Source organism: Schistocerca cancellata, chromosome 1, assembly GCF_023864275.1.
Source record: "Schistocerca cancellata isolate TAMUIC-IGC-003103 chromosome 1, iqSchCanc2.1, whole genome shotgun sequence".
Taxonomy (NCBI): Eukaryota; Metazoa; Arthropoda; class Insecta; order Orthoptera; family Acrididae; genus Schistocerca; species Schistocerca cancellata.
In genome coordinates this window covers 1,104,375,463-1,104,497,358 of record NC_064626.1, presented here as the reverse complement: position 1 = coordinate 1,104,497,358, position 121,896 = coordinate 1,104,375,463, and the positions used below count along the sequence as shown (strand labels likewise).

The 121,896-nt window shown below is 42.0% G+C and overlaps 1 protein-coding gene and 1 non-coding gene across 3 annotated transcripts; one reads left to right on the top strand and one right to left on the bottom strand.

Moving 5' to 3' along the window:
- Positions 1–13,855: 13,855 nt before the first annotated feature.
- LOC126091938 (deformed epidermal autoregulatory factor 1) lies at positions 13,856–62,217 on the top strand. 2 transcript variants are annotated; one of them, XM_049907273.1, is made up of 10 exons: positions 13,856–14,269; positions 14,771–14,872; positions 24,586–24,747; positions 29,309–29,454; positions 29,920–30,019; positions 30,118–30,256; positions 34,787–34,962; positions 50,477–50,628; positions 60,955–61,057; positions 61,160–62,217. In XM_049907273.1, exons 1-10 carry the CDS (start codon positions 14,051–14,053, stop codon positions 61,373–61,375), a joined length of 1,515 nt encoding a protein of 504 aa, XP_049763230.1. In that variant the 5' UTR covers positions 13,856–14,050; the 3' UTR covers positions 61,376–62,217. The 2 variants fall into 2 exon arrangements, with proteins under 2 accessions (XP_049763230.1, XP_049763221.1); XM_049907264.1 differs by having other exon boundaries at positions 13,857–14,269; positions 14,771–14,884.
- A 2,434-nt stretch (positions 62,218–64,651) lies between these two features.
- On the bottom strand, positions 64,652–64,725 carry Trnat-ugu (transfer RNA threonine (anticodon UGU)). The gene has a single exon. It is a non-coding gene; the product is annotated as a tRNA-Thr (tRNA).
- Positions 64,726–121,896: the final 57,171 nt, after the last annotated feature.

The following is a 121,896-nucleotide window of genomic DNA, read 5'->3' as shown; positions in this document are numbered from 1 at the left end:
ATCAATAAAGCTTCAAGAACAGGCTTTAAATGCTTACTCTAGGGATATACTGCAACCACTTTGTATCACTCACACAGGGAGCATGAGGATAGATCAGTATAATTAGTGCATGGAAAGAGGCATTCAAACAATCATACTGCCCATGCTCCATACGTGAATAGAGCAGGAAGAAACCCTAATAACTGGTACAATGAGACGTACCCTCTGCAATGCACCTCACAGTAGTTTGCAGAGTATAGATTTAGTTGTAGGTTGGCATGTTAGTTTTGAGATGTTGCAATGTTAGTGGTAAAGGGTAACCAGATGCCCTTCCTGTCACCACCTCTTCCTCCCTCAAACCCCCACCCATACAGGACAGAAATTTGTACACCCCAGATGTCTGCATCTAATGTTATCCTGTGTGAAATGTTTGCAAATCATGTAACTGAGGCAACACATGGGTACCAGCCCAGTATTCATGTAGTCAGATGTGGAAACTGACTGAAAACCACATTCAGGCTGGCCGGCACACTCACCCTTGTTGTAAATATGTTGGGTGGATTTGATATGAGACTGGCCCACCTCCCTGAATCCTGGAAGCAACATGCTAACACATACAGCCATCCAGATGGATCTTTATATACCTTGTGAAGTATTAATTTCAAATACACATGAGGAAAAATATTAATTTCAAGTTGTTGCTGAGTGATAGTAGATGGGCGGTAAGTCAGGAAAAATCCTTTTCATTAACAGTTTGAGGAAAAATTTGTTACCTGTCATCAACTAAGAACTTCCAAGCTGCCATCCAGCTTTGAGTTGTTGGGAATGCAGTACCCGGAAGACTAAAGAATGTGCTTTGGAGGTGCAACACAGTAGGCCAAACAGCACAGAGACCATAAATCTCTGTTGCCATGCTGAACAAAAAAATACCTTATAAAATGTGTTTGTCAGCCTTTATTTTGTACTCATTGTAGACTGACAGACATATATCTATCATGTGTCTTTCATTGTTTTCAGAAACTGTTAGAGTGTCAATACTATGAGACACAATGCCTCTAATTTTCTTTAAAGAAAATGTAATTTTATTTCTAATCAGTAGTTCATCATTTTCCTTACAAAGTGAAGTTATTTTATTTTCAGTCAACATGTACAGTATGCAGTGTTTTATTAATTTATAAATTGAAACAAGACAACTGGTTATTTAATGTTTTATCATTTAGTATTCTTTGGGTCTTAGCCATTCCTGAAGCAGCAGAACATTATTAACATAATCAGATGTGTATTGCTTGGCACCAGTCACGATATTGCTGGTGGTTAATGAATATTTATGGAGCATTTTCATTTTAGGCCTCTAATGGTGGCAGCTCACACAAGGCAAACTATATAAAAACTTAAACTTAGAACTGGGTTGCAATTACTTATCTGAACATATTAGAAAATGGAATCACCACTATTTATTATCTTAGAGATCCTGTGAAATTATGAAGTCTGAAGACTGGTTGTCTCATCTTTTGGTGGTAGTGATATGATTCTTGTGTGATGATCATCACTGCTGGGTACTGGCCATAGTTCAGAGAGTTCTCTCACTAACTTTTTTCACTTGTAGTGGCATCTAGTGTAGTGTTTGTCTGCTCCCTGCCGAGAATCTTGTAATTGCATTTATATGTGCACACCTGGAACATCCAGTCCGTTTGTTCAGAGCAATCAGGGCAGTGCCAAGACAAGACAGCAGGCAGACATGTCTCATTCAGCCAAGTTCCACAGTGATCAGAACTCATTGCATCATGCCATTTGTTATTATAAAGGTGATTTATGTGTTACATACCTATTGTTACATCTTATCATTTGAGGGAAAATAAAGGGAGGGCAGTATGTCCTCTTGCATTATACACTCAGAACTTAAGTGAAAAACTCAAGAACCAGAGGCTTGTAAGCAAATAGTTGCATACATTTTTTGGTCCTCCAGACTGGATAAGGTGAACAGGCAAAATACCGTGTGGTTATAATTGAGGTGCAGCTACTCAGTGAGGTCCAGAGTGGGCTATAATTATTGTATGGCAGTGAAACTTGGTAAATATGCTAATGCGCTGATGCAGATCTGATTTACACTGGAAAAAATTAGTTCCAGTTTTGGCCACCAGCTGCAAATCTGTCACTGTACATTTTTTTCGACATCTGCACTCTCAGATGACAAGTCGTAATATGAGTGAATTGTATGGCTAATGAGAAGAGTGACTGTGCACTGTTAATAAAATTGTTTTGTGTGAATGACAGCAATCACAGTGCTGCATTGAGAGTATTGCCGACTGAAAGGTCTGAGGAGAGGCCCGATGTCTTTAAATGGTTTAAAGAAAGTGATAATGAAGTTCAAAACATGGAAGACCTTGACATGGCACCTAGAAGGGGAAGTGTGGAAGTTATTTACGAGGTTGCTGTTGCTGTAATTGACCATACAGCATGTGTCGATGGTAGTGTTAATGCTGATGCAGTGTCATGAGAATTGTCTGTCCATCCCATGGTCAAGAGTACAGGAAGTTTTGTGGTCTGTTTTACACTGGTACCTGCACAAGATCCAGATGGTACAACTACTGGAAGCTCAGGATCTGCAACGATGTTCCAAATTTGCTCTATAGTTTCTGGCATGGAGTGAAGTTGGTGACATATAACCGGCCAATATTATACGGACTTACGAGACGCATTTTGCACTACAGGGTGCAGTGAATACAAAAAACTACCAAATTTGGGGTTCTGTTCAGCCGCATGTTTTGCCGAGGAGTCACTGCACTCACTGCATGTGACTGTGTGGCATAGATTCACAAGCGCCTTTATTCTCAATCCATTTTTCTTTGTTGAGAATGCACGCAGAGGGCCTATCAGGTGTACCATGATGTCTACACATAACTGAGACTTCCTTGTACAGCATCCAAGTTCTGCTTTGGAAGAGCACAAATGTGTGCAAACCACTGTTTTTATGAAAGATGGGACCACATCTCCTGTTGCTCGCCCAGTGAAAGATCTGCTTTATGCAAATTTCCATGAATGTGTGATCTCCAGAGGTTTCCCAGATGCATGGCCTGCAAGATCACCTGATCTGAATCCATTTGACTTTTGGATCTGGAGAACTCTACTGTAAAAGGATGCATTTACCAGGGATATGTTTGGGCTCTATCTGATCTGAAGGCCGTTATACAGGTACACGTTGCTCAGATACCACCGGAACTGCTGTGAGAAACTGTTGAGCACATTGTTTAACGATGCAGCATGTTGTCAACAGCTCTGGTGCTCATATTGAACAAACTGTGTACATGGTGGTTAATAATAGAATCAACATTAAACCTTTCTCACTTTGTCACCATGCCCCACATCTAACCTATTATGTATGGAAAGATTTCTATATGCCTTTCTTGCATTCACAGTGCCAGATTTGCATCTGGTGACAAAATTAGAACAAATTAGGGCCCACTTGAGACAGATCAGCTACAGCATTTGCAGTATGCAGAAATTTTTGTGTTGGTTGATGTCTTGGGGCATCATACTCTCACACTCACTTTACACTGTCAACCACAGTGTACAGTGCACACATGGTGTCCATAGTTGAAACATATCAACTTGTTATCCTTCTTTCTCCAAATACCTACATTTCTCTGTGGCTTTGAACTCTGTGTTAGGGTTTCAGTACACGAATTGCTATGAAGTTTGACTTGCAGAGCAAGAGCAGCTCTTGACTTCAGTTCAGATAATGGCAGGAGATCTTGAACAAATCTGGGACCACAGGTTGTTGCCAGCCAGCATTAATAATGTTTACACCACACTGAATGACACAAAAGCTGTAAAATATAAGCCCATGAGCAACTGAAGTAGAGAGAGCTTTTGTGTTAGGCACAATTCTCACTGAGGTGATGGTATATGCAATACGATATGTGGTGCAACTTATGATACGCTACAGAAGCAACCTGCATTGATGGAGTGCATTGAAAAGTAGTTGTAGTGACTTAATTGGTTCACATTGAAGTAACAGCAATATGACACAGATCTCATATCACCAGGCACAATAGCGACTGTTGTATGCTCCACACAACTGTTTCATACAATATGAATTTAATGTTATATATATAAAATAGAAAGAAACATTCCACATGGGAAAAATATATTAAAAACAAAGATTCCATGACTTACCAAACGGGAAAGCGCTGGTAGATAGGCACAATAAAAAAACACACAAAATTTCAAGCTTTTGCAACCCACGGTTGCTTCGTCAGGAAAGAGGGAAGGAGAGGGAAAGATGAAAGGATGTGGGTTTTAAGGGTGAGGGTAAGGAGTCATTCCAATCCCGGGAGTGGAAAGACTTACCTTAGGGGGAAAAAAAGGACAGGTATACACTTGCACACACACACACACACACACACACACACACACACACACACACACACACACACACACACACACACACACACACACACACATCCATCCACACATACATAGACACAAGCAGACATTTGTAAAGGCAAAGAGTTTGGGCAGAGATGTCAGTCGAGGCGGAAGTACAGAGGCAAAGATATTGTTGAAAGACAGGTGAGGTATGAGTGGCGGCAAATTGAAATTAGAAATTAGCAGTGATTGAGGCCTGGCGGATCCCGAGAAGAGAGGATATGCTGAAGGGCAAGTTCCCATCTCCGGAGCTCTGACAGGTTGGTGTTAGTGGGAAGTATCCAGATAACCCGGACGGTGTAACACTGTGCCAAGATGTGCTGGCCGTGCACCAAGGCATGTTTAGCCACAGGGTGATCCTCATTACCAACAAACACTGTCTGCCTGTGTCCATTCATGCGAAAGGACAGTTTGTTGCTGGTCATTCCCACATAGAAAACGTCACAGTGTAGGCAGGTCAGTTGGTAAATCACGTGGGTGCTTTCACACGTGGCTCTGCCTTTGAGCATGTACACCTTCTGGGTTACAGGACTGGAGTAGGTGGTGGTGGGAGGGTGCATGGAACAGGTTTTAACCTGGGGGCGGTTACAAGGGTAGGAGCCCTGCTAGTGTTCTCCACTATGCAGTCTTTCTCATTTGACTGAAAGAAAACTATTTGGTAAAAAAAAGGTGATTTTTTTTTCCACATCTTACAGTCCCACATTACAGCTTGATAATGAACTGCTTTTCTTTCTGCTATTGCCTATAATTATTGTGATACTTTGCAAATAAGTAAACCACTGGGCTTATTTCGGAAAGTCTGCAGGGAAGAAAGTACTTGCTAGTCAACTAACATTTCCTGCATTTAGGGCAGACATGCTGGATAAAAAATATAGTTAACATATTGAAATTGTTTCTAACAGTGGAACGAGACTGATACCTCTTTCCTTTCTCAAGAAAATATGGTATATAATAGAACAGTATTATGAGAAGGAAAGTTGCCACTCACCACATAGCAGAGAGCCGAGTCACAGATAGGCACAACAAAAAGATTTTCACATTTATAGCTTTCAACAATGGCCTTTGTCAACAATACACACACACACACACACACACACACACACACACACACACACACGTGTGACAAAGGCCATTGACCTAAAACTATAAGTGTAAAAATATTTTTTTGTGCCTATCAGCGACTCGGCATCTCCGCTATATGGTGAGTGGCAACTTTCCTTCTCACAATATTGTTGCATTCCATCCTGGATTTTCCACTGTTAGAGATATAATAGAGGTTGCCTGCAATGCACCACCCATGAAACTATTGCTACCTGCTATGTGGATCGCTGCGGATACAAGCCGAAGCTATAAATGAAATGAAGAGACACTGGGAGTCATCAGCTGATAATGCTGATTGAATGTTTTCTCAGTCTATGCTCCCTGGTTTCATGAACTTTGAGACAGACATAAAAGAGATCTGAAAGCAAAATACTGTTACTTCTCAATGAACAGCTGGATGAAGCTGAGGACACATTGGGATTTCCCTTATCATCATGAATTCTTGCATTTCTTCCAACACATTGTCTATCCCTATGCAGTTCACCAACCACTTCTACACTGTCATGGTGATTGATCTTAATTCAGATCAAACAATGTTCCATCTGAGTGCTCCTCAAGCTGGAGCATATACTACTTTATCAAACTTAACAGTTGTAGAAACACAATCATAGCTTTATTAATTTGTAATCATTATTTATATGTGTAACATAGTGAGTTAAGTACCTTGCTATGTGGTCTTACAAAAAAACAAACTTTTCATGGTGGCATTTTTAACATCATTCTCAAACTTTCCCCAGCTTACCTTATTCTAATGAGTAGCTTCTCAGCAGGAGAAATAGCAAAAAAATGTGCCCTGATTTCTCAGAGTAACAGACAATAGTTACTCTAAAACTGTTTGGATTCACTCTGTAGAATTTGTGTTCATGTTGAGAGAGTGCAAGAGAAATCACAGCCAAACTATGTTTGATATTTATAGAATTGTATGGATGCAACCAGTACTACTACTTCTTTATTTTTTTAGATTTAAATAATAAGGTCCTCTTCAGAAGAGCTCATGATTGAAACTGAAACATGATTCGTGCTTTCTTGTTGCTTATTGTATCGCTAGTAGCCTCTCATTTTGTGTTGTCCCAATGGGAAAAAGAGTGTCGTGCGTCTTTGATCGCAATATAACAACAAAAACAATCAAATTTTGATAAAATTATTAAAATAACAATCAAAACAAACAATTATTGATAAAATTATTAAAATAACAATGAAGACAATCAATTATTTATAAAATTACTATACAATTTTATTGCAATGTGTTATATATCATATAGCGTATCATATCGTAACAGTGAGAACTGCGCTGGACACCAAGACAGCGTTAATGGACATTTAAATCACCTGAATTGACTTGTTGTCATGCATGTTGGTTTGCAATACAATGAAAACTGCAAGGGACAATTTTATTGCAATGTGTTATATCATATTGTGTATCATATCGCCTCAGTGAGAACTGCGATGGATGCCAGAACAGCGTTAATGGACATTTAAATCACCTGAATCAACTGGTTGTCATGCATATTGGTTTGCAATAAAATGAAAACTACAAGGGTCAATGCATTCTGATAGCCAAGAAGGTGCCATTCAGGCAGATGGAGGAATTTCTAGGATGATGTTCACATGGGTTAAAATGCAGTTACTGGTCTGTCTGCCTTTGTCTTTCACCCGATTAGAATAAAGGAGCCTACTGTCAAATTATTTGCATTCCTTTGTTCATTTACAGCACCATGCGAGTGATCTGTACCTTCAGCAAGCCAGTGTAGCACACTATCACCTCTGATTTGCATAATAAAGCTGGAGGAATATTCCACATACATTAGGGTATTTTTGTGGTCCTCCATTTCACCTTATGCAATGAGCAGGTTTGGAGTGCCATTGGCTGAGATGTGTGTGCCTCAGACTCAGCTCTGACTAATTTCCTTGACTGTGGTCATACAGAGTGCTTATGGAAGAGGCCAGCATCCCATGGACTCCAAATCATGACAAATAGCTGCTATCATCAGAGTGAAAAGTGGTGGCACACACTTTTCGGTGTATCTATACCTAATTACAAATTATTTAGGGGTAAAGTAGATGACTCAACAGAAGCACTGCATTGTCAAAAGGCATGTGCGTGCAACTCCCCCCCCCCCTCCCCCAACACAGACACACACACACACACACACACACACACACACACACACACAAAAAAAAAAGCACATGCCTCTCTCTCTACATTGTGCTCAGTCAGCTGCCAGCTCTTTATGAGTAAAGAGATGGCAGTCAACTGAGCACAATGTCGGGGGACTGTCGTGCTAATTTGAGTGAGTGTGTGGTTTTTGAGTGAATGTTTTTCCTACAGCTAGAAAAAGGAAGTGCATCCTGAAAGCTAGCCAAGTTCTGTACCTCTTGTCTGTGTGCCTATAGACAATGCAACACTTCTGCCTTTCAGTGAGTCATCTCCTTTATTCATAAATAATTCATATATGGTTACTCTTCAACTTACAGTTAAGTGTTTGGCAGAGGTTTCACAGGATAATTTTCAGACTATTTCTCAGCTGTTCAATTCTCAAATAGCAACTGGCAAAAGTGAACACCTAAATCTCGGCTGTTCCAGTCTCAAATAGCAATGGGCAAAAGTGAACACCTTAATCTTTCTTTGTGAGCTCTTTTTTCTCTTATTTCATCATGAAGGTCGTTACCTCCTATGTAGGTGGCAGTCACAAAAATGTTTTGGCATTCGAGAGAGAAAGTTGGTGAGTATAATTCTGATAAATGATCTTGCTGCAACAAAAAACACCTTTGATTCAGTTACTAACATCCCAACTCATTTATCATATTGGTGTCACTTTCTCCCCTGTTTTATAATCATACAAAATGAGCTGCTCTTTTTTAAATTTATCTCCAGTTCAATTGCTCATGGGTGTATATAGTGACCAATGATGGTTCCATTGTTCCATCATACTTTCTTAAAATGTTACTTCAATTTCTGATTATGTCTCCCTCATTGAGAATAACATCTGAGTTTGGCTTGAGAAATCTTCAGCCAAATTTCATACCTAGTCCAATAACCTACTGCCCCATTCTGAGAAAAAAAAATTGGGTACGTAGTAGGAGGGAACTGTATGATGGCTTTTCCTCCAAAGAATGTTGATGAAAAAGAGAAAGTAAGTTAGTTACTTTCATATTCCACAGATAATCTGTACAACAAATCGTAATGAAGGGGAATGAGTCATTTTATATTCTATAACACATCATGTATGTACGGCTACTAGTTGACCATTTACAAGTCAGATGTGAATTTGACAAAATCAAATGGAAACCCCAGGATGGAATATCAACAATAAAAGGAAAAGGATACATTGCTACTCATTGTAAAGATGAGACACTGAGTTGCAGGCAGACACAACAAAAAGGCTGTTACACATTTAGCTTTTAGCCAAAGCCTTCTTCAGAAAATGAAAAACACACACCACACACACACACACACACACACACACACACACACACACACACACACACACACACACACATCTTGTGCACTTATGAGTGCTATCTCTGGCAGCTCATACTGGAATGCAAATGTCACATGGAATCAAACCAGCAGTCTGGAGAGGGTGTGATAGGGAAAGGGAAAGGAAAAGGGATAGCAGGGTAGCAGGCTACGGGTCAGCAGAGAGAAGAGTGCTATCTGGTGGAGTGTGCACGGACTAGATGGAGGCAATGGAGGCTTGACGACTACCACCAGGTGCAGTGTTGTCAGGAGTCTGTGGGGCAGGGAGCCAGGAGAGAGAGTGGAGGGGGGGTAGGAAAAAGGAGAGGAGCAGGGAAGGGGAAAGAGGGCGGATGAGTTTGCAAGGGGTGGCATGTAGCGAGTGATAGGGGACATGGACAGGGAACACAGGGAGGGGGGGGGGGGGGGGCAGAAACTGTTTGGCGGAGGGTGTTGGGTTGTAGTTTACCATAGTTTCAGACAGGGATAGTTTTGGGAGTGGGTAATGTATGCTGCAATCAATGCACAGCTTTTTATATCAGTATGAGTACACACCAGCTGTCCACCAGGATGCTTTTTATATTCGTATGAATACAAACTAGCTGTCCACAAGAATGAACAGGCCATGAGCAAATCAGACCACCCCGTGGGACAACATGCAGCAAATATAACATGTTTTATTTCCACGACCTGCTTTTCTGAACTTCACAGATGGCAGTTATCCTTATAACACATTCTCCACTCCCAAAACTATCCCAGCCTCATCCTATGGTAACCTACTGTCCTCACACCCTCCACCCAACAGTTTCCACCCCCTTTGTCCTCTCACACCCACTGTGTGCTGTCCCCTGCCAATTCATCTAGCCTACTATCCCTTCCCCACCCCTTCAGACTGCTGGTTTCATTTCATGTGACAGCTGCATTCCAGTCCGAGCTGCTGTTTGTGTGCGCCAAATTTGTGTGTGTGTGTGTGTGTGTGTGTGTGTGTGTGTGTGTGTGTGTGTGTGTGTGTGTGTGTGTCCTCTGCAGAAGGTTTTGGATCTTTATGCTGAGTAGCAACCTGTCCTTTTACTTTCATTGTTTAGATGTGAATTAGTAATTCCTACCCAACACCCTTTGCATATTACATACACATACAGGTAGAGATAGACATTCCTCTATAGAGTAGGAGTTGTCAAGGAGAATCTTTCTCATTTTTGTTTTAAAATTTAGCTTTGTCAGACATTTTAGTTCCTTTGGTATGAGACCAAAAAATTGGTGCAGTATTGTGCAATCCTTCTTATGTCAAAGTCAACCTTAATGAGAAATAGTGGATATCTTTTATTTTTCTGCTGATATTGTAATTATGAATATTATTATTCCTTTGAACTTTTGTGGGTCATTTACAACAAAATTCCCGAGGGAATTCATATATTACGAAGCAGTAGTCAAAATGCCTTACTCCTTAAACATGTCTACAAGATGATCGTGGGTGAGCAACACATATTGTTCTTACAGCATGTTTTTGAGCAATAAAACATGAGGACACAGAGCCTGCATCACAGCTATGTATTCCCTCCATGTCAACAGAAATTGCAAGGGATTTCTGACAGTCTTTCAGAGAATGATTGTGATGGCTGGCACAGAAAGTGGGTCACATTCACGTACCTACAGGCAACAAAGACGATATATTGATACAAAGTGGTGTGCCATGGTGTTGGTAGATATCTACAAGTAGTGAGACTCATCAGCCCAGGAGACCTATTCCATGCTTCTAACATCCACTAGTAGTGTTCTTGTACTACTCAGATAACGTGTGGTATCTGGAGGTATACGTGTGGGACAGTGGCCTCTGCACCTATGATAAGGTGGGTCTGGGTGGTATGGCTGCTCACTGTGTGTGTGTGTGTGTGACTATACGGGCACTCAATGGCAAGATTATCAGCACTCTGACAGATTTTAAAAGAAACGAATGTGAATAAAATTGTTAAAATTATAGCATACAGTGAAGATGGGACCTACGAAATGACACTCTTGCACTCACTCCCACCCTCACTCACATTTATTCACACATTCACTCTATTCCCATGCCTTACAACAACAGAGAAAGGGTGCAAGTTTCTATAACAGGGATTAAAACACAAGTGAAATGACAAAGGAGCTAAAACAACAGAGCACATAAAGGTGACCAGCTGACTGTTTACAAAAACATATGCAAGCCAGTCACCCTGTCAACCCATTAAAACCATCTCCCTAAAATCTTGGGAAAAATAGAGGGCAGGTCTGTTGGCAAATCTGCCTCTACCCTCTGGTCTGAAAATAAAACACACCCCAATAAAATGTGACACACTGTGATCTGGGTGCCACAAGCACCACACACTGGAGCAAGAAGCCATGCATCATAAGACTGTGTTCTATGTGAACAAGTGTAAAAGTAAGGAGGACCTAATCCCATCGACATGGTGATACATCATGGTGCTGTCACTTCCAGCAAGACTCTGCATTTCAACAGCAAGACTTTAACATGCAGGGTGACAGCACACCAATCTAACTTAGGGTCACGATATGCCTCCTTGGCTGATACATCCACCCTTTCATTCGCTGTGACGCCCATGTGCCCTGCCAACCAGCTGAAAGACATCTCCTTCTGCAGCCTTGTAGTTGGAGGAAGGCATCCTGGATATTTTGGACAACAGATGGGTACAAGAGTTGCAGAGAATGAACGGCACTCAGAAAATCAAAACAGACAAGTGAATTAGTACTCAAATCCTGTCTCATCTGCTCCAGTGCCCGCATTGAAGACAGTAAAGTCTTGAGGTAGACAGACCTAGAGGAAATGATCAGGGAAAACAACAGAGTAACCAATGGAGTCCCCCTGTTTTGTTCCATCTGTAAAGACAGCTGCAAAGGTATGGTGCACAGTTAAAATGTCCTTAAATAATGTACTAAAAATATGCAGGAGTGCAACATATCCTGTACTGCACTAAATCTAAAATAACTTTGGCCCTCTACGTAATAAGAATGCAGGCAGTTTAAACCCTGGATTTGGGTTGTACGTTCTCCACACCAATGACTTCAGCACACGCTGCACTTAGATACAAAATGGCCTTGTTGCCCATGGGCAATTGAAGAAAAGATGTTCCAGAGGCAGATGAGCAACAGTGTGGTGTGCAGGTGAATTTGGAGATGTGAGGAACTTAAAAGCCTGATGCATCATGAGGAGTTGGCTTCAGAGTAAGTGGTGCTTCACCAGCTTCAGCACAGAGACTTGGTATGGGGCTGGTCCTATAAGCACCTGTGGCCAGCCTAATTCCCTCATGATGGAGAGTGTCAATGATCTTCAGATAAGAAGGCCTCACCAATCTGTACATTGTGCCCCACACACCAAAGCCCTACAAAACTGGAGCAGATGTGCCCTGTCCCCTCCTCAAGACCTGTAGCTAAAGGCCGTTTATGATATTCAGTGCCTGCAGGGTTCTGGCTTTCATGTCTCTCAGGTGTGGCAACCATGACTACTTGCAGAAAAAATGAGGACTAGAAATCTGGCTGAGTCTTTAAAAAGGAGAGTGGTGTCCTTCATATGCAAGGCAGTAAGTTAAAAATATGGTGATAACAGTTAAAATGAATGCACATGCCCGCACACCCACAACCTCCCCCCCCCCCCCTTTCTCCCCTCCCCCCCCCTCTCTCTCTCTCACTCTCTCTCTCTCTTTTGCAAAAAACCGGAAACCTGTCTTTGCAGCCCACTCTTCTAATCTCTGCATTGTAAGTCGCAACTGGCCAGTTGCTATTGCAACACTGGAGAAGGAACAGAAAACAGCAAAATCGTCTACAAATAAGGAGCTTTGTACAGGAATCTTTACTGTAGATGTGACACTGTTTACAGCTTTGACAAAGAGAGTAATACTTAAAAGCCTGCCCTGAGGGAAACCATTTTCCTGCTCAAAACAGTCTGACAGTGTGTCACTTGACTCTGGTTATGGCAATATTCCCCATGGAACTACTCACAGTAGACCATGACACAGTGGTGTTTGAAACACTTACGGACCTTGGTAATAGAACTTCGTGCAGTGAGTGCCCATGATCTGAGCTATGTACTGATATAACACATCTTGTCCACCTTGCACTCCACTTTCACAGTAAAGGCCTGCACACTGGCTAACAACTTCACATCACATCATATCACATCACATCACATCACACCACATACTGAATTATCCCATTCACTGCTGCAATAGGAGTATTCTACATCAAATATTGCAGCTACCTCTAATTCCATTTCTCATTAGCATGTATAGCACACACTGAGAATTATTGAAAAATAACCTCAATATTCAGTTTCTAAACTAATAGAATGTCAACTGTATATTCTATGGGAGTGCAACAAAAGTTTAACTGTGAGGGTGACTATAAATTACGTGACTGGATTCTATGTGGTTATCTTTGTGTCAGGCTGTGTGAATAGGCATGCTACTATGGAAGTCAATAGTATTAACATGCTGATACGTTCGACTTTAGATACATGTACACATAACTCTTTCGCTGCTTGTCAACATCTGTTTGTTAAAGGTATATGACAGAGTGACTCCAGAAAAAACATCGACAGTCATCCGACGGATACGTTTATTTGACTGGACTGTTAAAGGGTGGAAACGCAAAAATTATTCAGTTCAATCACCAAAAACTCTACTTTGAAATGGAATGTAACATTGACGTTACGTATCACAATTAAGATTATATTCAACAGTTTATGGATACGCAGGTCTTCACCGATTAGTATATTTTCTATCACATAGCCAAATGGTAAAATGACATAGCAATGGCATTCCGATTCTAAACAACCGCTACGTCGTACGTAGGTTTGACATTAACCGATAGATGTCAGCAGCGAAGACGCATTGTGCTCTCTTTCGGCAATTTTGAATACTACGCCCATACGGAGCCATTTTATAAGAAATAACTAATTACGCAGTATGTTAATTGTCAACTAAGAAATTGTAAAGGCCACATATGCGATCTTGATGATCCGACGACTTTTTCCAACATATGGAAGCTAAACGTGCAAATTCGAGTACTTGGTTGCATTCGCGCCATTGAGCCGAAATGGAGGAGGATCGAACATCGGAAACTGTCGTGCTCCCGGACATGTCCGAACCTCTTACGAATGAATCCGAGGAACATGGTGTTCTAACTTCGGATGCTCATCAGGCAGTGGCTCCAGTATCAGTTCCAGTTGCCTCGGTACCTGTTTCATTGCCTGTTGGCTCATTAATTGGTGTCGCAAGTTCGGGGACGTTCAATGTTATCACTCCTGACCAGCTGGTATGTACATCTTATTCTGCAGTTCACTCTATATTGCACACTCAGGTGCGTCCGAATTTGTCGTCTGCTGTGACTTTAATTAGACAGTATTGTACTTGTTGACAAAATACTTGCAATATACGATGCGTCTCTAACAACCGCGTCGGCTTCGTAATATTTACTGTGTAAGGAGAAAATATTTGCTTTAGACTAGTTTGTGGATGGTCATAGCAGTTCGAGAATTTCGGGAGGCAGCGTATGACTTACACGACGAAGAAATATATGCAAGGACAAATGCGAAATATACGCTGTTAATCCGCAAAACAAATACTTGACGTAGAAGTAATGGTTCATGTTTGACGCGTCTAGCCGTGTTGCTGCGGCGTCATAAGTTTCAAAATCTTACTTGTGATTTAAGACTGTGCTAATATTTTACGTGCCTGTTGTATGTAACCTGCACACTGCAACGAAAACGCAGTTTGCAACATTGTTATTGCTGATTAGAGACTTCCGTTATTTCAGCTGGCCGGTTCAACACAGTTCAAACCTCATGTGCTGTGTGTGGATAACAGTTTCATATGTGATACGCGACAAGAAAAGGATGCCGACTCCATTAGAACCTGGGTAAGATCACAGGTATGTGCATGAAACTTGGTGGCGAAGGTTCACTCCTTGGTTAGCTTGCTATCTTTCCTGGTATTTGAAACAGTTTTGCATGAAATTGGTTCAGTGGAAGTTGGCCTTTAATTTAACCTATCTATGTACTCTTATATGCTCATATTTGCTGGAAACTGTGTTGATGCCCAGTTGGCCTAAGTTGCATTTCTTATTTTCTTTTGTAAAGAACTGTCGGACATTAAGTTTAGGGAGCTGGCATAGCCACCAGAGTCTTCCCCATACATCCCTTCTAGTGATGGGAGAGAAATGGAGAAGGGCAGTCAAGTGTCTTTGGATCTTTGTTCTGAATACTTTTTTTACTGTTATTGTTCATTGAGGCTGTTGAATTTAGTTTGTTCCTGTCATTAATGTTTGATTCTCCATAAATTTTCTAACAAATATTTAATACATTGTAAACTATATTGTTTCTGCAGATTTTATCACACACTTCAGAATTAAAGAATTAACAGTATTGCAAGTTTAATCAGTGATGACAGCACACAATATATAATTATGTGAGATCTTAAACTTCTCTACTACTCGGGTTCCTCTTTAGTGTAGTGAACAGAGCAGAGAATGATGAGAGGACTAACTAGAGTCTGTTGCATCACGGGGGCAGCCACATAAAATGTGGAAGGTTGTTATCCATCAATGGAGCGAGCGTAATTGACTAACAGCTATAGAGGTGAATAAGATCCAGCAAAATAAAATAACATTCATAGTTAGCTTTACATTTATCCATTCATTATATATGAAGTATAACTTGTTCAAACGAAGGCCAGCAGAAGACCAGAGTTACTGCATCTACATCTTCCTCTATTCTATGCAAACTATTGTGAAGTGCATGGCATAGGGTGGATCCCATTGCACTTCTTAGTAGTCACTACTATTTAACATTGAGGAGACTAATTGTAATCACATGAATTCAGCAGAAGGAATAACTTGTGAGTTCGAGTGCTACCAGTATTCCATTTGGCACAGTGACTGTGCCTCAGAATAGGGCATAGTGATAAAGCAGCTCCTCATATGCCACACGTTTCTCTAGTCAGTGCTAAGCAACACTTGTGATGGTATTAGTGACCCCACTGGACAGTGGATGCCTGGAAAAAGTGATTTTGGTGATGAGTCAGGCTATACTCTTGGCCAATCCCATTGAATGGTTTGGCTTTGGTGAGTACCTGGAGAACGTTATGTGCCATCATATGTAGTGCCAATGGAGAAGGGGGTGTCTTAATATGGGATGTTTTTCATGGCTACTGCACTTATGAAAATGCTAAATCCAGATGGATGTGCATGTAGAGGATCAGTTCAGAGATAGCGTATCAGTGACAATGCATTGTCATAAAGTAGCACCTGTGAGACTATGATTTGTGGACAATAACATCCTTGAAATGGATTGAATGACCAGAGTCCTGATCTGGACCTGATGGAACACCTTTAGGATGAGTTAGAACACAACTTCACTCCAGACACGAGTGTCTAAAACCACTACCTTTTCTGGTTATGGTTCTTGATGAAGAATGGATTGCTATTCCTGCTAGGTAACATCCTGACAACCAGTGATACATTTTGACATGTTGCCTCATTATTTTCAAGGCATGAAGGTAATGTATTGCTGTGCATGGCAAATTTAATCCTTACTTAGTGGGCTTAAGTTGTGCCTAGCCCAGTATACCATTATTGAAGCATACGACAGAGCCATGTGTCCTTGGGAAATTGAAAGACCTGTAGTTTCCCCTTCTGTTAGCCATGCCACAATATTAACATAATTGGCCCTTGTTAAGATCAGACCAGAGAAATAGTTTGTCAATGCTGTTGTCCCTGCAAATACTGAAAAGGCTGCTGTCCCTCTTTCAGTACAATGTGTTAGGCTTCCGTACTGGAACCCACTTGATTTGGTTGCACACATGGCATGATTTTCTGTAGTATTGAGGCACTTAAGTGATCCCACTGCAGCAATGGCAGTAAAAATGTTCCATATAACATGCCAAAGACAGAGAGAGAGAGAGAGAGAGAGAGAGAGAGAGAGAGAGAGAGAGAGAGACATAGACATGTGCTTCAAACACAAGTTTTTATTCTGAATGTTAAAAAATTTGTCATAAATATTGACGTTACATTTTTAATAAGCTGTTAAGTAACTGATTATTTCGAATTAAATTATCTTGTGGTTATGCGAGTTGTTTTTCGAATAATATGTAATTTTGGTGTTTTATATTCTGTGACATTCCATCATAATTTCTAAAATTGTTGGGGAAGTAGCAACAAAATGACTGTTCATGCTGGTATCAGACTGTAAGAGTCTGATGATACACTATCTGACTTTCGGAAAAATATCTACACAATTCCAAAGATCACAAGAGCCAACAAGTGCGAGAATTATCGCACAATCAGCTTAACAGCTTTTGCATCCATGTTGCTGGCAGGAATAATACACAGAAGAATGGAAAAGGGAATTGAGGATGTGTTTAATGACAATCAGTTCACCTTTAGGAAAGGTAAAGGCACTAGAGGCAATTCTGGCATTACAGTTGATAATGAAATTGAGACTGAAGGAAAAATCAAGAAACGACCATAGGATTTTTCGACCTGGATAGTGTTAGACAATAGAAAATAGTGCAAGATGTTCGAAATTCTGCGAAAAATAGTGATTAGCTATGGGGAAAGACAGGTAACAAACAATATATACAAGAACCAAGAGGTAATAAGAGTGGAAGACCAAGTATAAAGTGCTTGGGTTACAAAGGGTGTAAGACGAGAATGTAGTCTTTTGCCTCTACTATTCAAACTGCACATCGAAGAAGCAATGAAGGAAATAAAAGAAATGTTCAGGAGTGGAATTAAAATAAAAGGGAGATTCACTGATGACATTGCTGTCCTCAGTGAAAGTGAAGAACAATTAAAAGGCTGCTGCATGGAATGGTCTACTGAGTACAGAACATGGATTGACAATAAATAGAAGAAAGACAAAACTAATGAAAAGTAGCAAAATTGAGAAACTAAACATCAGGATTGGTGATCACAAAGTAGATAAAATTAAGGAAGCAATAAAATGACAAATGGAGCAAGGACATACATAGCAGAATTGGCACTGGCAAAAAGGCATTCCTGACAAAGAGAACTCTACTAGTATCAAACATAGGCCTTAATTTGAGGAAGAAATTTGAGAATGTAGGTTTGGAGCACAGCATTGTATGGCAGTGAAAGATGGATTGTAGGAAAAGGAATGTGTGGGAACACTTCAAGATGAAGGGACAGGAGGTAGGACATCAGAGAATAACTTTCGTTGTACTAGAGGAAGCTTTAGAGGTTAAAATTTGTAGAGGAAGGCAGAGATTGGAATACATCCAGTAAGTAATGGAGGACGTAGATTGCAAGTGCTGCTCGGAGATGAAGAGGTTGGCACAAGAGAGGAATTTCCTGCTTGGCTACCACGTGGCCCCAGCCTTGGCAGCATTTTTTTCCTTCCGTGCTGCATGTCTGTCCTCTTGCTGTTCTTTTTCCCCTCCCTTGGGGAACATGTCTGGGACATTATTGGGAATGTTCTGCATTGTTTCACTGACTTACAGAACAGTCTCACCTTTGTTTTTTCCCTCCCTTTTCCTTTCTTTGTTTCCCTTCTCCACTTGTTCCTCCGCTTCAGCATTTGAGGTTCCCCTTTTTTGTCTTCCTCTCTATGCACTCCTGAAGGCCGGCCCACACATCTGACGTGTAACACATGACTGGGTAACGTGTAATTCCCAGCTCTGGGTCAACAGGTAGGGTTCGCATGTACCCCCTGGTACAGGCAAAGCCCAGGGAGGGTTGATTGCCTGAGCTGCAACCTCTGGTCCCCCTGTCAAGTGTTCGGGAGGTGTGACCTGAGGTATGAACAGTCATCTAAGGCGGGTGTGCCCCCTTGTGAAGGGAGCCCCCAATTGGAAGTAGCGCGCCATTGGAGATGCTGGCAATCGTGGGGATTTTCTTGCAATGAGTTGATAATCTTCCCAGTCAATGTCTACTAAACGTGAACATAATGTGGTTAATTATTTATTATTTAGAAAGGTGTTCCTGCAATTGTCAGCCCTGCAAAATCCTGCTCTTGTTTACAGAGTGGCACTTTGCTTTTGGAGACTACTTCTGATTATCGAGCATAACAACTGCTTGCTGCCTCACTTCTACATGGCTACCCTCTTCGTGTTGAGGCCTGTAGAACTTTAGAGTTCTTCCCATGGTGTAATTTACACCAAGCTGCTCAACTGTCTGAGTCCGAAATCCAATCTTACCTCTCTGATCAGGGTGTCATTGCTGTCCATTGTGTAATGAAAAAGATTCCTCCTTAGTGTCCACCCGCACTCTTTTTCCTCACCTTTGATAGTGGTGCTGCCATCCAAGATTAAAGAAGGCCATGAAATTATCAGTCCAGCTGTACATTCCGAACCCGATGCACTGCTACCAGTGTCCTTGTTTCAACCACACTATAACATCTTGTCGACACCCAGCCAAATGTGTAATATCTGGTAGGGATGCACATAAAGGCGATTGTCCACCTCCTCCTCCCCACTGTACCAACTGCAATGGTGGCTGTGCTGCCTCCTCTCTGGAGTGTCCTGTGTATCTTGATGAGCAGGCTGTCCAAGAGATTTGGGTAAAGGAAAAAGTTGCTAGCAAATTAGTGGCTAGTCACAAACCCTGTGTTCTCCCGTCTGACACTTGTAGTTCTGTTCTTGTTACCCCCTAGCTTCATGAAGGACATGGCCACACAGACATGCGACCTCGAGTTTGGCTCTGAGGTTGTGAAATCGCCTAGTGTCAAGGTATCATCGCCACCATTCCCCCTCCCCCCTCCGTCCAGCTGTGTAACAAACCGTCACTCTCTTGCCTCAAGGGGTAAAGCCACCAACTACATAACTGGTAGGCTGGAAAGAACAGGAGTAGTACTTCTGTGTAGACTTCATCCCTCCCTCCAGCCAAACACCACCCGAGTCTTCCCCTAACCAGAAAGGCTCATAGAAGTCCACCAAAGGCAAGCAGTCTTCTCCTTCGCCAACTCTAAGATCCTCTTCGATGGTGCCGCCACGTGGTACATTAGCTTGGCCAGCCTCCATATCGCCGGTGCACACCATGAACTGTTTTCATTGTTGGACTCCACAGACTGACCGCACAAGCAAGCCGATGCTTCTGTGGACCTCATGGAGCAGGATCCTCCTGCTTCTGTGCCCTGTAGTGGCAACTCCACACGGGCTGTCACTCAGCAGCCTCAGGTGACACACCTACATTTCTTCCTCCTCATGACTGTCCACCAATGGAACGTTCACAGCCTTCGGTCCCACAAAGAGGATTTATGGCTGCTTTTAGCATCCCCTTGTACTCTGCCTTAGGAAACGAAATTGTGCCATCAAGACTGCTTTGAGCTTTCACATTACTTACCAATTAATTTTGACCTTCCCCCTGAGGTTGGCATTCCATCTCATGGGGCCGTCGTGGTTCTCATACTGGATGACATTCATAGTCAACCCATCTCCCTGACTACCCATCTTAAAGCTGCTGCAGTTCGCCTTTTCCTTCCCCACCTGACTCCCTCTGTACCATTTATGTCCCTCTGTCATTCGATGTCACCAGGGCAGACTTCCTTCAGCTTATTGGGCAGCTACCTCCCCCACTTTTGCTACTCGGTAACTTTAATGCGCATCATCTCCTTTGAGGTTCTCCCAGGCTCTGTCAGAGGTGCAGATCTTCTTAACCTCTTCTGCCTTAACACCGGAGCACCCACGTTCCTTTCCAACTCTTCACACACCTATTCCCATTTGGACCAATCCTTTTGCACGGCCCAGCTTGCCCATTGTCTTGAGTGGTCTGTTCTGACACCTAAACGAGTGACCATTTCCCGTGTCCTATCCATTTGCTGACTCCTACCCAATCCATGTGCATGCCCAAATGGCAGCTTATCAAGGCTGACTGGTGGCTTTAGTCCGCCCTGGCGACCTTTGAACAAGATTTTCCAAGTTGTGGTGACCAGATGGAATATCTCGCAAACATTATCCTTACTGTTGCAGAATGTTCCATTCCTAGCTCTTTCTCTTTACCACGTCATGTCCTAGGCCCTTGGTGGACTGAGGCATGCTGTGATCCAATTAGAGCACGGAAACTTGCTCTCCGCAGTTTTAACTGTCACCTTATAATGGAAGACTGCATTCATTATAAACAGATATGCGCAAAGTGTTGTTTCATTCTTCAGGATAGCAAAAGAGCTAGCTGGATTTCATTCATTAGTTCTTTTAACAGCTCCATCCCTTCCTATATCGTGTGGGCCAAACTCGGACAGCTCTCTGGGACCAAGATCCATTCCCCATTTTCCGGCCTGACAGCAGACAATGTTATTGTGGACCCTATTCCGATCTCCAACACCTTGGGCCACCATTTTTGCTGACGTTCCAAGCTCTTCCCACTTTAACCCTGCCTTCCTCCATTAGAAACTAGCGGAGGAGGCTCAGGCGATACCCTTCTCTTCTCCAAATCGTGAGTTCTACAATGCCACCTATACTATGAGGGAGCTAGATCGTGTTCTCAGTTCATCTCGATTCTCCGCCCCACAGCCAGACACCATCCGCATTCAGATGTTGCACCATCTTTCTCTTGTGGGCAAGCACTTTCTGCTTAACACGTACAACCACATCTGGGCAGAGGGCACATTTTGTGTGATGCCACTTTCATACTCATGCCTAAGCCCGTTAAGGACAGAAACCTTCCTTCTAGGTACTGCTCCATCCCTCTTACCAGCTACTAGTCTCGCAATTTACTGACGAATGCACAGTGTGGATTTAGTGTGTGGTGTTCTGCAGTTGACCATCTTGTTATTTTGTCCACCCATCTCATAAGAGTTTCTGTGGCAATCCCAGACTGTGGCAGTGTTTTTGATTTGGAGAAGGCCTACAACAGCTGCTGGAGAACTGGTATCCTCCGTACTCTTTACATGTGGGGCTTCCATGGCTGCCTACCAGTTTCCTTCAGGCATTTTTAAGATAGTTTTCAAGATGCCTGTGGGTTCTGCCTTGTCGGACACCTTTATCCAGGAAAAAGGTGTGCCTAAGGGTTCCGTCCTGAGTGTCTTCCTCTTTGCTATCACCATTAACCCTGTAATGGCCTGTCTCCTGCTGGGCATCTCCGGCTCTCTTTTTGTTGACGATTTTGCCATCTATTGCAGTTTTCCATGGAACTGTCTCACTGAGCAATGTCTTCAGCGATGTCTTGATCATCTTTACTCCTGGAGCATCGACAATGCCTTCAGATTTTCCACCGACAAAACCGTCTGTATGAGTTTCTGGTGATGCAAGTGGTTTCTCCCACTATCTTTACATCTTGAGCCTGTTGCTCTTCCGTTTATTGAAACTACGATATTCCTTGGGCTCATGCTCGATAGGAAATACTCTTGATCCTCCCATGTGTCTTACCAGGCAGCCCACTGTATGCGGTTCCTCAATGGTACTTCCTTAGGTGCCGATTGAACCACCCATCTCCGTTTGTATCGGTTCCTTGTCTATTCGAAACTAGACTATGGGTGCTTTGTTTATGCGTCTGCATACCCATCCCTCTTATGCTGTCTAAACACTAGCCATCATTGTGGCATCCATTTGGCTACGCGCGCCTTTTTACACTAGCCCGATTGAGAGTCTGTAGGCTGAAGCTGCTGAACTACCTCTGTACTACTGCTGTCACTTTCTCCTCTGCATATATGCATGATGAAACTTCCTGGCAGATTAAAACTGTGCACCAGACCGAGACTCACTCGGGACCTGTCCTGAGTTCAAGTCTTGGTCCGGCACACGGTTTTAATCTGCCAGGAAGTTTCATATCAGCGCACACTCCGCTGCACAGTGAAAATCTCATTCTATATGCATGCTCTTTGTCTGCCATGCGTGGCCACCCATCCTGTGCCTCCTCCTTTGATGACTCCTTTGATTATCAGTATGGGGCGCGTCCCTCTTCTGTTACCTCCTGTAGTCTGTTTTCGGCACTTGCTACGACAACTTAACTACACACTACCAGCAACTTTCCTGGTGGGTGTTAACCCTTCACCACCTTGGCCTTGTGAAGTAGCCCGTGTTAACATTGGCCTTCATTCGCTTCCTAAGGATACTACTCCAGCCTCAGTCTATCGCCTTCATTTTCACGACCTTTGCATGGAAAGTTGTGATAATACCTTTGTATATACTGATGACTTTCTGACAGATTGTGGGTCAGGTGTGCTTTCATCATTGGCACCCGTGTCTTTCAATATCTGCGTCTGGTACACTGCTCAGTATTTACAGCTGAGCTCTTCGCCTTATATCAAACTAGTAAATCCGGCGACACAGACTTTTAAATTGTGTCCTCTGCTCAGACTCACTCGGTGCCCTTCAAAGTCCATTTGTGCTGTACACTGCCCATCCCTTAGTGCAGCGGGTCCAGGAAAACTGTCACTTGTCACTCTTGATGGAGCCAGTGTGATGTTTCTATGGGTTCCTGGTCATGTCGGTCTGCCAGGAAACAAGGCTGCTGACACTGCCAAGGCTGTCGTCCTCTTACCTTGGCCTGGGAATACCTATATTCCCTCTGATGATATCTGTGTTGCTGTCTATCAGGAGGTGGTGTCCCTTTGGCATCACCAATGGTCCTCCCGTCACGGGAATAAGCTCTGGCTTATTAAGCATCTCCCAGCGGCTTGGATGACCTCATTTCGGCCCTCCCGCTAGAGGTCATTTCAACTAGACTGCATATTGGGCACTGCCTTTTTACCAATCGTCTTTTGCCAAGTGGCGCTACCCCATCACTTTGTACTCATTGTGCCAAAGTTTTAACTGTCAACCACTTCCTGATGGAATGCCTATTTTTTTAACTGTTTACATTCCCATTTGGGTTTGCCGTCTGATTTATTGGCTGTTTTAGCAAATGACTTGCGGGCTGTCGACCGCTTTTTACTTTTTATCTGCCAAAGCAATATGGCAAAGGCCATTTAATTTTTAATTTTGGACCTCCGTTTCTGTTTGGTGTCTTTTTAGCCCTTTTTCCACATATCTGTTTTTAGTTGTCTTCTATTCTGTCAATTGGGACTGACACACAGTCATTTTCAACTTATCTCTGTCTTCGTGTTCTATAGTTTTCACTTGGGCGCGTATGACCCCAGTTGTTTTTTGTGCCTTAAGGTAAAACAAAACCAAACAGGAGTGGAACTCGTGGTGGGCTGCATCAAACCAGTCAGAAGACTGATGATACAAAAAAAAATTCCACGAAGCATTCTGTTCCATCCTATTTGTTCTTGAAACCCTGGCAGGCACTATGTCACTACTACAGTTATTTATTCTCCAATTTTTTTTTATTGCTTGCTAAGTAATGAAAGAGATGAGACACCAGTTCAAAAAGGAAAACAAGAAAATGTATTTCCAGGTATCTATAATTTAAAGAATTTCTTCATATTTTGTCTTCCACAGCAGTCTGCTATGCAGTGCTGACATGTAGTATAGAATTCTTTTTCTGTAGGTATATGTTTGTTGCTTGATTTTTTCCTTTTTAAGTATAGCATTATAATGTAGTAGTCCATTTCTGAAAAAAAGGGTACTTATTATATTGATTTTGCTTTAAAATTAACAGAAATTTTATTCTAAGTATTAGTATTCTGTATTGCTTAAATCTATTGAATATTTACTGAGAAAGGCACTCAATTTCAGAATGGCGAGCTTAAAGCAGCACACATTGTTATTCAGAGTGATCCTGTGGTTGATGAACAACAAACTCCTACAACACAGGCTAATGGATTGGCAATGCGAGAGATGCCTCAAACATCCTGGACAGAATCTGCTAATATGCCTATTCTTCCTGTTAGGTGTAAGGTAAGTCTTTGTGATATGTAATGGTTGATAAACATAGTTTTCCTCCCTCTTATTTGAGTAGTGGCTAATTTCAACAAGATTGTTAAAGTTTCATTCATTCCTTCCTTCTTGAAATGTGCATCATGTTCTTTTATTGTTTTGAGGTGAAACTGTGTTAAATCTTCATACAACTAAAATTCGAAGGAATCTACAATTATCAGAGGTAATGCTGACCATCGTGAACAAAAGTAAAAGTGATCATGTGCATGTAAAAGCTATGAAACAACTATTTTATTTATTTATCTTTTGCATCCTCATCAATATATGTTTAAACTTGTTAGAGATAATTGCATGTTATCAGCCAAAAATAATTTTTGTACTTGTGGAATTAGTTTTTATGAGAGATATGCAATCATCTCCATAAAGTTGAGTCACCTGTCTGAAAATGATCTAAACCTTTGATGTATGAAAACTTCAGTTACCATCGTCTGAAACCACCACTACCACAATTCAGTCCAGTGATTAGAAAATATGGGAATGATTATTCACTTGCGTCTAGTGATGAGAGTATGAGTAATAAAATTGACATCATAATGTTATCCTCATCTTCTCTCAGCCAAATTTGCTAGATTTACATGCTTACTGCAATAAATCCTTCAAAAGGTGTATGCAGTTCAAATCAGAATGATGAAATATGTTCAGTAAAAATTATTTCCTTGGAATATCTCCAACTTGCAGGACTTGCAAGTAACTTACAAATAAGTCCATGAAAAAGATTATTAGGAATCAGCAAAGTTGTAAAATTTGTTTTAAATTGGTACCATCTGAACTCCTGATTTTCTAGTGCTTCCCATTAGTGTTGCTACATGGGGGGGAAAAAAATTATCTGGTTTGGCCCATTTCTCGTAGCATCTATGTCCACCAGAATTTGCATTTGCAGCAGAAAGTTAGTTCATGAGTTCAAAGGATGAGAAAAATGTTTCATAATTGTTGAGAGTGCAGTTTCAATTATTTTTTCTGTGATTTACTTAAATAACTTTTAGCACATTTGCTGCCATCATTATTCGTGCTCAATTGTCTTCAGTTATTTTTCAGTTTAATAAAACCAAGTAATAATAGTCTAACATTTTGTGAGTATTATTTAAGGATGAGAAATTGAAAATTCAACAGGTTATGGGCCTCCGTTCTAAAACAATCAATCTTCCTCTTTGATGTTAGACACAACCACTGAATTGCTGGTCCTAGAGTTCTTTTTTGGTAACTTAACACTTCAGTTAGCCCTTTTGTGACTAGGGTTTCCACAACAATGCTATGTACCATAGAGTCTGAAATGCTGTAAGGGGGGGGGGGGTGGTATATCTTCATTTTTGCTTTTCCCGACAACTCCATTCAACGTACTCATCATCCAATAGCTTATTTTTCACGAAACTGAGTGTCAAGACTTTCTTTCATTGGCATTTTGATTGCAGTGACCACTACATTGTCTTTTGCAGGTATTTTTGAAAATACGAGGGTCGTTCTGAAAGTAATGCTGCCTATTTTTGTTTATCAAAATTGAACGAGGTACATAAATCACAACAGCGCAACTAAATAGAGCAATATTTCAACTACAGACTGTCATTTTTCTACATGTTCACCACCATTTGTTATGCACTTTAGCCAATGATGAACCAGAGCCTGCATGCCACACTTCTAAAACTCAGAACTAGCTGAGGCTAACCATTTCCTTACAGCTTTGACAGCAGCATCTGCATCTTGAAAATGTTTGTGTCCACCTTTCAGAGGCCCAAAGAGATGGAAGTCTGAAGGCACTAAATTGAGACACTAGTGGATGTGGTAAAGCAGTCCAACCAATTATTGCGATGAGTTGCTTGGTCTCAAAACTGGTGTGTGACCTGGTGTTATAATAATGTTGGTGAAAGTTAGTCGTCTTTTCTGGCCACACCCTGGAAATTCTGGCTTTCAGTGTAATCAGTGTCGTCTTATAGTGTGCTGAATTTATAGTTTCTCCAAGCCCCAGTACATCCAAAAGAACCATGCCTGGCTATTCCAGAAGACTGTGCACATAACTTTGCCTGCATGTAGGTGCGTCTTGAATTTCTTCTTTGATGGAGAATTCGCATGTCACCATTCCATGGACACTTTTGGATTCTAGCACTTAATGGTAACACCGTGTCTCACCTCGGGTGACGATGCTATTCAAAAAATTGTCACCTGCAGCTTAATATTGTTCCAGTGGGTCTTGACAAATTTCCATTCAATGAATTTTTCTTTATCTTCTGTAAGCATCCATGGGATCCATCTAACACAGACTTGGTGGTAACAAAGATATTCCAACATTGTTTGCAAGGCATTACATCTGACGTTCAGCTTTGCAAACAATCCTCTGCTCATTATCTGCTGATCAGCATGAATGAGTTGATAAAGACGCTCTTCATTGCAAGGGATGACAGCTGTGCAGGGTAGACTGGGTCATGGCTTGCCTACACGCCCTTTTCACCACCTTGAAAATGCCGTACCCATTGCCTCTTATTGGTCATGTCTAGTGTATCATCTCCATAAACCTTTAGCAAGTGTCGATGGATTTCAGTCGGCGCAATTTCTTCAGCAGTGAGGAATTCACACATCGCTGTTTTATACATGCATTTATATTGGACTCCATTTTGGAACACTCAACTTCTGGCACCAACAACTGCAGAACAACAGAACCAGCTCCAAATGAGAAGGTTCAAGCATTAGCACTACACTGACATCTGGTGTGAACATCCAAAGCCACCACAGATTAATAGGAGGCATTACTTTTGGAATGACCTTAACAGGAGCATATGATGTCAGTTTTTTAGAGAGTAGCTCCAGTCAAAAGTAAATACCAAATAAATTAATCAGACATAAGAAAGTGATTAACTAGCATATCACTCATTGCACTGAATTTCTTGGTTAACTGTTTTCTTAACAGAAGTTGACTAGTGATTACTTTTCCCTCAAATGTATTGCACAGAGATGTCCATAAATCGAAAGAGGTCATCTTCTTTTTCGCATCTTCCAAGTGACTGTCAGCATTGCATTGTATAAGAAGAGACTTAAATTTCCTGTCTTGTTTAGTCAACTTGGTCGTCTTTCCTTTTGTGACAAACTGCCTCTGTGTCCACAAATTCCACCTTTGTGAGACCATTTGCTTGCACAAATGGTAAAAGTTCCAGTTCCTTGAAGATTTTCCATCCTTAATTTCCAGTTGCCAACATTTTTTCCATTAAATAATGGGATAAGCTATTTTTCCACTTCAGTTGCCATCTCGAAAAAAAACTTTACACGAGCATCCACTCGTGGCCAGGTTTAATTAAAAAGGGAAACAAGTCATTGCGATTGACCAAACGTCATACTGGAATAGCTTGCTAAAATGATTAGACATGAAAGATTGTAACATGGTCAAGACACCTATGAAAGTTAAACTGGAAAAAAAAGGAAGGAAAAAGGATCAATAAGCCATGCTGAGAGTTTATTGGCTGCTTGACAGTGCTGCAATGACAGCAACAGGGCCTGATTTGTATTCTGTGGTAAACTTTTTAAGGACATATCCATCAGAACAACTCTGGGGATGCTTGAGAACGATGTGAAACTACATTGTGGAAGAGGGAATTGAGAAGCTCTTCTGTCCTATCTTGATGCAAACTATAACAAAAAGGAAGATGCAAGATCTACCCCTGATATCTGTTACAGTTGTTTGGAAATATTGTCTGTTAGGCAACGAAGAGACAGACTAATGTTTTGTCTTTTACAGAGGTGGAATATGTAGCTCAGGCAACAACTGCTCTGAGATACGCTGGCTGAAATACTTACTGGATGACATGCAAATTCCACTCCAGCTACCAATTTGTCTATTGTAGGATAATCACTCCTGTATATGGCTATGGAAGAAATGGGAGCATTGTCGGTTGAGGCACATCAACATTAAATATAACTTTGTGTGTCAGCTTCACTGCTGAGCATGTACATTTGAAGGACCAGATTGCAGACATTTTTACTAAAGGCTTACCAGCTCCTAGGTTCATAACTTTGAGAAGCTTGTTGGGTTTATCTTCATTTTTTTTTTTTATTAAATCTAAAATTATTGAATTGAGGGGTTTTGAGTGCAATTTCAATGATTATATCTGTGATTTATGTAAAATAACTTCAAAGATAAAAAGCATGTTTGCTTTATTCTGTGCTCGGTTGTCTTTGGTTATTTTTCTGTATAATATAACCAACTAATAAGTCTTTAATATTTTGTTAGCTTACTTAAGTGTGAGAAGCTGAACATTTAACAAATATTATGCACAGTACAAACATTTTTACTGTCAGAAATATGTTTTGGATAATTTTTGTTATTTGATATTAATAAAGTGAATTTTTTTTGTATTTGGCATTTAGTAGTTTTAAAAATCTATCGCTGCTTTTTGGAACTAATAGCTTTTTTTTGGCTTGTCTCGGAAGCAACAGATTTCAGAAGACAGTTGTAAAGTGGTTGATAGTGTAGTAGTAGTAGTAATAGTAGTTTATATATAAATGCAGTACAGTTGATTCCATTTACTTTACCTCAAAACAGAACACAAGTGCAGAGCTACACAAAAGTAGATTTGGTTCTGGTGGACGTGGGCGCTGCATAAAGCTCGGTGAAGCATGGTACACCCCAAGTGAATTTGAAGCATTATGTGGAAGAGCATCGAGTAAAGACTGGAAGAGGAGCATCAGGTACATCTAGGTTTTTAAAAAAAATTATTACTTCTTGGCCTGGCTAATGTCTTAAAGAACAGTCATTAGTTGTGATCTGAAGGTGATAGCTGACAAGACTTCTTGGTGTTGCTGTTCTTTATCTTGGTGCATGGGTCTCAAAATCATTAAACAGTTAGAAATATAATCTATATTTACATTCACTGGATATATGCTTTAATGCACAGGTGGCATCATGTTGGATTTAATTGCATTTTGTTATAGATTATTGCTTAAGATCTTTAGGTAAGACTAAGAATAATGGTGTCCTCAGAAGCTCCTCATTATGAATTCAGTAGCAGAAAGCAGAATCTCTGCTCAATATTAAAGTGCCATAAACTAATACAGTGATGATTAACAGATTGCTTTTCATATTGGTTAAACATTTTATAAATTTCCTCCTCCTCTAACTTCCATTCTTGCAATGTATAAGAATATTCCTTCCAGGTTTGGTGGTCGAAGCCTGTTGACATTAATTGATGAGGGGATATTAACACCACATGCAACAAGCTGTACCTGTGCAGCATGCTGTGATGATGACAATGCGGTTAGTGTGTTACTGAATGCATGTAAATTTTAATTTTGCATTAACAACATAGTTAATTCTGTGTAGTTGGTTTATTATTATTGAAATTGGTCTTGTAGACAGGACCAGTTCGGTTATTTACACCGTACAAGCGGCGCAAGAGGAAGGATACTGGTAACTGTGATGGAATGGGGCGAAAAATGAAGAGATCATCTTCAAAGGATGGGGATGGTAGTAATGGTGATGACAGTGATACTGGTAAGTATGGAAGAAATAAAATGAGTTTGACACAAAACATTTCGAACTACAGTGTACTCCCAATTATTTGTATGCAGATTATTGGATTTACAGGTTATTCATCCAAAAAAAGCGCATGTCGTGCACACAAGAACTGCACAGAGCCATGCCTGAGCAGGTACAGTTGGCGGCGGCAGCTGCTGCTGCTGCTGCTGCCGCCCGTCTAGTAGACATTGTCCCAAATACATGTTTGAAAATATCTTGATTATTTGTGTGTCTTCTCCCTCACATTATCCCAAATAATTAGGAGTATATTGTATTTAAATACAAAAATGTACTTGTTTGGAATGATCTGTAGCTTTGAAGTAAATTTTTACTACTGCCATTTGTGAGGTACATTGAAGTTAAAATACCACAAATGTTCTCCCCCAGCCCCTTCGAAAAATTATCACAAAGTCTGAAACTTGTCACTTCAAGCACACATGCAACATTTTATGGCTGTTTCTCATGCAATGCTGGAAGGAATGAAAAATGGTATCCATGTCTCACCCATTATCACAATCAATGAAAAGAAATCTAATTTATGATTGCATCACTTGTCAGCATTCATGGCACCCACCTGGAGGACACTGTCTGCATTTTGAAGTCTTCATATAGGATTGCATGCACAGATCTTGCAGGAATGGCAACTGTGGAGGCAATTCATTCCACACTCTCAGCAATCCTCCAAAACAAATTTCTCCACTTGCTCAATTGTGGCAGACTAGCTGTTATACCGATGTGACTTCTTTCCTTGTTTCTTGATCCCAGCTTCTTGAGAACTCTTGTGAAGAGTCATGATAAAAGGTTAATAGTGGCGTTGGACAATCTGTTGTGGATGAATTCATTTCAGACTAATAATCCATCCAGTTAATGTGAAATATCAGTGTATGATAGAAGGGTTCAGATAAACCTTATTACACGTCCACGAGATTTTAATAAATCCACCTGGCACAGTGTACCCTAGAATTGGAAGCTGATCGCTCGGGTTTAGTGCAGTAATGTCCGTTCAGTTATATTGGTATTTGTTACTGGTTGTAATGTGAACTACTGCTTGGCAGTGTTGGTGAGTATTCAAAATCTACTTGCAGTTAATGTTCATTTATCAATAAGAATAGTGTTAATCAGTGAAATGCAGTATCAATGTAGTTACATAGCAGATGGTAATTTAACTTTTGAAACTGCTGGTTTATTGGCATTTCTGGAAAAGAACACTCTTATACTCTCATTCGATCAGCAAATTCCATGTAACAGTTTGTATGTGTAATAGGACTTATTATGTTGCAAATCATTCTGATGAATGAATTGATTTGCATTACAGTGCTGCTAAGCAATGTGATCGACGAGGTGATACTTTTCCTGATTGAAACAGAACCTTGATATTTTGAATAAATTGTCGGTTCATTTTTATAAAAAAAAAATCAGTCTGTCTCTCTAAGTAATTTCAAACTTTGTGCATAAAGTCCAAGTATGTTTGCAATTATTATACGCAATTTAATGGAAAGCTCAATCGCGCTAGCGTGTAACATGTTTCAAATAGAGTGTGCAGGTTTGTTTTTCCTGATAAGCTAAACAACTTTCTGTAGTAACATGTCTATCTCATGTAAAGTCTAAATGAAACTGGATTTCTCTCTATTTGGTTCAAAATCACAAAATGAAATTCGCTGCACAGGTCAGCGAACTGTACACATGCACTTATAGCGCTCTAAGTGGTAACTCGTCCAAGAGTACAAGCTGCACATAAATTCAAACTTTTTACATGCATACAAAAATCAAAACACCTTTATATTAAACAGATAAATTATGGCATGCAATTACTAACAAAACATTTCCTATTCTAAATAAACTTCAAGAAACTGTATTTCATAATCAGTAAAATTTTATCCCGTGAAAGAAACTATTAGTCTGCAAAAACGGATTCAGATTACTGTCAACTCATGTCTGGACGATGATGTCGTGAATTGATACTTGATTGGTATGAATGAAATACCTGTACTCAAAAATACTATCAGTTGAGTAATTCATGGGCTTTTGTGATAAAGTTGGTACCCCTTGCATTGCTACACAGGTACGCAGCTGATATTATCTCGGTTTATTGTCGCACAATGTTCTGCTTTCTTTGAACTCTCACAACCACAAACATGCATTCAACACAATCATGATACCATCCCCAAATCTCGTGCAACTGACAATAAATTTCAGCTGGCATTACACCACACAAATGGAGGGAATGAATGATTGTGCTGTTCTTGCAATGGAAACACAATTTTAAGTATGGTAAAGTCTTTACTCTCACTGTTGCCACTAGAAGTTGTGTGTGCCATACAGGCTGCCATCTCTGCCACATAGTCACAAGTGCATGCATATTTTAAAACAAATTTCATATTTCTGTTTCCAGGGCTGAGAGAAATAATCGGAGGTGTTATAATTTGAATGTACCTCACATATTTCCACTGTTAATCAGTGCAACAGCAACATAAACAAATTCTAGTTTTAATATTAACTCTTTATTTTAAAAATTAAGATAAATGGAACTGTGATTAGATTTTTTGGAAAGTATCATTTAAATGATACTTTAAGAAACAGTTAAATGTAATTGTAATTGTGTGTGTGTGTGTGTGTGTGTGTGTGTGTGTGTGTGTACTAGGTTTGAAATTTTGTTTGAATGCAAAGTATAAAAGTAAAGCTGTCATCAACCAAAAGGTTGTTTAGAATATCACAGTGCTTTACTGGGCATAGTCGTGGTGGTGGTGTATTCCACTGCCTTCCTCAAACTGTGTCACTGACTCATCCAGGCAGTTATAGGTGAATGTATGGTTCCACATGCACTCAAAACCACAGTGCCGCTCATTGTTTCACTATAACAAATGTTGCTAGTAATGAGAGGTAAGTGACAGATGAAAATATCAGCAGCAACTGGGAACTGAACTGATGATTTTTCTTATTTGTAGTCCCACACTTCAGCACTGAACCACAAAGATATACATTGTATAAATTAATAAGTGTATGTGCTGTCAACCTTGACAAATATTTGAATGCTCTAATAGAGCGAGCACCCCCCTTCCTCCACATGCACACACTAATTTAGTGGAAAGTAATTTATGAAATAGATAATGAAATAACTGTCAGTTAGATGATAGGTGGGAAAAGTTACATTCATTTAAATAATGCGTAATGAGAGTAATCACAAAGTGTGTGCTAATGTTAGTGGAATTATTGCACCATAAAAGTATAAAATAGTACTCATTTATAATCAAAAACCTCTCTAATTATGTTGACTTGTAGACATGGTGTATGTGTCTTACAGAAGTTTTATTGCTGGCTTAAAGAAATAGGACAAACTTGGATGTGAATAGCTGAATATTTAATTTATGGAACAGGCTGAAAAACTGACAAAATTATTACTTAGTAGCCACTACTTCTAAAAGTTTTTTATTTATATTTATGGATTGAATATCTGTGCTAACTTCATGAATTTGTAGTAACATTGCAGCTATTATTGCAGTCTGTTGCTTAGTTTATCTTCATAAATATCAGTGTAACTCCATGATCAGACCCAATGGACCACGCAGTACTGACTGGCTGCCTAGTCATTTGCTACAAAGTAGCATTATGTGGTGTGGAGAGGCTTGGTGTCAGCAGTCAGCTCTTGCTGCCACTGGCAGCTTTCCGACATTGGAGCCACTAGTTCTCATTATTCAAGTAGTTCATCAGGCTAGTAGCACCCCATTCCTATCTTCCCACAAAGGAAAATTCCCTGGTGGTTCTAGAAACTGAACCCGGGTCTCCCACGTGGAAGTGTAATACACCAATGGCTCACCTGCAGGGGTGGACGAAGTATCCATCTACTTTTAAGACTAAGCAGCAAGCAGTAGCAACAAAGCAAGAGGGTGAGTGCCAACACTAAAAATCCAAAGGTTTTGGGTTTGATCCCCTAGAAATTTTTCATTAATCACATCTATCACCTCTGCACATAATTTGATAAAATAAAAAATACCAAGTTGCATTTTGATTTGGAGCTCACATTAAACAGGCTATGCTGGTCAGCTCAGATTTCAGCAGGAGGTGAAGACATACCGCCCGAAATAGGACCAAGTTTAATAAGGCAGTGTGAGTTTAGAATCAAACTCCATCTTCAGAGCTGCTCTAGTGGCGCAACTTTTTGTTGCAATAAAGGTAGTTGCTAAATTTCAAAACGTAACCTCCTGATTCTGGAAATCTTACTCTGCTGATACTAAATACTGGCGGGCCAGACAACCTCTAGATAATTTTAATTATGTTACTGAAATTCCTGAAAGTTTCTCCACCTGCAGTTAGTCTGCATCCAGAAGATTCTGCTGTGTAGTAGATTTGTAGAACATAACTAGATTAATACTTTTGGATGCATTGGAAATGTTAATCCTTGGTTTCATATTATGCTAAAGCCCACTTCTTGCGGCCTCCCTAATTTTGCTCTTATTCTCCTCACCCAATAAATCAATGTATATTACAGACTCGATCATTGTTTTTCAGGTGGTGGAGATTGTAAGTCGGAGCAAGCTTGGAATAATACAGATTCATTTGTTCAAAGTAGACTTGGAGAAGGCATGGTTAGTTCTCCTTCACCAACTCATTCTATTGGCGATGTCTCGGAGATGCAGCAAGGAACTGTATCATCAGTTAATGAAGGCTTGAAGAGGTTAGAAGAGGTTAGTGCTATGTATCGGATTAAAGTTAAAATATGTTAACAATTTGTGTGTGATGTTTACTTATTTTTGTACTGAATGTTCCAAGCGAGGTGGAACAGTGAAAAGTCATAGGAAAAGCATATCTGAGCATAATGTTTCAAATCCAACCATCCAGTTTGTTTTACCATGGATTCTATGAATTATTTAAGGCAAAAATAATGGGATAGTTCCTTTAGAATGGAATTGTGTAATTTTGAAGCTTATTGAGGGTCTCTTCACATGTTTTTGAAATATGCGCAATGTCATTTCCATTTCTGTCAGTCCCTGTCCATCAACTGCAACATTAAATTTTGCCTGCAGGACATCTCACTTTTTAGTAGTATACAAAGTGTTGCAGATAATGTTCTTTTCTCTGTAATATACAAAATAACAAGGGGAAACAATATTGTCTTAATTAACTGTAATAAACATCTCTTCCTGCAGAGTTATGAATATAATTTATTTAGTTATTTTCCACATAGTGACAGCAACAAGCTATAATTTTTAAATAGAACACAATTTTTGTCATGTAGCTGATATATTTAAACCAACTGCGCATAAATAAATTGTAATCAAATTTCTACAAAGTTTACTTCAGGAACTAGAAATGTTGAGACTGGGGAATGAACCAATGTTGCGTTCAATGTTCTGGTGGCAAAATGTGCACGTAAGTGATGTGTCCAAACTAGTACTAATTTTCATTAATGCACCTTCTAAACAGCATGCAAATGAGACATAAGGTTGTTGGTATCATGGAGTGCAGAACTTAACTGATGTTCTGTTTGAAGTCACCTGGGTTGCGGGTTTGGTGACATAAACATGATTCTTTAGGCATTCCTATAAAAAGTAATCTTTCTTTACACATTCCTATAAAAAGTAATCTATTTACATTAAATTGGGTAACTGAGCTGTTCCTGAGGATTGCCAAAGTCTTAACCACCTTTCAGGGAATCTATTGCTTGTCTTGTACAACATTACACGCAGAACAGGCTGGATGATAATAGTGTTGCATCCACATATGGTGTCTATTGCCTTGGAAGACATTATCAGGGATAGCACTTAAAATTGTCAACATTAAAACCTCAATATGTCTTATTTGTCACAGTACTGGCCACAATTTAATCTCAAAGGATTCTGAAATACCCAGCTAAAATTATCTGTGGTTCAATAGTGCATATTATGATGGTTCACTGCATCATAATTTGTGATGTGGTATTGTCAGAGAACATAACATATTGTAAGGCACCAGGAGTTAAAATATCAAATTTGATGAAAGTAACTGATCGAAATTGTTCCCTTGCAGCTCTTGTCAGCCAGCAACTTTTCATAAGCTGGAATTGTTGGAGGTATTAAAATTCCTGTCTTCCCATAAAGTTTTTACATACTACAGCTCCCTTTAATAGCATGGAACTTATTTCCCGTAATCTTAACACATGTCCTATTGTGTTGTCCCTTCTTGTCCCTGTTTCCAAAATCTTCCATTCTTCACTAATTCTGCAGAGACCACTTCATTCCTTACCGTATCAGTCCTCTTAATTTAAACATCCCTATATAGCACCACATCTCAAATGCTCCAATTCTCTTATCTTCCAGTTTTCTCTCACTCCACGATTCACAACCACACAGTAATGGGCTCCAAACATACATTCTTAGAAATTTCTTTTTCAAATTAAACTCTGTTAGTAAACTTAATTTGTCCAGAAATGCCCTCCTTGCCTCTGCTAGTCAGCTTTTTATGTCCCCTTTGCTTCATCTGCCTTGTTATTTTGCTTCCAAGGTAGCAGAATTCCTTAACTTTATGCTCCAAATTTTTATGTTAAGTTTACCACTAATCTCATTTCTACTACAAGTCTTTGTTTTCACCTTTCCTCGGTGCATTCTGTCCATAGTCTGTACTCATTATGCTGTTCTCTCCATTCAACAGATCCCATTATTTTTCACTTTCACTGAAAGTTGCGGTGTCACTAGAGAATCTTATTTGGCTGTGTCATGTTGTAACCAGTATAAAGTCCAAATCTAAGAGCAGTGCTTTGAGTGAAGTGGAACACATGGCACTGAAAGCAGATGGAGAGGGCTGTTTCTGTACAAAAATGGAATATTGCAGAATACACAGTCGTGAAATTTTGAGAACCTTCCAGATGAGATAAATACTAAATAGCAAATGATTGCTGATGGTCAGTGTTGACTGGTGACCTTAAGCACACCAGCCCAAGCCATGTCAAACTGCATGTGCACACATACACAGCCTGTGGCATTGCTCCCTCTTCTGGGGAAAAGTGACACGCTGTTTCAGAATTTCTCAATGGAGCTGACTACAGCACCTCGGATGTAGATCTTGTCAATGGTTCCACATATAGCAGCATTGGCAGCTCCTCACATTCTGTTTGAGCATCAAAGGTAGCCCCCATCCATCAAAACTTCACCATTGTTGATTGAGTCTTTGTTTCCTTGAACAAGAAGTCTCAATCAATCTGCACCTCGGAGTGTAGTAGGGCTTCGTGTGGAAAACATGGATGAAATCTCTGAGCTTTGGTCTTCTTGGTGAATGGTAATAATTGTAGACTTGGTTTGCAATTTCAGAGACATGCCAAAGGAAAAGATGTGCCCCAAAGTAACACTTTAGTAGTTTTTTCTGACAGTCCCATGTTCCTCATAAGCACAAAAATCTGTAGCAGGTGTCCTGGGCTGTATCGCGGGGCAGTTTGGCATTCTAGTGGTCTAGGTCCTTCTCTGGGTCCTGTAGGGTCTGTATATGAGCCAGCTGTCTTGCTTCTTCAGTCCTGATGAGGAGGTCTTTCATGTAGTCATCCTGTGTATCGTCTGGTTGAAACAGGAACAGTTTATCCTTTGTTTTGGCTTTGCAGCTATAGAGCAGAAATAATGGTATAAATCTCAGTGTCTTGCTCAGTTGTTACATGTAAATGTCATGAACTGGCAGTATTGTATCCCAGTCTCTCTGTCAACGTCATTTTAAAGATAGAGTATACCTGTCAACATATTAGTGTTCAATGAGGCCATTCATCCTGCAGCATCTTTCTCTGCTTCCTACCAAATAATCTATTGTTCAGCTGTCAACATCCCATATAAGTGCTGGTTGATAGGTGGATAATCTGCAGTGTTGATATTGTGTTCTATCATGATTTGAAAGTATCCAAAAATTGTAGCAAAATGGGTAACGCTCGCCAAACATTCATCTCTTGGGTCAGATGCAGTTAGTAGCTTCCTCCTCTACATTTTGTGTAGTGGTAGTGAAGCACAATTATTTGTCAATGGAATTAACTGCCGTCTCTGGACTTGGTCGGCTGCCCCTAATGCACATACCTTTAGGGATAAGCTTTGACTGCACCTGACAGTTTGTAATCAGATGTGCTCCTTGACCACCTAAAATGCTTAGGACAGTATTATGAAAAGGACAGATTGCTACTCACCATAGGGGACATACCAAACTGCAGCCAAGCAAAACAGAACTCTCCCAATCTGGCAGTCTTTCTGTTGTCCTGTGGCTCAGCATCTCCTCTGTATGGCGGGTAGCAACCTGTGCTTTTCATCTTATTGGTGTTATTCCATCTTTGATTTTTCCATTGTTTAAAATGCTTAAGATTGTCGCTGGCATATCTGCGTTTCCACCCCCCACCCCCACCCCCACCCCTCCCCACCCCGCATAGCTTTTGTCAAATGCAAAAAGTTCACTTCAGCTGGACATCTTGATTTATGATTGAATCTCATCTCATTGATGAGACGGCAGGATAACAATAACTGCTCGGAGCAATTTTTATTGTGTGTTCCAGTTGGAATAGACTTGTTAATCCGGAGCTCTGATCTTCCATAGTCTTGTTGCTTGTGATGCGTGCTAAGTCCCATCTGAGAGTATTATTAAGTACATTAAGTACAAATTCAAAGGTATGTGTTCTGTCATGAGTAGCATATTTTTGCACACATGTTCTTGTGAGTTGGAGGTATTTCAGAGTTTAAACTTTCAGCACTCTCACCTTGATATTGCAGAAAGTAGTCTTTATTTTTTAGCTGGTAATCAGCATTTGGAATTACAGAAAATGAAGCTGCTAAATGACTAGTGCCCAGACATGGCTGTCGATGAGATTTGCTGATATTTTGGTGACTGTCATTTATGGAGGACTTCAATCTGCATTGGGCTCACCTCTGTAGATGGTCACTTCACTTAGTTTTCATGAAGTCAATGGCTAGGCAAGTGTCGGGTACCTCTATGTGACAACAAGAACAGCCACAGCTTATTGGAACACCTCATCCTGGGTGCATTGTTGGGTTTTGTCCCACAGGTCAGCTATAACAGTCTGCAGTTGACTGGCACGAATAAAACTGTTGTGACAGTTGACATCTGGTGGTGTTAAAAGCTTGCCTTCTTTCTCTTTAGTAGTGTGCAAAGTGTCCAGGATTGGAAACATGTTGGCATTTTGTCCTCTCTCCTCCAAATGTCTGTTCTTCTGTGGACTGTTATACTTAATGGAGTAGTGGGTAGTACTTGCTTTGGTCAGGTGCTGGGCTGTAGTTTCATAGCTTTGGCAGAAGTCTGAGCTGACAGTCCATTCTTTCTGGGACACTGACAGTTGGTGAAGATTGATTCTAAAGATACGCATCTTCAACAGTATCTTACCTCCTAGTGTATAAGGTCAACATTCATTGTTGCTATCTTGTGATTACTCAGTCAGATAGTTATGGTTGCTGTGAAATACTCTCATTATCTGGAGTATGATGTCTTCCACAGCTGCCATAGGGAAGACATTCAGGAGTTAGTCGTACATCTTTTGTCAGAGTCTCTTCCGTTGCATTTCCTCGTTGCACTGGCAGAGGTGATGGATTCCTGTTATTGTGACATATATTACAAGAAGAGCTTGGTACAATTCTTTTGCACATCTTCCATGGAGTGGGAGAGTTTGTCAGCTTCTGTCATATTCGCATTCACGGTGCAGCATAGAATAAAATCATGTAGTAGGAATGTATTGTTTCCCATGACATTGGGCCTTCTTCAGTGGGTTTTTCTGCTAAGTGGACTTCCTTTTGTGGTTGCCAAATGTTTTCTCGAGTTCAGCCTGGAATTTGTCCTGGTTGTCAAGCTTATCTTTGTTATGTAACCACTGCTGGGCTGTGCCATCAGAGTAAAAGGATGGATTTGTCACACACAGAATTTCAACACACCTATTGCACTTGGTGATTTGAATGTGTTCAGCCATTTTGTGAATCCTGACCATTTCCAGAAAACACTGATGGGTGCCTCATGTGCAGCTGACTTACCATTGTTTTGGAATCCATAAGTATTGTGCCTACACATATCTTAGGAATGCTGAACTGTTTGTATTTATGTTCCTGTAGGTAATAACTTTTACATTATGTAATTATAGCCCCACTGGTGTTTTGAAGTATCTGATATCTCCACCAAACAATTGCACTATCATAACACTACTAGTCCAGATCCAAAGGTAGGGTCGTCAGTGAAGTAAAAGTTAGCACTGAAAGCATACGGATTACAAACCCCACTGTACAGCCATAATAGAACTGAATTTCTTAATAGACAGCACTGCTACTTGTACAAACATCAAATATTCCAGAATGTGGAAATCACAAACAAAAGAAATTTTGAGACCCTTCCAGAAATGAAATACTGGATAACAAATAATTGCTGGCTGTATGGTTTGGATTGGCTACCTGTAACAGGCCAGCTAGTGACATTAACTGCTATGCCACACTGCATGAATCAAAATTCACAGCAGTATCCTTTTATCCTGTATTTTAATCCCACTCCTGAAACTTTCCCTTATTTCAGTCATTCCTTCTTTGAACCATAGGGGTGAAAGACTATTTCCCTATCTTACTCATTTTGATTCAAACATTTCGTTCTTAATCTTTGAATATTGTTGTTTCCTCATGGTTATTGTACATATTGCACATTACCCATCTTTCCCTGTAGTTTACTTGTATTTTTCTTATCATGTGGTAGCCAGTTTCATGAATATGTAAGGCTGCAGCTGACTTCCCGAAGTTGTTAAAGCCAATTTGTCAGTTTTCTTTGTACATTAACTTAGGTCTTTTAAGTATTCAGCCTATGTAGTTCACAGTGCAAGTATTACATTGAATTTTGTTGACACCAGTCCTCTTGTACTTATGAACTTCATGTTGTAAATTGTTCCTTAGCTTAAAATTGCAGCAGATTGTTGGCTTAAATATGGCACTGACTTTAAAAGATTTAAAATACTAGTCTCTTTTTGAGAAAGATGACAGAAGTATGGGATTGTCACTCTTAGCATTGTGCATGGCAGTTGCCTTGAAATTCATATAATTTCCTTGCAACTTAACAATATTGTGAAAGAAAAGTTGCCACTTACCATATAGCAGAGACACTGAGTCGCAGAGAGGCACAACAAAAGACTGTCACAAATATAGCTTTCAGCCAGACAGACTGTGGCCAAAAAAAACAAGTGGACCACCCTGTAGCTGAACACGCTGCCAGACATGATACCCCTCATCTCAATGACTGCTTCACAGCCTGTGCCATATGGATCCTTCCCACCACCACCAGCTTTTCTGAATTGTGCAGGTGGGAACTTTCCCTGCAATACATCCTATGTTCCCATAACCCTCCGGGACTTAGTCACTGTCCTCACCCATCCAGCCCCTTCCCTGTTCCCATTCCAGCACTACACAGCAGTCATTTCACCGCCACATCCAGTATTTCAATAATTCACCCCCCTCCCCCCGCTACTTACCCCCTCCCCCCTCCGCATCTTCTCTCCTACCCTCCGTCTAAACTGCAATGCTTCACTGTCCACCACTCCCACCATACTATCCCTCCCCCTCTTTGCCCCAGCCTCCTCCTTACCGCCACCCATCATGCACTGGTGCTGCTGATAGCAGTGTAGTGTCAGCTCTCAGACTGCAGACTTGTGTGCAAGTTGCACTTGTGTGTGTGTGTGTGTGTGTGTGTGTGTGTGTGTGTGTGTGTGTGTGTGTACTGCTGACAAAGGCCTTGATGGCCAAAAGCTATGATTGTGTGAATCTTTTTATTGTTCCTATCACGGCTCAGCAACTTTCCTTCTCTCGTATTGTTACATGATGTAATCTAACCATAATCCCTCATGGTGTCTAATATTTTCACTAGTATACCTACTCCTCCAGATAATTTTGACTGCTGTATTAGCTATCAGTAGCCAATATTTCTTACAGAACTAGATTACCCCTCCTTTCACATTCCTACTACTGGCCCCATAGTCTCTGGCAACTTTGTCTGCTATTCGTTGCCCTGCTACAGCAATTCCAGTCACTCAGAATTTAGATTTGCATTCACTTTATATGAGGGGTGTGAGAAAAATGACTGATTTTTTTCTATCTGCCAAAGTTTTTATTTTTTCAAACAGTATTGTTCCCTTCAAAGTAGTTCCCTTAGACAGCTGTAAACTGGTGGAGATGTTATTCAGTCTTAGTAACAGAATTTGAAGGCTTCAACTAGTAGAGCAGGTAACATCTCAAACATTCTTTTGGATGTTATCCAGTCTCAAGATGATGCCTTTCAACATTTTTCAAATTTCAGAAAAGAAGTTAAGGAATCAGATCAGGTGAATAGTGTTCAGAGGTCAAAAACTCTGTGATGGAAGTAGTCGTGACATGAGGTGTTGTCATGAGGCAGCATCCATTTGACTGCAGTGTCTGGTCTCACTCAGTTCATCCTTTCCTTGAGCCTTTCAAGAACATCTTTGTAGAAGGTCATTCTGATTTCGCAAGAGCATGCACACTTTTGACTTTGTCAGCTTTTGAAGTTGAAGGGCTCCCTGAGCAAGGTTAATCTTGAGTTGTTCTTGGCCTTCCAGAAATGATTTGCACCAGTGAAAAACTTGGGTTTTTGGTAAGGAATTTTCCTCATAGGCCTGTTTAAGCTTTCCAAAAATCACCCTCACAGATTCCCCAAGTTCAAATTGCATAATGTTGCTCTAAATTCTGCTGTTCTATTTTCATAATGCACAACAAAAACACAACTTCACTGATGGCACTCCCAAAAATCTTTTGATGGCTGTATGAAGCTGAAACTGTGTATGTCTGGAAGGGATGAACACACTGATCTAAACAAGTAGCAACAACACAGTGTTGCCAGATTGTTTGCAGTGCAGTCTCATTAATTTTCTTATACACCTTGTATACTGAATTGTGTGTTAAATATCATCATACTTTCTCCATCTTTCATCTGTTGTTGGATCAGCATACCTACCTGAACTACTTTTGTTGGCGTTGGTGTGCTGTTGTTTCTGATCAGAATAATCCCATTACTGAATTGTTCACAGTAACTCACTCTTGTTCTGCCTTCATATTTATATGAATCCTATTCCTTTGTATCATTTTCTGACACTATTGATATTATAGTACTTTCATCTAACCAGAAATCCCTATCTTCTTTCTGTATTACTTCAATGATCTCCAATATATCTAGATTCAGCCTTTACATTTACATTTTCAGGTTGTTTTAATTCCCTACCTCATCATGTCTGACATGCGATGCGCTGCCGTGTAGAATGTTAACTTTTCATTAGTAATTGAATCATTTTCTAATGGTAACTTCACCTTCAGCAGTCCCGTGTCAAGTGGAGAATTAATGTGCAATATTTTGCCAATGGAGAGATCTTAAAGACACCTTTTCAGTTAAATGCCATATGTCCTGTGGATACAAATGTCTTTAATCCAATTGTTTTCATAGCCTTGTGCATCATCATGCTGCTGATCAGTGCTGGTTCTTCTGCCTTCTAGAGAAAGTTTCCTGCCAAAAGGATGCCCCCACACTCCATTCTTATATTTTCTTTGAGAAGGCTGCTGGTAGAACAAAGGTGTCTCCTTATACTAAAAGTCTTTGGCTACCATAACTGATCATTTTATTCAGAATTTAAGCAGTTGTTGGGACTGAATACAGAACCCAGAACATTTTGGTTACTGGTCAAAGATGATAACCTTGGAGCATAGGTGACCAGCTGATGGTGTATTGCAGCTAAAACACTCCCACATTCTCATTTCTTGCCAATCTGTTACTGTTGCACCTTCTGAAACTGTTTGTTTCTTGATGTTGTTCAGTACATAAGTACATAATGCCTGATGGAGCTCTTCAACAAGGATACCTCACATCATAAGCCATGACTGCTTAATTCGTATTGTGTTGTCACTTGCCAAGTGGTAGTAACACACACACTCTTTGGAGGTGTATACTATGCTTATTTCACATCAATATCTACAGCTGACCAAACCTCATCTGTTTGTACATTTCAACCTGGGGGTTGTTCAAGGATAAATTCTATAAAGTAACCAAATGTGACTTCCAGGAAGTTTCACTACATCACACCAGCTGCTTCATCTCTCACCTGCAGGTCACTTAGAGAGTGCAATGAGTTATGAATTCAGGAGAGTGGTGACTGGTTTGAACAGCTCTCTTAAACAGTCTGCCACCAGAACATTCATCTGAACATAGTGAATTCTGTACAGTATGCAGCAGCCATCCTTAAAACTTTGCACCTTTCTAGTTCCCTACATAAAATTAATAGCAATTTGATGTAAATTTATTTTTACACAGATGGCCGAAGTACATCAGTTAGGTGATAGAAACAGATTATATTCTGTTCAGAAATTGTAACCCATTGCAGTTGGGCCAGGTGATCCAGCAGTAAAGCATGTACTTGGAAACTGAATTGTCATGGGGTTGAACTGTGGTTGGACTGTGGGTATTTTAAATCTGTTCAACTTGGCCTTCACCTGTCAATGATGAGACAGTTCGCCAGGAATGACATGTGGTTCTGATGATGATGATTTATAAGAAATGAAATGTCAGACAAGAAGGTTGGGTAAAATCTCACAAGAAGCGATAGAGCAGTTAAATGAAAAGAAGCAGAAATTACAAGCATTGGCCAAACGACTTAGAAGATACAAAAAAAAGTGAAAATAGAAGGAAACAAAACCAAACATTTAACACAAACCAAAAGAAATTTTACCAGACAATAGATAACACACACATTAAAATAGACAATCCACCAAACATAAGACATGGAACACTTCTGGAGCAACATATGGTCAAACCCGGTACAACATAACAGGCATGCACGGTGGATACAAGCAGAAACAGATACATAAAAGATGATACCACAAATGCCTGAAGTGATAATTTTGCAACATGAAGTCACCCAAGGAATTAATTCTACTCGCAATTGCAAAGCCCTGGAAAAGATAAAATAGCAAATTTCTGGCTAAAGTAGTTCACCTCAACACATTCACATCGAACTAAATTATTTAACAGTTACATTGCAGACCCATACACATTCCCTGATACACTTACACATGGAATAACTTATCTGAAACCTAAAGATCAAGCAGACACAGCAAACCCAGCTAAATATCGCCCCATAACATGCCTACCAACAACATACAAAATATTAACTTCAGTCATTACACAGAAATTAATGACACATACAACACAGAACAAAATTATAAATGAAGAACAAAAAGGCTGTTGCAAAGGAGCACGAGGATGTAAAGAGCAACTGATAATAGATACAGAGGTGACATATCAAGCTAAAACTAAGCAAAGGTCGCTTTACTACGCATATATTGATTACCAAAAAGCTTTTGATAGTGTGCCCCACTCATGGTTACTACAAACATTGGAAATATACAAAGTAGATCCTAAATTGATACAGTTCCTAAACATAGTAATGAAAAATTGGCAAACCACACTTAATATACAAACAAATTCAAATAATATCACATCACAGCCAATACAGATTAAGCGTGGAATATACCAAGGAGACTCGTTAAGTCCTTTCTGGTTCTGCCTTGCTCTGAACCCACTATCCAACATGCTAAATAATACAAATTATGGATACAATATTACTGGAACATACCCACACAAAATCACACATTTGCTATACATGGATGATCTAAAACTACTGGCAGCAACAAATCAACAACTCAACCAATTACTAAAGATAACAGAAGTATTCAGCAATGATACAAATATGGCGTTTGGAACAGACAAATGTAAGAAAATAGCATAGTCAAGGGAAAACACACTAAACAGGAAGATTACATATTGGATAACCACAGCAACTGCATAGAAGCGATGGAAAAAACAGATGCCTATAAATATCTAGGATACAGACAAAAAATAGGAATAGATAATACAAATATTAAAGAAGAACTAAAAGAAAATATAGACAAAGACTAACAAAAATACTGAAAACATAATTGACAGCAAGAAACAAGACAAAAGCTATAAATACTTATGCTATACCAATATTGACCTACTCATTTGGAGTAGTGAAATGGAGTAGCACAGACCTAGAAGCACTCAATACACTTACACGATCACAATGCCATAAATATAGCATACATCACATTCATTCAGCAACAGAAAGATTCACATTAAGCAGAAAGGAAGGAGGAAGGGGATTTATCGACATAAAAAACCTACATTATGGACAGGTAGAGAATTTAAGAAAATTCTTTCTAGAACGAGCAGAAACTAGCAAAATACACAAAGCAATCACTCGTATAAATACATCGGCTACACCACTGCAATTTCATAACCACTTCTACAACCCTTTAGATCACATAACATCAACAGATACAAAGAAAGTAAATTGGAAAAAGAAAACACTACATGGCAAGCACCCGTATCATCTAACACAGCCACACATCGATAAAGATGCATCCAACACATGGCTAAGAAAAAGCAATATATACAGTGAGATGGAAGGATTCATGATTGCAATACAGGATCAAACAATAAACACCAGATATTACAGCAAGCATATTATTAAAGATCCCAATACCACAACAGAAAAATGCAGACTTTGCAAACAACAAATAGAAACAGTAGATTAAATCACAAGCGGATGTACAATACTAGCAAATACAGAATACCCCAGAAGACATGACAATGTAGCAAAAATAATAAATCAACAGCTTGCCTTACAACATAAACCTATAAAACAACACGTTCCCACATACAAGTATGCACCACAAAATGTACTGGAGAATGATGAATACAAATTATACTGGAACAGAACAATTATAACAGATAAAACACCACCACATAACAAACCTGACATCATACTCACAAATAAAAAGAAGAAATTAACACAACTAATTGAAATATCCATACCCAACACAACAAATATACAGAAGAAAACAGGAGAAAAAATTGAAAAATACATCCAACTGGCTGAGGAAGTCAAGGACATGTGGCATCAGGATAAAGTCGACATTATACCAATTATACTATCAACTACAGGAGTCATACCTCACAATATCCACCAGTACATCAATGCAATACAGCTACATCCAAACATATATATACAACTACAAAAATCTGTAATTATCGATACATGTTCAATGACCCGAAAGTTCCTAAATGCAATATAACATATACCGTAGAGTTAAAAGGAAGTCACGCTTGATCAAGGTCCGCGTCACTGTCCATTTTTGACCAGACATAACGCCTGAGAATAGAAAGAAATAATAATAATTGTTGATGATGACATTGCTACTATTATTAACTTCTTGCTGTAACATTGGGGAAAATAACTTAAAATAAATTTGTAAAAGTAATTATATCATGCTATGATGCAGTGTGGGACTGGGGCTGCTCAATGAATTTTGGAAATATTTCAGCAGCTGTTATTTTTATACTAACAAATAACTTCTGTAGGAATATCTTTTTTGGAATAATTTATGTTTCTAGCTCTGCGGAAAAAGTCTCTCATGTTGACCTATCTAAATAAATATCCCTTTCACTTATTTTATAAGTTACAGAGAAAAACACCTCACCTGGAACACCCCACATGTTGTCTGATAAACTTTCACAGGTGTGTTGTCTTGTGGAAAAATCTAAGGTCTAATCATAGATACTCAAATCCACAGTTGGACATCTAGTTTTTATTGAGGATCTAAATCAGTACTACCTTAAAAAAAATCAGTGTTTGTAACAAACAAAAATTATTTCTGTATCCATAAACTATAACACACTCAAGAAGTCAGCTACAAGAACTTGTTTGTCAGCTGCAGGATATGTTAATATGAAAGTGTAAATGATTAGTTTCCTTGTTGATCTGCTACTGCCCAAAATAACATTGTTAACCATTCATTGACCTTCAGCCTCTTCCTAATGGCCTGGAGCAAGGATTCGTAAAACCATTACACAAGAAGTAATCTCTCAAACATCCTCCCTACTATAGGCCCATTTGCATTCTGTCAGCATTTATCTAAGGTTGTAGAATAAATAATTCATGAACAGCTTACTAATGACTTTAACATTGAATAACCTTTCAGACAAATACCAGCATGATCGGCAGTAAAATCACAGCATGGGTGACTGCTGTTACAAAAGTGACCGATGTAGTGAAGTAAGAAATGGATCGACAGGAGGTGACAGAGCTTTTTGGATTGGGAACAAAGGGCCACAGTAGAGGGATGCAGTATGAGTGGTCTAACAAGAACCATTATTGGGCCCATTACTTGTTAATGATGTCAACTATTCTCCCTATTTGCAAATATCAGTTATGTGCCGATGACCTTCAATTATATCTGAGTGCAAGTCTAATAAACCTGTGCACAGCAGTCCAGTGTGTAAATGCTGATTTACTTGCCTTATCAGAGTGGGTGCAGAACATGTGTTTGAAACTTAATCCACCTGAAAATCAAGCAGTCTGTTACTCAAGAGGCTTATTGCCCTTCAGTTCAGAAAATCTCTGCCACCCTTAATCTTAAACAGCAAAGAAATAATCTTTTCTTCCCCTGTAAAGAATTAATAATCCCCATACTTGAGTATGGAATAATATTCTCTATGGATTTCAGCATCAGAACTCGCATCGGCTGGAACTGGTGACCTAAGCTTGTGCACAATAAGTTCATGATGTATGTTATTTATACCATACCCCCTGCCTATGAATATATTATGGCTGCATGCCAACAAGCATTGAGACCTTCTCAATCATTGCCCTCCCTGTCCGCCTCTGTAGCGCAGTGGTAGCATTACCACCTACCACGCAAGGGGGCCTGGGTTAGATTCCTGGCAGAGGACTGGGTGTTGTGTGTCCATCATTTTCATCATCAACATGAAAGTGGTGTCAACTAAAAAGACTTTTAATACGGCAGCCAATAAATGCCATACAATCATTTTTTTTTCATTGCCCTCCCTGTAATTGATGTTCAACTCCTAAACCATTATCTGAACACCACTGCAGAAATACCTATCCTCAACAAAGTAAAATTCTTCTGTACCACTATGTAACTCTCATGTTCTCTGTATAATTTTCTAGTGTAATTGGATAGATAAACTCTAATCAATCTGTGGCAGGAGAACACAAACACAGATATAGATTTGCAGGTTTTTGGAACCAGTGGCTTCTCCTTATGGCAAAAGGGTTTAAAGGGAAGGAAAAGAAGTGAAGCAAAGAGGATGGTGAGGTATGATAGGATATGAGGAGAGTTTGGGAAAGTCTCCCAGAACCCAGTCAGGAAAGACTTAATCAGTCTTTCCTTCTCATCCCGTCCAAAGTCCCCCTGACCCGGGGTTCTGGGTGGCTTTGCTGAACAGTACCTTCCCCTTCAAACCTTCTGTGAGAAGGAGCCACTAGTTACGAGAGCTTGCAGATTTCTGTGCCTTTATTGTACGTGCTGCTGCTGCTGCTGCTGCTGCTTGGTGGCTAGATTTTTTTATCTAGCCAATTAAACTATAACATTTTCTGTATCAGGACCCTGAGTTGACAGACTTTCTCAGAATATAAGTTAGAGACAGTGCCTGTCGATGCAGCACTTCTGCCTTTTGGTGCATCGTCTCCTTCATTACTAAAATAATTTCTAATTTTCAACTAGAACTTCCAGTATATTAAAATACAAGGGTATTCTTTTAAAACATAGCTGCATTCTGTTTATCCCTGGTATAAAATGCTGTTTTTGGAAAGTTACTACTCGCCATATAGTGGAGATGTTGAGTCGCAATAGGCACAACAAAAAGATTCACACAATTATAGCTATCGGCCATTAAGGCCTTTGTCAGCAACAGATGCACGTGTGGGCACGCGCATGCACGCACAACTTGCACTCATGTCTGCAGTCTTTTCAGTTGTGAGACTGCAGATGTGTGCGTGTATATTGCTGACAAAGGCCTTAATGGCCAAAAGCTATAATTGTGTGAATCTTTTTGTTGTGCCTATCGTGACTCGGCATCTCTGCTATATGGTGAGTAGCAACTTTCCTTCTCTAATATTGCTACATTCCATCCTGGCTTTTCCCTTCTTTGTTTTCGGAAAGACTTTATTTACTAAAGTGAAAAACCAGCTCAAAACTTGCAGTTATACATACAGGTATCCCATCAGATCCATTTACTTCCATATTAGGCAACTATTTATTTTTTGGCTCCAAAATTACGTACCTCAATAATTAGTTATTGTTCTTCTTCCCCAAATACTGTGTTTTTTAATATTAATGATTTATGTTGCAGATGGCAGGCCGTATTACAAAGCTGGCTAATTGCTTCCGGAGAACTCTTGAGGATACAAAGGAACTTTACCAAAGAGAGATGAACAAACTTAAGGATGCAAAAGACCAAGCTGTATTGGCAGCAAGAGTTGAAACTCAAGTTGCATGTTCAAGGTAATTTTATTGCAGTAAAATATTAAGTTATGGGAGAAAAACCAAAATAGCTGATAATGTTTTAAAAACCATGTTGTTTTCTTTCCATAACTTAGAGCTGTTGTATCCAAGGAGAACAAAATTTTTATAAAATATAAGAGTCGGGATTTATGAAGGAATGTAAGGGATAAGTAAATTAGGTGTTGTTCATCTAGTGAAGTTGGTACTAACTTTGACATGTAAGAATTGCTGTTAAGATAATGAATAGCAGCATTTTTGTAAGTTGGCAACACTGATCATTTATGCCCTTTGAGTGATATTTTATTATAATGAAGGAAACCAGCCAGCAGTCACTCGGTATTGTGGTATATATTAATTTATTCAGCTAAACAGGTACAGAAGAAACAAGTGGAAGACTTTCTCTATAGGGACAGATGCTGGAACAAAATTAGCTGGAGCAAGTGTAGGACATAATTTTAGTATGTCAAGGATGTGTGGAAGCCAAACCTGTGATAAAAAATCATTGGAGATTATGTATGATTGTCAGACCTAATCATAGGAGATAATGTTACATGCATCACATCTGAATTAAGTATCAGTGCCAAAAAATGTATTACCAGAACATTTTGCATTGGTTCTGCATAATTTGTGAACAGTGATGGAGAGTTGCAATAGGTTTCACTGTGTCAGACTTACAGTCAATCAGTACCATATATGGTGGATGTATTAATGTGCTTTTTGTCTTCGACTGCCTAGCTTTTGTACCACTAAATGTGATGGTAAAGTGTCTTGGTATTCAGTATTTCCCTATTACTTGCAAGGTACAAATTACAGCTACAAAGAAGAATGTCAGTGGATAAAATAAAATCTGAAGCTTCCAGAGGCAGTGTAGTCAGCCTGAATGATACATGTCCATACAAAATGCTCGCACTTCACATCTTTCATTACATCTGCACATCCAAACCATAATCTTTGCGCAGAGTGTAAAGAAGACAAGGGGAAAAAATGGATGGAAGAGGCAGCTACATGCCAGAGTTGACAGATGATGGGATATTGTTCTTTATGCCAAATGCCTCACTACATTTTGAAGAATCCTTTAGGGTGATTTCTCTTTAGATATTGAAGTATGTGCAAAATGAGTGCAAAACTACAAACACATGCATTATTTTTACTTTCAATTCATAACACACTACATATTCCAGCATTTGAGCAGAAATTCTCGGTCACAGACCTTGGTGTTAGGTATAAAGTTATTCTCTAATCCAGTGGCCAGTCCCCAATTCAGATCATTTTACTGTATACAATTACCCTCAAAGCAGCACACAAATGCCAAATAAGGCAGACTAGAACTACATTACCTGATATAAGTGGATGGGCAACTATTAGTGGACACTGAGTGGGGTCCACCTTTAACCTTCAGGACAGCTTGAACTTGGTGGAGAAAACTTTGAGAGAGGTGTTCGAATGTCTGGAGGAACAGCAGTATTTCATAGTCCAGGTTGGGGCTCTGGGCAGGCCAGCCCATTTCAGGAATGTTGTGGTCTATAAACCATTGCCTCACAGATGCTGATTTACAAAAGGTTGCATTGTCAATGTTTCTGAACTGTTCATCCACTGTAGACAGCACACACAACTGTAACCCCCTGTGGGTCTGGGGATTAAAATAGGCCTGAGGTATTCCTGCCTGTCGTAAGAAGCGACTACAAGGAGTCACGCAAATTTTGGCCTTTGTGACGGTCCCCTGTAGGGTTTGACCTCCATTTTTCAAAATTTTCCCGCAGAGTGAGCCAATTGGGGAAGGGCACCTTACATGGTGCATCATGTCTCTTGTACATAGAGATCTTTAGCCCACTTTCTTGTCGTTGCATTGCAGTCCAGCTCATTCTCCATCTCTTGGGTTAGGACACCTTCCTGGGTGAGTTTTCCACCATGCACTACGCAGTGTCGCTTTCTGCGCCAACTATGACCATGGACTTCTTTGCACCTCATATCCAGCATGGTAACAAGTCCGTTGTGGTGGGGCCGCCATGTACCCTGTTGGTTGTAGCCCCCTGACAACACAGGGATCGCTCTGCTGATGCATGCACTGTTAACTCCCCACGTATGCCCTGGGGCTTCATGACCCTAGGCAAGGGCCATCCTGCCAGGTGACTTTTGATGCGGCTGGATGACGCCTATGGGGAGGACCCCTGGTCGGAGTAGGTGGCATCAGCTTGGATGACGTGCGATGAAATGTACCACACCATCACTTGTTGGTGGTCAGACACCAGCAGTCAGTGTTCAGTCTCAATGCGATGCTAGAAAGTAAGACCCTAAATCGTTCCCCTCCCTGGCTACACCATGGGAGGTACACCAGACTGATGGCAGTGAACCTTATTCACCCTGGTACCTTGTATGTATGAGAACTAATGGGGACTTTTTGTTTCGATGAAGCCAGTTTTTTGTAGAGCATTTAGAGGACAAGTTTGGGGAGATAGAGGGCTTGTCCAAAATTCGCTTTGGGTCAGTCTTCGTAAAAACAGCATCCTCTGCCCAGTCATGGGATGTTTCTGTTGCCATCATACCACATAATATCGTAAATATGGTCCAGGGTATTATATTTCACAGTGACCTTCTTTTGCAGTCTGATAATGAAGAGCTGCACACAAATTTAGAGCGGTGAGGTGTTCATTTCATGCGGCATGTCCATCGGGTTCAGAGGGATAATCAGGTTGCCACCGGTGCCTTCATCTTGGCCTTTGAGGGTGATACCTTACCTGAGAAGGTAAAGGTGATGGTCTAACGCTCTGATGTCAAACCATACATGTCTCTCCCGATGCAGTGCTTTAAGTGCTGGAAGTTTGGCCATATGTCTTCCCACTGTACTTCCAGCATCACATGTCGAGATTGTGGATGTCCATCACATCCCAATACATCATGTGCCTGGCGAGCGTAATTCACCTTGCTTGCCGGACTGCAGGATTTTACAGAAAGAGAGGAAAATCATGGAATAAAAGACCCTGGACTGACTGACCTATACTGAAAATAGGATTGCCTACATCCTGCTGCTATGACCCCCTCATACACCGCTGCTATGAGAACAGTTGTAGCTCCCATCAGTTCTGCGAATTCCAGTCGGCTGTGAAGCAGAAGGCTACACCTGCCCCCTTGGTGGGGGGGCAATTCCCCCTCCCCCTCCCCTGTTGCTCCTGTACCACCTACCTCTGGAGCACTGTCCCCTGCCAACCATCAGGGACACCAGTCCCCACTTCTCAGCCAGAGAAATGTAAGTCTTCTTCGGAATCTCCTGGGTCACTCCCTTGCGCTAGTGGGAAAGATGACTCCCGCCAGTGGCTGAAGTGTCCAAAAGCAGCTGGTCGTAGGGCTTCACAATCATCCTCAGTCCCGAAGACTGAATCAGTGAAGCCCTCCCAGCCAGAGAAACCCAAGGAGCAGTGAGAAAAGTCCAAAAGGAAGACCCCTAAGACCAAGGAAATTGTGGTGGCACCCACACCACCGCTACCTAAAAGCTCTGCGTCTGTGGATAAGGTGGAGATTATGGCGTCCACTGATGACCTAGATCTCGCCAGACCCTCAGACACAATGGATATAGACTGCTCAGGCAATAAATCTGTGGTTGCAGGTGACCCTGAGGCATAAATTGCCTCATTGAATGAATGTTCCATGCCTTCCTAGTCTGACGATGACGTCATCCTCCAGTGGAATAACGGCAGTTTTTTCCACCACCTGGCTAAGCTTCAGCAACTGTTAAGCTTTACACTTGCTTTCTGCATTGCCCTCTAGGAAACCTGGTTCCCAGCAATGCAGACCCCTGCCCTCCATGGCTATAAGGAATATTACAGCAACTGTAGAGACTATAATGGAGTGTTAGGTGGAGTTTGTGACACATTCTAAACTCAGTCTTTTGTGAAACTATGACCCTTCAGACCCCTCTTGAAGCTGTGGCTGTCTGCAGTGTATATCTTCCTTCAGGTGGTGCAGTACCCCTGAATGTACTAGCTGCACTGATTGATAAACTCCCAAAACTGTTTAACGCCCATAACCCCTTGTGGGGTGGCGCCGTGCTTACTGACAGAGGCAGAGATGGCGAAGCTTTACTGTCTCAGTTCAACCTCTGCCACTTAAATACTGTGGCCACCACACATTTCAGTGTGGCTCATGGAAGTTACTCAGCCATTGATTTATCTATTTGCAGCCCAGGACTTCTCCCATCTATCTGCTGGAGGTCACATGATGACCTGTGTGGTAGTGACCAGTTCCCCATCTTCCTGTCACTGCCCTATGTCAGGCCCACGGACACTTGCCCAGATGGGCTTTAAACAAGGCAGAAAACTTTGACCTCTGTGGTCACTGTCGACTCTCCCCCATATGATATCATCGATGTGATGGTTGAGCAGGTGACTACAACAATTGTTAATGCAGCGGAAAACACAATCCCTTACTCTTTTGGGTGCCCGCAGCGAAAGCAGTCCCTTGGTGGTCGCCAGAAGTCGCTGAGGCAATTAGTGTCGGCGAGCTCTACAGCAACATAAGCAGCACCCTTCCCTGGAGCACCTCATAGCCTTTAAGTGGCTCAGAGCCTGTGATTGCCAGCTTATCAAAGGAGAGAAGCAGGAGTGTTGGGAGAGATACGTCTCGACCATTGGAAGCCATACATCACTTTCTCAAAGTCTGGATGAAGATAAGACGTCTCTTTGGATACCAGACCCCAACAGGTGTCCCTGGCATTGACATCAATGGCGTGTTGTCTACCAACACACAAGATTGCTGAGCACTATGCTCGAGCCTCTGCGTCGAAAAACTACCCCCCAACCTTTCGGATCCTCAAAAGGCGGATGGAAAGAAAAGTCTTTTAATTCGCTACATGCCACAATGAATCCTATAACTCCCCATATACGGAGTGGGAGCTCCTCATTGTCCTTGCACATTGCCCTGACACTGCTTCTAGGCCAGATCGGATTCAGTCAGATGATAAAACATCTGTCATCTGACTAAAAGTGACATCTCGTCGTAATCTTCAACCGGATCTGGTGCAATGGTTCCTTTCCATCACAGTGGTGGGATAGCACCATCATTCCGATGCTTAAACTCAGTAAAAACTCACTTGATGTGGATACCTATTGGCCCTTGAACCACACCATTCTTTGTATGCTGCTGGAATATATGGTGTGTCGACGGTTGGGTCGGGTCCTGGAGTAACATGGCCTACTGGCTCCATGTCGGGGCGGCTTCCGCCAGGGTCACTCTACCACCGATAAACTTGTGTCCCTCGAGTCTGTCATCCAGCCTCTTCCAGACGCCAGCAGGTGGTTGCTGTCTTTTTATTTACGAAAAGCATATGACACAACCTGGCGACATCATCATCCTTACCACATTATGCGAGTGGGGACCTGCTCCTGATTTTTATCCACAATTTCCTTTCGCTTCGTACTTTCTGTGTCCAAGTTGGTGCCTCTCATAGTTCGCCCCATATCCAGGAGAATGGGGTCCCTCAGGGCTCCGTATTGAGTGTATCTCTATTTTTAGTGGCCATTAATGGTATAGCAGCAGCTGTAGGATCGTCTGTGTCACTGTCTCTGTATGCAGACAACTTCTGCATTTCGTACTGCTCCCCCAATATTGGTGTTGCTGAGCGGCGCCTACAGGTAGCCATCCACATGACACAGTCATGCCCACGGTTTCCAGTTTTTGGCGGCAAAGTCGTGCTGTGCACTTCTGTTGGTGTTGTACCGTTCATCCGCAACCAGAACTTTACCTTAATGACGATCCACTCACTGTAGTGGAGACATATCGATTCTTAGGAGTGGTTTTCAACGCCCGATTGACTTGGCTTCCTCACCTTCGTCAGCTTAAGCGGAAGTGCTTGCAGCACCTCAATGCCCTCTGCTGCCTGAGCAACACAAAGTGGGGTGCAGATTGCTCTACACTGCTGCAGCTCTACAGATCTCTTGTTCAATCCCTCCTTGACTACGGGAGTCTGGTTTATGTTTCAGCGGCACCCTCAGCGTTGCGTTTACTCAACTCAGTTCACCACTGTGGTGTTCGCCTAGCGACAGGAGCTTTTAGGAAGAGTCTGGTGACCAATGTCCTGGTGGAGGCCAGAGTCGCTCCATTGTAGATTAGGTATGCGCAGTTACTCTCCAGTTACGTTGCACACGTTTGCAATTATCCTGCACATCCCGATTTACAGTTTGCTTTTCCTGCTGACAGCGGTTCATCTCCCGCATTGGCGGCCCAGGTCAGGGTTTCCAATTGCAGTTTGTGTGCGATCCCTTCACTCCGAACTAGAGTCCTTGCACTTACCACCTATACTTAAGGTTCATTCACAAACACCACCATGGTGTGCAGCTAGGTCGCAGCTTCGCCTGGACCTTTCACATGGCCCTAAGGACTCTGTTAACCCTGCGTCTCTCTGCTTTCACTTCCTCTAGCTTCTCGGCATGTACTGGGGCCATGAAGTAGTTTACACCGATCGCTCAATGGCTGATGGTGACTTTGGCTTTGCCTATATTCATGGAGGGCATATAGAACAGCACTCCTTGCCAGATGGCTGCAGTGTTTTCACTGCAGAGCTGGTGGCCATATCTCATGCTCTTGACCACATCCTCTCATGCCCAGGTGAGTCATTTCTCCTGTGTACTGACTCCTTGAGCAGTTTTCAAGCTGGTTACCAGTGCTACCCTCGTCATCCTTTGGTAGGGAGCATTGATGAGTCCATCTATTCCCTGGAATGGTCCAGTCGTTCAGTGGTGTTCGTCTGCACCTCAGCTCATGTCTGAATCCCAGGAAATGAACTTGCCCACTGGGTGGTCAAACAGGCTATGCAGAAACCTCTTGTGGAGATCAGCTTCCCTGAAACTGACCTGCGTTCAATATTACACCGCAAGATTTTACGGCTTTGGGAGGTGGAATGGCATAACCTCAGTATGCACAAGTGTGCCATTAAGGAAACTACGAATGTATGGAAGACCTCCGTGCATACCTCTCGCAGGGACTCTGTGGTTCAGTTGGCTCCACATTGGCCACACATGGCTGATGCATGGTTACCTCCTCCGTCACGAGAATCCACCTCGGTGTCACTGTGGCTCACGAATGACTGTCGTCCATCTCTTGCTGGACTGCCCACTTTTAGCCACTCTGTGGTGGACTTTTAACCTTCCCAGCACACTATCTTTGGTGTTAGGCAACAGTGCGTCAACAGCAGCTTTAGTTCTATGTTTTATTCATGAGGGGGAGTTTTAGCATTTGCTCTAAATTTTAGCACATGACCTTTGTCCCTATGTGTCCGCCACCCTAGTGCTTTCAGGGTGGGAGGTTTTCATGTGTTCCAGAGTGGCTGGCTTTTCCTTTTTATCCTCGTGGTCAGCCAGCCATGGTAACCTGCTTTCTTGTTTTAACCTCTTCTACCTGTTTCTTGCGTCTTTGTGGTTTTATTGTTCCCTTTTGTCCATTTCAGTGTAGTTGCCCTTCAGTCGTTGTGGTTTTTCCTTTCATTTTGTTTTGTGTTGTCTCATTGTCTTATTCTCACCCTTGTGGCATTGTTTCTTTCGGAACAAGGGACCGATGACCTCGTAGTTTGGTCCCTTCCCCCCTCTTTTACATCAACCAGCGAACAAATCTAAAATCTTCATTAGTTTACCCATCTTAAGTTGTAAGGGGCAAACTGCAATGATTACTTGACGTAAGGTGCACTACCCAAGATTATTTGTAAACAAGCTTTGTTGTTGTTCTGGTTTTGTTAAGTGTGGTTACTATCTTCAGATCTCAAGGTTATTACATACCTCCTATACAAACTGTAAAAGTACTCTTTCGAAAACATTGCTAGGTGTATGAGGGGTGAGATGAATAACGCATCGGCAAGTCAGGGTTAAAACCACTATACACAGTGATGCGCCAAATGCTTGTCCCCCTTACAGCATACTACTGTGCACTTCACTGTAGCCAGTGCATCACTACATTAATGAACCTAGGGGTCTTGTGGCTGCAATGAAGTGCACAGTAGTGTGCAATATGGGGGACAAGCATTGTGCGAATAACTCTGTACATTGTAGTTGTAACGTTGACTTGCATTGGCATCACTAATCTCAATCCTCGGACACCTGGCAGTGTTCTAGGAGCTGTTGCATAGCTGTTATAGAAGATATGTAATAACCTTTAATTGATGTCTGAAGACAGTAACCATGCTTACCGAAGCCAGTAATCAACAATAAAGTTTGTTTTTGTACCATAACACTACCTCCTCTGTACTTCATTGTTGACACTAAACATGATGCCAGGCGAGACCCATGAGAAAGACAGGCTGCGGCACATATGTCACAGAGGTAGGCCTGAACTCGCTCGCTCAGCTTAGCAGACAAAATGCTTTTCTAAACCTGTTAACTCGCAGCTGAGTATGTACATACTAACAAGAATCCAGTCTTCTACTGGAATCTGCTATTATGAAGTCACACTGAATAACGGTACAACAACAAAATTTAATTAAAGATCAGTACTTTATATATATATGGTATAACAGCTTGTTCATAATATTTAGTCTCTTCTGCTTAAGTCCTCATTTCATTTAAGAAGTGGTGCCTTATGCAACTGATAATCATTTTGACATGTTTGTACCCCAGTACAGCCACAACAAATTATAAGTAGGCCTAGGAACTTCTGATCATTGTAGGACTCCATAATAGCAGAGTCCAGTAAAAGATGCAATTCTCCTTTGTATGTACACATATAGTTAAGAGTTTCATAGGTGTAGAAGTGTAGTTTCTCTGCTGAGTTCAGCGAGTAGCGAGTGCAGGCCTACCTTCGTGACACACGTGTAGACACGCTCCCCCAGGGAGTTCTTGGTTTGTTCATGGTTCACGTGTGGCACACTTGGGATGCCAAGCTGTTGCAGCCTATTTGTTCTTCCCAGACTGCATTTCCTTCTGTCTGCCTGTTTCTACATGTCCTCACTCCTTCTCTGGTCCTCCTCCTTTGTCGGTGGTACTGCTGTTGATCTGGCTATCCACCAGCTTTTTTTGTATTTGTTCTGGTTGTTGTTCCCCTTGCCTTTTCATTCTCATTCTTCCTTTTTGGCATTTTATTCCCCCTGTGGGGTTTGACCTCCACTTATAAATTTTTCTCTCTGTACTGTGAGCCATTTAGGGACGAATTCTCTCCCTAGCATTTACAAAGTCTTCAATAGTTTTATAGATGGTCTGTCTTGAACGTCGACGATATCTTCTGTGGTAAGGCATCGTGGCAGCGTTCAATGCAGTTGCCTGTGCAGCAGCAGCAGCGCGAATGAGCTTTGTGGACTTTGTGGACCGAGATGTCATCGCTTACAGAACCTATCATGTTACTGAAAATGCTAATAAAGACTTTGGCAAATCTACCTATATGTCACCCTCTCCCTTTACTTTATATACTCGTAATAGACGTAAGCTATCACGTAATGAAACTGTATTTATTTGGATCAAAGGCAAAGGTACTTGTGAATATGTAAAGTTTGTTGGTGATTGTACATTGTATTTTCATAAATAAATTGATCTGTAGTGTAGCTGAGAACCGGACAAGGGTACATCTAGAATCTGTCGGCATAGAGCGAGAACAGCATGTTACGTCAGCTCTCTGAGCGCTTGACCTTTGACCCCGCCTGATAAGGCGGTGCTACGCAACCTTGGCAGCGCGCCAGCCGCGAGGCGGCCGACAAACAGCGGACGGGCGCACCTAGTATGTCTAGTGCGCCCGTCCGGGATAACGCGCCGCTGGCACTCTGAAAAATTCTAAGTCCCTATCAGGGTCACGCGCTCCACGCGCCTCTCTAAGAGCGAGCGATCGCCGCGCAGCGGCTCATTTGCGCTGCTGCTGCTGCACAGGCAACTGCATTGAACGCTGCCACGATGCCTTACCACAGAAGATATCGTCGACGTTCAAGACAGACCATCTATAAAACTATTGAAGACGTTGAAATGACAACTTCTGCTGTCCTTCCCCTCTTTTTCCCTGCTGTAAATGAGGCGTTAACATTCCAGAGGCTGCTTTGTCAATGAGTGTGTGTTATTCCATTTTAATTATTCTGAACATTTTTATGGCTAGTGTTGTTAAATTGTTAAACAAAGGCAGGTCATGCTGTGTTCTGTTGTGTTGCATTGCTGGTGCCAGTTTTAAGTAACACATTTCTTGACTTTCTTTTGCTTATGAGATTGTCTGTGTTTTCTTGCAGTAAATATAGTTCATATGCTTATTGTGGCTTATTTTGCCTTGTTGTGTTCTTGCTGTATTGGTAAAGATTTATTTTTAAACTCAACAAATTTGTAATTATTATTTTGTAGTAAATGCCAAGCTGTTCAGTATTATGTATTGATGTTGCAGGGCTGTTTTTGAACAAAGGTCAGATAATCTGCCTGTCCATATTGTGGATCCAATTGAAACAGTAGGCCTCCAGCCGACGACAGATGGTAATGAAACAAAAAAGGTTAGTTGTTGCTATTATATATTTCTTCAGAAATTGTTGCTAATAATTTTTTCATGAATTGAAGTGCGTAAAATGGCTCTAATAGAAGGTGTTTGCTTCCAGTGTGCTAACTGCAATAGAGAAGCATTTGCAGAATGCTCGTTGTGTCGTCGTACACCATACTGCTCAACATTTTGCCAGCGTAAAGACTGGACAAGTCATCAAGTGGAATGTGTTCGGAATGCAACTGATAATAGTATTGGACAACCAGCTAGTTCAATAATGCTAATTGTTGAAAGTTCTGATCAAGTCCTAGGACATGGTGAATGTAATACTTGAGTTATTCACTCTGAAGGTGCCAATAATGCTAACTTATGTCTGAGGTATCTGTGATCTTTACGCTGTGTTAGTGTGTGCTGATCATGATGGATGTTTTCTGTTTAGTCCATACAATTTTCAAAGAAAAAAATTGCACATGTTGCATATATGTACAATCTAAAAATTTTATGCACAAATGTTACTATGTGTGTTGTGTGAATACAATCCAGAAGTATTGTTAAAAGTATTACTAGTCATATGAGAATATTTTTATGGAAAGTGAGACCTGCTTCTTCCTTTGGTTGAATTGTGAATTCTAATTAGTCAGTTTAACTGCTCTTCATTGTTGGTACATTTTTTGTATCTGTTTTACTTTTACACGAATGTAAAGGACATTTTTTGCTATATTGTTTTATATATGTATTTATAAAACATTTATCTTTTGGCTAGTACACATTGTATCCTTGTAAAACTGGTTAAAAGTATACTTAACTGGCAACTGGTAGAGCTTTGTGAAAATGTGCAATTCATTTGTGTTTCTATTATTTGATTACAATGGTGATACACATCTGTTATGGAGAGCAGCTTTGTGATTGTAATGTAAACTTTTTAATCTATTTGTGTGTGTGTGTGTGTGTGTGTGTGTGTGTGTGTGTGTGTGTGTGTGTGTGTGTGTAAATGTAAATTTATATTTATTATTTATTTGTGGTAGTTACTACATTCTGTTTATCATGAAAGGACCTCTTTAATAGCACACTGTGTGATGCAGGTATCTCAATGTCTTGAGATATGCTCCTGTGTGAGAAAAACTGACAAGTTACTTCAGCTAAATTCCAAAGTTGATCAGAATAAAAAAAATTTTTTACAGATTTTGTATTTAATGGAATCCTTACATTTTCAGTTACTTGACTGTTGAATAGTTATGACAACTATCAATACAGTTTGTTATTGCTCAAGATTTCTTAGTCGCTTGTGTGAAGTGACCATACACCATACCATTTTGCAACAAGACAAATTGCAGTTAAAGAAATAGCTTTAAACTATTTGTCTATTGCAGATATTGTCCCATCAGAAGTGTTCACAATTGGGTATTATGAATTTTCAAAGGCTGCCTAAGGAATTGTGTAAAATAATGTCCGTAGACTTTATTCATACATCCAGTTATTGCTGTAGCTTGGTCCCTTTTGAGAAGGGAAGTAGTGTTTCCATGAAATTCTCTCAAAAGTTGACATTTAATTGTTCATTGTGTAAAAGAATTGCTGCAGACATCTCTATTTAAGAAATATTTCAAAGTATATAAAATGTTTATAATAGAGGGAAACATTCCACGTGGGAAAATTATATCTAAAAACAAAGATGATGTGACTTACCAAACGAAAGTGCTGGCAGGTCGATACACACAAACAAACACACATACATACACACAAAATTCAAGCTTTTGCAACCAACGGTTGCTTCGTCAGGAAAGAGGGAAGGAGAGGGAAAGACGAAAGGATGTGGGTTTTAAGGGAGAGGGTAAGGAGTCATTCCAATCCCGGGAGCGGAAAGACTTACAGGGGGAAAAAAGACAGGTATATACCCTCTCCCTTAAAACCCACATCCTTTCATCTTTCCCTCTCCTTACCTCTTTCCTGACGAAGCAACCGTTGGTTGCGAAAGCTTGAATTTTGTGTGTATGTTTGTGTTTGTTTGTGTGTCTATCGACCTGCCAGCACTTTCATTTGGTAAGTCACATCTTCTTTGTTTTTAGATATATATAAAATGTTTAATTTTTATGTTTCTGTAATGTGATTCAGATTACTGAAAATTTGTTCGGCAACAACTTTTGTAAATGCGGAGCAATTGGTGTAAAACAAGAACAGAGGTGTTTAGTAACTTCTGCGTAAATCTGAGAACTCAACTCTTCATTGAGGGGATGGTTACCAAGTCGGCAACAATCCTCACCGTGGTAACAAGTGTCGAGACCCTTCTGAAGGATGTGTGGAACAAACTGTTCCTGGATTGAAATAAGGCTAACTTGGAAACAGTATTTTAAGGTAAATATAATGAATTAAAAAATGTTGCTTTTCATTCTGTTGTATGATAAAATAGGTAAGTAGCAAGAAAAAACGCTAGTATGTGTCGGTAAGTAGGAAGCTCAAGATAGCCATGTTGAATATTAAGAACTTCCAAATGTAGAAACAGATATGGACAATAAATGACCATGAAGTTAAAGTACTGCATACTGGAATTAAGTGTTACAATATGGAGAGGATGCTATAAAATTTGGTCTCCTCAAGAGGGACCAACAGTTTGTGGTTGATATAGCCAATAGTCACACAACTGGGTTTTTCATATATATATATAATGTTCTAGGCTGCCATAGTTAAGACCTCAAACATTTGCAAAAATACCGTATACGTACAGTATTTACAACTCAGTATTTGTGGAGAGGGACTGAAGAGGAGCTTCTCATATGTTTATGCAGTACATACATAAATAAAATGCCATCAAAATGTTAAACCTTCAAAGAGTGAAGAAAGTAGCAACAGTGTACTAGCGTAAACTGTTAAACAATGTTGAAGCCAGTCTTGGATAGTGAATGAGAGAAAATGTTGAACATGTTAAAAACGTACTAAAAGTGCCGTATTGTATAATAGTCGTGCAAGACACAACTGTGTTCTAGTTGTTGTATGACAAAAATTAATCGACAGTACCACAATGAAAAGACAGGGTTCTATACATAAATTACTCGAAGACCTACACTTAGTTCTTCTGTTTCTCTTTAAGATGTTGTAGGAGAGAGATGACATATTGTACCTAAAGTGAAAATATCCAACACACATAACCACAAAACATCAATAAAAATACTGTTATTCCATTTCTGTACTTTGAAAAAAATAACACACATTGGAATTTAATTTTCTAGTTTTCAAGTCACAGAAAAGACAGTGTTTGGGTTTTTAAACAGTCGATTTAACGTTGAAATGCTATAAAGTAATGAAAACTACAGTATACTGTTCTATTTGAGGTAATCAATTATCTTTCATTTGGTTTTTGCATTTAAGGTATGCAGATGCATTTTGCATTAGTTTTGATGCCCGCTTTAAAGTCAACAATCTACAGGTAACAAGAGTTTGGAAATAAGCATTACATTGTTGGTAGTAATCCTCAAATACATATATGAAGATAGTAACAGTTCTCGAAATAAGATACCATTGATGACCATGCAGCTTCTCTAGAATAATTAAATAATTAAAACCCTCTGCTGCTGAGAGGTGGTGTTGACATACCTCGATGGGGACAGCTGAAAAAGTGTGCCCCGACCGGGACTCGAACCCGGGATCTCCTGCTTACATGGCAGACGCTCTATCCATCTGAGCCACCGAGGACACAGGTGAATAGCGTGACTGCAGGGACTTATGCCTTGCACACTTCCCGTGATACCCACATTCCCACCTGTCCACAATATACATAAGTAATGCTCCTAATAGAAGCTGCATGGTCATGAATGGTATCTGTTCTTTCGAGAACAGTTACTATCTTCATATATAGTTAAATGGCTACCCAGGCATTGACCTTCATCTGTGTGAATGCACTCAGGTTGCCCAAACTCTTACGGGAATAGTCACCTTAATGGGCACGAGTAATGAGTGGATGGGCAGAGTATCTATTAGGAACATTACATATGTAGATTGTGGTCAGTTGGGAATTTGGGTCTCACAGGAAGCGTACAAGGGATAAGTCCCTGCAGTCACACTATTCGTGTGTGTCCTTGGTAGCTCAGATTGATAGTGTCTGCCATGTAAGCATGAGATCCCGGGTTCAAGTCCCGGTCGGGGCACACATTTTCAGCTGTCCCCATTGAGGTATGTCAAAAACACTTGTCTGCAGCTGAGAGTTTCAATTATCATTCTCATATACATAAGCAAAAATGAACATTGGACGTTATAGCAGATATACACTATGTGATCAAAAGTATCCAGACACCTGGCTGAAAATGGCCTAAAAGTTTGTGGTACCCTCCATTGGTAATTCTGGAATTAAATATGGTGTTGGCCCACTGTTAGCCTTGATGACAGCTGCCACTTCGGCAGGCATATGTTCAATCAGGTGCTGGAAGGTTTCTTGGGAATAGCAACTCATTCTTCACGTAGTGCTGCACTGAGGAGAGGTATCGCTGTAGGTCGGTGAGGTCTGGCATGAAGTCGGTGTTCCAAAACATCCCAAAGGTGTTCTGTAGGATTCAGGTCAGGACTCTGTGCAGGCCAGTCCATTACAGGGATGTTATTGTAGTGTAACCAATACGCCATACGCCTTGCTTTATGAACAAGTACTCAATCATGTTGAAAGATGCAGTCATCATCTGCGAATTGCTCTTTAATAGTGGGAAGCAAGAAGGTGGTTAAAACACAAATGAAGGCCGGTGCTGGGATAGTGCCATACAGAGCAGTGCAAGCCCCCTCCATGTAAAACATGACCATACCATAACACCACTTCCTCGTCCGGATTTTACTGTTGGCACGACCCTTACTGGCAGATGACGTTCACCTGGTATTTGCCATTCCCACACCCTGCCATCAGATGGTCACATTGTGTACCATGATTCATGACACACAGTTTTTCCACTGTTTGATCGTCCATTGTTTATGCTCCTTACACAAAGCAGGGTGTCGTTTGGCATTTACCGGTGTGATGCATGGCTTATGAGCAGCCGCTTGACCATGAAATCAAAGCTTTCTCACCTCCCGCATAACTGTCATAGTACTTGCAGTGGATCCTGGTGCAGTTTGGAATTCCTGTGATGGTCTGGATAGATGTCTGCCTAATTACGACCCTCTTCAACCGTCGGTGGTCTGTCAGTCAACAGACGAGAACAGCCTATATGCTTTTGTGCTGTACATGTCCCTTCATGTTTCCACTTCACTATCAGATCGAACAGTGAACCTAGGGATGTTTAGAAGTGAGGAAATATTGCGTACAGACGTGAAAAGAGTGATATCCAATCACCTGACCATGTTTGTAGTCTGTGTTCTGCAGAGTGCCCCATTCTGCTCCCTCACGATGTCTAATGACTACTGAGGTCGCTGATATGGAGTACCTGGTACAGTGCCCCTAATATGATAAATGTATGTTTCTGGGGGTGTCTGTATACGTTTGATCACATAGTGTATTTCTCCGAAAATGTATTAAAAGTACTTTGTTTTATATGATAAGTTGCAATAAGTGAGGTCATGCTGAGAGATTTTTGTTAAATATAGTGTTTATGTATAATTTAGAGAGAACTATTAGATTTCGCTATTACAGCCAATACATTGTTAACACTGTCACTGTAAACAGTATTGACTATTTTTATTATTTGCAGGTACATGCCTGCAGTTCTAGCACACATTGATCTTCTCATGGTACTATAGCACACCATTAGGAAATAAAAAATGGCACAGTCCATTGAGAAATTGGTGGATCATTTGGTAATTTGAATTTGGCAGAAACAGAAATGTGGCAACTTTGTCAGACCATTAAAGATGGGTAAAGAAGTCCTTTGAATTGACCTGACATTGCTGTAACATTTCCACTGCTGCCAAAAAAAAATATTTCTGCACGGAATTCCACTTTATCACTGCTTTGTTTTGGTTCTCCAGCCACATCCTGTGGTACAGTCTTGGAGATTTCAATGTGTACAATGACTTAAGACATCTAATTGAAACTAAAACTACCCCTCATTAACTTGCATTGTAATTGGTTTATAAAATAGTTAAAGCTTTTATAGCCATTTGTTGACAAATGGCCTCTTGGCCTCTGTCTTGGGTTCTTCGGCTGATATTTGATAACCCGCCCCCTCTCAGACTTTTCGCCAGCACTATTGCCTGATATTGCCAAGCTTCACCCTCCTTTGCTGGTGGTGGACTGGAGTTGAACTCGCAGGTGCATATCATATCTACGTGGTGTGCCAACGTCGGACGGCTTTTCCGATGTTCTAAGTATAGGGGACAGATGAGCTCAGATGTTAAGGTCCATAGTGCTTAGAGCCATTTGAACCAAGTAATAGCTTGCACTGTATGTGCTTTAGCATTGTCCTGAAAAATGGTCAGGTCCTGTAGAAAGTGTCATCAGTTCTGTCTCTATGCTATTCATTTTTGGAACACAGCCTAGGACCGGGTTAGAGGCGGAGTATGTGTTACAGTAAAATACTTAAACACTGAAGCTCTTGCTGTATGTAAGAGCTATTACACCTGCTTGTTCAGGGAAGCTACAGAAATACACAAACATGACAACAGCTTCAACAAGATAGAAGAAAGCTTCAAGGTGACTGGATCACGGATTCCCATGCTGCAGCAAACAACTGTTGCAGCTAGCAAGGGGAAAACAGCAGTCGTAATGACATCGGAAAAACCCTCTGACATTGGCACACCACGTAGATATGATATGCACCTGCGAGTTTAACTCCAGTCCACCACCAGCAATGGAGGGTGAAGCTTTGGCAATATCAGCCAATAGTGCTGGCAAAAAGTCTGAGAAATATGACCTGATGCTAGTAATAGATTTTAACGCATAAATAGGGAGGAATGAACATCCATATGGAGTTTCTGGGAAATATTCACTACATCAAGAAAACAATGAGAATGGAGACTTACTATGCTAATTTGCAGCAACAAATAATATGATTATTAAAAGTACCTGCTTTCCACACAAAAGGATCCATCTGGGTACTGTTTTGGATGTGCAAAATTAAAAACTTTGTTAATGATGCAACTTGCACTACAAATTAATACACTATTGGCCATTAAAATTGCTACACCAAGAAGAAATGCAGATGATAAATGGGTATTCATTGGTCAAATATAATATACTAGAACTGACAACTGATTACATTCTCACGCAATTTGGGTGCTTAGATCCTGAGAAATCAGTACCCAGAACAACCGCCTCTGGCCGTAATAACGGCCTTGATACACCTGTACATTGAGTCAAACAGAGCTTGGATGGCGTGTACAGGTACAGCTGCCCATGCAGCTTCAACACGATACCACAGTTCATAAAGAGTAGTGACTGGCGTATTGTGACGAGCCAGTAGCTCGACCACCATTGACCAGACGTTTACAAATGGTGAGAGATCTGGAGAATGTGCTGGCCAGGGCAGCAGTCGAACATTTTCTGTATCCAGAAAGGCCAGTGCAAGACCTGCAACATACGGTCGTGCGTTATCCTGCTGAAATGTAGGGTTTTGCAGGGATCGAATGAAGGGTAGAGCTACGGGTCGTAACACATCTGAAATGTAGCGTCCTGTGTTCAAAGTGCCGTCAATGCGAGCAAGAGGTGACCCAAGACGTGTAACCAATGGCACCTCATACCATCACGCCAGGTGATACACCAGTATGGCAATGACGAATACACGCTTCCAATGTGCATTCACGACAATGTCGCCAAACACGGATGCAACCATCATGATGCTGTAAACAGAACCTTGATTAATCCGAAAAAATGACGTTTTGCCATTCGTGCACCCAGGTTCGTAGTTGAGTACACCATCGTAGGCGCTCCTGTCTGTGATGCAGCATCAAGGATAACCGCAGCCATGGTCTCCGAGCTAATAGTCCATGCTGCTGCAAACATTGTCGAACTGTTCGTGCAGATGGTTGTTGTCTTGCAAACGTCCCCATCTGTTGACTCAGGGATCAAGACGTGGCTGCACGATCCGTTACAGCCATGCGATAAGATGCCGGTCATCTCAACTGCTAGTGATACGAGGCCGTTGGGATCCAGCACGGCGTTCCGTATTACCCTCCTGAACCCACAGATTCCACATTCTGCTAACAGTCATTGGATCTCAACCAACGCGAGCAGCAATGTCGCGATACGATAAACTGCAATCATGATAGGCTACAATCCGACCCTTATCAAAGTCGTAAATGTGATGGTACGCGTTTCTCCTTCTTACATGAGGCATCACAACAACATTTCACCAGGCAACGCTGGTCAACTGCTGTTTGTGTATGAGAAATCGTTTGTAAACTTTCCTCATGTTAGCACGTTGTAGGTGTCGCCACTGGTGCCAAAGTCACGCATGCTGTGTGAATGCTCTGTAAAGCTAATCATTTGCATATCACAGGATCTTCTTCCTGTTGGTTAAACTTCACGTCTATAGCACGTCATCTTCGTGGTGTAGCAATTTTAATGGCCAGTAGTGTAACTGTACTTCAGTGGTCTTATGCCCTTCGCAGGACAGTACAACAAAATTTTCAGATTAACTGCATGATTACAATTTGCGTTTTTATAAAGAAGACAATAAAAAAATTAAAAATTCATATTTCTGGCAAAACATTAATCCTGCATATTTTATTATATTTTCTCGTTAAAATACAACTCTTTTGCTTTACACATGCAAAATGTTAGATTTTTACGAGGATAAGTCACGCATGCTTTGTTTATTTGTTGTTATCTTTGCAATTTTGAATCTGCTAGGGTAGTTTCATTATGGCTGCTGTGCTGTTAATCATGGCTGCTCTGCTGTCTGTTTGCAGCAAAAAAGAGCAACATTCAGTGATCCGTTTTTTGTGGTCGGAAGGCGTATCAGGGACTGAAATACATCGAAGACTTTTGGTACAGTACGGGAACAGTGATTGCCACAACGGATTGTTTACGAATGGATTGAAAAATTCCGAAATGGTCGCACAAGTGTTACACACAATGAAGGAGCTGGATGACTGTTTACCACCACAAATGAAGAAACCATTGAGCGTTCATGTGAAACGATTGTCTTAGACAGACAATTAACTATTGACGAAGTGGCACATCATCTGCAAATTAGTCGCTGTTCTGCCTATGAAATCATCCACAACAGACTTGGGTTTCATAAAGTTTGTGCAAGATAGGTCCCAAAACAACTCACACAGTTGCATAAACAAACATGCTTGGACATCTGCAAAAAAACATTTGGATCACTATGGTAATGAAGGGGACAACTTCTTAGACATGATCATTACTGGTGATGAAACAGATACATCATTACGAGCCGGAGAGTAAACGGCAGAGTATGGAATGGAAACATCCAAATTCGCCGTGCAAAAAAAGTTCAAGACCCAACCGTCCACTGGAAAACTGATGCTTACAGTTTTATGGGACACACAAGGTGCAGTACTGGAACATTATGAGGAAAGAGGCACAACAATCAACAGTGTTCGTTATAGTGAGATGCTTACTGCCAGGCTAAAGCCTGCAATTCGAAGCACACGCCGAGGATTGCTGTCAAAAGGTGTTGTGTTATTGTTGCTGCCCACACTGCGGAAACGCTCCAGAAACTCAAATCTGAAGTACTGGATCATCCTCTATATAGTCGTGATCTTGCCCCCCTTCTATCACTTGTTTGGCCCATTCAGACATTAAGGGGCCATCGATTTGCCTTGGATGAAGCAGTGAAAGAAGTGGTGCATTCCTGGCTCACAGCTCAACTGAGAACCTTTGCATCAGGAAGCTTGTACAATGGTGGACCAAGTGCACTGAAACACAAGGACTGTCAAAAAATGTTCTTCTAAGTTTGCTATTTGATTACAATAAATTTTTATAACTACTTTGCAGATAATAATTGACTTACCCTCACACATTAAGTATGGCTGTAATGATATTTTTTTTTAAATAAATGTTTACATTTTCTGTTACATCCCCTCTTAAAACCAACTGTTTCAGTGGATAAAAAGGCTATTTTTATATTGCTGTTTGATAAACAATTACAATAGTATGTTGATTATCCGAACATCAATCAAAAGGCAGACCAATGGTTCTCAATGGGGTTGGTACCGCCCAACCATGGGTGGTGAAGAGATTGGAGGGGGGAGTGGGAGAGCAGTGATGGCCTCCCAACACTCGTCAACTCTCAGTCCCACACCCCACAGGCAATGCTCACAAAGCTGCAGTGGAAAGGTATAGTAACACCAAATGTTGTTGGATTAAGACTGGTTCAAAAAGTGTGTTATGATCAGAACTAGTTGAAAACTTTCTAGTATTTATTTATAAACTGGTGGTGTCTGATTTCCTTTCTTTGAAGAAAGGGAAAAAAAGAAAGTGTTGGGGGTGCTGAGTAATTTTTTTTCTTTGTAACTGTGGCAGTTGTCCACAAAATGTTGAGAACGTATGGCTTAACCAAACTGTTACTCACTTGCTTGTGTTGTCCTCGCCCTGCTGTGGGCTTGCACACCCCCTGCCCCATCTCCTCCCCTCATCCACACCCATGTCAAGTTGCCAACAATAGCAATGTCAAGATGCTGACAGTAGTAACCATTTGAGCTGTTATGATCACTTGCGTCAGCTTTGCCATGTAAAATGGCTAAATGTAAATGTGTTAGCCTTTCTGTGAGAGATAAATATGAGATTAATGAAAGATTGGAGAAAGGTGAAACTGCAACCAAGTTACTTAATATGTACAAGGTTGGTAATTCGACAATCACAAGCCTTAAAAAAAAAAAAAAATAATAATAATAATAAAGAGAGCTTCACAAATTTTATACCTAAGTTTGAATCTTCCCTGATGCATTATCAAGGCTTAAAACTGTGATGCTCTCCCATGAACATGGATCTAGATGATCCTTTTTACAAGTAATTTACGCACGTAAAAAAGATCACAAGAATCAATCACTGGTCCCATTCTTTGTGAAAAGGCAATTCAGTTTACTGAAAATCTTGGAGGGCAGTCAAATGTTAAATCAAGCATGGACTGGCTAAAATGCTTTAAATCAAGACACAACGTTCATGAGCTTCAGATAAAAGGAGAACCATCTGGTGATTCTCCATGGGTTGATACTTTCAAAATTAAACTAAGGGACATATGGAGGTAAAAAGGTTATGCTCTCCAAAACGTTTTACAGAGCCAATGAAATTGGGCTCGATTGGAAAGCTTTGCCAAGAAAGACTCTTGCTTTATGTTGCTAAGTAGCAGCACCTGATCTTAAAACAAGCACGGATCATATTACTGGTTTAGCTTGTGCTAATGCTACTGGTAGCCACTGATCACGTGTGCTCATCATTGGTAAGAAACCAAAAGTGTTGTTTTAAACATTAATATGTCAGTGATGCCTCTTATTTACACACTGCAAAAGAGCACCTGGATGGATATTAGGCTTTTCACAGAATGGCTTATATGGAAGTTTTTGTACCCTCTATAAAAGCTCACCAGTTTAAGAATGGCAAAAGGAAAATGTTACTGTTTCTTAACAATGCACAAACTCATCGGCCTTGTGATATTTTAAATGGAAAAGACAACTTAATAAAAGTGTAGTTTCTTCTACTTAATGTAAGTTCCTGGTTGTGGTTCATGGATCAAGGTGTTAGTGAGAACAATATTACAGAAAATAAATGCTATGTAATTTATTGTTAGGAAAAGAAGAGGTGGGAGAAGAAAGTCAGTTAAGAAATCGTAAAAATATTCATTTGAAAGATGTGTCCTACATGATCACAGCACCATGGGGTAGTGTAAAGGAACAGAAGTTGAAAAAGCTTGGAATAAAATGTTGGGTATGGTGGAAAATCCTTAAAGTCTAATCGAAAATGATGAACAGAATGACCTGTCTGAAATGCCCAGTATGCTAAAAGAACTCATTTACCATGAATATGGCAAAAATGATGATCTAAAATGGACGAGTGTCAAGGATTCAGATTCCCAGCACCAAGTCATGCAGGATAGTGAAATTGTAAATCTGGTCACTGATAAAGCTGACTCCGCCAGCATCTCATCAACTAGTGGTCCAGAAAATGAAGATGAAAATATATCAATTGCTTCTGAAGAATTTACATGTTTAGACTCTACTTTGTGATGATTTGCAGCTCAAGATGAAAGTGAACGTATCGGATATCGATCGTGGAAAAAAGTGCTTAACTTAGCTGCTCGTGAGTGAGTAGACTTTAGATGGGCCCAAATTAAGGATTTTTTTTTATAAAGTGTTAATTCTATTCATGTGTACTGTAAATGCAAAATGCATATGTATTACAAGGTGTACAACTTTGCTTCCGTCATTTTTTCCCCAACATTTGAGCCTTAATGAAACAAATTGGTTACACATGTATCATTAAAAGTATTTTCCATCACTGGCCACTACTTTCTCCCATCTTTTGGGCAATGTACGAATCGAATGTCAAAAAAATTGTTCATCTTTTGAAGCGATCCACAAATCAATTCAATTTGTGACTTCTTCATGAGATCGGAAGTGTTGGTCAGCCACGCCATGCACCATTGATCTAAACAGGTGATAGTCAGATGGAGCAACATCAGGAGAAATTGGCAGGTAGGGTAGGACTTCCCATTTTAACATTTCCAAGTACGTTTTGACCTCTTTTTGCAACGTGGGGTCAAACATTGTCGTGCTGCAAAATCATTTTATTGTGCTTCTCGCTGTACTGTGGCCGTTTGTCTTTTAATGCTCTGCTCAAATGCATTAATTGCATTCAATAATGAACACCTGTAATTGTTTCACTTGGTTTTACCACCTCATAGTCTATGATGCTGAGCTGGTCCCACCAAATGCAGAGTATGATCTTGGAGCTGTGAATATTTGGTTTGGCCATCCACGTGGAAGCATGGCCGGGATATCCCCATGATTTTTTGCGTTTAGGGTTATCGTAATGAACCCGTTTTTCATCCCTGGTCACAATGCAATGCAGAAATCCCTTCCGTTTTTGCCTCTGAAGCAACTGTTCACAAACACCGTTCAATGTCTTTTGGTTTCAGTTCACACGGGACCCCAGTTCCTTCTTTCTGAATCATGCCCATAGCCTTGAGATGTTATAAAATGGCTTGCTGTGTCACTTCCGTTAATCGTGCCAATTCTTCTTGAGTTTGACACGAGTTTTCACTCAGCAATGTCTCCAATTCTACATCTTCGAAAACATTCTCTCTTCCACTACTATGCTGGTCCACGACATTAAAATCACCATTCTTGAAGCATTGAAACCACTCACAACACGTTATTTCACTAATAGCGTCCTTACCATACTTATGAGAGAGCATTCGATGAGACTCAGCCACTGGTTTCTTCATATTGAAACAAAATAGTAACACCACCTGCAAATGACAAGAATTAGGCTCATAAACTGATATTTTCAATCAAGAACAACTTTATGATGCAGACACAAATTGACTAATGTTTGAATGAGGTTATGTTGACTGAGGTCCAAGCTAACTGCCTGAGGCCTGCAATCTGTTTCTTTCAACCACTACTTACCGTTGTCACCACCTATTGGCACGGCGGAAGCAAAGTTGTACACCTTATACATTTTTTTGTTTACTAGGCTGTACTACTTACATTCCTACTGTACTACTTACATTCCTACTGTACTTGCCTTTACAGTAATAAAAGATTCATGTTGTTAAAAATATATATAGCTTTTATTGCTAAACAAAAGGATACAGTTTGATTGTCTGAATAAACTACACCTATGTCCCCCAATTATGTCAGATATTTGATGCACTCTACTGTATTTGTTAAACATCATGATTCTATTAGGTTGGTGCATAAGTTCATAGCATTTTTCCGCAAGTGCAATAAACACAACAGATACACATAAGAGACTTTAGTCACCAATAATGTATTCTCCCCCACACTTAAAACAGTCCGCCAATGCTGGGGTAGCTTTCCAGTTCCATGACTGTAGAAATCACATGGTTTTGAGGCAAAGAACTCATCAAGCCATGTTTGGAGTGCATTTTCATCCGTAAAGGGAATTCCTTGAAGGCTGTTTGATAGAGAGTGGAAAAGGTAAAAATCTGAGGATGCAAGATCAAATGAATAAGGTGAGTGTAGAATGACTTCCCAATCCAACTTTGTATAGTGTTTTTTATTAGTCTAAAAGAGTGCCTGTGGGTATTATGATGGAGTATCATCACTTCACACAATCTTCCTGGTCATTGTTCTTGGGTTGCGCCTGCAAGACATTTCAGTTATTAACAATAAATGTCAGCAGTGATGCTTACATCTTGGGGAAGCAATTTATAGCACACCACACCATCCCTGTTCCCCCAAATGTATAACATTACATTTTGTGGTTGTGCACAGGTCTTTCTACAGGGAGTTGCTGCTCTGTTCAGGCTCAGCCATTCCTTTCTTTGCCTGTGATAGCATAAAGACACAATTTCTTGTCACCAGTTATGATATAGAACATGTTGTTCATGAGGCAATTGATGACAAGCAAGCAGAGATGCATGTATGGCCACCTACTGATTTTTGTGATTTTGGCTTAGAGTATGTGATATCTACCCATCACCAGATTTTTGAACTTGTGCAAATATCACATGGTAGTGGAATTAACATATTTGCCAGTTCTCAAGTACACTGGCATGGATCATTGTGGATTAATGTGTTTAAATGATCTTAAACCCAGAAAGTCTTCCTGAGTGTGGAGAGTCACTAATGTGAAAACAATCCTTAAAATGAGAAAACTGTTTTCTTGCCATGCTCTGTACAATGGCATTACTACCAGACATGGTCAAAATGTTTCTGGCAGACTCCAATGCTGTCACCCTTCTATTGAACTTAAACAGAGAAATGTGTCAGAAATGTTCAGATTTCTCCACTTGGCACACCATTTTCTAGCATCCACAGCTCCACTCCCTATCTCCAAATGACCAACTCAAAACAACAGCAGATCACAGATAAAGAATGACAGTTGATAAATAAACCCATAGCAGCCAGAATACCAACATGCAAAACAGAAACCCCGTGAAATTATGCATCAGCCTAATACAATTTGCATACATTTCAATATTACAACAAAATGTTATTTCCTGTAAACACACACACACACACACACACATTGGTTCTTACCTCTTGACCTTGCTCTTCCCCTGCTCCCTTCTACAACTCATAATTAATAGTGACTTTTTAAGAGTCATTTGGTTAAAAACTGATCAGTGAATTTTGGCTAACTGTAGCTCCCTATTTGGCGACTGTTAATTGTTTTAAGTTTCTATACCTTGTATGTGTCCTGAATAACAGTGGGTTCATAATTAATGACAATTGTTTATAAGTAATTTGCTGAAGAGCTGACCAGTGAATTTGGCTAACTGTAGCTGATTATTCAGGGACCATTAATTGTTTTTACAATTCAGTATTATGCTGTCTGCTGAATGATAGTAGGTTCATAATTAATGGCAGCTGTTTAAAAATCTGCGTAAAATCTGATTAGTAAACTTTGGCTAACTTTCTGTTCAGTTACTGTTAATTGTTTTTAAAACTCTGTACTTTTGGTGTACAGTTAATGGCTGTTGGCTCATAATTAGTGGCATCTGTTTAAAAGTCGTTTTTCTAAAGTCTATTAAGCCAACCTTACTGTTGATTTTCTTAAAACTCATTTGACTTTAATAAAGGAAAGTTATGTATTAAAGATGATGCACACTGAAGGTGTTAAGTGGGGATCCCAGTCCTTCCATTAGGGTGACCCAATCCCAAATCTTCCCACCCGAACTTCTAGTTATCAACTGGTAACCCAGAGCATGGTTATTTTGCTTTTCTGAAAGATCAAGAAGGAGAGGGGGGGGGGGGTAGTGACCATCCTTTCCCTCCTTGCAATAGTGTTTTCAGTTACTACCTTGCTCATGTTAAATTTAAAGTGTATTTGGTTAATTACATACTATTTTCCAGGTAGCAATCATCAATCATCAGCATGGAAGCCAGACCATGCCCAGGGATAAGCTACCTTAAGAAAGACCACCTTTTGTACGAGTTAAGAATTATTCAGCAATTAGGAAAGGGTGGAGTGCCTGAATTGGCTGCTCATGTGCACGATGGCGTGGAGAAAGCCTTGGACCTCAGCCTCACCTCCATTGGTGAGGTAGATGCTGTGTTCAGTGATGGTTTGGCAGAGCTGACAGGACTGTGGGAAAATGTAAACTTCTTATGGGACAGGCAGCTACATGCAAACAAGTGTATAGGATTCAAGGACAGGCCACACATTGGAAGAATCATCTCAGTGATTTACAGCAAGCCCAACAAAAGTGCTGCTGTTGATAGCTTAATTAGTCAATTTAGGGAGCTTTGTGCATTTCATATGCCATTGTTCTTCAGCTTCTTTATACCTTAACCCATGGAATTTTAAGCAAGATTTTCTCTAAAATTATGCAGAGTGAAGGATTCCTTCATGATTTGAGATCGTATTATTCAACTGAAATTGTCACCCCGGACCAGGTATGTGTTGGAGCGAAAGCGTTTTTGGTGTGTTCAGTACCAGCATGAGACCTTGCACTAAATACATTGTTGAGATTTGACTGCTGTGCTAGCTTGGGGTTACAAGTAGTTGAAGGTGACATGTTTGAGATGATATCAGAAGGCATGAAGACCAAGGACCACTTACATGTGACTTTTTCAAGGAAATCTAATGCCTTTATGGAATTGGACTCCTTGGATGCTGAGACAGGAGGGTTAAAATTTGGTGATAAGCAACAGGAGGTGGGTGGTCACCTAGTTACTTCATGTGAGGGGAACCACAGAAGGCCATGGATTTTGTGCTCAGTAAGGTCTGTTTAAGTTTTGGTGATTGTAGACATTCTGTGTGGACATGTTAGGTGAAGAGGGCCCTATGTTTGGATATCTGATACTGTAGGACACCAGCAGAAAGATGTGCCTGTCTTCTTCTCCCTGTTGAGAACTGCTCTCACATTACAGCAGTACGAAACCTGATGCTTCCTTACATGTATGCCCACTTGAGTAATGATCCAGTACGTGCTCTTTTGGATTCTGGGAGTTCTGTTTAACTACTTGACTATAACTGGTGCATCAAATTTGGGAATTTGTGTAGAAAGCCTCTTCTGTGGCCCCCATCTCAGAGAAATCATGTGGTTAGCAGTGGAGTTTCCAGGCAAGTTAGGCATACTGGATTTTACATGGCCTGTCAGTTTGTCATTGCTAAGAATCTGTCATTTAACTTGATACTGGGCTGTGGTTTCATTGAGCATACCAGGCTGGTTCTTGATTATCAAGCTCACACCTTTTATTTCAAATTTTGCTGTAATGAAAGGATGACATTGTGTTTTTGTCAGTATTCTCAACCTATTAGTAGTGTACAATTCAGGTTGTCTGAGTTTGCCTCTGATCATTTGAAACCTGGTGAGGCTAGGCAACTGTTGGACATGGTATCCCGATGACGTCCTCACTAATAAATTAGGTCAGGTTACCCTCCATTCAGAGGCTGTTGCAAGCAGCGACTGTTATTTTGACTTGTAAATAATAGATTTCAGCTATCAGTCATCCTTTGGAATTTTTATTGGCAGATCTAGATTTCAGCTAGAAACTAGCCATTCTCAATGCACTATCATTTTTGGTCAATGCATGTAGGTGAAGTGACGTCACTCCCCCTGATGTTCTTGGAGGTTTACCGTCACTACCCCAGAATTGGATGCGTCAGTCTGCACAATAAAGGCTTGCTGAAATTCAGCATAACTAAGGGTGGCTTTAATTGCCTCAAAGCAAGTTTGATGACTCACCCCCCAAAGGAATGGCTCGTATGCACAAGTCATTCAAGGGTGCCACCCATTGGGTGACGTTAGGATCAAACATTCAAAAGAAACTCTCATTTCCAATAAATCTGGCCACTCCCTTCTTGCTCTTAGGGGTGGGGCAGGGGAGACGGGGGCAGAGGGAAGGTCATGCAAGGAATGTGTCCGCTGACCCCTTGAGCTGAAACCAGGTGACCCAAAAAGGACATACAAGGACGAGCCAAGGTAATCTTAGAACACTGCGCTGCATAGTTATTGTTGAATTAAAATATTCAATGTGTGAGTGGTAAGCTTTAGCAGTTCTCTTTGGCTTGGAGAAATTTAAGTTCTACTTAGAGTATAGGGAATTTCTGTTCGAGACTGATAACACTGGCCAGAAAAAAAATGAATAATTCCTGCACTTCATGAGTAAATTCTCATTAATTTTGGGTTGAGAAAAATTAATGTGACAATGAAAAATTTTCCTTGTCTAGTTTCTGTGATACACACTAGGTGGAAGTATTTCATATTAATGGATTACGAGAAAAAGATACATTTTAATTACGTATGCTGACAACATTGAAAGTGTATTTGACTTTTTTAAAATGGAAGTTATATTTTAAGAGTCATAAATTGCTGGAAGAATGCCTTGCAGATGGTTAGGTCTGAAGAGAATCGTGTGGTGGCTGCACGAGATTGTCGTCTTCTAGGTTGCCTCTTGTACCAGAGTTCCGGAGCATCTGTACACAAAGACCAACAGTAATCTGCCCAGAAATGTCTTGAGGGAATCTTTCTCCATGTTCATCACTGACAGCTCCACAACTACGAGGGAAAAAACTAGGTTGGAGTGGAGAAAATGGATTTTAAGGGACACGTTGCATCCAAGGTTATAGTATTTTTGCAGGAACACTGTCACCAACTGAGTTTAGTTATCATCTCTTTTGTTGTCTAAAAATCCATGAACAGCTCCCTTGAAAGCTTCCCCAGCTTCCTTCTCTTTCCCCTCCAAAGTTTGGTCAAATGCAGGATCCTTTACAAGTTCTCGAATTTGTGGCCTGATAAAAATACATTCCTTAACTTTTGCATCACTTAATTTCAGAAATTTCTCTATTATGTACTGAAAGGCCTGCCCTTTTCGGTTAATACCTTTGACATAATTTTTCATCAAAGCCAGCTTTATATGCAGAGGTGACAGAAGAACATCTTTTTGGTCCACGAGAGCCTGAGCAATGACATTTTTCTTGTTAGGGTTAAGATTTCTTGTAGGCCTGTCAGCTTTAATATAATAAGATTTCCTATCCATACTGTCCCACATACATAAGAAGCAACAACGTTTTGTGTCCCCAAGTTGCATTCCTAAGAGTATGGCAATGACTTTTAGATCACTACAGACTTTCAATTTGTGTTAAAGATATCTGATTGAGTCCAAGAGGCCTGTCATATTTGCATATGTCTCTTTCATATGAACTGCATGACCAAAAGGAATGGAAGGAAGACATTTGTCATTGTGAAGTAACATAGCTTTCAAACTAAGCTTGGAGGAATCTATGAATAGCCTCCATTCAATTGAATCATGGTTCAAAGATTTCATCAAGCCATTAATGTAACAGCAAACAACAAGATTGCTTCTCTTCTCCAAAAAGGGAAGCAGTTCCAAGTGATGTTTTCTGTACTGTGAGGCCATGACATCACTTTCAAGATGATTTCATTGCTGTAGTTGAGACCCAAGAAGTTCTGCCTTCTCCTTTGACAGGTCAAGGTCTCTAATGAGATCACTCAATTCCGCTTAGGTCAGTCTGTGTGATTTATCACCTTTTCCCTCAAAATCATGGTCACAGGATGTGGAAGGCTTGTTTGCTTCTTCTTGTTCTTCTTCCACACTATCTTCATTTTCTACTTCAAACGAACAATTTTTGGGTAGAGTAGGAACTGGTAAACCATCTGAATGCGGAATGGGCCAATTAATCGGGTACTGAACTGTTCTTCTTTTCTTCGTAGACAATCCGGCCTATGTAGTGGAGTCAAGCAGAAATAGCAGTCATCAGTATGGTTTGTAGGCTCCTGTCAACCATACGCACAGCAAAATCCATAGATTGTTTCTCATTTATCATTTTGCAGTGTAACTGAACACGAATTTCAGCTTATATGTGGAGCCCAAAACTTATCCTGGTCCCCTACTTCCATATTGAAATAATACTTATAGGCAGTCTTCAAAAGAGGCGTCAGATTGCATTTCTGTGAGGAAAATTTTATTTCACCACAAATGGAACAAAAATTATTCACCTTATTTACAGTGGAAAATCCAGGATGGAATGTAACAATATTGAGTGTGGCTGTAGTTGCCTTGGACTGCAGTCGTGTGAGTGTGTGTGTGTGTGTGTGTGTGTGTGTGTGTGTGTGAGAGAGAGAGAGAGAGAGAGAGAGAGAGAGAGAGAGAGATCTATTTTTGATATGGGCTTAAGGGCTGAAAGCTTTATTTGGAACAGTCTTTTTGTTGTGCCTATCTGCAACTCAGCATCTATGCTAAATGGTGAGACATAATATTGTCACCTTATTTACGCATTTTCGTGGCATTTTTATGAATTTTACACTACAAAAGTACTCTCAAATCAGAAATTCTGCTTTAATTATAGCAGAAACTATATGAAACTCTCAGTCACAGCAACAGTTTATGACTTACAAACAGCTTAAGAGCATTTGTGTTTTGTTATTGGACAGGTGTGCCAACTCCAAAAGCAAAATTTGCCCCAAACTGAAAACGTTGAACTATAAAAATGAAGTGTCACTTTATCTCCTAAGCAAGAGCTAATCTTTCATTTTTATGGTGAGTTTTTTAATTCAGCAGATGGAAATATATGAGAGTTAATTATTTTTGAACCCAGAACATTTTCATTGTTGACCAGTGTAATCAGGTGTTGAGTTGGGCTCACCCCAGAGAAACTGGTAGAGTTGCTCATTGGGCAGCCTGCATCTCTGCATTTGGGAGACTTAAAGTTGCGTGTATGAAGATTGCAACTCCCCACAATAGGTGGCCAATTTGTTTTGTGCGGCACTGTGTTGACTGAAGTTCCCGAACTTTTTTGCAATCTCGTGGGGAGACAGGAAGAAGATTCCCACATTTTTCAAATAAAAGAGGGCTTTTAAATGGGGAGCACATAGACAAGTATGTTCTTAATGAAAGTTTTGTGTGTCAAAAGGGAAGGGCAACAGCACATTCAAAATCTGTTTGCCTCCAGTATTGATTCCAGTATTGGGTGGTTACCTTGGTTTCCATATGACCTTGGCCAAAATTAGACAACATATGGTTTGGCCATCTATGTGTAAGGATATACAATGGTTAGTAGGGGGCATGTCAGATGTGCAAACAAGGCAGACCCAATTCCAACTCATGCAAGGATCTTCTTGAGTCTACTTATGAGAGCAGACCTATGGACCATCTCTTTGTGATCTATGTAGGATACCTTCCACATACACAATGGGGGAAGGGGGAAGCACTGTTACATGTTGGTGGTGGTGGTGGTGGATGGGTTTTCCCATTTTAATTGGTTGATTCCCAGCTGCAGGGTCACTAGTGGCCAATGTGTACAGCATCTTACCAAAATCTTTGCTGTCTTTGGACCACCGAGCAACCTGGTAGGAGATAATGCTATGGCATTTACATTAGAGAATTCTGGAGATTTTGTTTTGATCATTATGTTAGGCATGTTACCATTACCTCTTACTACCCCAAGCCGTCCTTTGCTGATCACATGAATAGGAATCTGAAGATCTTGTTAATAATATTTCATGTTAGGTCCAAAAAATGCCGAGACATTTCAATCTCGTGGTTAAATCTTGCTTTTCATACTGCTCAGCATGAGGCCATCAAGAACACTCCAACCTCATTAATCCTGGCCTATCCAATTAAATCTCCCATGAGTAATTCTGGACCACTGATGGGCTCCTCCATGAGCAAGTCACTCCCCCCCCCCCCCCTTCCCCCCTCCAACCATTAAACATAATCAGGAGGGAGCAAGATGCAACATAGGATTCATGCATAGGTATCAGGCGCTTAGATAAAATTGTGGGAGGTGCGAGATCAAAGGGAGGGTCAGAGACCATGTATTTGTATGTGGGTTTAGCATTTTGTGCTTAGGTTTAACGTTAGAGCCAAGGCTAGAACACCATTTTATAGGCCCCTGTAAAGTTTTTAGATTTCTGAGTCTAGTTAATACCGGGTAGTTATAATTAAACTTTCCCTATTTAACATGTTATAACATGGAAACTAATTACCTTATGAGTACCAAAAACTTGGTAGCATTAATATCAAGAACATGGGGAAGAGAAATGATGCAGACTTAGTTCAATTGATTGGTTGGTTTGTGGGATTAAAGGGACCAGACTGCTATGGTCATCGGTCCCAGTTCAATTGAAACACTTTTAATGTGCTGCTATGGTACATTATACCATTACATTTTGTTATCATTACAGTTACAAAGGGGGCTCAGTATGGCACCCATCAGTGTCCAGAAGAGCCTGAAAGTGCAGGATTGCATTCTGCACAGCAGAACAGAGCATGCCAGTAGGTATACTGGCTACCTCTTGTGATATGCTACGCTTCAGATCAGTACATGTGTGAATGTTCCCCTGGTAAATCCTGTCCATCAGGTAGCCCCACAACCAGAAATCACAGGGACTGAGATACAGTGATCATGCCATCCAAACATTTGGAAACAATCAGTTGATAATTCGATCATTTCCAACAGTGTTTTGGAGAAGCAGGCAAACTTCATGAGTGATGTGAAGTGGGGGCCCATCTTGCGCGAAAACTGTTGCGTTCAATGTGTCTCTCTCCTAAGCAGTGGGTATAACATGTTGGCGAAGCTAGTACTGGCCGGTCACACTGCACATCTTTGATCCTTGAGTGCCATCCTGTTTGAAAAAGAATGGGCCAATGATGACCGTAGCTGTGAAGCCACACCATACACAGGAATTTCATGCACAGTGACTGGAGGTGAAGATCCCCACACTCGTCAATTCTGTGTGTTCACCTCACCCGTCAGAGAAAAATGAGCCTCGCCTGTCCATAGGATGGTCCAGGGCCTGTCCTCATCAATTTCAGTCCTTGTGAGAAAGTGGAGAGTGAAGTCAACATGTCGTTGTGCGTCCTGTGGTGCAGGCCGTTGTATGGTATTGATCTTGTACCGAAATCATTTGAGAATGGTTCGGAGCACCTTCCGTACAGTGGACCACAGGATGTTCAACTGTCATGTCACAATGTGTACACGTACTCCCCTGGTAGCTGAATGGTCAGCATGTCGGATTGTCAATCCTCTGGGCCCGGGTTCGATTCCTGACTGGGTCGGGGAATTTTCTCTGCCCAGGGACTGGGTGTTGTGCTGTCCTTATCATCATCCTATCATCCTCATCGACTGCAGGTCGCCGAAGTGGCGTCAAATTGAAAGACCGGCACCCGGCAAATGGTCTGCCCTAGCCATACAAATAAATAAAAACTGCCTGACAATTGGGAATTGCGTGCAGCGTTGCCTGCCAAAGCAACAGCAATTTCACCAGTCACCTGTGGTGCAACCAGCCGTCAGCCTCTTCCCAGAGCGACACCCAGTTCTCTGGCTGATTTGAATTTCTTCATTATGCTCCATACAACAGGTGGAGAAAGAGGACTCTTCCGTGATCTTTTCACATGGTGGTATTCTTGAAGTGCAGCTGCAGCATTACTGTTGTTTTGATAATAGAGATTCACCAAAAGTGCCCTGCTCCTTTTGTCCAAACTCATGTCGGCATGTCAACAAGTGCACTGCAACTGGTCAGGTATGTGAGACTACGAATTATGATGACTGATCACCACACCTGCTGGCCGTAGTTGAAACTGGATGTTGGCACTGTGGCACATGGAAATAATGCAGCCCATGCTCTGGACATTAATGCTACCAACTCTTGTACTCGTACAGTAATTAGTTTCCATGTTATAGCATGGTAAATAGGGAAAGTTTAATTATAACCACCCCGTATCTTGGTCTGTAATCAGTTGAACGAGAAGGTCTCTAGAGTATGTGTTTGTCAGGTTAAGGAGGGTAGGTAGCCCCTCTTTACCTTTTGCCCTTGGTGCCGAACCGCAGCAGTGTCCTTAAGTTTCAGTGGGTTTCACAACTCATTGCTGATATTTGTCTGGATAACGTTGGCAGTATGCCAGTGGCACCATTGGTGGGGACAAAAGCTAGCAAGCAGGAGGTTTCGGACAGTGATTATGTGGAGCAAATTGGCCAGGGGCATGAGATGTTTGAAGTTCTGAATGTTACATGAGAAAACAAATCAGCTCCTGTGAAGGCACCAAGCCTGGTTTTGACTGTTGGTTACTGCCTACCCTGTGAAGCAATTTCCATGAGTGGGCATGATACACCCACATTCAGAAAAAAAAAAGAAAAGAAAAAAACAGATTATCTTGAACAACTAAAGATAGGACATTCATATTCACAGGACATGTACATTAGTATGTTGTGCAAAAATGATTAGCATTTCAGTCATCTCAGTCAGCATGTGTCCTGTTGCCTAGTAGACACAGGGTCTGTCAAGGGCCCTGATGAACCATTCCATCTGTGGTGACATCGGGGTGTGTAAGGCGCCAATGGTTTCCTGTTGTATAGCTATCCATGCTGCAATCACTTGATTCCAAAGTTGGTGTTGGGTCACAGTGCTGCATCTGTCATTTCACCATATCCCACACATTTTTGATTGGTGACAAGACTGGTGATATGGCATGCCAGGGCACACAGCTGACATGCTGTGATACGAAGAAAGCATGTGTTGGTGCAGCAACATGTCGTGCATCATCTTGCTGAAAAATAGTGTCTGGGAGGTTATGCAGAAAGGGTATGGCTACGGGTCACAGGACGTTATTCAGGTAAGTCACACTGCTCACAGTGACCTGGACATGCACAAACTGTGATTTTTGCTTGTACCCAATGGCACCCCATATAATAAGGCCTAGAGCTGGCACTGTACGCCTTGTGCAAATGCAGTCACTGTGATGGCCCTCCATATGTCTGCAGTGAACCAAAATGCAGCCATCATTTTCAGACAAGCATAACTTGGACTCATCTGAAAACACTATCTGATGCCTTTTTTTTCCCTAACATGAGCGTATTTTGGAAAACACACCTGTAACTTGGAGGTTATTTGGCAAATTCAGTGCTAGTGAAGGCTGTTTGGTCTCTTTGCAGGCTTGAGGAGTGAAAGGACAGCAGCCATCCTTACCAAGTTAAGTAACATTGACGATGATCTTCAACACACTGCACACACTACTGCACAAAAAAAAGGGGAGGGGGGCCTGCCACAGGGAATAGGGGAGGGTAGAAGACTGTCACCCCTCAATCCCTGCCCTTATACACAGGACTCCTGTAGCAACATCATTGGGGAATGAAACATGCTAATACCTACTTTACATAATAAGATATTTTTTATGAATTCAGTGCTCATTATCTCACTTTAATGTGCCATCTCAAGCTGAAAAATCTGACCAGTCATCTCCAGTCTAGTCTTGTGCCATCTACCAAGTGTATTGTGTAACTGAGCCAGCTAGCCGGAAAGTTTCTTTGTAAATGTTGCTCCCAATAGGCTTAAGCTGCAGCTTCTGGTCCCCAACCCCTCGTGACCACTCTTGCCTATGTCTGTGGCACAATGCATGACAAGCAGACGTCACTTGGCTGGATAGTTCTAACCGCAATTCCATCCCAAACATAGACTCCCCAGTTTAGAAAATCTCTTTACCCAGACCAAAATGAGGATATTGTTTTGTCAATACACCTCGAGTTTCTCATACAAAATGTAGATTCCTCCCTTTTATACGAGTTGTTTCCGAAGACAGAAGAAATTGGACCCTACTTGTAGTTTCACATCGCTAAAGTATCATTACTTGTTGTGAAATTCCTGTACAATGCTATGGCATAGGCTACATTTCCTCTAAGTATTCTCTCATTGGGTAGAAAAATCTGTTCTTGTCAGCTTAATTCTGCCATTCTAGAATATTAAACTCATTTTTGGTTCATGACAGAGAGCTAAGAGCAATCTCTACCTTTGTCACAGGATGCCCCTCACACCCTGGAACTCTCTTAAAGTAACCAAATGCCTCATAACACACAAAGTCTCATAAGGTAGCAGCACAGAGGAGTGATGTATATCAGGTTTATACTATGCCCATTTTATAAATTCGGTAATACAACTGATTTTATTACAATGGTCATATCTCCCTGTGTAGTTGGGAGATTGAAATTCATTTAAAAGATCTTGCCGCAGTGAAAAAACACTTGATTACCGCTCCAACTCGTGAATCAGAGCTGTGATACTCTCGCCCTCACTTCCACCCATCTGGCAGCATATCATCGATATCAAATTGATTGACTAATTAACTAATCGAATTGCACTCACCAGGTAACCCAAAATGGGTGGTAACCAACACCAAGTAGTTGGAGATATCGAATGCTTATTGTATTCTGTCTCTATGCTGCCTTGTCGTGCTAATGGAATGAAGTCACTTAGAATCCTGAATACTGCTCCTGCACTAATCTTGCCTGTCAGTCTATGGGGGCAATAGGATGTTTCACACTCTTCTCCATCCCCACGATTACTCCGCCCTCATCCCTTCTACTGCCACCGATCGCCGTGCCAGACAGCTTTTATGATTCCAGACTTGCGAAAGTTGTCCTATTTTTCATAGAAAGACTGAGTGCTTAAATATACCTGGGGTGAATATCGGGGTTTTAAACAATGTGCTTCCCCTCATACTTCATGCAAACCGAAACGTTCTGAGATGTGCTTCCAACATATCCTGGAAAGGCTGACCCAGAGACCAATAGAAACACCTGTCTGCTAATTGCCCCATCCCAAATGTGTATGTGTCTGCAGACCTAGGTTTCCCCCAGAATACGAGATCTGTTCAAAAAATTCTGAAACTTTGTCCACAACATTTTTCTACGCTTACCTTTTACTTGCTGTGCATGATCTCCTTCGAAATACTCTCCTCCACAATTGATACACTGCTCCCAATGCCGTTTCCACTTCCGGAAGCAGTCCTGGTACACCTCTTGCTGGATTGCGCAAAGTGCCATCTGTGAATTTTCTTTTATCTCGTCTATCATTGCAAACCTCTGTCCTTTCAATGGGGTTTTCAACTTTGGAAATGAAAAAGTCCACAGGGGACAGGTCTGGAGAATATAGGGGATGAGGCAGCACAGTGATTTCATTTTTCATGCAATAGTATGGTTGTGTTATCATGATGAAAGAGCCATGAATTTTCTCGCCACATTTCAGGTCGTTTCCCTCTCACATTTTCTCGCAGGTGTCACAACATGTCCCGATAGGACCATCGATTAACAGTTTGTCCCCGTGGCACGAATTCATGAGGAACTAATCCTTTAAAGTCAAAGAAAACTATCGGCATGGCTTTGACATTTGATCTGACCTGACAAGCTTTCTTTGGTCTTGGAGCACCTTTCCTGACCCATTGTGAAGATTGAACCTTCACCTCAACATCATAAGTTCTCATTTGCATGATCCTAAAGCTCTTCACAGATTGCGAGGTGAGGGTCTTTCTGGTTTTGACTCATGAGCCATGGGACGAACTTAGCAGCAACATGCTGCTTTCCAAGACACTGTGTCAGGATTTCATGACATGGTCCAACTGAAATATTACATTCTTCTGTAATCTCTTGGACAGTCAGTCTTCATTTGGCACATATAGTTTTGTTGACATTTCTGACATGATCATCATCGGTAGATGTTGAAGGGCGTCCTGATCGTGGGTCATCTTTAACTTCAGTCTGGCTGTTTTTAAACCATGTGGACCATTTGTTATACCGAGTACGACTTAAGCACTCATCACCGTAGGCTTCCTGCATCATTTGGTCTGCCTCTGTAAAGGTTTTCAAGAGTTTCACGCAAAATTTATTGCAGGAGCGTTGCTCCTCTAACTCTGCCATCTCGAAATTAGCAAATTGTGTGACACACCGCTCTACTCAATACAGCATTGAATAATAACTAACAGACATAGAACAATGAAACTTCCAGCAGTTACACATTAAACACAGGCGTGTGCGGGGATGCTAAATGCACGTCACTCCAACACACCATTGCTGTGAAATTACGAATTATCCGGAATTTTTTTGTACAGGCCTCATACAACCCTGTAGAAGCATTCCTACTGTCTTCCGCCAAATTAGTGGATGGATGCTTCAAGAACTTAGATGGGAATCCCTGGAGGTAATGTGATGTTCCTTTTGAGGAACGCTATTGAGAACCAACATTTGAAGCTGACTGCAGAAACTTTCTACTGCAACCTACAAACATTTCATGCACAGACCATGAAGATAAGATATGAGCGCTTATATGGGCTCATGTAGATGGTCTTTTCTTAACTTGCTCTATTTGCAAATGGAATAGGAAAGGAAATGACTAGCAGTGATTCAGGATGTACTCCGCCACTCACCACATGATGGCTTGTGAGATAAGCATATAGATGTAGATGTAAATTTAGTCTGCCTATTCGTAAGAATGTTATCCTTATTTAGCGAGAAAACAAAAGAGGGCAACTATTAATTTACAGCTTGTACAAAATAGATACATGTTTCAAAGTTTTATTGACCTTCGCCAGCCGGTGTGGTTGAGTTAATACAGAATGAAATATCAAAAATATTATTATTGTTTTGAGAGGAAAAGCCGGCCGGGGTGGCCGAGTGGTTCTAGGCACTTCAGTCTGGAACCGCGCGACCGCTACTGTCCCTGGTTCGAATCCTGCCTCGGACATAGATGTGTGTGATGTCCTTAGGTTAGTTAGGTTTAAGTAGTTCTAGGGGACTGATGACTTCAGATGTTAAGTCCCATAGTGCTCAGAGCCATTTGAACCATACTGACCTTCAAAGTAGTCACCAGCATTGTGTATGACCCTTTGAGCGATGTGGAAGTCGTAGGATACTCTTAGCAGTGCCAGTTGTGTTGACAGTTCGAGCGGCGTGTTCTATTGCCTGACGAATTTGTAGCAGTTCTGAAGCGAATGTCGTGAAGTGCTTCCTTCAGTTTAGAAATTGAGTTGAACTTAAGAGGGCTTAAGTCGGGGAGTTCAGTAGGTGGTATAGCACTTAGCAGCCCCTTCAGTCAAAGAAATCAGTAACAGCTTGCACTGTACGTGCTTGAGCATTGTCCTGCAGAAAGTGTCATCACTTCTGCCTCTAAGCTGGTCCTAGGCTGTGTTCCAAAAATGAACAGCATAGAGACAGAACTGATGACACTTTCTGCAGGACCTGACCATCATTTTTCAGGACAATGCTAAAGCACATACAGTGCAAGCTGTTACTTGGTTCAAATGGCTCTAAGCACTATGGGCCTGAACATCTGAGCTCATCTGCCCCCTATACTTAGAACTACTTAAACCTAACTAACCTAAGGACATCACACACATCCATGCCCGAGACAGGATTCGAACCTGCAATCATAGCAGCTGAACCGCTTAGAACCGCTCGAACACAGCGGTCTGTGCAAGCTGAGAGAGAGATGGATGTTGTGGTAGGCCATTTATCACACATTTAACCATTTTTTCCATTGTTAGTTACATGGTACAATCTGTGTTCAGCTCTTATACAACTGTGTGTTCTCTGTGGAACTTAGAGCACTGTCTACCTGCAATAGTTAACAGCTTACCTTCATATACCAGAGTCAGTAGGGGATTTTCAGTGCATGTATGAAGAATTCATGCCCACTAAACTGATAGAATTCTTATTTTGGCACCCTCCTCTAGATCAACGAATTTGTATGCAAAGTCCTCCATTTCCCTGCCACTTCTTCGACATAAATTGAATCTTCAGTTTTATAACTGCAATTATGCTAAGTCAGTGACAGGTGTATGTGTAGTACTGTAATCCCTGTGTATACATTTGCTTGATCAATGTTGTGTGTGGAAGAGACTGTGCTCTGTTCACGGAATTACTGCTGCAGGGCATATAATTTCACATGCCAATCACTACAACAATACTACAGAATTGATAGCTCAAGTGATTTATGCAGAATATGTCAAACTCCATACATCTGGAACTCCATCATGGATAAACCATTCGTTTCTTCTTCTTCTTCTCAATCATCGATTATATCACCACAATACTATCAAATGTATCAGGCTCATATCTCCAGTACACCAATAAGGGGTGCTAACCTCCTCAGCAAGCATACATCTAGAGAGATCAAGTGTAATTGGATGTGTGACATGAGTAAGATTGGTATGGGACAGTCTTCGCAGAATGGCGGTTACAATATTGGGATGAGATATTGGTCTATATGACTGAACATGCATTCTACTTATCCTGAAAGCAAAATATAGAAGCGTATTGATTACGTGGAACTCAGCTCGTTCATTTCCTTCACAAGACATCGAATGTAACATGTACAGTGCCCTCCTACTTCTAGTCAGTTCCAAATTAAACTGGAGACAATGTTGCTGCGAGGGTTTGTTAAAGACAGAGGAACAGTTACAAGATGCATAAAGAGACCATCTAGAGTTGTGCCCAGCATCCACAAATGCCAGAATTATTTTTGACCCCAACCACATAGGGAGAGATGGGTAAGTGATTTGGCTAATGAACATAGTTTTTGCGCCTCCTCTCTGCTGATAGTTATTTCCTACACTACGAAATAGTATTTGTGTTATGCGATGTATGTAGTGAAACAGGGTTCACGATATGTCCACATGTGTATAGCACTCACAAAGTAATGGGTGGGGATGGTTTAGCAATGATAAATAAATTGAGAATCATGGTGCAATGTCATTGGCTGATGTATCAAGAGATCGACACAATAAGACGTATTGGATGTGACAAGTCATCGAGAGTGGTAGTTTGGAACTCCAGTAATTAGGTAAAATGTGAGTAAATTACAAAAAATTGGTGAAATTAAAGAATTGATGAAAAATACTTAAAACTGAGGTAACTACAGATGAAATGTGAATGAATGAGGGTACTTACATGGTCTTCAAAGTGTATGAAAGTCGCTCCATTCCTCCACTGGTGCGATTGACAACTGACTGTGGAGACTATTCGAGCTCTATGGCTCTAAGTCTTGCAGAATACCCTCTCGTTCCACCCTGTTGTTATGCATTGTAAGCCATAAAAGTGAAAGATGCAGTGTTCAAATCTTTGGAGGTAAGTATGAACATCACTTAGGTCACTGAAACAGCGAGTGCAATATGTACTGCCAATATGAGAAATCAATGCTCTTCGTCTCTTCGAAAACGGAATACTGAGACATCTGCTACCCCTTCACTGTCGAAGATGAGGTTGTCACATTCGGACAGCTGTTTGCAAATGCTCTGCAGTGCCGCAGTTTCCACATGTTGCGATATGTTCCACATTTTTGTCAATAAGAAACACCACCTCCACCCTTCATTTCAACCACCCTGTGTGTTGTGGGAGCAGTGTCCAGGTTTCTGTGTGTGGATCGAAACATGTTAACATCAGTGTAGCACCTAAACACAGACCTCAAAGTCATTGTATAAAAATCAAATGTATGGTGGTGTACAAAGCTGTAGTCATACACTCCTTGAATGTGTTACAGCAAAAAATCATTGTATCAAACTGCTTGTGAAACAACAACAGAAGAACCCTCTATTGTGACTGATAGTCTGTCACCTATGGTCTTCCTCCAGTATAGGCGACAAAACTTTACAGAGGTCATTGGAAGCAACTTCGATTACCCTCCAACTGCTCCATTGGACCACTATGTGTATATTTAATGGGATTACTACACAGGCTCGATGTCAACACGCAGGAGAGAGAGAGAGAGAGAGAGAGAGAGAGAGAGAGAGAGAGAGAGACTGGCATCTAAGATTCTGACACCATTACACTGTCATGGTACAGGGCGATATTGATAGACAGTCATTATTCTACTGAGTTTCTTTGTGCAGTCATATACTCTGCATGGTTATGAATTTTCTCGTGTATTTTCCTGGTTATAATATCTCTCTACCTAGCCAGTCACAGGTGGAGGACTGTACAGCCTTCTAAGTAATGGAAAAGTTCTGTGGGAACATGATGTGATTTTGAGAATAATTAGAAGGGGCCTATGACTTGATGGGGGACATCTCTTACTCGGCAAAATCAGATGGATTTAAATGGTATACGTCGAAGACCAGAGGATTCGTGAGAATATGGCAGGTAAGCGATATTCTGACAAAAGGGGAGTTGACGGGTGAGCTCTATACTGTTTCTTCTAAGTATTGTGGACAAATAAATTGCAAACTATCACATATGTGTCACGAAGTGACTGCAATGAGAAAATTAAGGGCTAATATGAAGGTTTCTACAGAGAGACATTAGGCAGCAGAGGTTCCATCTAAATAAGGACAACATTCTTCCGTGAGTTTTGTGCACCTATTAATGGGTGGACTGACATCTTAATAGATGGACTAAATTTACATCTACACTGAAGAACCAAAGAAACTGGTACACCTGCCTAATAACGTGTAGAGCCCCCATGAGCACACAGAAGTGCCACAACATGGCATGGCATGGACTCGACTATTGTCTGAAGTAGTGCTGGAGAGAAGTGACACCACGAATCCTGCAGGGCTGTCCATAAATATGCAAGAGTATGAGGGGTTGGAGATCTCTTCTGAACATTGCTAGGCATCCCAGGTATTTTCAATAATGTTCATGTCTGGGGAGTTTGTTGGCCAGTGGAAGTGTTTTAACTCAGAAGAGTGTTCCTGGAGCCACTCTGTAGCAATTCTGGGCGTGTGAGGTGTTAAATTGTACTGATGGAATTTTCCAAGTCCATCGGAAGCACATTGGACATGAATGGATGCAGGTGATCAGACAGGATGCTTACATATGTGTCACCTGTCGGGGTTTTATTTAGACATATCAGCTGTTCCATATCACTCCAACTGCACGTGAGCCACACCATTATAGAGCCTCCATCAGCTTAAACAGTCCCCTGGCGACATGCAGGGTACATGGATTCATGAGATTGTCTTCGTATCTGTAAACATCCATCCTCTCAATACAATTTGAAATGAGACTAGTCAGACCAGGCAACATGTTTCCAGTCATCAACAGTCCAATGTCGGTGTTGACGGGCCCAGGCGAGGAGTAAAGCTGTGTGTCATGCAATGATACTCGCAAAGTGGAGAAGGGGTGGTTTAGCTATGATATTGAAACTTAGAAATATGATGTCACATCATTGGTCGGTGTTGAAATTACTGTAAAATTGTTCGCACCATCAGCTGTGATGCTTATTATTAGAGTACATTGGTGGTGTCTTTTCCATCCGTGTACTGGCATGTTGGTGGTTACCACATAATGATTGACTGATATCGCTTGTTCGAGTTGGAGAAAGAGTTTTGGTAGATGGACAGCACCTTCTGGGGTGGATAGCACCAAAACAGTGATTGCATACATGACTGCAATATGATGAATCAGTCGAAATGGAACATAGTGTCATCAACTATTCCGTGACTATGACAGATGAGTTTAAATGCAGAGCTCGTGAATCACTTTTGGACTGTAGTTTGGAAACCATCCACAACACTGCAAAAACTCCCCCAATTTGCTTATATTTTAACTCTCTTTTATTTAAAATCATCCAGTGTTTGTGTGTGTGTGTGTGTGTGTGTGCAGCGTGTTATAGCAGCCTGAGTAATAACATGATATACATGGTGCAACGTCTGCGAGCGGCTGTGAATCAGAATGTCTTAATGTCAGTTTAGAACCTAACACAGACCTCAAAGTCATGGCAGAAAAACAAAATGTACAGCAATGTACAAAGCCTGTTAGAAATTAATGTTTCAAACAATGACACAGGATCCCAGGGATCATCTCTTGCCACTTACAGTATAGTCTCTGGGATACAATCATCCTCCTACAGTACGGGTGGTGAAACCTGGAACTGCCCTCTACAATGGATCAAAAGTTGTATATTTAATAGGATCGTCCCGCATCTGCAACAGCAGTAGCAGCAGTTTGACAGGTAAATTCGACGACGGACGAGGTGTCCCCTGTTATTCTGGGTAGCATCGCAACAAACCTCTCTCTGCGCCGGATCCACATCGCAGCTATGCGTCATCGCACCTGCAACGACGCCTAAGTGACTTCTATATCAGATGAAGTTAGTGGAGCTTTTATGGTGCGTAAATTTTCTCTGTTGGATGGTACAGAATAACAATGATAGCATGTTAGGCTGAGAGATGTGAATGGAGGTGTATCTGCTTCAGACTGTAGTATCTGTATCTAGTTTGGAGACATACCACAATGCGCGCATTTCCACCAAATGGTCAAAACACTTTAAGAGGTCCATGGCTAAGGAATTTATTGCTAGCGCACTCAAGCAGATGTAATTTCGATGGATTGCTCATGCGCTGCCTGCGATATGTATGCTACAATAGAACTGCAAACCAGAAAGCAGTGTCAGCTGCAGTAGTACGAGTAGTAGCTCACAGTGGGGCAGTTGGGTTGCAAGTGGAGAGCAATGGCCGTGCATGAATGATGTAGTATAAGGTAAAAGCAATTGCGTGCATATATAATTTGTAACAACTGAGTTTTTAATATTGTTATATCAAGTCCCATGTAAATGTTTTTAAAAAATCTTCTAATAATAATCTTTCTTATAAAAAAGACTTTCGATAACTATTCATTTGAATTTAAAGGATTTTACTAATTTCTCCTATCCATGGCCATCCTTACTTTCGTAAAGAAAGATCAGTTGTTTCTTTTATACATAACAAATCTAGTGGCCAGTATTGCACTGGGCTGCACCAGAAAAATTTCTTAAAGGAGCAGATATATATGCGTTATCCGGTGACTTCATTGAGGTAAGATTTTTCCATTTATTAAGAATGACTTTTCAGGGCCCTGACACAGCATTGCTGACGTCCAGATTTACAAGTTTAGGATCACAGTCAGTTAATTATTGAAAGGTTATATGTGAGCCACAGTTTTATTGAGATATTAGTCACATTTTATTATTCCGAGGTTACACTTGGCGACCCTGCCAGGATCGTATTTTTTTGTGTATTTCTGAGAAGTAGTCACTTATGTATCTGCTCTTATTTACTTAATGTTAAATGTAGTTTGCATCTGGTGCAACGCATCTACTAATTTGTCACTCATTCTTTCACAGATCATCGGCAATTTATTGCTCTTTGTTGTTACTGTATTTGTTCCATTTTTGCTTTGTCTTTGTTTGAGTTTGTGCCTACCTCTGAGTTGTGAAAATGCCGCGAAAAACTGCCAACAGTACTTTGCGATGGTTATGAGTGAAAAAGCTGACTTGAATAATTTGACTGATAATACTAGCGACACTCAGTGTCATAATGATAATCCTTCAATTACAGATAATCAGTGCATGCTGACCACCAGTAATGATTTTAATCCAAATGATGAACAAAAAATTCAGTTATGTCCACGGTAAATTTAACGACAATTGATGACGCGACACGTTCCGCTACAAAGAACGCTGCCCAGTTTGACACACTTGATTTGCAAAATTTACACAGTGAACAGATAAATGTTTCTAACGAAGATGAAAAATGTACTCAAAACACGTCAGATTTATTGGATTCCGATGTAGTGACCAACAGTGCGCATCCAATTGGCAAACCTTTTCATGAATCAATGACCAAATGGTTCCACAAAACGCGACAAATACAGATATACCATCACACAGCACAGAGAATATAGTCGCTAATTTTGGCATAGATCAAGTTTTGGCAGCATTTCTACAACTTAATGAATCGAACAAACAACTTAACGAAAATCTCAAACAGTCGAATGAAAATCACGACAGGTCGATCAAACAAATTAATGAGAACTTTAAACAGATTAATGAACAGATTACAGTCATTGTCTTGCAATGTAATGAAACTAATTAAGAATTACATGAGGAAATTAAGGCTTGTGCTACGAATAGTAGTGAAGAGATACGCAATACACATGCAGTCACAACAAAACTACTTAGAGATGAAATCAATGCAGTTGCTGAACAATGTTCAGAAAACGCAACACAGTTACGCGACGAGTTTAAATTAATGTCAGCAGAACTTTCACGCACTCTGGATGCGAAAGCCGACAAGAAATATGAACAACAGAAGTACCAAATTGACGAACGTTTAAATCACCACCTACAAAACAGAGAAACGCGTAACCGTAAATTCATACAGGAACAGAACACAGTAAAGAAACAAGTCATGGAAATAATTACTACACAGAGACAGGAAGACAAGCGTAAGTTGTTTACGAAAGCAAAACCATACGTAGACAAAAACATTGCTACAGTATCAGACGAAATCAGTACTATCAAGCAGTTGAACACTGAATTGCATGATGAAATCTCCGATCTAAAAACAAAAACAGACACTAATATTCAGACTTCGGAAAATAAATACACAGTAGACTTTCAGACAGTGACCAGCAGACTTGAACAATTGGAATTAATACAGGACCCCGATGCCATTAAAGCAGATGTTAAGAAATTAAACAAAACCACACGTAAAATGCAAAAACAAATTAATGCTTGTGACACTAAAAATGACGATCAGGTAAAAGCACTGACTGAAAAATTTGATGAATCGGCCAGTCGTATTGACGTTATTGAAAATATCGATGACACCAGTTTCGTTCAATCAAACACCCGAATTCCAAAACATACAACAGACAATTAGTGAGGTAGGTTCGTCCAATAATATATTACGTAGAAAATTGTCATACAGCAAGAAGTAACAGATGTGAAAAATGTTTCAGCCTCTTAACACGTCACAGCATACGCCACATTCTGCACATTTGTCACACTCACACAGCCAGTAAAACTTAGGTAATTTTCAGAGAGTACATGACTTGCAAGAGAACCTCCCCATCGCACCCCCCTCAGATTTAGTTATAAGTTGGCACAGTGGATAGGCCTTGAAAAACTAAATACAGATCAATCGAGAAAACAGGAAGAAGTTGTGTGGAACTATGAAAAAATAAACAAAATATACAAACTGAGTAGTCCATGTGCAAGACAGGCAACATCAAGGGTAATATGAGCTCAGGAGCACCGTGGTCTCGTGGTTGGCGTGAGCAGCTGCGCAGTGAGAGATCCTTGGTTCAAGTCTTCCCTCGGGAGAAAAGTTTACATTCTTTATTTTCGCAAAGTTATGATCTGTCCGTTCGTTCATTGACGTCTCTGTTCACTGTAATAAGTTTAGTGTCTGTGTTTTGCGACCGCACCGCAAAACCGTGCGATTAGTAGACGAAAGGACGTGCCTCTCCAATGGGAACCGAAAAAAATTTGATCGCAAGGTCATAGGTCAACCGATTCCTCCACAGGAAAACACGTCTGATATATTCTATACGACACTGGTGACGGCATGTGCGTCACTTGACAGGAATATGTTGTCGAGCCACCTAACTTGTACACTTGGCGATTTAGGTTTTTTTGTGAATGTGATAATCACTCCCAAAAAAATGATGAAAATATAAGCGTTTGTCGCATAAACTTAAAATAAAAAGTTAAACTTTTCACTTGAGGGAAGGCTTGAACCCAAGTCCTCTCGTTCCGCAGCTTCTCAGGCTAACCACGGGACCATGGCGCTCCTTAGCTTACATTATCCTTGATATTGCCTATCTTGCACATGGACTACTCAGTTTGTATATTTTGCTTATTTTTTCATAGTTCCACACAACTTCTTCCTGTTTTCTCGATTGATCTGTGTTCAGTTTTTCAAGGCCTATCCACTGTGCCAACTTATAACTAAATGTGAGGGGGTGCGATGGGGAGGTTCCTTTGTTAGATTCCGAAGATACACAGACAAACAGATTATCATATAATCCTGAACCTGCTCAGACATTCAGAGACGATAATTTTGATTACAAGCGAACCGGCAACTCATATGAGACCGATCGCGAGACAATGTTATTCGGTAGAAGAATTTCAGAATGCTTTTCTGTCAGCGTATTGGTCGAAGACGACACAGCTCGGAATCAAGGACCAGTTAATTAGCTTACCGAATTATGAGAACTCAGATTTTCCCACTGTCACGCAATGTTTCGAACACATGGTACACCAAAACCAATATTTATGTGAGCCATACAGTGAGTCAGCATTTATCCAATTATGTATTTCAAAATTACTACGATCGTTAAGAGTGTCACTTTTACCAGGACAGCAGAAAGAAAATATTTCGGCATTTAGAGATCTGCTACAGCTTTTGGAAGTTCAGCAGTCAGATTATTCCTTCATAAACAAAAATTTTTCACAGCATAACCAAGGCCAACAAGCATACAGTAATTAAGATCAGCCCCGCTATTTTAATAGCAAAGGTGATAGACGCTCCAGGAGTGACAACCACCAGAACTTTAATTATAGACAAAATTTTAATCAGCAGTATCCTCACAATTATCAGCAACAGCACACATATTTTGGTAACAGTCGAGGTCTTTCCCCACAACAGCAACAAAACCAGCCGGTTAGCATACCTAACCAAAATGTAACGTGCAAGGTCAAGTCGGCTCCGCCAGATAGTAAGCGCAGCAACAAGGAAATCACTACGTACAGAAGACACATCATTTCAACTCTTTATTCTCTGTGACTAACTTCTACAGACTGGAGACAGTATATCAATGCCACCAGTAGGATCTCTTTGTTGACAAAGAGCAGCAATATAGCATAGGCCTCTATACATTCACTCCTGGAAATTGAAATAAGAACACCGTGAATTCATTGTCCCAGGAAGGGGAAACTTTATTGACACATTCCTGGGGTCAGATACATCACATGATCACACTGACAGAACCACAGGCACATAGACACAGGCAACAGAGCATGCACAATGTCGGCACTAGTACAGTGTATATCCACCTTTCGCAGCAATGCAGGCTGCTATTCTCCCATGGAGACGATCGTAGAGATGCTGGATGTAGTCCTGTGGAACGGCTTGCCATGCCATTTCCACCTGGCGCCTCAGTTGGACCAGCGTTCGTGCTGGACGTGCAGACCGCGTGAGACGACGCTTCATCCAGTCCCAAACATGCTCAATGGGGGACAGATCCGGAGATCTTGCTGGCCAGGGTAGTTGACTTACACCTTCTAGAGCACGTTGGGTGGCACGGGATACATGCGGACGTGCATTGTCCTGTTGGAACAGCAAGTTCCCTTGCCGGTCTAGGAATGGTAGAACGATGGGTTCGATGGCGGTTTGGATGTACCGTGCACTATTCAGTGTCCCCTCGACGATCACCAGTGGTGTACGGCCAGTGTAGGAGATCGCTCCCCACACCATGATGCCGGGTGTTGGCCCTGTGTGCCTCGGTCGTATGCAGTCCTGATTGTGGTGCTCACCTGCACGGCGCCAAACACCCATACGACCATCATTGGCACCAAGGCAGAAGCGACTTTCATCGCTGAAGACGACACGTCTCCATTCGTCCCTCCATTCACGCCTGTCGCGACACCACTGGAGGCGGGCTGCACGATGTTGGGGCGTGAGCGGAAGACGGCCTAACGGTGTGCGGGACCGTAGCCCAGCTTCATGGAGACGGTTGCGAATGGTCCTCGCCGATACCCCAGGAGCAACAGTGTCCCTAATTTGCTGGGAAGTGGCGGTGCGGTCCCCTACGGCACTGCGTAGGATCCTACGGTCTTGGCGTGCATCCGTGCGTCGCTGCGGTCCGGTCCCAGGTCGACGGGCACGTGCACCTTCCGCCGACCACTGGCGACAACATCGATGTACTGTGGAGACCTCACGCCCCACGTGTTGAGCAATTCGGCGGTACGTCCACCCGGCCTCCCGCATGCCCACTATACGCCCTCGCTCAAAGTCCGTCAACTGCACATACGGTTCACGTGCACGCTGTCGCGGCATGCTACCAGTGTTAAAGACTGCGATGGAGCTCCGTATGCCACGGCAAACTGGCTGACACTGACGGCGGCGGTGCACAAATGCTGCGCAGCTAGCGCCATTCGACGGCCAACACCGCGGTTCCTGGTGTGTCCGCTGTGCCGTGCGTGTGATCATTGCTTGTACAGCCCTCTCGCAGTGTCCGGAGCAAGTATGGTGGGTCTGACACACCGGTGTCAATGTGTTCTTTTTTCCATTTCCAGGAGTGTATATATGGTGAAGGAGGAGGAGGAGGAGGAAGGGTGGTAGTGAGATGGCATGATAAGACTGCCTCCAAGTTGGTAAGTTCATGAGTGCCCATCAAGGAGAACACACATTCAACCATCGCCTCCTCTGTAGTCTTTTCGGACGACGATTTTCCTCAGTACGTGTATTGCATTATGACCCATTTATAACGAGGGTGGTTTTTTTTTCAAAATTTCAATTCGTAATCAGAAAAGTCATGCATTTTTCATCAGTTGCGGCATGATGTATTGGCTTTGATTACCTGGGCTGCAAGATGGCTGTCGAGCAGGCGTCTGTAGCGACTTCAAACAGCGATGGACGCAGTCCTCAGCTGTATGCTTACAGATAATACACTTATTAAACTCCTCTCTGTCTGACATGAGCATCACGTCGGTTGAAAATATTTCCCACAAAAAAAAAGATAGTACCTTACCCGCCAGCCTTTTTCCTGCCAGCTTGTAGGTGAAGTGTAGAATCTGAGTGCATGTGCCACTGGTTTTCGACTGGTATTGTGAATTTTTTTCCAGCAGGATAACTTGAGTTGTGTGACGTCGCCAGTTTTTGAGCTGTATTGCAATTTTAGCCAGTCTTTGTGTAGCGCTATGCATATAGTTGTGTAACTACGACCAATGTTTATGATTAACTACGTAATTAGGACAGATCTTTACCTCAGCTTCCCAACCAAAATAAAGAAAGTACACTAACCTAACCTTCGTCTCCTGCATCTGGGCATTTCCATGTATTTAGGGGTGCACTTTGGCTTTCCGTTCAGGAAGACCAGAGTTCGAGTCTCGGAAAGGGTACCATCATTTTTAATTTCCCGCCAATTCCTGGGTGGGATGGAACGTCAACACAGCCATGGAACAACGAAATTCTCGTCAAAATTCGAAACTCCCGCCAAAATTCGAAACTCCCGCCAAAATTCGAAACTCCCGCCAAAATTCAAAATTTCCGTCAATAGGGTAGGTGAAGGAGTGATTGGGGGAGGGTGGAGGGAGCTGGGATCTACGTGCAGGCTGAGGAACGCACATTATGTCATCTGCGAGTGGGTGGGGGTGGACGTGTCTGGGAGGATAATTAATTGATCAGTTCAGTTAATTAGCATATCCATTTGATGTGCCACCATGTCCCTGCAACTCATTTTCTTTGCATGGTAGAAAGCGTAGTGTTTAATGAATTTAGCAGTTGACATGTGGAACATCGACGTGAATAGTTGTGTGTTGAAATACAAAATGCACCATGTATGAAGGTACAAAGATTAGGACAGACGAGGCAGATGGAAGAAAACAGCAACACTAATCATTACAGTGGAGGCCAGTACTAGCCTAACACGAAAGGCAGTCAGTAAGCCACAGTTTTTCTTGTCCTCGTCCCCTACAAAAAATTTTGTCTTCCGCGTAAATTGTTTCTAACAACTGACCCAAGTTCTTTTCAGACATTTGCGAGGCATTGTCTGTTCATTACTCTACACATTCGCCTACAGTAGCCGCTAGGCTAAAATTCAGAAAGCGATAGAAATATCCGTCGCAATCAATCCAAGCTCGATTAAAGAAACAGATAAATTATTTGTCTCTTTTCTTACCTAGTCTTAGCTTTCTTTGTTAATCTGTGTGCCCAAATTCTGCCGTATCATATGCACACTTATTCAGCCTTGCACGTTGCCCAGATGACGAAGTATTCTCTGAGCTCTCAAGCTCTCAGATCCATCGTTGGCCGGCCGGCGTGGCCCTAGCGGTTCTAGGCGCTACAGCCTGGAACCGCGCGACCGCTACGGTCGCAGGCTCGAATCCTGCCTCGGGCATGGATGTGTGTGATGTCCTTAGTAGTTAGGTTTAAGTAGTTCTAAGTTCTAGGGGACTAATGACCTCAGAAGTTAAGTCCCATAGTGCTCAGAGCCATTTGAACCATTTGAAGATTCATCGTTGGGCGAAGTGTTTACAGTTCTACAACTCTCCGAAGTGCCGTGCTCTGACTGAATGGGATGTACTAATCTGCACGTAGTCGCGTTACAGACGTGGAACCTTAGCCCCTGCGGCTCTCTACAGCAGGATGGCCTATGGTAGCTCGCTACGCCGACCGTACCGTGCACCAACAAAACACCACTACCACCACCACCACCACCACTACTAACAACAACAACAACAGCAACATATTGTGAATTATTCTGTTCAATTCCGCGTTGTATTTATCAACCCAAGACCGATTGCAAACACTCAATCTACATTTAATTGATTCTCCAGAAAACAGACTCTTTGTTCGTCTTTAAGTTCGATTCACAGTTGAATGAACGGAACGTCAAAACAGTCCAGAATGCATTTCAAATGGCGGCTTCCACACGGAGCGTTAACGTAAAGGAACGGTGCGTGACGTCAACGTCAACGTTTCTAGATAGAAAAAAATGACGTTTAAGGGTGGGGTGAGGTTTAGGGGCGGGAGGGAAGGAGGGGGGGGACGACATGGTGGTGTCGACTGCTAATGCGCCGAAATTAACTTATTCTGACGCATGCTTTGACTGAACAAGTGAATGTATAGGAAGATGCGAGAAGACGATTTTATCTTCTTTTTTGGATCTTTCATTCCTTAACCCAAGAGGTCAGAAGTAGGACCAGCGGTGTCTGTTGAGCAACGTAAACATGATGCGAGGCAGATAGTTGTTCAACACAGATATGCTTCAGAGGTTTGCCCATATGAACGCTTATTATGAAACCTGTCTCCACTTAATACTGTTGCGTTTCGTTACTACGTACACGTTCACCTCCCCTTTGGCCTGAAATTGGCGTGGAATGTGAATTTTTGATTGTTGTAGAGAATTTTTGTCTGAAGATGGAGGTGATAAGCTTGCAGTGGCGAATTTGGTGACAGCTGGTGTGGTGAAGCCTTATGTACGAGAGTAAACATCGCCCATATGACGTTGACAGGAGGTTTGCGTGCGGAGATGTTACATGAGTGTCGTACTGAGGAAGTGACTAAATCATTTTGAGAGAGTTTTTTTTGGCAAAAAATGACGATTTGGCCGTGAATTTTTTCTCACATCGTCTGTAATAAGTGCGTTCGAGCCTTTGAAGGTTGCAAGAGGTGGAAAAACTTGTCCAGACACTGAGAAACGTATAACGGCGGCTTTCACGGTAAGATTCAGAGTACAGGAGGGTGTTGTGTTTCTGTTTTTACAATCTTTACTGCTGGCTCATGCATCCAGCGCAAGAAACACTTGCTATTACGTTGCATATGGTGTTGGGTTTACAACATTACTTTAGTTCCAAAATTACAAACAGGGGGACAGCAGTTAGTATGTGCTAGCGGGTACTATGGGCCACTTGCTGTTTCTCGAGTTTGCCGCAAAACAACAGACGCTTGCAGTGCTTGGAATAAAGGGCATACATCACTCCGCTATTCGCTGTTTGATAGAATTTGATGTTGCTGTTGACTTTGAGTCATAGTGAGAGGTGTACTTTTCAAATGGTTCAAATGGCTCTGAGTACAATGGGACTTAACATCTGAGGTCATCAGTCCCCTAGACTTATAACTACCTAAACCTAACTAACGTAAGGACATCACACACGTCCTTGCCCGAGGCAGGATTCGAACCTGCGACTGTAGCAGCCGCGTGGTTCCGGATTGAAGTGCCTAGAACCGCTCGGCCACCGCAGCCGGCTGTACTTTTCAGTAACGGTCTATACTTTAAAGGTAAGAAAAAATGTTCAAATGTGTGTGAAATCTTATGGGACTTAACTGCTAAGGTCATCAGTCCCTAAGCTTACACACTACTTAACCTAAATTAACCTAAGGACAAACACACACACCCATGCCCGAGGGAGGACTCGAACCTCCGCAGGGACCAGCCGCACAGTCCATGACTGCAGCGCCTTGACCGCTCGGCTAATCCCGCGCTTAAAGGTAAGAAGTAATATTATCATACTAGTATTAATATATCAGTAATCTAATGTAGACAGTAATCATGAAATTCCACTCACGCAAGCTGATATCTGTTTCCAACGTGTTTTAATGTGCAGTGCCTGTCGAGTAGTAAGGGCTACACAAGTTTTTTTTTTTAATTTTTTTTTAGGGCATGATGATAAGGTTGATGAAGAAGCGTACCGACGAGAGGCGAGGGGAGTGGTTCACGACTGCAGTGAAACAAGCGGCTTAATGTGTTTTGGAAGGCGGAGTGACCGACAGGGCCGGCCGAAGTGGCCGTGCGGTTAAAGGCGCTGCAGTCTGGAACCGCAAGACCGCTACGGTCGCAGGTTCGAATCCTGCCTCGGGCATGGATATTTGTGATGTCCTTAGGTTAGTTAGGTTTAACTAGTTCTAAGTTCTAGGGGACTAATGACCTCAGCAGTTGAGTCCCATAGTGCTCAGAGCCATTTGAACCATTTTTTTGACCGACAGGGCTGCGGCCGATCGTTTTAATGTTCCTAAAACTACACTGCAAAGAAGATTAAAGTCACTTGAAGGGAATCAGCAGGCATTGTGACGCCTCAGAGATTTTTTTTTTTTTTCAAAGCAACATTTGAAGAAAATTGCGAAGAAATGCTTGTGTTACACATGAAATGTTTAAATTCCACGATTTTTTTTATTGTTCAAATTATTGGCTTTCGGGACTCGCCCATTCAGCCATCTCAAGAGTGAAATATCAGTTATGATGAAACGAGCATAAGGACTACACAACACCCAGCCCCAGAGCGGAGAAAATTGTCAACCCGGCCGGGAATCGAACCTGGGCCTCGTAGCCTGCAGTCCGTCGCGCTGACCGCGTAACTACCGGGGCGGACTATATTCCATGTTAACGCCTGATTAGCGGCCCTCCTAACCGCACGATTTACGACGAGCCACGCAGTTCGCACGGAAGAATGTCCTTGTGAACGATAATGAGGCAGCTTTGCTGTTAGGCCGCCGATCGGATGCGTGCCGCATCTGCCCTCCAGCCCATTGACGTGCGCACCTGACGTGTGGGTTGGAGTTGCTTTGTCACGCTTGCTATTGTGTGCTCTCTCGCAGGTTCACTGTCAGTTAGCTACAGCATGCGACGGCGTTGTTGTGTACTCTTTCGCAGATTCTAGTCGGTAGCTTATACTGGAACTCAGTATCATGGCGGATTCCCGTTTCTGAACCAAGGACTTCTTGACGAAATTATAAATACACGGTGCGTCAAAAAATGTATACACACTTTGAACTGTCCTAGACAATTTATTTCCCGTTCTACAAGGTTTAAATACTTGTGAGAAAGTAATGTTATGTTTCTTCAACAGGTGGCAGCAGTGGCAAGGAAGTAAGTGCAACATTGCGGACATGCGTTTGAGCTTTGAAGCGCGAAAGCAGATAATTAAGTGGTAATGGAAGTTTGAGAATGTAGCTGCGGTTCGAAGACAGTGGAGAAGTGAGTATGGTACAGAACCACCTTCAAGGTTAACAATTACACATCTACGAGACAAATTCGAAATTCATGGAACAGTGCTTGATGTGCATAAAGGTCCATCAGGGCGACCTCGTACAGCTGTAAGTGATGATTCCACAACTGCGGTCTTGGAACTGTTTCAGTGTTCGCCTAAAAAATCTTCTATGCAAGTGGCACGTGAGAGTAATGTAAGTGCTAGTAGTGTGCTACGCATTCTGAAGAAAGGCAAGTTTCGTGTGTAAATTCCAAGGCTGGTGCAACAGCTAAGTGACGACGATCCAGATCGAAGGTTAGAATTTTGTGAATGGGTTCAGGAGATGGTGAGACGTGAACCGAGATTTATGGGTAGCATAATTTGGTCGGATGAAGCTCAATTCAAACTCAATGGAACTGTCAATAGGCACAATTGTGTGTACTGGGCTGAAGATAATCCTCACATTACAGTTGAAAAGGCTGTGAATTTGCCTGGTGTAAATGTGTGGTGTGGTTTGTCTGCAAGGGGACTCATTAGGCCTTTCCGCTTTGAAGGTACTGTTACTGGAGAAACGCACCTAACAGTGCTTGCTGACTCCATATTCCCTGCCATTCGTGCATTATACGGTAATGATGAGTTTTATTTCCAACAAGATGGCGCCCCGCCGCTCTATCATAGGAACATACGAGCATACCTGGATCACAGTGTGCCAGGCCAGTGGATAGGACACAGGGGACCAATCGAGTTTCCGGCACGCTCTCCAGACCTCACGCCGCTGGATTTCTTCTTATGGGGCACAGTAGAAGATGAGGTGTATAAATATAAACCACGTAATCTGGAAACACTTTGGAATGAGATTCAGGCGGCGTGCGCAGAAATCTCATTGGACACTTGGGTACAATGTACAGAATCAGTGGAGACTTGTACTCATAAATGTATTGATGCTGAAGGCCAACAGTTTGAACATTAATCACATTTGCAAAGTACATTTATTTTTCCAATTAGACTTTAAGCTTTCCATTTCCAGAAATTTAACATTGTAGAACGGGAAATAAATTATCTATGACGCTTCAAAGTGTGTATACATTTTTTGATGAACCCTGTATTTTCAAAAAGCAACAGAGTTTGTAGAACTGAGACACAAACACTACACAGGGTGTCCCAGGAGGAATTGTCAGTGTTCACTGATAAGACAGTAGTGATCGGTCAAAGCAAAAAGGTCTGGTAAACATGGGATCTAAAATGCATACCTTAAAAGCTATGAGCACATCTTAATTTTCGATACTGGGCAACAAATCTTTATTCCTCTGGGGATACCATTTAAAGACTGTAGCTTATGATAAACGATAAATTGGTTGCATTTTGCAAATCAGTTTTCCAGCAAACGAACTGTGACTTTGTTGGAAAAAACTGCCAAGCTTATGATACTCATTTAGAAAGGAACTAAGGAAAGTGTGTGACAGTATGCATAGTGGCTCTCGGTTATATTTATGTAGCAACTCTGTGTTACTGCGTGTTGCTTTTATTTGCTGTGGATCAAAAGCTGCTAACGTTAGCTGGAAATTTTGACTATACAGACAGATTTGCGTGATAGTAAGATGCCACCATCCCATGCTTCAACACTTTTTTCTGCTTCTTCTCCTCCTACACCTGCAGCGTCTCACACTTCTGTTCCAGGTCAAGGAACTATTTCCCTCAACACATTTTACGGTCAGTATAGTAATTATATGACCACAGCGTGGTGAAAGTGACCAGTCATTTTTTCTCGTGTTTAAGCAGTGACGTTGCCAAAATGTGTGAATTTTCCGCTATGTAATTTTCAGCAATTTTTCAAATAAAAAAATATTAATACAATAAGTAGACAGTGACGATGTGGAAATTCCTGTGGCAAATTTTAAATCTTGGAGGGGTGGCCTGTTGCTATAAATCTGACAGTCGCTGTAAGACGTTGCTCTGTGAAAATGCTCTTCCTCATAACACTGTTGTTCAAGCTTAATTTATCCTTGACGATGTCCCACAGTACTTCATTCTTAGTTCGATGGACATCTAGGTAACTGTACTCCTTAACCCACGTACCACGTTTTCTCTGTTTTGTATTCCTGTTCACGTTCATAGCTGCAACACCTATCGCTGTAGCAACGATGATAATTCGGATTCGATCTGTTTTCGCACGGAACGTGGCTGCAAACGTATTCACTGCTGCACGCCACGCAAGATTTTAGAACTGACGAAACTCCACACACTACGCTTGCACACTTACCTATGTGCGGTTTCACCGTTGCATGCCGGCACAGAATACAGTGTATATAGAATGGAAACACGGCTGCAATCCATGCGACAAAATTTAGTGCGCGCGCACAAAGTGTACCATTTTGAAACAGAGAAAACAGCCGTATCTGAAGCCTAATGCGAACTGATAAATCTTGTTTTTTTCATTTATTTTATTAGCTGAGCATTTCAGCTGCTGGGCTTGCCAACAAGTAAAGAGTTGTTTGCTCTACTATCAAAGTTAAAAATATATAATGAGCAGGAGTAAGAGAGAAGACCACACAGCCAAGTAACGAGCAGTTCCCACAAAATGGCTGATAGCAGTGTTCGTACATGAGAAAAATGAGTTTTTCAGTTTTCTTGCTGTAAACAATAAAAGCTCATTTAACTGTAAAAATAGTGTATGTAAATGCAGCAAAGCTACATCGGCACCTGGAGTTAGTTTTTCAGTACAGGTTCACCTTTTCCTCTAAAAAATTAAAGACGACTTGTTTAGCATTTGCAAGTTTCTTCACTACTGTATATAATACCTCTCATTTGATTCTGAGGAAACTAATTAGTGCGTAAAATTGATTTATTTCGTATCTTATATTTTCACAGTAGACCTTGATGATCAAATTCTGTTTTTTCGATGTTCGTCATAGCCACTGTGCTACTTAATTTCCAAGTAATCTGCAGCATATAATTTGAAGGCTTTACAGTGACAAATATGGCCACTAGCTACTTCACATTTGGCTCACATTAGGTGATACGTTGCTGTGTAATAAATGTAGCTAACATATTGAAATTGTTTTTAAAGCTGTAAGGAAAGTCACATATCACTACAGTACGGAGAAAATGGAAGTTAAAGTATTTTATTATTGGCAGGCTGTCTAACGGCATCACGCGCAAATGTCATGCAGTTCACTCTTGAACAATTCGTGCAAGTAGGGGATGCACATTTCTCAAAATAGTGTTCGTGATTTATTGTTGTACTCACTGCTGGAAGAAAATAATGATGATGAAGAAGGAGAAGACACTCCACATCAACAGTTACGTAATGTAAAGGCTGAAACACTTCTCATATTTGGGACAAAGTGTGACAAAAGTTTCTTTGTGAACTTATCAGTCGTCATTTATTAAGTGAATATGATTTATCTTACTTAATACGTAAGAATGAAATTGGATGTCTGGGTCTCGTTTCAAACATTTTTATAAATTAAATTTTAATGCCGTCTACTCTCTTCATTTAAAGCAATACCTACATTAATTCGAAGTAAATTCGCTGACTGCCAGTATCTTGGCATCACCTGTGTGTTATGTACAGAGACACTACCCATTAATGAAATATGAAAATTTGTGGTGGATCGGAACTCGAACCCGAATTTCCCGCTTAATATGTGCGGTCACCTTAACCAATTCAGCTGTCCGTGCACGGAAATTTCCTCAGATTAATTTCGGATGGCTGTCAATCATCGTTTTTATGACTGTTGGTCCAGACATGCAGGTAAATAATATCTGTGTGTTACTTTCAGGCTGAACATGAATGAATATTCCAGCATTAATATACAGCAAATACTGAAACGCCTGCAGAATACCTCGTAACAGCTGCTTTGTAGGAAGTGAACTTGATTTATCAGTTCAAAGTCCCAAAAAAGAAAAAAACCAGTAAAATAAAGCTGCTGAAAGGAAAATACCGATATTTACAAAACAAAGTAGCTTTATTGTCATCTGCAGCAAGTGGCGGATACAGAGAAACTTCAAGGAGAGGGCGCTTAAGAAACGTTAAGCTACCTTTACTTTTATCGTAATAAAAAAATAATCAAGTCACATGCAGAGTTTAAGAAAGTTTTATTTAAAGTGATTATACACATATACAAGATAATGCCATGTTATGATGTAAAAAAGTTACGATTGTGGTTCTCTTCCTTAAATGATGAATTCTGTGCGCCTATTCTTTCTGGAAAATTGGTGAATTACATCGTCAATAGGACAATCAATGTTAGGGTGAGTGTTCAATAGAGCTAAGCCATTAAGTCGATCCTCCTCCACAGTCAACCTCAGCCATGTTTTTGTACGCCGCAATGTTGTAAAACTTCTTTCTGCTGTAGCAATAGAGGTAGACAAGCAAATATTTGTGCAAAGTAGGATAGTCAGATCTAGGACAAACAGACAACGCTTGCATAACAGAATCACGATCATTAAGAGCGTTTATGCACGTTTGCCTGTATTGAACAATCTCTCCCATTAGTCTCATCACGAAGAGTGATTCTTCTTCAATTAACGGTAGTTCAGTTAAGCACTGATTTAATTTACGTGCCAGATCATTACCGTCATGTTTCAGTAGTTGTGAGGGCAAAAGTATGTTGAATCTTAAATGATGAATATTTTATTCAGCAAAACGTTCTCTCATGTCAGTCGTAGCATGGTCCAGTGTTGGAATAAAAACAGTTCTTTTCCAATATGTCATAGCATCATCATTATGGTTGCAGTTTTCCCAGTGTCTTCGTCTGCCTGTAAGACGAGGAACACTCATCTCCACGTCTAACTCTTCCATAACTGTCTTCCCCTCTTCAACAATACGAGCAAAGTGGCTGTCACCATTAGCTCTCATGCCGTCGTACACCTAGAGCATCGAATCTAATTTTGCATTTGCCATCGCGACGTCCAAGCTGCGGTCCTGTTAACATTTTGCTGACTGGATATGTTACGCTCATAACGTCACTAAATGTAAACGGAGTGATAATAAACTCGCAATTAGAGAGAGCTCGAAGGAGAATATTGGCCTTTGCAGCCGTTGTTCAATCCCTCCAACACTGTATTTCTTTAAGAACTTCGCAAACTGTTCCGAGATCAACTGCGAACTGAATAAGAGCATCACGTTGCTCAACCCATCTCGTTTGACAATGTAACTGCAGCGAGTGTTTTAGGTGACTCTTCACAATGTTGCGAACCGCTTGCTAGACGCTGTAAAGAACGATATTACGCCTTCAGTAATACCAAGTTCTCACAGTTGTAACTTTGCAACTGCGAGAGACAGCGAGACAGCGACTTCGACACGGTGCTAATTGCGCGTTGATAGCTTTCTTTCTTATTGTAGCCACAGCTTCTTTCAATTCCGACATATTAACTGAGAAACCATCACAGCATATATCCACACAGTTCTCCAGTGACAGAGAAAGGCTTTCCTTTCTCCTTAGAATCGTAGTACCTAATACTTCACCAGTAACGCTACGCTCTTCATCTTGACTCTCTTGAGGTTCATCGTGAATGTTTCCGTTACAATCATTGTCGTTATGGATGTCAACGAAACCCAAAAATCTTTCGGGTGTAATTTGCTGTCACTACCAAAATATCTTGCAGCTAAACTCAGTTGGCCGATGTGCGCTATGTCCTTAGTCTCATCGAAGATTATGATGTAATAATGAGAATCTTTGATTTCCTTCGTATTCTCGATGTTGTTGTTGTGGTCTTCAGTCCTGAGACTGGTTTGATGCAGCTCTCCATGCTACTCTATCCTGTGCAAGCTTCTTCATCTCCCAGTACCTACTGCAACCTACATCCTTCTGAATCTGCTTAGTGTATTGATCTCTTGGTCTCCCTCTACGATTTTTACCCTCCACGCTGCCCTCCAATGCTAAATTTGTGATCCCTCGATGCCTCAGAACATGTCCTACCAACCGATCCCTTCTTCTAGTCAAGTTGTGCCACAAACTTCTCTTCTCCCCAATCCTATTCAACACCTCCTCATTAGTTACGCGATCTACCCACCTTATCTTCAGCATTCTTCTGTAGCACCACATTTCGAAAGCTTCTATTCTCTTCTTGTCCAAACTAGTTATCGTCCATGTCTCACTTCCATACATGGCTACACTCCATACAAATACTTTCAGAAATGACTTCCTGACACTTAAATCTATACTCGATGTTAACAAATTTCTCTTCTTCAGAAACGCTTTCCTTGCCATTGCCAGTCTACATTTTATATCCTCTCTACTTCGACCATCATCTGTTATTTTACTCCCTAAATAGCAAAACTCCTTTACTACTTTAAGTGTCTCATTTCCTAATCTAATTCCCTCAGGATCACCCGACTTAATTCGACTACATTCCATTATCCTCGTTTTGCTTTTGTTGATGTTCATCTTATATCCTCCTTTCAAGACACTGTCCATTCCGTTCAACTGCTCTTCCAAGTCCTTTGCTGTCTCTGACAGAATTACAATGTCATCGGCGAACCTCAAAGTTTTTCTTCTTCTCCATGAATTTTAATACCTACTCCGAATTTTTCTTTTGTTTCCTTTACTGCTTGCTCAATATACAGATTGAATAACATCGGGGAGAGGCTACAACCCTGTCTCACTCCTTTCCCAACCACTGCTTCCCTTTCATGCCCCTCGACTCTTATAACTGCCATCTGGTTTCTGTACAAATTGTAAATAGCCTTTCGCTCCCTGTATTTTACCCCTGCCACCTTCAGAATTTGAAAGAGAATATTCCAGTCAACATTGTCAAAAGCTTTCTCTAAGTCTACAAATGCTAGAAACGTAGGTTTGCCTTTTCTTAATCTTTCTTCCAAGATAAGTCGTAAGGTCAGTATTGCCTCACGTGTTCCAACATTTCTACGGAATCCAAACTGATCTTCCCCGAGGTCGGCTTCTACCAGTTTTTCCGATAACATCACTGTTTCACGGCATCAAATAAGTTCGTCATACATTGTTTTACTTATGTACGTGGCGTTCGCTGTAGTGGTCTCAAGGTGATGTTTAAGTTGCAAATCTCCAGCGTCAATTCTAAATCTTAGAAGAGCTTTAAAGTTTCCCCTTGTTACTCACTATACTTTCACGATAATTTTCGTTTTTTAATAGACTCCCATCATTTCTATGCCCACAGAGAAATATTTTGCTTTCCTGAAATATGATTGTTCTTATTATAGGTACAAGACGGTCTCTGTTTTCCCTAATGTTTTCCATTCTCTGTCTTGGCAATTGATATATGACCTCAAGTTCGCGGTTATCTCGTGCCGACAAAAATAATTTTGCATCTGTTGACGCTTCAACGTGGTACTTGAGTTGAGAGTGCGTCTCAAGGTCACTATCTTTACCAGTAAGTCTGGCAAACTTTGTTAGTGATTTTCTTTCCTCCAACCATTTTATTATTCACAAAAATTGAACAGTTAATGCAAAGAAGTCCCTTTTTAACTTGTGAGAACACCAGCAATAGATACTGTCAAAGTGATTATCGTACACTTGTCTGCGTTCAACCTGTCCGCTCTTGTGCTCGGAAGTAGGAAAGATATAACCTTTTTCAGGTTTCCTTGGAGCTGTGAGAAGCTTGTGTTTATATCATCACTAATATTTCCTGACGCTAATATTTCCAAATAATTGACAATATCCGTGGGATTAAAGGAATCGGTCGATGAACTTTGTCGTGGAAGTTTCGACGAAGTGCTGGACTCTACCTGTACAACTGGCGGTGTTTTTGCGGCTGAATGGTGACTGGAATCTTCAGATGTTTCTACTTTTCTTTTTCTTATTACATAACCACCCATTTTATTATATTGTTACGGCACAGGTAAATTAGATGCCAATTATTCTCGAATAAACACTTCATCCGCACTGAAAAATGCAACAGTAACTTAGCACAAGGTCACACTCCGCGTGTTCCTAATGTCACTAAGCACGACACTGAAGTCCGTGGTAATAGCCAATAATCGCAATTGTTCACTTTTTATCACTTCCAAGTTATCGCGACGATTGTAGCTTTCAAACTGACTATCTGGCACTCGCACTCGCACTCGCACTAAAAACTCTGGCTACCTATGCCAGGTGTGGGGGCAGTTTAAGCAGCGAAGCTGCTGTTCCTGCGGTGAGATCTATTATGATGCAGTGTGACCTAAGGGGGTGAGCTGTCCTCACTGGGCGTCGTTTATTGTGACGCCCTTCGTTGTGACAGCAGGCTGCAAGAGATTACTCTCGCAGTAGATCTGGCCAACGAGTCGTCGGCCTGTGGTGGACCTGGCGGCCCCGACCACGGATCAGGCGGTTGCCAGAATGTTCTGCATTGCTGTAGAACACCCTGGCGATTTGCCGGAAGCGATCCCGCAGGAAGGGGATGCCAGCTTCCTCATGGAGCAGCCTCGCCGGGTAGCGAGGCGGCTTGTGGAGCGCAAGTCGCAGCGCCCTATTTTGTACGCGTTGGAGCGTCACAATGTGCGTCGCTGCCGCGTTGCCCCACACCACAGCCGCGTATTCCAGTACCGGCCGGACAAGGGACAGATACATGGTAAGGCCGTGGCGTGGAGGAAGTGGCGATGAAGGGTTGAGCAGTGGGTAAAGCGCACGAAGGCGCCCCACTGCCCGCCCTCTGACGTCTCGGACGTGTGGCAGCCACGTCAGGTGCCTGTCTAACGTCACCCCGAGGTATTTGCCGGTCCGCGACCACGGGATGGGGCCCCCCATAATCGAGACCGGCGGTAGGTCCGGTGGCAGCCTCTTCCTGCTGAAGATTACAGCCTGACTCTTAGCAGCGTTGAACTTTAAGCGCCATTTCGTGGACCATGCGCCCAGGACGTCACATCCGAGCTGGAGGCGACGGCGCATCTCGGCCGCGTTCATGCTGCGGGTGAACAACGCCGTGTCGTCGGCATAAAGTGCCAACTCCACGCGTGCCACCCGCGGGGCGTCGGCGGTGTACAGGGAGTACAACAGGGGGACGAGGACCGACCCCTGCGGTACTCCAGCTCGAATCGGCCGGTCGGTGGAAGTGCCTCCATCTGCTCGGACGTGGAATGTGCGTCCCGAGAGATACGAGCGCAGCAGGACCACGTGCGACGCCGGTACCCCGTGTGCAAAAAGTTTGTACACGAGGCCGTCGTGCCACACGCAGTCGAATGCCTTGGAGACGTCGAGAAGCACCGCCCCTAGGTACTCCCGCGTCTCCAGCGCTCGCATCGCCTGCTCCACGAGGCGCAACAGCTGCTGTGTGGTAGAGAGGCCGCACCGGAAATCATACTGCTCCTCGGGAATGAGTTGCTGTTCCGTCACATGGCGTAGCAGTCGCTCCGCGTACAGCCTCTCAAACACTTTTGAGAGGGACGGGGGCAGACTGATCGGCCGGTAGTTCGCGGCCTGGCGTGGATCCTTGCCGCTCTTGGGGATGGCAACCACTTCCGCATGTTTCCACGCGGAAGGGAAGGTCCCAGAGCGGAGGATGCTGTTAAAGATGTCCGCCAGAGATTGGTGTACCTCCGGCGGTAGCATCCGCAACAGGCAGTTGGTGACACCATCCGTGCCACCCGCCTTCTTCGGGTTGAGTCGACGGAGCTGCAGGTCCACTTCCTCAGCTGTGATTTCCTCGATCGAATCGCAAATCTGGCTGAGGCAATTGCCGAGTCAGAGCGCCGTGACACCGACCCTGACGCTGCCCGCGCGCCCAGAAAGCGCCGGGCTGTGACGCATGACGATTCCGACACCCCCTCTCAGACATCTGACGCAGCGAGGCCGCGGAAGAAGGCCCCTAGGGCCTCCCGCACCTCCACCACAGAGTCTGGGACGACTATCGCGGGCTCCTCCCGGAGCACCGCCACGCAGAAACCGACGAAGACAACGCGGCGGTCCACTCGTTCACCTGCCGCCTCCCGGCAGCCTGACGAGGATGGTTTTGTTGCCCCATCCCGGCGGCACACTGCCAGGGCTGCTGCGCTGCAGCAACCGACCCCGCTGCCGACCGCCAACACGTTTGCGGGCGCCAGCGTCGATCCATTGGACGATGGCATCGCGCCCCCGGCGCCTGCCCAAAAGAAGCCGCCGCCTATCGTCATCCAATGGGCCGGCGAGTACAAGGAGTTCCAGCACAAACTGGACAGGGTGGCTCCGTCCGCCGCTGTCAAGAACGCTGGCCGTGACCTCTACAAGGTCACGATGTCGTCCAAAGAGGAGTACCGCGCGGTGATGGACGCCATCTGCAAAGATGGCCTCCCGTGCTACACGCAGCCCTCCGAGCCGCTCAAACTTCTGAAGGTGGTATTCCGCCACCTTCCCCTCAAGTTTGGTGCGGACTATCTTCGCGAGGAGCTCGAGGACATGGGCTTCGGCGTCCGGTCCACCGGACTGATGAAGTCTCCGGGCACGCACCGTGACATGCGGCTGTATCAGGTTGTCCTCGTTGACAACCTGGAAAATCGGAAGATTTTTCAGGTGCAGCGGGTCGGCCGGGTCAAGGTAGCGGTGGAACCTCTCCGGGCCAAAGGCAAGAGGGCCCAGTGCTTTTCCTGCCAGCGGCTCGACCACGTCTCCCGCTACTGCTCCATGCTGCCCCGCTGCGTGAAGTGCGCGGGCCAGCACGAGAGCAAGTCCTGTGGGCTTGCCAGGGAAGACAAGCCGACGTGCTGCAACTGCGGCGGCACGCACGTCGCCGGCTACAGAGGATGTTCGGCCTTTAAAAGGGGCCGAAATCAACCGAGGGGAGGGGCTGCGCCCTCTCGTAAGGTGCACCCGTCCACCAGCTTTGCTGCCGCCACCAAGGGCGGCCCGTCAGCCTCCACCGACCGACCTTCGGCGCAGGCGGAGGGCGAGACGCAGCAATCGACCGCGCCGTCCACGGCTTCGCCCGTGGGGGTGGCAACCCCCGCGCCCTCGCAGAGCGCGCGGGTTGCCGCCCCGCGCAGGCGTCGCCAGCGCGCGGGCCGGGCCACACCTGCCGCTGCGCAACGGACTGCCGACAACACTCTGCCGCAGCAGAGGACGGCACCTCGTGCTGTGCCGCAACCGCGACCGACTGCCGATGCTCCACAGCAGTCGTCTACTTCGGAGCGGCCGCAACTGGCCGCCCCAGTGGCGGAGGCCGCCCCAGCGGCCCCCACCGCCCCCGTGGCCGCCGACGCAGCCGAGCTCCGATCGCTCTTGCGGTCGTTGAGTCAGCTGCTCGAGCAACTCCCGGTGCTCGTCACCGCGGTCACGTCGGCCCTTCAGGCCGGCGTTGCAACTCCACCGCGCCACGGATAATCGCCATATCCATGGCCTCACCGTTTGCGCATTCAACGCAAACAGTTTGGTCCCCCAACAAGGGGAATTCAGGGAGTTCATGCGCGACGAGGCAATTGACATCTGCCTCGTGTGCGAGACCTTCCTGAAGCCGAGAATACATGTGAAGGTGGCCAACTATCGGTGCTACCGCACCGATAGGTTGACCCACGGCGGCGGGACGGCTATCTATACCAAGGCGTCCCTGAAACATCATGACGTTCAGCTTCCGCCCCTCGCTGCAATGGAGGCCACTGGGGCGGCTGTCACCACGACGGCGGGGGTCATCACCTTCGTCGCGGCCTACAGGCCGGCGAGGGGACTACTTCAGGAGGCTGACGTCGACGCCCTGCTGGCACTGCGCGGGAAAGTCTTCATTGCGGGTGACTTGAATGCCAAGCATCCGCAGTGGAACTCCCGCATCACCAACGCCAGCGGCCGCCGCCTCCTTCGCGCCACACAACGGCATGGCGCTATTGTACTGGGGCCTTATGAGCACACCGTCTTCCCCCATCGCGGCCAGTCAGATGTGCTCGACATCGCCGTGCTCAAAGGTGTTGGGCACTTCACGTCTGCCACCGTTAGATGCGCCATGTCATCCGATCACCTCCCGGTGATCTTCGACATGGACGTCATCGGTGCATCTATGCCGTCCGACCACCACAACTTCCGTGGCATAGACGAGGCACGCTTTCGTGTCGAGGTCTCAGACCGCCTCGAGGGCGCGCCCGATCCCGCTGTGCAAGGGGCTGATGCAGCATTGGTCTTCTTCACGCGGCACACACTGGCTGCTGCGGAGGCGGCCACCCCCAGGCGGCCAGGACGACCGCGAGAGATGTCGCGCCAACTCCCGCCGCACATCCTCGAGGCGATCACAAACAAGAATCGCCTCTTCCGGGAGTGGCAGCTCACACGGCTGCCCGAGACGAAGCGCCGCCTCAACAGGGCGCGGCGTGAGATTCGGGCCGCCATCGATGACCATCGACATCGGGACTGGGCGGGCCTTGTGGCCACCCTAACAACGACGGACTATCTGGCAGCGACTCTGCTTCACTTATATATGTGGCTCTATTGTTTCGAGAACATTCGCTGCCAGAATGTTTGCTTCCAGACTGTTATGGAGTGTGAACAACTACCTACTGTGAAAGCGACAAGCCAATATGTACCTTACGACGTATAAAGGGCGAGTTTCCAATGATGACGTCGTCCGGCAATTTATGTGTATGCGGTTCCGTTCCTTTCTAGTGCATTCGATAGAGGGCCTATATAGTAACAACATGTTTTCTCAAAAGTCACTATAACCGGATTTATACGCATCAGTAGTTTCCCATACCTAACTCGTATTACGAATTAGGTATGGGAAACTATTGTTACGTTATTAGTAAAAATATTGTTACGAGTCCCGTAACAACATTTTTGCTAAGAAATTAATCACTCTCACTCTTGACTAATCTTCACTCTTGCACTTGCTACAACTAGGACTTTTTACTTATTCATTCTAGAGTCTTAATATTTCTGCTTTTGAATGTAAACTAGTTTCCTATTCGACGAATAGTCCGTTTTTATAACGCTACGTATCGGAAGTTCTCAGTAGAAGAAAACAGTAGAATATTCGCGACTTTTCTCGAACAAATGCCCCACAGAATAACGTATCGAGATCACTAGAGTGGCCGCGTCTTTTCTCATAGGTATGCGTTAGCTATCTTTGTACCAGACAGAAACGTATAAAATACGATGACGCGGACGCGCGTTCTATAAAGGAAAGTACAGCTACTCGATTCAGTGGAATCGACTGACGAAAGAAACGAACGAATAGCGTGCGGGCTGATTGGTGGAGGCGGCGCGGGTGGCAAGGGGCACTGTCTGCAGCTAAAAGCAGTGGCGGCTCACAGCTCGCGCAAGGGGACAGTAATAAATCTAAAAGCTTATGCGGTCAGTTATTAACTAAAGATTTATCACAACTTGTTTCACTAGTGTTCCTTCCGTAAAATTTTTCATTCAGTCAGATTACTTCCGTTTCGTAAGAATGATCATTTTGAACCACAGTAGTAAGAAGCTACCGTATCGCGTTTACTCAATTTCAAGATGACAGTCTTTCAGAAAACATCAATCTTCCAAGCTTAATGCATTCTGTCAAATTCAGTTGATCACACGTTGCAAGGGTTTTTAATGAACTGTTATTTCTAATTTGTACTTCCGGGGGATAAACAGATTAGTTTGCTTGTGAACTACAGAAACACCTTTTTTCATTTAAAAAACTATCTTTCGTTGTATAGCCCATTCTACCTGACACGTTTCTTAGTATCGCGGATTGGTAGTCTGAGAAGATATTTTTTTCTATGCCTTACTTTGGTTAGAAATCTTTTTTTCACCATTTACAGCAAACAAAGTCCCAATTGGACTACTCATGTCAGATTCACACAGGCCACTGTTTACAATTACACCACAGATGGCTTCAGTTTCCGTCACACCAATCTACAGCGCCTTCCTTACATGTAGATGCATTGGCAACATAATTATATTAACTTTATTTTACACTACTAGCCATTAAAATTGTTACACCGCGAAGATGAGGTGCTACAGAGGCGAAATTTAACCGACAGGAAGAAGATGGTGTGATATGCAAATGATTAGCTTTTCAGAGCATTCACACAAGGTTGGCGCCGGTGGCGACACCTACAACGTGCTGACATGAGGGAAGTTTCCAGCCGATTTCTCATACACAAACAGCAGTTGACCGGCGTTGCCTGGTGAAACGTTGTTGCGATGTCTCGTGTAAGGAGGAGAAATGCGTACCATCACGTTTCCGACTTTGATAAAGGTCGCATTGTAGCCTATCGCGATTGCGGTTTATAGTATCACGACATTGCTGCTGGCGTTGGTCGAGATCCAATGACTGTTAGCAGAATATGGAATCGTTGGGTTCAGGAGGGTAATACGGAACGCCGTGCCGGATCCCAACGGCCTCGTATCAGTAGCAGTCGAGATGACAGGCATCTTATCCACATGGCTGTAACGGATCGTGCAGCCACGTCTCGAGCCTTGAGTCAAGAGATGAGGACGTTTGCAAGACAACAACCATCTGCACGAACAGTTCGACGACGTTTGCAGCAGCATGGACTATCAGCTCGGAGACCATGGCTGCGGTTACCCTTGACACTGCATCACAGACAGGAGCGCCTGCGATGGTGTACTCAACGACGAACCTGGGTGCACGAATGGCAAAATGCCATTTTTTCGGATGAATCTGTTTACAGCATCATGATGGTCGCATCCGCGTTTGGCGACATCGCGGTGAACGCACATCGTAAGCCATACTGGCGTATCACCCGGCGTGATGGTATGGAGTGCCTTTGGTTACACGTCTCAGTCACCTCTTGTTCAAACTGAACAGTGGACGTTACATTTCAGATGTGTTACGACCCGTGGCTCTATCATTCATCCGATCCCTGCGAAACCCTACACTTCAGCAGGATAATGCACGACCGCATGTTGCAGGTCCTGTAGGAGCCTTTCTGGATACAGAAAATGTTCGACTGCTGCCCTGGCCAGCACATTCTCCAGATCTCTTACGAGTTGAAAACGTCTGATCAATGGTGGCCGAGCAACTGGCTTGTCACAATACGCCAGTCACTGCTCTTGATGAACTCTGGTATCGTGTTGAAGCTGCATAGGCAGCTGTAGCTGTACACGCCATCCAAGCTGTGTTTGACTCAATGCCCAGGCGTATCAAGGCTGTTATTACAGCCAGAGGTGGTTGTTATGGGTACTAATTTCTCAGGTTCTATGCACCCAAATTGCGTGAAAATGTAATCACATGCCAGTTCTAGTATATTTGTCCAATGAATACCCGTTATCATCTGCAATTCTTCTTGGTGTAGCAATTATAGTGGCCAGCAGTGTACATTCACAACTCGTACATTTTATTTATTATTTTATGCTTTTTAAAAACTTATGTACATAAAACAAACCTTATTGTAACTGATTCTTCACCTGTTTATTTAGCACTGAAGATGCACTCTAGATATACAATATCACTGCGACTGACTGCGTTCCCTTTGCTATACGAAAAGAGTACGCTCCATCACAGTTACGTATTTATTTAATAAAAGATTCAAGTTTCTGAAACGAATACCATCGAAGATTGCGGACCGCAAGACTCAAGTTTCACACGGAATTTGCAGTCTCCTCTCCACAACGGCCAAAGACCGGTCACGTGATTCCACCTCCACACGGACAGGAGGTGAGGCGTGACTGCCAGCGCTCCTGGATTTACTTGAGTGTACTATGTTGCCTTTCCCGCCGGAAAACAAACACACTCTCGCCTGCTTTGTGTTTGTAAG

What these genes read in the sequence shown, in the direction of transcription:
- LOC126091938 (XM_049907264.1), top strand. Translation starts at nt 14,051, where the DNA reads ATGGAGGAGGATCGAACATCGGAAACTGTCGTGCTCCCGGACATGTCC. An exon ending in GCTGTGATGATGACAATGCG is followed by an intron (nt 30,020 to 30,117) that starts GTTAGTGTGTTA and finishes TTGGTCTTGTAG; the next exon opens with ACAGGACCAGTTCGGTTATT. An exon ending in TGGTGATGACAGTGATACTG is followed by an intron (nt 30,257 to 34,786) that starts GTAAGTATGGAA and finishes ATTGTTTTTCAG; the next exon opens with GTGGTGGAGATTGTAAGTCG.